This window comes from Orbicella franksi, chromosome 4 (genome assembly GCF_964199315.1).
Source record: "Orbicella franksi chromosome 4, jaOrbFran1.1, whole genome shotgun sequence".
Taxonomy (NCBI): domain Eukaryota; kingdom Metazoa; phylum Cnidaria; class Anthozoa; order Scleractinia; family Merulinidae; genus Orbicella; species Orbicella franksi.
In genome coordinates this window covers 16,446,684-16,567,053 of record NC_138148.1, presented here as the reverse complement: position 1 = coordinate 16,567,053, position 120,370 = coordinate 16,446,684, and the positions used below count along the sequence as shown (strand labels likewise).

At 39.0% G+C, this 120,370-nt stretch overlaps 12 protein-coding genes and 1 non-coding gene across 28 annotated transcripts in view; 8 read left to right on the top strand and 5 right to left on the bottom strand.

Moving 5' to 3' along the window:
- Positions 1-1,315: 1,315 nt before the first annotated feature.
- Positions 1,316-11,637, bottom strand: LOC145484747 (uncharacterized). 2 transcript variants are annotated; one of them, XM_081463380.1, is made up of 7 exons: positions 9,011-9,835; positions 6,885-7,030; positions 6,236-6,358; positions 5,537-5,623; positions 3,959-4,045; positions 2,913-3,269; positions 1,316-2,211 (listed from the first exon to the last, which is right to left on the bottom strand). In XM_081463380.1, the coding sequence occupies exons 1-7, from the start codon at positions 9,378-9,380 to the stop codon at positions 2,047-2,049; spliced, it is 1,335 nt and encodes a 444-aa protein (XP_081319506.1). In that variant the 5' UTR covers positions 9,381-9,835; the 3' UTR covers positions 1,316-2,046. The 2 variants fall into 2 exon arrangements, with proteins under 2 accessions (XP_081319506.1, XP_081319505.1); XM_081463379.1 differs by lacking the exon at positions 9,011-9,835 and adding an exon at positions 11,151-11,637 and having other exon boundaries at positions 1,559-2,211.
- A 1,580-nt stretch (positions 11,638-13,217) lies between these two features.
- On the bottom strand, positions 13,218-16,530 carry LOC145484758 (nuclease EXOG, mitochondrial-like). The gene is made up of 3 exons (XM_081463394.1): positions 16,002-16,530; positions 14,750-14,958; positions 13,218-14,024 (listed from the first exon to the last, which is right to left on the bottom strand). The coding sequence occupies exons 1-3, from the start codon at positions 16,528-16,530 to the stop codon at positions 13,542-13,544; spliced, it is 1,221 nt and encodes a 406-aa protein (XP_081319520.1). The 3' UTR covers positions 13,218-13,541.
- A 62-nt stretch (positions 16,531-16,592) lies between these two features.
- Positions 16,593-41,769, top strand: LOC145484715 (serologically defined colon cancer antigen 8-like). Of its 2 annotated transcripts, none has more exons than XM_081463340.1 (21): positions 16,593-16,762; positions 17,342-17,449; positions 18,183-18,265; positions 18,583-18,714; positions 20,276-20,401; positions 21,081-21,440; positions 22,000-22,053; positions 30,793-30,857; positions 31,410-31,463; positions 32,191-32,215; positions 32,643-32,743; positions 34,037-34,175; positions 34,707-34,859; positions 34,991-35,056; positions 35,160-35,228; positions 35,381-35,497; positions 36,238-36,366; positions 37,477-37,672; positions 39,520-39,637; positions 40,569-40,731; positions 41,372-41,769. In XM_081463340.1, exons 1-21 carry the CDS (start codon positions 16,714-16,716, stop codon positions 41,570-41,572), a joined length of 2,508 nt encoding a protein of 835 aa, XP_081319466.1. In that variant the 5' UTR covers positions 16,593-16,713; the 3' UTR covers positions 41,573-41,769. The 2 variants fall into 2 exon arrangements, with proteins under 2 accessions (XP_081319466.1, XP_081319467.1); XM_081463341.1 differs by having other exon boundaries at positions 16,594-16,762; positions 37,540-37,672.
- LOC145484791 (adenosine receptor A2b-like) lies at positions 22,132-24,864 on the top strand. The gene has a single exon (XM_081463427.1). It carries the CDS (start codon positions 23,926-23,928, stop codon positions 24,862-24,864), a length of 939 nt encoding a protein of 312 aa, XP_081319553.1. The 5' UTR covers positions 22,132-23,925.
- On the top strand, positions 27,890-30,747 carry LOC145484793 (adenosine receptor A3-like). Its single transcript, XM_081463428.1, has one exon. It carries the CDS (start codon positions 27,895-27,897, stop codon positions 28,825-28,827), a length of 933 nt encoding a protein of 310 aa, XP_081319554.1. The 5' UTR covers positions 27,890-27,894; the 3' UTR covers positions 28,828-30,747.
- A 374-nt stretch (positions 41,770-42,143) lies between the features above and the next one.
- Positions 42,144-51,343, bottom strand: LOC145484821 (uncharacterized). Its single transcript, XM_081463464.1, has 3 exons — positions 51,201-51,343; positions 42,828-43,115; positions 42,144-42,401 (listed from the first exon to the last, which is right to left on the bottom strand). The coding sequence occupies exons 1-3, from the start codon at positions 51,291-51,293 to the stop codon at positions 42,144-42,146; spliced, it is 639 nt and encodes a 212-aa protein (XP_081319590.1). The 5' UTR covers positions 51,294-51,343.
- LOC145484809 (uncharacterized) lies at positions 44,851-48,029 on the top strand. 2 transcript variants are annotated; one of them, XM_081463447.1, is made up of 7 exons: positions 44,851-45,870; positions 46,084-46,417; positions 47,018-47,050; positions 47,226-47,297; positions 47,415-47,487; positions 47,665-47,736; positions 47,898-48,029. In XM_081463447.1, the coding sequence occupies exons 1-7, from the start codon at positions 45,780-45,782 to the stop codon at positions 48,027-48,029; spliced, it is 807 nt and encodes a 268-aa protein (XP_081319573.1). In that variant the 5' UTR covers positions 44,851-45,779. The 2 variants fall into 2 exon arrangements, with proteins under 2 accessions (XP_081319573.1, XP_081319574.1); XM_081463448.1 differs by lacking the exon at positions 47,226-47,297.
- Positions 49,115-49,766, bottom strand: LOC145484859 (uncharacterized). The gene is made up of 3 exons (XM_081463500.1): positions 49,590-49,766; positions 49,372-49,450; positions 49,115-49,209 (listed from the first exon to the last, which is right to left on the bottom strand). Exons 1-3 carry the CDS (start codon positions 49,764-49,766, stop codon positions 49,115-49,117), a joined length of 351 nt encoding a protein of 116 aa, XP_081319626.1.
- Positions 51,344-52,166: 823 nt separating the features above from the next.
- On the top strand, positions 52,167-55,914 carry LOC145484817 (uncharacterized). Its single transcript, XM_081463458.1, has 3 exons — positions 52,167-52,293; positions 53,121-53,402; positions 54,127-55,914. Exons 1-3 carry the CDS (start codon positions 52,183-52,185, stop codon positions 54,409-54,411), a joined length of 678 nt encoding a protein of 225 aa, XP_081319584.1. The 5' UTR covers positions 52,167-52,182; the 3' UTR covers positions 54,412-55,914.
- Positions 55,915-58,802: 2,888 nt separating this feature from the next.
- LOC145484707 (uncharacterized) lies at positions 58,803-93,665 on the top strand. Of its 7 annotated transcripts, XM_081463326.1 has the most exons (19): positions 61,530-61,698; positions 61,843-61,916; positions 62,026-62,192; positions 68,616-68,910; positions 73,266-73,400; positions 77,337-77,480; positions 84,182-84,278; positions 85,619-85,777; positions 86,466-86,542; positions 86,924-86,976; positions 87,420-87,558; positions 88,244-88,351; positions 88,531-88,626; positions 89,033-89,190; positions 89,576-89,638; positions 89,882-90,004; positions 90,600-90,731; positions 91,067-91,954; positions 92,571-93,665. In XM_081463326.1, the coding sequence occupies exons 2-19, from the start codon at positions 61,875-61,877 to the stop codon at positions 92,686-92,688; spliced, it is 2,994 nt and encodes a 997-aa protein (XP_081319452.1). In that variant the 5' UTR covers positions 61,530-61,698; positions 61,843-61,874; the 3' UTR covers positions 92,689-93,665. The 7 variants fall into 7 exon arrangements, with proteins under 7 accessions (XP_081319451.1, XP_081319452.1, XP_081319453.1 ...); XM_081463325.1 differs by lacking the exon at positions 61,843-61,916 and having other exon boundaries at positions 58,803-61,618; XM_081463327.1 differs by lacking the exon at positions 61,843-61,916.
- A 467-nt stretch (positions 93,666-94,132) lies between these two features.
- Trnas-gcu (transfer RNA serine (anticodon GCU)) lies at positions 94,133-94,214 on the bottom strand. Its single transcript has one exon. It is a non-coding gene; the product is annotated as a tRNA-Ser (tRNA).
- Positions 94,215-102,318: 8,104 nt separating this feature from the next.
- On the top strand, positions 102,319-112,769 carry LOC145484736 (uncharacterized). 2 transcript variants are annotated; one of them, XM_081463369.1, is made up of 10 exons: positions 102,319-103,127; positions 106,146-106,234; positions 107,178-107,228; positions 107,324-107,410; positions 108,230-108,397; positions 108,705-108,800; positions 109,475-109,570; positions 110,163-110,249; positions 110,503-110,805; positions 111,925-112,769. In XM_081463369.1, exons 1-10 carry the CDS (start codon positions 102,671-102,673, stop codon positions 112,105-112,107), a joined length of 1,617 nt encoding a protein of 538 aa, XP_081319495.1. In that variant the 5' UTR covers positions 102,319-102,670; the 3' UTR covers positions 112,108-112,769. The 2 variants fall into 2 exon arrangements, with proteins under 2 accessions (XP_081319495.1, XP_081319496.1); XM_081463370.1 differs by lacking the exon at positions 111,925-112,769 and adding an exon at positions 111,644-111,759 and having other exon boundaries at positions 102,322-103,127.
- A 6,201-nt stretch (positions 112,770-118,970) lies between these two features.
- Positions 118,971-120,370, top strand: part of LOC145484802 (uncharacterized) — a 180,862-nt gene continuing 179,462 nt past the window's right edge. For all 6 annotated transcript variants that reach the window (XR_014049072.1, XR_014049071.1, XR_014049070.1 and 3 more), the window contains exon 1: positions 118,971-120,066. Coding sequence is in view for 3 of the 6 variants with exons in the window: in XM_081463438.1 (XP_081319564.1) it covers positions 119,769-120,066 (298 nt within the window). In the remaining 3 variants the exon portion in view is untranslated. The remainder of the gene's footprint in view (positions 120,067-120,370) is intronic.

Sequence of the window (120,370 nt, the reverse complement as noted above, 5' to 3'; positions counted from 1 at the left end):
AATTTCTATTATTATAAAAGTTGTTCAGGAGCCTGCCTGGAAAATTCCCGGAAAATTCTCTCCTTTACGTCCACTCGTGGAATTTCGTAGATGTACATGCTGGATCGAAAAAAGAACCAAATTAAGCAAAGTGATAACTAAAGATTTCAAGCATTTAAATCAAATTTGATGCCGCACGACACACCAGCCGCAACCCGAAGGCTCGCTTTTGCTTTTTGCCCAGATTTCACGAAAGATGTCAACAGATTTACACAAACAGATGTCAAATTTAGTATTGAACATCGAATCTATTATTCGAAGCCAAGTTTCCTGGACACACAAACAAGTTATGTATTTGTATCCTACTGATTCATAAACAAGAGAATTGAGTAGGAGTCGGAACATAAAATATCACCTCTTTCGCCACGTTTGTGGTATTGACCGCGAAAATTTCACAGAAAAATTTGCTTCAAGAATCATCAGCTCTCTTTCCACTCTTTCTTTACCAAGGAAATGCTATATAGTAACTTTATAGCTTGATACGCTGAGCTTGAACTCGGAGTTCTTCATCGCTATCCGGTGGATGGGCATTGCCACAATCATCTACGCAATCAAACACAGAGCATGTGATCTGGTGGACAGTGTTATTCGACCTTTGAAGAATCGTGGTCCGTGCAGGTAATTAGTCGATTGATTGTTGTTGAATTTTAATGATGCAATGAGTCCCTCCATTGAAATGTTAGGAAATTAAGGACAATTTTCCAGCTAAACTTTTCTGGCATTTTACATTCAAGTATGGTGGCTATTTGAATCGTCACAACGTTACTTAGTTCCGTTTTCATTGTCACAAAACAAAGTAGTGAAAGTTTAAAATATTGAGAATGGTAAGTATCCAGTATGGAGCGCATGCGCATGCGCATGACGTCATGGCATGCAGCATGTGATCTAGTGGACAGTGTTATTCGACCTTTGAAAAACCGGTACCATGCAGGTAATTAGTCGATTAATTGTTGATAAATTTTAATGGTACAATGAGTTCTTCTAATGAGATGTTCACAATGAAATGTTAGGGAATTAAAGACAATTTTCCCAGTAAAATTTTCTGGGATTTAAGATTCAAGTATGGTGGCTATTTGAATCGTTACAACGTTACTTAGTTCCGCTTTCATTCCGATTTTCAAAGTTGCGGAAGATTAAAATATTGAGATAGGTGAGTACCCAGTATGGATCCCATGCACATGACGTCATGGCACCCACATTGGTGTTCCAAAACAATGAAACGGCGGCCATGTTGGTGTACCCAACCAATCCTGTGGGAGTTCAACTCTTTTCTTATGTAAACACTATCTTTTGTTCCAATAAATTTGCATGGCTGCTGGACATGCTGGTACGGTGCATACTCTCTATTACATGTTACCAATGAATCTCCTTAAAGATCCATACAGTTCGGTTAAAATGAGGCCTAAATTACTTATAAAGATGTATGAAATTAGAATATCAAAAATTACATTATAATCCAAGTCCCTAGGTGGGAATTTTCGAAATAAATAGAAATTTAAAAGGGACGATTATCATATGAAAAAGTATACATCAAAATTTCCCCTTGAAAAAACCTACTTAACATGTAATTGCACGAATAAAAAATACAAAAGAGATTTTATATAATCTCTCATTTGAAAATGTCTTCTTATCGTAAGAATTGCGTACGCGCTTTTCTTTGCGTCGAAGTGGTGGTAACGATAGACAAAAGTTGGAATGAAAATGGTTGGCCACCATGATGGATCTTCGGTTTGCTCAATTATCTTTTTTCAAGCAAACAGCCCAGTTCTACTAATTGGTCAGATTGTTCCACAAGGATCATTTATCGAATATCTTCTGCATCTTTAGATGACGTAGACTGCACTACACAAAATAATTGCTGGAAGAGCATTTTGCCAGAGACGAAGAAGGCTCTTGAGAACAAGTTAGCTTTAGTTTGAATAGTGGTTTCAAGGGATTCTTTTTATCCCAAGTTTAAATGTTTCCTGTCGACTCTAAAACTGTGACGTCACATGTTATCATTTGCTGTTATGGAGCCTGTATAGGGCAAGCCCAGTAATGCAGAGTGCATTTTGCGTTAGCGTCGGATCCTTTACAGGAACATTTGTATTCGTTGAGAATCGACTTGACTACGTCCAAGTTAGCTTCCTCGCCCAATTCCGTTGTGCAGGTCGCAGAAATAACTTTCTCATCCTGTAGAGAAATTAAACGGAAACTGCTCAAGCTAGCAAATCTTCAACAATGTATGGCCAATTCCACGAATTAAGCTCTTTTTACATGAAAACAGGAAAAAAAAGTTATAGGATCCTAAAACGGTAATTTTGCTCAAATAACTCTAAGGAACCAAACTTAATTGATACCGACAAAATTTCGAAAACAGTTGCATCACCTTTGCGAGAGTACGAGTAATCAAACTTCAAGCCACTTCCTTTCGAAATCTCTGAATGACATACTCCCGTTATTATGAGAAATTTATAAACTCTACAGGGCTTTCTTTGTCGGCCAATACAGTGTCAGAAAGGACTAACCTAAAGGGGAATCTTTCTTTGCAATATTTGCCTCATTAGCATAGGCAATTCAGTTGCTGATCAAGCTTCAAAAATATCAGTTCTGTTCAGCTATTAATACAATTTGGGATAAATTGATCCGCCTCCAGCCAATCAGAAGCGAGCATTTACGGTAGTAGTAATTAACGAATTAACTGATCAATAGAAGCGGTTTTCAGTTGAGTGTCGAAAGTAGTTAGGCAACTGTTTTGGTTTGGGTTTTGGTTTTGCTAGGTTTGAGATTGGCTGAGTTTTCTAATTGGAAAGTAACTGGTTTGGTTTCGGTTTACGACACTTAATTGAAAACCGCAGTAAATTAGTCAGTTAGTTTAGCACAGCTTTACTTACCACAGTGTCTTTAACGGAAGCAGTTTGTGCCTTGGGGACTTCGACTACCTTCTGTTCGCACCAGCTGAAGTTTCCAATGCCACTCGGGCCCGGAACTCCCGGGGGTCCCGGGGGTCCGGTACTCCCGTCATCTCCATTGATCCCCTGGGGCCCTTTATCTCCCCGAGGACCTTTAGAACCATTAGCTCCTGGATAGCCGTCGTTCCCAGGGCTTCCTTTGTTCCCCTTTTCCCCGGGAGGTCCCTTATCTCCCTGTGGCCCTTCCAGCCCGATCGGTCCAGCATCTCCTTTAGGTCCCTTTGAGCCGTTTATTCCTCGCTCGCCGACAGGACCAGGCAAAGAGATTTTTAAATTCACCTGAAAAGAAACGAAGGCGAAACGCTTGAAACTGTTTAGGATGTAACGATGCTCGTAATTTCGCGCTATTGTTCACCGTCACGCGTTTTGCATGTGACATTGACCGATCCGTAAACATTTGGATTTTAGTTTCATCTTGGGTCATTATCATGTACATGTACATTATCATGTACATGTACATTATCATATCTTGCTAGTTTTTTTTTTTTGCATCTCTGCTGCACCGTGCTGACGAGACCCAACCATGTCCACGGTTGCAATCCTTGCCTTTAAGTTTGGACTCTATCATGCATATGTCGTTGACGCGTTAAGTTCTCTACGTAGCAAGCAGCCTTGCTTCATAGTTACATGCTCGTAATTTACATCTAAGCAGTGAGATCATGTACCTTTCAATTTGAAAATATAGTTGAACCTCCGCCGACGGACACCTGTTTGCGGAAACCATTCGTACGCAGACTAAATAGGGGACACCGTCTTCAAACGAACACGGTGTCCCCTATTTTTTCGCCTTTTGGCAATAGTTCATCTTACGTTAATGCCTGGCAAGTTTTAAAGACGTTCTGTACTAAGCAACATTTTGGCCGCGATCGTCTTTAAGTATCTAGCCAAAGAGCACGACAAGAGAATGCCGATGTCCTCAGTAATTTACAATACTATGCACACTGATAGTGCAAAGGTTTACATCCCACCTGTTCAGATATAGCGCTATTCATAGCATCTATCGCCTTGTCAAGTTCGTCATTGAATTGTTCTGAGGTTCGTTTCATCTCTGTCAACTGTAAAAATGAGGAAACGATGGTTAACGTTAACAGTTTTCAAGAGGATATTTTCCATGAAAATATGACGTCGGTGCAGTAGTGTCCTTGTTTTTATCTTAAGGACGGTGCCTACTTTTGTTAGTGTGCACACTTCCTACGTATCACGCAAGGCATGGTTTAAGTGCAACGCGCGCGCTGGGGTTGACCTTGACGCAATCAACTACGCTACCGAGTACACGACTAAAATGAAAGCAAAATTTTCCTACTGTGACCAAATCAAGTTTAATGAACCTGTACTTAAACCAGGAACACCAGAATAGCAGCATATCGCTAACCAGTAACTGTTAATGTCTTCCAGCTGAAAAACTAGCTGTTATCTGTCGAAAATTATATTGAAATCCAACTGTAAACATATACCTGCAGATGGCGTAGTGCGCGCGCAAAACACATTCGCGATACGCAAATGTTTTACTTACTGGGAAGGTGACAGGAAAAAATGTAACGGGCGCCGAAAAAGTTTTAAAAAAAGAACAATAACTTAAAAAAACGCGTGGTTACCCCTACTTTTTATGTTATGAAATGGAAGTGGCAAGCTTATTCAGCGCGTGATTAGTTTCCGGTTGTGAGCAAAATCTATTTAGACTGTATTTTAGCTGAACCAGAGGAAGGCTGTCAGAGACGCTAGAAGCGCTGATGCGACGATTTTGTTATTAAAAACATATCAAAAATGGTTTTTATGTAACCATTTACCATTAAGTTTTAAGATCTTTATAAATATGTTTGCTTTTCTGTATGTAAAGGCGAATTCTAAGAAAATCTGTGAAGAGATATCCTTTCCTTCTTTTTTCAGAAAAATGCTGATGTCAGCATTTTTGTTGAGATTCAAGGCTAATTATCTCGAAAAAAAGTGTGGCTACCCCAGTTTTTCTTTGTGGATTCCAATAGCCCTTGTAAAGATCTATTTTTTCTGCGTGGTCCTAATCTGGCGCAAAAACTTTTGTATTTAGTAGGCACTGTCCTTAAATAATCCCGGTCGGCTGAATTACTGACTGACAGTGACCGACAGAATGACGGACGGACGGACAGACGGGTACACGGACAGATTGACTGACTTAGTTGACTGACTGACTAGCAGACAGACAAAAAACAAAAAACAAACAGACAGAAAGACAGAGACAGACAGAAAGGCAGAAAGACAGACGGACAGACCGACAGACCGACAGACCGACCGACCGACCGACCGACCGACTGACTGACTCACTGACTAACCAACTGACTGACTGACTGACTAACCGACTGACTGACTAACTAACCGACAGACTGACTGACTAACTGACTGGCTGGCTGACTGACTGGCTGGCTGGCTAGCTGGCTGGCTGGCTGGCTAACCTGAACTGACCTCAACTGAGTATTTTGTTAATGCTTGAGTAATCGGAGTTATATATATATATCACAAGATTAGTTATTTATAATAAAATTTAACTTGATCGTTGTCTTTCATATCCTTACCTCGTTTGTCAACGTTTCGTTCAAAGCCTGGAGCTGAGTGAAGATAGGTCCGTGATCGGGATTAAACTGTTGTACAGTATTATTGACCTACAATTAAGTAACAACATTAGTCATTTGACGAAGACCAAACACTTTGAGTAGGTTACATCCACTTTGTTAGAGAAAACAGCCACACACCAATTCGGTGGCTTAATAGCAAATGAAAAAAAAAAAAAAAAAAAAAAAAAAAAAGGTTGAAAATGATCCATAACTTTCAAAACAAAACTGTGCACCAATCAATATAATCATTTTGTGGACGAAACCCTGGTCGTGAACATTCAAATAATAGCGTTTTTAAAACACTACTTTGTTCCGATCATTTCCTTGTCACATTTGGAATTATTTTTGTACGTTTATTTATCATGATGTACAAAGTGGTTCTAACGTTTTAGACTGTGGATAAAACCCCAGTGTATGACCAATCAAATGAAAGCTATTGAGCAGTACTTTCGTTTTTTGGAGGTGCTTTATTAAACGGTCGGAGTGGACGCTAAAGGATCAAGGAAGGCGGGGTAAGGGGCCCTCCTAGATCTGCCACTATACACTTTATTACCAAGAGAGTATGGTAATCTCTTGTTATTACTGATTTAAGGGCATCGAATCCGGGCTCCGAGGATTCCCTTGATACAACGAATATAATCCTACTGATGGCATCCTTACATGGTCGACAATCGCGTAGAACCCGTCTGAAAATTGATTGACAGCATCTCTTGTGGAGTTGAATTCTCTCTTGGCCGCCATGAGGGCGTCTTTGTTTCTTCCTGAATCTTGTAATACTGATTCCTGAAAAACAAACACAAAGGAAAATACTATGCTAGGACTATGTCTGGCTAGGGAATTCCAACTGCATTAAAAATGCCACAGCAACAAGTGATATACACGTGATGCACACATGCGTACACGTGATGAACACATGTGTACACGTGATGTACATATGCGTACATCAGCGGGCGCGCGCGGATGGGCAAAATTGGAGAAGATTAAACGGATTGCATCATGGTTAACTTTAAAAACAGCGGCCAGGCTTTTTTAAGCAGCTTTAAAATTTGTATCTTGCAGATAAAAAAAATTGTAAGGCTGCCAATTTGAAGTTTTGAAATAATAGTTGAGAAAAAAAAACCGAATAGAATCACTCGAGATTCTTTGACCTAGCCCCTTTAACAAATCAAGGACACGGTATTGAAGCATTCCCTTTCAATTTCAAGAGGATGCTGAATAGAGGCTCTTGGCTTAATATTTCTCCAAACGACTCAGTTATTAATAATCACTGAATGCCGGCAAAATGTAAAGTCTAATAAAGCAATCTTACCGCTTCTTCTCGAAGGGAAGAGATGTTAGCTTGAAGCTCCTCCAAAATGTCGTAAAATGGCGATAAGTTCATCGCAAATGCATTTGACTGCTGATTTGACCTGTTCTTTGCTGTCTGCGTCGTTTGTTGGCTGTTAGGCGATGTACCTTAATAATTCAAATAATGTGATCGTCACTAATTGCAAATCAAATAAACGGTATTACTCATTTTCCTGCTTATCATCGCTATGGCTTGGCACCGCGTTGAAAATTAAATCTAAGGTCGTCCTTCCAAGCTAGGTCTTTCTATCTTGTTGGATTGTCAACAGGTGCTTAAAGATAGCGAGCATAAGGTGACCTTCTATTAGCACAATACACACAAAAACCAAAAATAAAAACAAACAAAAATAATCAAAATAAAATGGCAAAACCGATGGAGCAAGGCACTCTCTCCTCCACTCAAAGTTCGGCAATGAGGCGCTTAGTAGCTATATATGACCACGTGACCTTTTTTTCTTTTTTTGCTAACACACTTTCAGACCATTGAAAGTACATGCATGTAGCTTTGGGTTCTTTGAGAGCCAGAGCTCTGAACGAGATCAAATGATGCTTTTACAAAAATTGTCCCACCTGTTTAACTGAACATTCTAGTAAATGTATTGGTTTATATATTTGGGCACGAAAATCCTGATTTTAACTCACAAAATCTAGCCATTTGGCGCTTGCCAACATTCCCGATAATTCTTCCATTCGATTCTAGTAAAAAAGACATGCATATTTCTACATGCTCTTGTTGGTCTTTGTTTATCGCGTAGCCAAGAGTTGCAATGGCTGAATGCCATGCACGGCTGGTAAGCAGTGTGCCAGAACATTCCATCCATGACGTCATTTACTAACAAGCCTTCGCTTCGCGTCACTGCACTGATTTGCGCTATAGTGTGTAAAACCAGGAAATTTTGAGCGTGCATTATCTAAATAGATTGAAATGTGGCACAACGAACAACTGTTTAGGTAAAATATATGTTCCAGTAACAGCGAAGTTTCGCATAAGAATCTCAATGTAAAAGGATGAGGTGGATAAATTGGGTGGAAGAGCAGAGTCGAACCCTCCCCTTATGGACTCCTCCACAATATGGACACCTCTGCAGATTAATATAACATTCAACTCACTTACTCCCAGAGAAACCAATGTCAATATGCCAGCTACTCCTGTAATACGGACACCTTCATAATTTGGACACTTAGCTCTACCTCATTGGCTTCCGTAGTTAAGATGTTCGACTCAGTAGAGTGGGCCCCTATAAGCATCATCTCCTTGCCTTGAATTTGTTAGAAAATGGACAGAAAATTGTGCAGTGTAGCCACTGCTGTTAGACTTAATTTTCTGCCTCATTCACCTCTCGTTCGTCAATCTGACGCTTGGTAACTTTCACTGAGTCATTGACAGAAAGCTAGACGTAGTTATGGGGAAGTTCGGCTAAATAACTGAAGTCAAAAATTTCATAGCTGACAGCTGTAAAAGAATAATGCAAGGTGTTTTAGTCTTGCCCAGAGACATTATAGTACTGCGATTGTATGAACCCAAAGAAGTAAATTGAATTTTGCTTCAATGTTTTTAATTTGCAAATTCTGGGAAACTTCCTCATGCCTGTAAAATGTTTTGTACTTTGTGTCTGAATGCGGTTGGGATAAAAAAAATCTTAAAGCCAACTTACCTGTCGTCGAAATCTTCTCAGTTTGGCTGCGATCCGTAAAATTTATACGAGCTTTACTATCTGGGCTGGTCAACGATTGCAGAAGTTTTATACTTATTGGGATAATACCGAATCTGCCCTGGAAATAGAACAGTTCCTACTAAGCTAAGCAGTAGTAACGGACCGACTAGAAAACAAAACTCGCTATGAAGCGTTTAAAATGATATTTCCGCAAGGTGGATTAGAATATAATTATAGTTCGGAAAAGTTTATGATAAAGCACTTCAATTGTTTAGAACGTCTGCGTTTATCGGCAGCATCAACTGCGTTTAGTAAACCTAAAGATAAGTTTTGATCGGCAAACCAAGATTAACTGGACCTTATATACGCAGCATGAAAGATTGGCGTTCCAGGCTTCTTAATATGGTTCAACATCATGCAACAGCAACCTTACCTGTGTTTCTACAAGTGCAGTGATCAGGTCCCAATATTCCAAGAGTCATAAGAATGATAATAGTTAAGGAGCACACCGAGAGAAACAAAACTAGAAACTGGAGCAAACGATGAATGCACAAACAACTGCAACATTGCGTGTTTGGGAAGTGACTTGGGTTCGGTTTGACGGATCTGTTGTCTTTGCGGCGCTTTTCTTTCCTTTTTGCAGGTTTCTGTCGTTCGTTCTTCTTTCGAACCCCTTGTTTAATTTTCGGTGTTTCCCGGAGGGTAACATAGGAAGAATCAGAGCCAAGGCGAGGTTTGTTATTGGACGCTATATACAGTTTCGGTTCACGGTCGCCTTCGGGTGTTACAGAGCGATCAGTCATTGCGCTCGCGAACACTGATAACTTGGATGGACCCAAGATTCGGCGATCATCGGCGGACAGTCGGCGACTAGGAATATTACCGTTGATCCATTCTCAGGTTCGTGCGGTAAGTCTGTCTTGTAAGGAAACCGAAATATTTATCCCATCCACGTGGTAATAATATTGTGCTTAATGACAAGTGATGTATAGTATGCAAGTGGACTAATAATGATGCAGAACCCGCCAAACGACTGACTAGTTATTGGCTAATAATGTTACAAGTATGCGAAACATGAAATTGGCCCCAGGGCTTTCGTTTGGAGGTATTGTTGACATCTTGCACCGAACTGAAGAGAGAGATTTAATTTTGCAAATTTCTAATAAATCGGCGGAAATAGAAAGTAAAACTGTTGACATACTTCGTTGTTCTTGGCATGTGACAAACCTTTCTTTCGGTAAGACTTAATAATCCTATATTGATACGGTAAAAGCAAGGTTTTCAAAAAAAACAGCAGGATTATTCGGAAGACCGTGCCAAATTCAGAACCGGACATTCACTTTTCTTACTCTCTTGGCAGCATATGAAACGTCAAGGCAAAGGAAAAGGTTATTGGAAACGATAAATAGAACAGTCCTAACTTACTTAAAATGGCCACAGCGGAATCGAACGGGCAATAAAGCACTTTTAGGCACAGTCTGAATGGGGTTTAATTGAGGCCCCGTCCTCACAACGCCGGGGAAATGTGAAAATGTCGCTTTATTTCAACAGTTAGGAATTTAGTCCACACTAACCCGGACCGAAAACGGAGCTTTCTGAAAGCGCTCTTCAGACTGGAAGAATTTGAAAACGCCGGCTTTGTGTTTTAGAGCGGACGGAAAAGATTTTGAACATGGAAATTTTCGAAAACGAATTTGTGTTTGAGTTTTCCTCCAACACAAATCCAAAATGACCGGTGATTGTTACGTTTTCAAATTTCTCTGGCGTAGTGTGAACGGGGCCTCGGTGTCGACTATACCGTGTTAATGGTAAATCATACAATGGAAAATCTGCCTTGGCCTGCCGAGGAAGTAAATACATAGATTATCAATCGGAACAGCGGTCCTTTGAGTCCAAAACGTCAACAAATTCCCGCACATCAAAGTCCCTTGTACAAAGTTGTATGTACAGTTCTGTTTGCGTAGGCTAGTGAGTGACATTACTAATCTTAAGGCAAATTACAAAAGTAATTCCTCACACATTGCCTAGGCCTTATTTTGGAGATAGATCTGACAGCATTTTGAAATTGTTATGGCCCTGGCTGGGAGTGTGTCATGGTCCTATCATCTGCCCATAAAGTTTGAACTTTCAAGTAGAAGTTAAAATAAAGATAAATATACAGGGCTACTTAGTGAAGATGGCAAACAAAAATGAAGAACAATATACCTTTTACCTAGGTAAATCAGTATCTACTTGAACATGTCTTTAAATCTTGTTGTCTGATATAAGTTTTGTTTCGATATTGCTCATGTAAATCGAAAGTGCAGAATAAGTGTGACTCCTAGAATCCAGGCGAAAAAGCCGAGTTGGCGAAAAAATTGTTAGTAGACCTTGACAACAAATTGCTCGCAGATTTTCTTTCTTTTCAGTCGTTGAAAGAGCAAACTGAGACTAGACAAAGCGTAATCTTCAAACATGCTTCTGACTGATTGAATGAATTTGCATTTAAGGAATACCTTGTAAGATACCGCATACCGAGAGACTAAATTTTGAAACTTGCGAGGCCAATTATGAAATGATAAAAATGTGCTTACCTGAATTGTTACATGAACAGCTGGGCCCGACTTTTCCCATCATTAGCAGAATGGCAAGCAATACTGCTATCGCAGCAATGAAAACGATTAGAAACATCAAAACAAGACGAATTATCCCATCTCTTCTTCTTCGTCTTTGTCTTGCATGTTTATCTGAAGGTTGCGAACTTCGTTTGTCTTTCATGTTCCTCAAGTCCGTTCCTGGTCCTACATTGTCGTACACAACATCAGGCCCTTTTAGCTGTCTCGGTTTTACCGCATTGTTCGTGTTTCTTTGCAGTGTATTGTATGCGCTGTTCGATCCAGCTTCGTCATACAACCTATTTCCAATTGCGTTTAAACTAGTGTTGCTTTTTCGTTCCGCGAGGTTCTTTGAACTTGCGGAGAGTGTCGGATTAAGGAAGCCGTTTTCGTAGTGGCGAGCCATCTGCGAGAGAATATTAAACTGAAGAAACAACTTCAAAGTTTAGATATGCTTTGGTTTCAAAACTCCATTATAGCAGCGGAAGGTCACAAGACTTGTTCAGCTTCAATAATAATTCATTTGCGTACAAGCCTGTTTATTAATTTCACGTTTCAGTGAGCAAATACGCAAAGACTCTTTGAAATATCGAGTGGGAAACACAACGGGAACACAAGAGATCGCAAGGGTGTGATTGGCTGAGCAAAAATTACAAGGGTTAACCCGTGATGGACAAGAGAAGTCAAGACATGTTAAGACGTGAAAAGTTGAACTAAAAGGGAGATTTAAGGATTACTTTATTTGCTCTTTTTTTTGCAGACGACAATGGAAGTTCATTTCTATGCGTAAGCAGACATGTACGGCAGTCACTTACAACTCCCAATGGAACCGCTCATTTTAAACTGATGTAGCCGCTTTGTTCTCTTTTCTTTTTTTGCAAGTGTTGTTTAAAATGGGGAGAGAGCACGTTTTATTTTATGTAATGTTCCGCAAGGCTGGCGTGACTCTCTCGTGTAGTAACATTTAACTCCAGTTCAATAGAAGAGTACTTTGCTTTCATTCATACGTTGTGCGTGAATTAAGGCAGGTTGTTGGTAAGCGTCTGAGCAAATGAAAAAGAATAAATAGCATATTTCCCTTGACAGGCGAATACTGCGTGTAAGAGAATACAAGACGCATAGAACAGATGAACTTGTTAGAATTGTAGATACGCTCAAATATCGAGGGACTGGCAACAGCCTCTCTCACAGGATTCTTTGTCACCATACGAGGAACGGTTCAGTCCGTCACCGAGAAACGAATTAAACAACATTTTTAGTCTACAAAATCTGCAACCCACGCAGAACTAGGCCCCGGAAATAACATACTGTTTTGTTATTACGACGTTTTTATCAGTCCGAAACAACGAACTTCCGGCTATAGATGCTCGGAGTTTGTATTGCCAAATTTCCTTACATGGTCAAATATCCTTATGTCAGGGAATGTGTTCATATCGATGATGTAACAAAGACGTAACTGCGACTAAGTAGTAGGAGGGCACGTGACATTTCATCGTTTATTACAGACTGATTCTTTTAGTGTGTGCCTGAATAGCAATCTTGATGTGACTCAAACGTTTTTTTGCTATACTGTGAGAATTTCCGCTCTATAGCAGCATTCTATTAAAGATTTTCAAGCGAAGGGAACTGGCCTCTTCTTTTTTAATCACATCCGCGTCATTTTCCAAAAAAAAAAAAAAAAAAAAAAATATCGTGACATGCGTTCAAACAGACTGTTAAACTTTTTAGAAATAGCCGATTTCAAAGTTTGCTGGTTGTTTCGGGGCTGACGCAAAATTTGCTTGTAAACAGCTCTCTTAAGTTTCTATAGAAGGACAGCAGTTTTATGATCGACAAACGACGGTCAAGAGACCGTCAAAAAATAAGCAAAATTAAGAAGCAAATAAGCTAGAGAGGTTTGTTTTTTGTTTGTTTTTGTTTTTGTTTTTTTTAAGTACATTGGCAAGTAGTTGAATGCACGGTGATCTGTAGACTGTAGAGTGGTAAAACAAAAATAAATAATAAATAAATAAATAAATAAATAAATAAATAAATAAATAAATAAATAAATAAATAAATAAATAAATAAATAAATAAATAAAAAGAAAACCCTGGAGGGGCCCTGGGCATTCGAAGCCAAACAATTTTATTTTCGTAAAGCTTGATTAATAATGATATTTTAACGGGAAGCTTTCTCACCCGTAGGTGATCTACAGAAAGGTCCCGAAGATTTAGATGAGGCTATTCAGTCTGTCCTCTTAAAGCTTACAAGACTATTAAGTCTGCTTGCTTCCCGGCCGATTTTACATGTATATGTCATATATTTTTTCTATTGTCGATATTTCTTATATTTTTTTCCTGCGAATATCTAAAACAGTACTTTGATTATATCTATTTTTTTGCTTCATCTTCTCCCCTCGGATCCCTCTCTTGTTCATTCATCCTTGCTAAGTCTTCCTCCTTTTCTTGTAGTTCTTTCTTCTTTGTCTCGTATATATCAGTGGTAAAAGCATCCGCCGTCAGCTCACTCGCTTTCATTTCTTCCCAAACGCTCTCCAAAAGTTCTGAACTCGTTGCATTTCGTAGTCGTCGTCCAAACACAATCATGTCCATACGCTCTTTGGAAAGCAACCTACAACCGTCCGTCAAACAGAGTTCGCTTGCCTTGCCGGCGTCAAACGCCGGGAAAAATATCAAACCTGAATACTGCGCTAAAACGTCCAGTGGAACTTGAGAGTCCTGTAACTTATGCTCGAAGCTCACAGGTTCGTTTGGTACTACAAAAGCTCCGAGAACTGATTGCTTGATGTTATCCTCAGCTAAAATAACTTTGTACAAGTGTGTTGGTACTGCGACGTTGTTAGCGCCTATAACCTAAGGATCAAGAAACACAACCTTGAAAACTAAACTCTGCAGCACAACACTTTTAGCTGGGTAACATGCGCTTATCGGGGAATCTTTGTTTACAACATTTGCCTAAACTACAAAAAATACCAGCTATGGTGCGAATAACTGTTAGCTACTGTGCCAAGTTAGTCGTACATACTGTGGTCGTTCACTTTAGTGCTATATTCGTAAGCAGTGACTACCAAAAGTCAGAAAGATATATCTTTTTATTCAATTTATTACATATCTCGGGCGCAGTATGGAGAAACAACATCGAGGTAAGTGTTACGAATTACCGACAACTTACCGACATCTTACCGACATCTTACCGACACGTCACCGACTGTCGGTTTTGTTTTTTGTTTGGTTTTTGGGCAAAACCTATCGGCCTTCTATCGGACAACCGTCGGCCGACAGTCGACCGACAGACGGCCGACAAACGGCCAACAGACGGCGACATAAGACCGACAGGTTTTTTCGGGAGCTGCTCTTCACAATTACCCTGATTTGTGTGGCTAAAATTTCCACAAAGCATGAATGAAACATTTCTCACCGGGCAATTTCGATTTCAATTCGATTCAATAAAATCATATTTCCTTTAATATTACACCCAAAGAGCTAAAACTTTCATCAAGTTTCACAATGTTTGTACATCTAATGACACATCTTCTAATGACACAAATTGTAACCATTGACCTCAAAAGTATACTAACCTCATATTTGACAATCTTCTTTCCATCCTCTTCTTTTGGTAAGTACAATGGCCCTGACACGATGTAAACATCAGAGTATCTTTTTGCCAAGCTTCTGCAGTAAGCTTCCAGTCTGTACCAAAAGTTGCAATTATTATCCAAGTCTTGTGGTACAATGTTTGACAAGTAGAATGTTTCATTCATTGCATCTTGATCATACTTGTTGTTGCCTGAAAGGATTGACAGTATTCAATTCTTTCGACTCTTCAGTCAATTCTAGCGAAGCGTATCGCTGACCCTCCCTCCCTCCTGCAGGCATAAATGGAGCAGTTGCTACATGTAATGTCTGAATGCCGAGAGCAAATTCCCAAGTCTCTCTTAAACTTGATACACACAGCTAAAAGCAACCTCGTTCCCAGGGTCTCTCTTCTTCCCATCCCCTGTTGCATTTGAGTTTCTGACAAATTTGCAAAGCTCAATAATGTACTGTTTCCAACAAATGAATTTCATCGCTTTAATGGCAATGCAGAAGTGCACATTATTTTTTGGACTTTGTGGCATAGGCTGCATCGATCAAGATGCAAGCTTGCAGTTTTTAAGCTCACATGAATTTACTCTCTACGTTATTACAAAAACAAAAACAAAATGAATTAGTTCATGTTCTTATAGCCATGCATCTATTGAGTTATGAAGCTTGAATTGCTCTTTGCAACCCTACTGCACTGCTCTTAAGATCACATGAATTTACTCTCTACGTTATTGTAAAAACAAAAACAAAAGGAATTAGATCATTTTCTTGTAGCCATGCATCTATTAAGTTACCAAGCTTGAATTGCTCTCTGCTACACCTCAACCAACTCTTATGCTTTTGTTGTGCTTACCAAACAACCTCATGAATCCGTAACTCAACAGATGTACAATAAGGACGAAACAATAAGTCATATTCGTATTCTCGGCATCGGACTGGAGCTACCTTGCAGTGGTTGCTCATTACAAAGAGATAAATGTCATTTGCATTTGAAGAGACTCCTAGCATTAACCTCAATTGCAAGCTACTTCCAGTCCAATACCGAGAAAAAGAAAATGGTCGTTTCGTGCGTGATAGCTGAGTCACAAGTGGTCGACACGAGTGCATATCATTATCAATGAATCGTAAGATAAGTCAGTGTTACAAATCATAGATGACATCGACATCGTTCAAGGCTCTCTCTTATTTTACAAGGGAGGCAAAGGAGAGAGAGCCTGGGAACGAGGTTGAGAGAGTGGTACTAACTTGCAGGTGCCATGTGTCCCCTTGACCACCCACTGTCCCAGTAGTCGTCATTATTTGACTGGAAGACCGCAGGGATGTTTAGATCGGGCTTAAACGCAGAGTGTATCCTATTCGCCTCTCCTTTCACTTTGTGTCGGGTCAAATGTTCGAGCACCCACCGAGGAGTTTTCTTCGCTTGGTCGTAACACAAGACGTGATTTTTATAACGCAGGTAATCCGGAGACCTCTGTGGGAGACCATACTTGAGTAGCTTATCCTCCTCAGTATCACTCTTTCCTGGCAAATTGTCCACTTGGTCAAGATCTGTCTCGACTCGAAGAGGGCTTATGGTCCTCAGTTCGCGTCCCTGCTTGAGATTGTCGTGCTTTGCTACTATTTCTTCGATTTCTTTCTTAGCGGAAACATTCTCTTTCTCGGTATCCGAGGTCTCATAGTATATTTTCGTCAACCCAGCGCCGACAATTATTCCAGTTAAAATGCTGCCAAAGCCTTTAAACTGCGACCGAAGTTTAGTCAGCCAAGCGGCCATGTTGGAAACTGAAAGAACACTGGGGCGAGAAGGTGCATATCGCGGGCTCAATTGTTTGTGAGTGCCTGTTTGAAACCGTTTCTCTTGAGATCTCTCTTTGTATACATAGAACTTTTTATGGGTTTTACGAGGAACTCATTCAGTGTCTTCTCTCAAATGCGGTAGAAAGGTCTCAAAAGAGTAATGTTTGATATAGATGAACCAATTTCAGATTACCAGAAAGCGATTCGAGGTAGGCAAACTAACTGATGAATTTAGCGTAACGTTTGGTCAGATAAAATCAGATCATATCGATTCATGTAAGCTTATTAAGCTAAACAGCCTCTAAGGAATGACTCTATCACACTCTTGACGTGTGCTTAATATTCATGTGTTGTGGCAGGATAGCAGGATAATAGAGGTTTGAAATGGATAAGCTATATATCAGTAAGGATTAGTGAACTTCAGGGTGAAGTACAGTCTAGGCAGCAAATAATTGAGCTTACTGCTGTACAGTATGTCTGTAGGCAGTAAATCATGGGCTACTGGAACACACTGGCAGGGCTGCACATGTACTTGTAAGAGTCAGTCAATATTCTCTGTCATTTGGGAGGATGTGTTAAATTCGTTTCTGTAAACATAAGATTTACTAATCGTTGGATGTTGTCCTTCGGTAGCATTTTAAATGAAAGTGGCAAAAGTTCAATTGAGGCCTTGCACTACTGTAAAAGGATACTAAAATTGTTTAAAAATCATTTTACAGTAGTGTAGGGCCTCAATTGAACTTTTGCCACTTTCATAAAGTTTTACGTTTTCTGTCTCTTGTATGCAGAGAGAGCTTCCCAAAGCTTGGGTCCACTGAGATATGCACTTAATTCACCTGTCAAGTCTCCTGCTTCCAAGAGGTTTATATTCAAAGGAGATGCCTACAGCTCGGCAGGTAAAAAAAAAAAAAAAAAAAAATATATATATATATATATATATATATATATATATATATATATATATATATATATATATATATATTGAAAATGATGTTTAACACTGTCCATTTTAGAAATTGATAATACTATAATATGTAATATAATTTTGAGAACTGAAGAAGGGACACTAGTTGTCAAGAAATCATACCTACTTAGGAAGGTATATATGTCAGGTTGTGTCAACCAACAGCTATTCAATTATGGCACCCAACTCTGACCATAACACTGATAAAAGAACATACCATGTTGATGAATTGAAAGTTCACTAAGATCAACCTACTGTAGGGATTCTGAGGCTCAGTGTCCAGTCTACACTGTAATGTGGATTAATAAATGATGGTAGCATTTCTGTCCCTAGACCACACCAATCTGGACAAATTAAAGATTCAGCATTTTATCTTTAGTCTTTGAGCTTTTGGCGTAACAAATATTAATGCATGGTTGAGTCTACACTAAATTTAACTTTGTGATATCAGCTGGCATGTTGAAAAATATCCACTCTGGAGATTACTTTTAACAAGCTCCCTATTGGTAGCTGAATTTACCGTTTTAGAGTGGACAGAATGTCAAACTGGAGAAAAAGTATGTTAAGATGAAAACAATACTGGTATCAGGAACGTACATCAGATTGTTTTCCCTTGTTTTTAACTGACTTTGTTGATGAAATCAGTTGTTTTGCTTTGCTTTCAGTGGCAAGATTGAAGACATTACTCCAGCGATATGATGAGGCTAAAATTTTGGAACCGAGACCTCTAGGCTCTTTTTCGAAGCCAGTGAGTATGAAGTGGTGCATTAGTGACAGTCAACAAAAAAGGCCAATTTTGATAAATGTATGAGGCTTACGGGAATAAAACAAAAGAAATCACATTGACAGGGCTTCTGATAGATTGCGGGAAAAAAGTCAAATTTCACGAGATTCTCAGAGACAAATTTGCCTAAATATGGCTGATTTTGCGGAAAGTTCGTGGAATAAAAAAAAACCCCATGCGAGGTCTGGAGTATGGAATTATTTTCCAGAACAGCACATTCAAAAGGCTTGCTTCAGTCTCATTTGTTGCTTTGTAACTTTTAAATGAATTCTATACTGTAGGGTGGAGCACCTAATGGCCAACCCTTATCCCCAGATAGAAGCTACTTGCCCAGTACAGATGAAGTTACTCACCTTTTAGACAACCAGGTTGCTATTTTCCAACATCTTGAGGGTCAAGTCGAGTTTTACAAGGTGAGTCAAAAATCAATATTGAAATGAAATTGTGTATAGTGGTTCTGATGCTTTACAACACTCTTCAACTGCTATGATTGTGCAATGCCAGTTTAGGTAAGGAGAAGTAAGTCTGATTCATTCCTAGTCACTAGAGATAAGATGTCTCCTTGCTGCCAGTGCTTGACTGTTCTTTGTGAAGTGTAAAGAAACAAGGAGCATTCTTCTCCCTCCCCTGCCCTGAATCGGATGCTACATGTACTAAGTTCACTCAGCCTTTAGCTTACCCCATTTGAACTGGATGAATGTCTTTTTCCTGAGAGGTCGCCCATGGTGATGTCAATCACCATTGCCCAACTGGACCACAGTCCCCACAAGCCAAACTGATGGGGTCTCCAGGTGGGGATCAACCCAGAACAGGATCAAGTGGCTTGTGGCTACAAAGGCACAGCCTCCAGACCACGGTACCTAACCCTGAGGCACCAAACTAGAGCTGTAGATCTGAAAAACAAAAATTGTGATGCCTGCCATGCAAGTTAATTGGAGATGTAAACAATAGCATAGTGCAAATGCAGGTAAATTAGGTAGGCATTGCTGGACTGTCGTCACTACATTTGCAATGCGATGATCAAGTGCAGACTGCCAATCCGAATCTATGAGCAGAGTAACAACCAGAAGCCAGTAGAGTGTAGAATGGACTGCATTGTGTATGACAGCTGCTGCCGAGTTAGTGCACAACCATCCTTGTACAACGGGCAAATTTCAATTTGCTAAATGATAAATGGACCCTGGAAATCTAGAGAATCCCAAGCAGCAGGCAGCCCACAGCATGACATGGTCCCTGCATGTAGTGTTCAGATCTAGTTAAAGCTGAATTATAATTGGGGTGGTGCTTTGTGGCCCTCTAGCAAGGGGCCCCAAGCTAGTCATTAAATCAATATAACATAATTATGTTAAAAAACAGTATATTCGATGCACATGACAAAGCATGAGGAATAATTCAACCATTTTCTCTTGTCAGCCATCTTGAATGTGTCCAAGTTACTTTTACATGTAACTTTAGACACCCCATAACCGGTTGATGTGCAAAGTAGAAAATATAGAGGTCAAAAAAGGACCTGCAATTCTGTAATTCTCACTGAAGTGTGTGTCAGGGCTGAGCATAAGTTTAAAGAAGCTGATCTGAGCAAGACTAGCAAACATTGAAAGTTATACCAAAGCCACAGACTGGAAGTAACATACATGTAGGCCACTGCTTTTTTTGGAATGGTTTCACAATTCCGTCAACATTTGTGGTTGCACAACAACTCCCAGAGGTTTCAAATCAGAGTGATTTTGATTTTTCAGCGTTTCATTATTTTTCCCAAAGGAGGGCAACTGGTTTTCACAGGCATGCAACACTTTTTGAACTGAACATCTTTACAAAAAAACATTCCTCAATATGGTCAAACCATAATGTGAAACGAAAGGAAATGAAAATCAAACTGGTTTGAAAAAGTTTAGACCCCCCAAAAAATTTTGCACTAAAATAGATACAGTAGTCTAAATGACTACATGTCAGTGACTTTCTTTGTTTTTCCAGGATGCTTTACAGTCATTGAAGCAACGAGCAGAACTTGTGATTACAGAAAATGAGACTCTTTTTGATCAGCTCAAGACACAAGCCATTACGCAAGTGCTATCAGCGGAAAAGCAAACTGATTTTGAAGTATGTGTCTTAGTTAACTGGTTTATGCATTGTTCACATACTTATCTTTGATATTTGATTTGAATTATAAGATGAATTTTTATATTATAAATTTTATTTATAAATTTTATTATAAATTTTATTTTTATTTTATTATAAATTTTATAAATTTAATTTTTATATTATAAGATTTATGCTGTCAAGTCATGTGATGTGATAATTTTGTGTGCATGGTTAACACCACTTCACCTCATGCTAGAAAATGCATATTGTACTCTTTTTACAATGGTTAAAAAGAGATATGGGCATTATAGGTGTAATCTGTACAGTGATGAGGTGTGATATTACAATCTCCAGCCTGTAATTCCACGCACAATGCATAGTTATCCCCTCTGTAATACACACAGCTCATCTTGGCCTAGATAGCAAAAATTTTAATCCCAGTTTTCACAATAAGAAGCAACACCATGTCTTTATTAATGTACTTTGTGTACCCTCCCTGGATGGAATGATTTTATTACACCCCCTGCCCCCTACTCCCTGCCCCCGCCCACACCCTCACCATTACTATTTTTAGGTGTTTCTTCTCTCAGAATTAAACTACTAGTGTTGGATGAGGAAATTGATCACAGTGCATGAGAAATGACCAGGACAGGCGATTCAATCTCTAGTCTGACATTATTAATGTATTTAATATTAGGACCAGTCGCCATCAAATACCAGAGAGGACACTCTAGGGGTTCAAGCACGAAGGGTTAGCTGTGACGATAGTGATGATGATGATGATGACGACAGACACATTGAGGACAGTGATGTCAAAGGATCTAAACTGCGGTTACACGGCGAGGCAAGCACAGAGAGACATCCGAGAAACACAGGCAAGGAAATGCAGAGAGCGAAGGAACATGATCCAGATGATGAAGAAAGAAGTGCAAGGGACACAGATAGGAAGGCACAAATGGCAGTTATGGATCATGATCCTAGAAAGGTATTGATGCCAAGAGTGCAGCAGAGGTCTACTATGGAGACTTCATTTGAAATGGACGCCGTTGATTCACAGGTACGGTGCATGACGTAAATGATCCTTCGTAATTATATTTAAGATATTACTGTACATTTACTACTTGATGTGTTTTCAAACGATGCACCCGCATTGGTATTATGGATCGTGGTAATATTTGCTTCTGATGATTAAGAATATCCTAAAACAAGATGTACAGTAAAACATGCTTCAGGCCTACATTTAGTGTAATTTTTATAGTGACTGATTATGGTAGCAGTTGAGTGACATCTAACAGGCAAGACTCCCGGTTATCCTTTTAGAAGTTTCAGTTTTATAATTGCACACTAGAAATATAGAAATATACAGAGGACGCTTTAATCCATCAGATGTGAAGACGTCTCTATAACTAGATAATTTTACGCTATGGTTTGTTGCTTGCGTTCAGTAAAAGTCCAAATTTGGCATGGTTAAACTGAGTCAGTTGGTCCAATGTACGGCCCACGTTTAAAGCATTAAAGGACATGGCCGACATAGTTAGTGTGGCTGAGCACCATTTCTCTCGTAATACAGGCTCGGGTGTTAAAATAACACTGTGATTTCTTTGTATTCTTGACAGCTCTTTATGTCCGCCAATGAAAGGAAATTTGTTAACCAACTTGAAGAAGAAGTGGTAAGTGTCAAAACTACGGAAAACTGCTGTGAAACTCCCTTGTTCGACCACCTTTTGTAGACAACCACTTTATCTGTAAGTTCTCTTTTGAATGAGATTAAATTTTGATAAACATTTCAAAATAAAAATGAGCGATAGGAATTTTACACAACGTTTCGATGTCGTCATGACATCATTATCAAGTGACAAGAAAATAACGTTATTTTCTTGTCACTTGATAATGATGTCATGACGACATCGAAACGTTGTGTAAAATTTCTATCGCTCATTTTTATTTTGAAAAGTTCTCTTTTAGAGAAGTTTAAGGAGCTCAGTCACGGTATTTTAAGTTTATTTGGCCGCGTAAAAAATAACCTTAAATTGAAGGAAACTTGAAAAAAAAAAAAAAGGTAACTAAGATTGAAAAACTGAAAACGCCAAAGAATAATAATAATACATAAAGGAACAAGGATGGCTAAGGATAGAGAAGGTTAGCACGGACTACACTGAACAACGCACTTGGACACATTTAAAACTTAAAGACAAAGCTCCTTTAAGTGCTGCCTCCCCGAGAAACCGGTTTTTCAATCCCTGTAACTGCGGAGCGGCTGGTTAAGGAATCATTGAATTTTTTCAATAAAAAGCGCTACTTGACAGCATTTTATGGGTTTTTACTCGCATGACAAACACAAGCGCAAGTTTAAAACAAGTAGAACGCACACGTGTAAAACAAGATGAACGGAACGAGTGTTTTCTAAGGCACCACATAAAAGATTCCTTTGTGTTTAAACGGTGTTCCTTTTCATCAGCGGAAGGTGAATGTAAGCATAAGTGAAACAGCGGGGAAAAGAAACATTTTGATCCCGATCTGTACTTGTATGTTTGCTTGAAGCATGAATCTACAGTGGAATAAGTAGTCTGACTTGTCAATGTAGTTACGCTTGTGCTTGTGTTGTTTATTGTGAAACCCAGCCGTCAGTAAGATGTTGATAATTTAAGCACCTTTTGTAAGGAAAATTTCCTATTTTTCCCTGAAAATATGCCTTATGCAACATGTTTGCCACATAATTGAATGAAAGAAATCTAAAATCTGATTATGGGAGTATTTTGGTTTCAGCGATCGACTCAGGATGCTTCGTCAGATATAACTACTATGATCGCATACGAAAGACAATCCGTCAGGGTATCGTCTCCATTAGGCCTAGCTAAACTTTGTCAGATACATGTACTAAGTTCGACAGCCTGTGTCGAACAGGAGAACAGTCCGGCAGCGAAAAACACGCAGAATGACTTGACATCCAAAGCCGAGCTGTAAACTACAATGAACCCCTCCACAAACCTCCGGCCACCCCGCACAATATATTTAAATGAAAAATTAAAATACACAAAGAAGCTGGTCACCAAAAATAATAACAGAGCTAAACGAGAAAAAACTGCTGCAGTAAGCATGTTAATGACTTCCACTGAAGCTGTGAAAACGTCAGTGATCAATAAAAAGCTTTCTAATAATGTCGGTAGTATAGTCAATCTGACAATCACAATCGACAGAATTCAAATACACGTGAGCTCAAAGCATTTTGTTGGTGACAAATTTAGTGCATAGACGCCGGCTGTGATGGTGGATTTTTAGCATGAAATAACCGTCAGGCATTCTGACTACCTTACCAGTGTGGTGTCTTGGGAATTCCAACAATTGTAAGTCAATGTAAGCGCTAGTCTACAACTCAAGATATTGCTCATGTGAAACCATCTTGGTGGTGAAAAAGTCAGTATATAAACGCCGGCTTTGATGGTATACGTATAAAATCGCCGTCGCTTTCCAGCGATCAAGTGATCCTGAGTGGATTTTGAGAAATATCTCTCGCTTAGACAGCTGACCTCACTTGCAAAATAATGGCGATGACAAACGTAACTGGAGGTGGAAAGCACACTGAATCATTTGTACAACAGCTTTGCTCTGTCAGTTTGACGGACGGAATACACGACCAGTTGATATCTATCTCAGTGTTGGATATTTTCCTTTCCATCACTGCCTTCCTTGGTAATACTCTGATCCTAGTCGCCCTTCGCAAGGAGTCTTCCCTTCATCCGCCGTCCAAACTCCTATTTAGTTGTCTGGCAACAACCGATCTCTGTGTCGGTATTATTGCAGAGCCTCTTAAAGTTTGCTATTTTATGGCTCTCGCTCAGAAAAAATGGAATCTTTGTCGCTACGTCTTAGGCACCTTTTCCGTAACCGGCTATACTTTGTCTGGAGTCTCTTTGTTAACCATGACTGCAATAAGCGTGGACAGACTTCTCGCCCTGTTGTTGGGACTGAGGTACAGACGAGTTGTAGCTTTAAAGCGTACATATGTTGTTGTAGTTATGTTTTGGATTGTGAGCATTCTCGGTGCAACATCGTTCTTAAAAAATCACCTGATCACCTTCTGGTATGGCTGTGTAATTACATTGTTGTGTGTAGTAACGTCGATCTTCTCGTACACAAAGATTTTCCTCACACTTCGTCGTCACCAAACGCAAGTACAACACCACACTCAACAACCTAGCCAAGGAGTTCCACTGAACTCAGCGCGATACAGAAAGGCAGTGTCCAGTGCGCTGTGGGTGCAGTTGGCATTAGCGGTCTGTTATCTACCATACAGCATATTAGCAGCATTGTTCAGTTATAGAAGACTATCTTCTTCCGATCTTGTCCTCTGGGGATTTGCGACCACTCTAGTTTTCTTTAACTCTTCGTTAAACCCGTTTCTTTATTGTTGGAAGATTGCTGAAGTGAAACGAGCAGTAAAGACGACAATTAGAGAAGCAATTTGCTGTCTGTGGAGTTAGGTGATTGTCGTGTTGCACGACCGTGTTTTTCCTCTCAGAGTAAATCTAAAACATCGTCGTCGTCGTCGTCGTCGTCGTCGTCGTCGTCGTCGTCGTCGTCGTCGTCATAATCATCATCATTAGTCCTGGCTCTCCTCTGGGAGAATAGGACCATAATCTAAATCAATAAGTTTGGAATATTTTCTTTAATTCTGATGATGTGTGGAGTTCAACTAGACTTCTATTTCATCAGGAGTTCCTTTCTTTCCGTATAATTTTTGTTTCTTAAAGTTGTTCCTGTACATTACCCAGTGTTGTTCCCTGTATGTTGGAAAGCGTGAGTTTCTGTTAAGTGTTGAGTAGTTTACGCTCAACGTAAATTTTGCAGAAATATCTTGCACATAGACAGTATTTAAAAAATAATAAAAAAAAAAAAGTATTAAACGACACGCTTTCAATTGAAATGTTCTAGAACTCTGTAAAAAGCTGTGGACATGTTTTCGTTATCAGTAACAGCTTTAGTCTTTGTTTTGCCGAGTTATTAAACACTATGACTGTATTCTCTTTGTCATGTAAATAAGGTTAAGGTAAATACGGGTCCATGTTATCGGAACAAAGTAGTATGATTTTTATCAGGCGTCAATCGATAAGCATTCCGTCATGAAATATCTCGTGGTTGTTTTATAATTGTGGCGAAATTTATGTCTGAAGCAAAACGTAATACTACATGCTAAGAAGGCAGCAATAAGAAATAAACAGTTTATAAAGAAACTTCTTTTGTCATCAGATGACATCTCCCAAGTGACATCCAGTTTTCAAAATTTGCGCTCGATGCTCGCACGTCGGTTTTAATCTCAACTAAATTGTTAAACTGAGTATTACACTTTTTAGTTTTAACAACCAGTGATGTTGTGAATGCCTACAGAATGTCATGGCTCCTTAGAAGAGGTCTCACAAAAAGTGCCCTTGTTTAAAAATATATGAAAGATAATAAACACAACAAGCACCGTTTGGCGCGAAAATATGCACGGATATTTGTCCGTGACATTCTAAACGTGTTCCTCAAAGCTCACAGTCTTCCTCCATCTTCATTATGTGAAAACTGGTAGTTTCTCGGAACAGATGGCGCCCGCAGACAAGTATCCAAGAATATTTGTGACCTATCGCGCGAAAACATGCATAAAAGGATATCCGTTAAACTGTCAAAACGAACGGTAAACTAACGGATGGGAAACGGATGCTCAAGCCGTTTAAATCGACTTCAATTACCGTTCGAACGGCCCAAGAAATAATTTCGAACGGTGGTTGCTGTAAACGTTCGAACGGCACAGGATATTGTTCGAACGGATAATGTCTGCCATTCGAATAGCTATAGAAAAATTTTGAGCGGATCTTATGCAAGCCGTTCTGACGGCTTGAGGTGGCCGAACGCAGTTTTCGATTTCTGTGTTTCATATACCTTTTACCCTAAAACCCTTGATCCTTGGTCACCAAAAATGGCAACAGCAAGTTAACAACGCAACCTTCGGGTTTTTGATAGTTAAGCTGACATATGTGCCGTTGCCATGCAACATAAATAAATATAAACAAGGCTTCTTCTTTATTTGCAGAAAATCCAGTCATAGTAGTTAATAACAAAGAGATTTTTAATTATCCCTTGTTGAAGGACAACTGAAATATCTTGAATTTCCTCAGTTAAATTTCAAAAGTTTTTCAATACTCCAGTTACTTATTTCCTGAAATGTTTTCGTGCCAAATTTCGTGAAATTCTAATGAGTGGTTCTGGAGAAATGAGCTTATTTCCTAGAAAGCCATTCCGCATTCAATCGCGATTGTTTTACTTACTACGCATGCGCTGCATTTAACTGGGTTCTTTCGGTAACAGAAAAATCTGCGAATTGCTGGGTTCTTTGAATCGTTACGTTTTATAACAAACATTTCTGATAAGAGACTAAAACCATAAATACACTGTGATCAGTTCTGAAGAAAAATAGCACACATAGCTCGAGCATTGTGCAAATAAAATGATCGCTGTATAGACGCCATGTTTGTTTGTTTTTTTTTATTGTCCTTTTGCGCGCGCTGAATTGTATTTTGTAAGAAAAATGGAGGTTATTGTTTCCTGCAGCCTAGCCTGCAGTGGCGCTCGCCTGTCAACATTCGCTGTTACCCTCTGACGTCATAGATTGTACATCAATAAAATAGCAAGGATCAAAATCTTATCGCGCATGAATATAGAACAAATAAAACAGAACGTGACCGCTTGAGGCGTGCTAGATCGCTATCGGCGAATCTTACGCTCGTTATTTATTTCTGTTTCTATGATATGGGTTACATCTTGCAACTTTTAAACATAACGGATCTAAAAACTTACCTTTCGAATTGTAAATGGGATTCTGATTAAACAACACTTTAAACGAGCTGCATTGCAACTTACTATAACAGCCCTTAGCTTGTCCGTCTTTTTGCGCCATATTTCGTTAGGATTATTTAAACAAATCAGCATTCTCGTATGAATAAGCCAATTAACGGGGGCGTTATTTCAGCCTTTGCCATGATTTTTCCTCGCACGCCATTGGGAAAAGTGGAGAAGACCTTGGGAACGAGGTTGACTTTGTATCGAAACGAATTGTATTGAAACTATCTACAACTAAGGTGAATTAATACGCTTACGCTGTGAAAACGTCAGTCAAACGGCAAAAAGTTGTGAAATCACGCCAGTTCTCAAGCTGAAAGTAAACCTCGACACAATTCCGTTATCGCTTGCACCGAACGACCGTCAGCTATTCCACCAAACAAGTGAAACATTTTGAGAATTCCAACATTAGTAAGTGAAGTAGCAGCTAATCTACAGCGCAAACATACACATATGGAACCATCTGTCAGATAGCTCTGAATTGGAAACCATCTTGACAGCATTTAATTCAGTGCATAAAAGGCGGTTCCGATAGTGTAATATAGAATCGCCGTCGCTTTCGAGTGATCAAATGATCCTGAGTGGATTTTGAGAAACATCTTTCACTTAAACAGCTAATCTCACTTGCGGAACAAATGGCGACGGCAAACGTAACTGGAGGTGGAAAGCAGACGGAATCATTTTCACAACAACTTTGCTCTGTCAGTTTGACGGACGGAATACATGGAGAGTTGTTATTTATTGCAGCGTTGGACATTATTCTATCAGTCACAGCCTTTCTTGGGAATACTCTGATTCTAATTGCTCTTCGCAAAGAGTCTTCCCTTCATCCTCCATCCAAAGTCTTGTTTAAGTGTCTGGCAACAACTGATCTCTGCGTTGGCCTTATAGTACAGCCTATCCATATTTCCTATTTGATATCCCGAGTTCAGGAGAAATGGGATTTGTGTCCTTACGCAGTTGCCTCCCATTTTGTAGCCTGCTATACTCTATCTGGAGTCTCGTTGTTAACAGTGACTGCAATAAGCGTGGACAGACTTCTCGCTCTGTTCTTGGAGCTGAGGTACAGACAGGTTGTAACTTTAAAGCGAACATATGTTATTGTAGTTGTGTTTTGGGTTGTGAGCATTCTCGGTGCGACATCGTACCTCATTAATGATCATATTACTTTCTGGTATGGCTGGATAGTCATTTCGCTGTGTGTAGTGATCTCGATCTCCGCTTACACAAAGATTTTCCTCACACTCCGTCGTCGCCAAACGCAGTTACAAGACCACACTCAACAACCAAGCCAAGGAATTCCACTGAACTTAGCGCGATACAGAAAGGCAGTGTTCAGTGCACTATGGGTGCAGTTAGCATTAGTTGTTTGTTATCTACCATATTGCATAGTTTCAGCCTGTTTCCGATACGACAGGCAATCTGTATCCTATTTTCTCGCTTGGGAATTAACAATCACTCTAGCCTACTTGAATTCGTCGCTAAATCCTTTTCTTTATTGCTGGAAGATCAGTGACGTAAAACAAGCAGTGAAGATGACAATCAGAGAAATGCTGTCCTGTTCATAGGGTTAGTTCACAAAATTGAGATATTTTGTGAGAGATACTTCATGGAGATCAAACTCGCAGTTCACTTTTACTCATATTCGGGTTGAAGATTTAAAATATTGCCTTGTAGTACGTGCTTAAAAAAGAAAAAAAAAAAAACAGAAACACTTTTATTCGAAAACTGTTATGTGTTATTTGATTATTTCACAGCGTATCTTATCAATACCCTAGTCTGTGGTAAATATTACAGCATCCATATCCCAAGCAAAACTCCTAACAATTGTGTGCTATGTTTTCTTTACAAGAAGACTGGAATGATACTGCTTCCTTATTACTTTCAATCCTCTGATATCGTGATATTAATACCTCGGTAGTAAATGTTAAATAAAAAGCCTGAAAAAGAACATATTTTGTCATTCATTATGAGTAGCCTTCTAAAAAATTTATAAGGCGAATTTTGGTTCCGTAGGAAACCGTGATACTAATGCCTCGGTGGTTATTATAATTATTATTATTAAATGAGAAATACACAGCCCGAAAAACAACTTCTTTCGTCATAAAATATGAATATGAATATCCTTCTGAAAAATTTATGTCACCTGTTGTAATCCATCAGTCACGAATATTTTATCTGGCGTGCGATTAGTCTAACTGAAACAGGTGACGCGATGCAGCCGAAACGGAAGAATATCACATGTTATTAAAACTGGATCATTGGGTAATGCATTTCGAGAGTTTTCATTGGCTTAGCCATCATGGGGTATGAGCCATTATACCATGTTCTGTACACGTGATTTCTTGGGGCTTTTTAGTTTTATTTTAGTTTTCTATATTGTTGGGGCGTTTTTGATAAAATCATTATTCCACTCGCGCTTGTTGGATATGAGAAGAGTAAAGCCAGCTTGGGGCTACGCGCCTCTTTGGTTATCTACTATCTCATGTCCAACACGCGCCCGTGGAATAATTGTTAAAGATCTTCATATGATATCCCCCAAATTTAATGGTACTGAGTATTTCAACGAACTTACAATATTTTTGAACTCCAACAACAGCTTAGGCTGAAAAGAGGTCTCCCCAAAAAGTGACCTTATGTATGAAGAAAATGCAATGTTGCCCACTTCCACTTACCACTGCCCACTTGGCTGGAAACAGTCCCATTGTTAGGTGTCTTGTGGTGTCTTGTGTTAGGTAGCCAATGAGAGCGCGCGCTTTTGAGGGAAATTTCCAGTTATATAACAAAAATTCTTAACGTCTTAACAGGGTCACAACCAACACACTGGAAATTATCACGTGACAGCTAACCACTTCCATCTTTGTTCACAGCTTTGTCCACAGTCTCTCAGTCTTTATTATTGAAACACGGGTACACATTCCTTAATGCTACTGAGGTTACGGCTTCAACCAGATTGTGCTGCCGGAGGCCCGATGGGATTGAAAAACTCGCTCAAATCGCGGGTTAACAGAACATCCAGGTCATTCATGAACGTATTAGGGAGTTTAAGAAGCTGCGACGGCGTCGCCCGGGACAATGTCGATTTGTTTTTTACCACAATATCAACATCAAAGAAAATGTTTTTTTTTTTTTTTTTTCAGAGCGCGAGCTGAAAAAGGCATTGCGTGACACATTGACGCGAGCATCGTTGTCTGGACTTTTATCGACAACGGCAAATTAGCTAATTAGATTGCGAGATTAGCAGCAATTGTGGTAAAATAAGTAATAGCTTTATATTTTACCTACGAATCTCACGATGCTCTAAAGTCAGTTACTCAGTTTCTCTTTGTCAAAACTATCTTGAAACTGGTTATGGAACACAGCATTAAATTCGAAGTATAAATTTAAAAATTATCCGTTGTGGTTCAAGTTTTCCACACAACGCAGAATTTGGTCATTTTTCGTTGTTGTTTTACAGAGGACGTACATCAACAAAGTCCCCCAATAAAATATCCAGTTTCCCAATCTAAAGTATTTTTATTATTATTTTACAGAAAAAAATACGTAAACTGCACGACGCAAAGACAAGACATCTTGAATCACTTCTCTACTCAACAAGGTGATATCATATTATTCCTGTTGAAAGTACAAGTAACATATCTTATGCTTTCACGTTAACGAGAGGAAAAGCACACAGCTTAATCACAGCGTTTTCTAGGACTTTGCCCTGGAAAGTGTATGACGCATCCACACACATGTAGTTGATCTCTCGCTTTCGAGCGAAATGTGTTTTGTTGGATCCGATGAATTATCAGCCCCCTTTTATATGACAACGAGTCGGTTATCATTTATTAAGGAACCTTACAGCAGTAAGCGGAGATGTTGCAGAAGGAGTAGAAGAGCTCTACATGTTTCACTTCTAGTTGATGTTGCGTCAAGTTAAATGTGGCGGATCCAGACCTTGAGCTGGGCGGCGGGGGCTGCCTGCCTTGCCGACTTTTCTTCCTTCCTTTCTTTGTTTGTTTGTTTGTTGTTGTTTTTTTCACCCAAATTAAAGGGGGACGATCCCCCCGGGCCCCTCCCCTAGATCCACCACTGGTTAACAGAGCTTGATTCTAGTATTTGAATCATGTCCGTTGAACTGAAAGCTTTTATTTGGTGTCCTTTACAGAGATGAACTTGAAGACTACCAAAGACAAGTGTCAGAGCTGCAGGCAAAATTAAGGCGAGTGTTTAAAGCTGGATTTTTAACTTTAAGCTACGTAATCGCTAAATCTCGTATCGGTCGACTTGTCGAAATAGTTGAGTGATTCAGGTTTCCAGTTTTGCGTCACTGTGCATTGTTTTTAGCCCAACGTATCAGCCCTAAGATGGTTTATTGACCCGTAAGGTTGCAAACCAATTTCAGTCAAGATTTAACACTTGCCACGTTTTGTTTCCCGCTTGATGCATGGTGACGTGCTCTTTCTTTGCATTGTGATCAGTGTATTCTATATTTGGTCGGTGCCGTGACTAACTATATACATGTACATTTTGAGACTAATGTTTTTGGAGGGTAAAACGAGGACATAACGCAAGTTGTCTCGGAATATAGAGAAAAGAGCGTAGTGTTAAGGCATGGAGACCCCCCCCCCCCCCCACCCTCTTATCTTAAACAAGGGAGCTACAGCCAAAGCCTGTATGCGTCTGTGGTGCAGCCGGACGTGTCACTCTAAAAACAGTCGGTATTGAGAGCCTATGACGCAGGCTAGCAGTCACGTACATACTCGTAGTAAAAATTTCCCGGAAAGGGAAGATATTCAAATGAATTGCTTTTTTGCTCTTTATTATTTAGTATTTCTACAATGGGCTTAAAGCTACGACCCATGCATTGATCTTGACCAATAGGTTATTCATTTTGATGAAACAAAGTACGAATTTTTTTTAGATGTTTAATTTTATTATGTTTACAGAGCTCAAAAAGTGCTAGAAGAACAGGTTAGACAATTAATGAATTTTAAGTTAGTACATGTAATATTACAGTGATGATATCGTGGCGGTTCGGCTGTCTTTGTGTTTTGCTTTAGTCCTTATAGTTTAATACTTTGAAAAAGACCTGATTTATCGTAAAACTCATCTTTTTACGTTGGTATTCGCTTAACTACATCACTGATGGTCGAACTTCAGCCTTGTTTCGCCAACTTTGTTTCTTGACTCCGTCAACATTACTGAAGATTTTATTTCTTTTACCAGTAATTATGCGGAGTGAGACAACAAGTTCAGTCATGAGATTACACGAACTGATCACCTACAAGAAGTCTTGATTCAGACTCTCTCTCTCTAACTAGCATGATAACAAATGTGAGAAAAACAATCAAGAAGAATTTGCATGTCGATAACTATATCTGTGCTTATTTTTTGGTAGCGAAGCCAGCCAGCCCTGTGCGTCAAGTGTGGACACCAAACTGCTGTGCTGTTCAATTCACACAGTGAAGCTGCCATAGATACCATTAATCAACTGACAAAGTAAGAACGAAACCGTCCGTGATTATCTCAGGGCATTCGTTATTTGACGTCACATCACCGAAATTCTAAATTCAAGACTACTGAGCTTGTAACTTCGTTCGTTTAACAATGTTCTCTGGCCAACTACAACAGCCTTCCTCAACCTGATATGAAATCAAGAAACTAAATGTTATCCAAAGCAACACTGCTATACCTTCAGATTATGCTTACAAGTTAGAAATGATGACTGAAGATTTCCAATGTGAAATCTAATGCTATTGGTAGCAAAATCTGTTGTTCTTCTAGCAGATTTTTTTGGCCGCCATGTTGTTGTGCCAAGTGGTACACCAAAATTGGAACCACGTCTCAATGTTGTTCTTTGTTCTATCGAGAGAAGGTGAAGGGTGAGAGAGTTAATCTCCCATATGGGTCTCATTCCTACGGTTATCCTTCTAAATGTGCCCATATTGCCTACCGTAAACATCGACTGATAAGCCGCACTCGCAGAAAAGCTGCACTCCGAGTTTAACAACTCAAATTTCGGAAAAAAAGTTCGTGGAAAGAAATCAAGGTAATCCACAAGTAGAGTCTTGAGAAAGATTCTTTTCATGTACATTTCTTGATTTATTGAATGTAAACCCGTGTAAACTACTCAAACTGAAACCCTTACCTATAATTTTAGTTTCTGCAGTAGTATGGAAATGATGTCTACCGACTTTGACATATATTTGATTTTTCTCTAGTATTTTTCAACCAGATTTTTTATTATTATTATTATTATTATTATTATTATTATTATTATTATTATTCCTGTCAGTTTTTCAATACAACAACAAGAACTCTTTCGTTCTTTCGTTCATAGCCTAGTAGCCAGGCGTTAACGGTTTTGGTATCTCTATAAAGTAGAGATATGTTCTATAATTACATAGAGATACTAAAATTGTACAAACAGTTAAGACGATATAGACACTTTAAGGCTATGTTCACACTTGGTTTGCGAGCACAGTGCCCGAGTACGTTTTTCGCTAGGCACTGATGTGAACACACCGTTTTTCCAAGCACTCGACCTTGAACTCGGTCACTAAATGGTACTTGAAGTGCCCAGCGTCTGAACGCAACACTATTTTGTGTCGGTGTCCAGGCACCTGTCTCCCGACTTCAGAAATCCCGGAAGGGTCTAAAAATAGCCAATCCTGTGACACGAATGTTACTCACGTGGACAGCTCGGGGAGTCAGTTAATCAATACTATCTTTCCCCAGTACCAGCTTGGCAACGTAAGAGTAAGTCATGATGTGTCATTAATCTGTACTTAGGGAGAGAGATGACCTGATGAATACGTTGACTGGTCAGAAGGCGGTACTAGCTGAAGTCCGTCAACGAGAGTTTGAAGCTTATAACCAAGTGAAGAAGAGTTGTCACATGGTGGAGCAGGCTCAGTTGGAAAAAGCAGAGGTACACCTTATCGGTGTACGTTATTCTGTACTAGAATGCATCAGTGTTGCATCCGTTGTTAACTGATAACGATATTTACAAAGTTCATTTTCTCTCAAAGTGCTTCTCTCCAACCATGAGTTAAATGAGTACCGGTGAATTATTGGGGCAATCTGACGGAGTGACAGAATGCTGGGAAACCCGACAGGCTGCTCTAGAGGGAGTAGTAAATCCTCCTAGCCGCTTAATGCGACAGACACGGGAGTTAAGCGCCAAGAGCTATGAGCCTGTTGAGCTTATTAGACTAAAGAGACGAGTCCTCGTGCTAAACCAGTCCTGTTTCTTGTCATTTTTTATGTAAATCAAGCTTTTAATTAGAATTTTTTTAATGTTTTTTTATTAGAAATGTTTTCGCACAAAACACTCATTTTGAAACAGAGGAAAAAGGAAACATGACCGGAATGGTCCACTGTGTTTTCACACAAACTGACATAATTAAATCAGGCCTGCGTATGTAGATTTGGGTGTCACGGAGTTCCGTCCTGTCCCCAGGCAATAATCCATGTACGGCAACTGAAAGAAGATTTACAAAAGGAGCGAGAACGACATGATAACTACATGAAATCATCCAGCGAGAAAATGGAGAAGGAGCGAGAGAAGGTGCGCGAGGCATGCCGAGAGGAGGTCAGCGGCCTTGTTAAGCAGGTATGTTTCAAGACTAGAAATGTAGGTTCGCGATGGGTATGAAGAAGGTATGATGTTTAAAAGCTCTTGACCGGAAGAGTTACTGAGTATTTTATTCTTTTAAAATTACGTTTTGCTTTTTCTAAATGCAGTTAGAATCATCAAGTGAGGCTCGTTCGGCATTAGAAAACCAGCTGGAACGACTCACACGAGATAAGGTTTGTGTGAACTAGTCTTTTTTTGTTTATTGTTTCCAGTTTTGCTGTGTTGAAAAGTAGTTATTTTGTTTGTTGTTGATTTAGTGTTATTATTTTATGTCAGGTCGACCTCATGGCTGAGCTGGAACAGGCAAAAAGTCAAATAATGGCGCATGCGTCTTTAATAACGCAGGTCAGTTTACATCGTGACAAGTAGAGTACAGCGTCCCACCTTCACTTGCTCGTAACGCAATCTTATCGATAGAACATACTGCGTGACGGGCCAAAAGGCGGCTTAATAATAGTGCACTCGCTTGTGATTTAAAACTTTTGTTCTCTCACCAGGCTGGTGACAACGTGCAGAAAGAACTGGAACAAACGCAGACGAAGCTGTCGATGACCTCACAGGAATTAAGCTCACTTAAAACAACAGCTCAGCAAGCTCAGAGAGAAAGAGAACAGGTCAGTAAACACAGCCATCAGCCGACCCTTGTTGACTTGTTCTCAAGAAAGTGGGTCCGCAATGTGTACGCTCATTCATCATGATCGTGAAAGGACTGCAAGGTCAAAAAATTGCGTGCAAAGTGTGCGATTTTCCATATTTGATGTTATTTGAATGTATCCACTTTCAGAAATAAAGGAAACAAGAAAACGACGGATATCTAGGGTATCTCTTAGAGGATTTTTGGTATACTTGGAAATTTACTCACCAAAACGTTCAAACTGACATAATTTCGTTGTAAACCACTGACCACAGAGTACCAAACAATCTAGCGTTATTAATAATGGTAATAGGACTGAGTGGAGTCCAGTTCGGTCTGTAACCATACGAGTGATTAACAAAATCGGACGACCGCGAAGCCGGAGTCCGATTTGTTAATCAAGAGTATGATTACAGACTGAATTGGACGACACGATGTCCTGTTACCAATTAATCAAAACTATGACAAAATTCGAAAAACGAACAAACCATCGATTGATCGCTGAACGATTAAACGTCGCTATGAATGCTGAAAAACACAGCAGTTTACTCAACAAAGTGCACCGCAACAGCTCCCTCAAAATGACGCGTACTGTCCAATTACAAGCATGACGCGTATACACTGTCCAATTAATGCTCAAATCGGGCTGCTGATAGCCAATCACGTTCGAGAATTTTGTTACAGTTTTGATTAAATACATATTTGCCTGTGTCTGTTCAGGAGAAAACGCGCTTAACAAGCGAAATGGAAGGCCTTCGACGGCGCCTTCAAGAAGCTGAACACTGCTGGATGGAATGTAAAGAGGACTGCATCAGACTTACTGAGAGATTAAATAATGCAGAACGGGAGGTAGGTTAAATGCTCAGGCTTGTCATCCTCTTCAGCTTCTCGATAGTATATTTTCGCTGTACAGTCGAGCCTCCACTGACGACCACCTCTCTACAACGGCCACATTCTTTGGTCCCGGCGGACGGTGCATACATTCACTCTTATTTTAACCTCTCTACGACGGCCACCTCTCCACAACAGAAACGGCCACTAAAACCCGTCCCAAGTGCCAAAAATTTTCCAGTCGATAGATTTTTTAATTTTTGCGGCAGTCAGATAATGAGTTACTTGTGTCAGAAATGCCAAAAAATTGGAGTTCACCGACTTCGTTTCAGAGATAAAGCGTGTGGAAAACTACCCTGATTTTGAAAAATTGGCGCACGTAATTCAGCATGCTCTACAGGGGTTTATAATTTAAAATATCGAAGGTGAGTCAATGGAGGCAAACGATCTTAGTCATATTTTGTAGAAGTGAGTCTGTTTCGTAAATAATTCCAAATGTTACCAACGTTTTCACAAAACTTAACCCCTCAAGAGTCATTTGAAACCGTCGCACAGATAAACAAGAGCTAAAAAGAACGGAACCCGATGGGGCATTTTGCAAAAAAAATCAAACTTCTAGTCGATAGATTTTCTTCATTTTTTTCGCTAAACATAGAAAATCGGTAGAGAAAAATGGTTCATCAAACGAAAAATAGGGGTCACCGAACGTCCAAGATCGTTAAATCCGGGAAAAGCTATAGCAATGGCCATCTGCCCTATCATTGTTCATTTTATCACTTAGCACGCGCGCTCGTGCATGACGTGGCGTGTGAATTTGCGTGCGCAGTAATTAAGGATGCGCAGAAACTATTAGCGCGAACGTCCTGAATCAACGACCGACGAACGGTGTAGACAAAACCCCATTTTTTTTTATTGGAAATGGTCACCAAACTTATCCGTGCCGCGCGTCGTTGGTCTGTTTCTGTGAAGTTTTTACTGACATATTTTCCTTTATATACGCTAAAATATACATGTTTGAAAACAACAGAAAAAAATATGTTGCACCCCCGAAAAACCGCGGGTGCCATATTACACCCCTACCTACCCATACCCACCTCTCAACAACAGCCACTTTCCTCTCTCCTCAAGGTGGCCGTTGTGGAGAGGTTCGACTGTGTAAGCATGATGGTGTTACCGATCTCCTTTATGCAGGTTAAAAGCGCTTTAGCTGCGAAGGAAAAGCTGGAGAAAACAAGAGGTGAAGACATGGAACGTGTCAGTAAACAAAACAAGCAAAGGGAAGAAAAACTTGCCAAGTTATTACAAGAAACGGAGGCGAGGCACAGTGAGTTTACTTGTAATCTTTCACGATGGCTTTCTCTGTTGGATCATACCAACCGTGAGATCGCGCCTTGTATGGACCATACGTGCTCATAACCGTAGCAGCATCGCGCCTTATGCCATCACAGTAGGAACTTAAACGAAACTAACGGTGTTTATTTTCTTACAGAGTACTTAGTTTACTGTCTTTTTATTCTTTTGAAAGAGACATCTTAAAAAACTTAGCCTTAACTCTTAAAGTTTGCTTTTATTTTACAGCCCGTCAAATCCTTGTTACCTTTAATTTTATTACTATCTTTTACTTAAATTAACGTTTTTCTAGGAGTTTTCCTCAATTTGAGGGTAGCATTGTACATTAAAAAATATATATATTTTTTAATTCTTGACATAGCCGCTTTAAGGTGGCTGAACACAGTTTTTGATACCTGTGTTTCATTCACCTTTTTCTCTAAAATCCTTGATCCCTCGGTCGCCAAACATGGCAGCAAGCAAGTTAACAACAAGAACTTTGTTTTTTTTTTTCTATGGTTAAGCTGACGTATGTGCCGTTGCCATGGCAACATGAATAAATATAAACAGGCCGTTAAAATCGGTTTTGTTTATTTGTAGAAAATCTAGTCATTAGTTTTTCTTTATAATTTGCATGCAACAAGCTTGTAACAATTCTCACAAGTTAACACCATTTTGCTAACAATTTAACAGAGAAATCTTTAATAATCCCTTGTTGAAGGGTCGCTGGAATATCTAGAATTTCCTTTGTTAAAGTTCAATTATTTTCAATACTCCAGTTACTTATTTCCTAAAGTAATTTTGTGCCAAATTTCGTGAAATGCTGATGAGTGGTTCTTGAGAAATAGGGTATTTCCAAGAGTGCAATTTTTCATTCAATCGCAATTTTTTGACTTACTACGCATGCGCTGCATTTAACTGGGTTCTTTCGGTAACAAAGAAAAAGCTGATAATTGCTGGCTTCTTTGCAGCGTTACCTTTTCTAACATATCTTTGTAATAAAAGACTAAAGCCATCAGTACACTGCGTTCAATTATAGAGAAAAATTGCATAGATAGTGTGGGTGTTGAGTAAATAAAATGATCGCTCTATTGACGGCATGTTTGTTTTTTGCAATCCTTGTGCGCGCACTGAATTGTATCAGCAAAAGCAAGCGAGAAAACTGTGTTCGGCCACCTTAAGGTGGCTCCCTATGGTTTTACGATCGTGCGAGCGCTGAGAAAGTAATCTGCGCGCGCTCAAAGGAAAACGTCAGTGTTTTTCGATATTTTATTACGTCAACACGAGCACAAAAAGCAAAACTGACAGTGAATTTTCTCGCGTTTCCTTCGGTGAAATTCCGTAAAATTTGGCAGATTGGTAGAAAATATTTTAGTTTAGTCGGAGCTCGTTTTTTCAGGGAAATCTATAAGACCAGATCTTTTGCAGCGGTATAAAAGACAAATTTGAAAATGTCGAAAAAACTGCCTTCACAACCCCTAATGTTTTCGTGTTTAAAATTCGTATCCCGCTGGAAGCGATGTGATGTAAAAATTTTGGAAGATTTCACCGAAGGAAATTCATGAAAATCACAAATAAACCATAAAAACAGTAAAAAAAATTTTGGGGGGGCATTTATTATCTAAGACTAAATCCCAAAATTTTAACAGATGATAGCAAAACACTATTTAATCATTGCTTATTACATGTAGTAAGTTTGAGAGGACTAGGTGTAAAAGCGAATGCAAAAACAGCATTCAAAACACAACACTTGCGCGCGCAACGTCATAAATGATTACCCTATGGAGCCACCTTAAATACATTCACAATTTGTCATACGACTGTGTTCTTATGCTCCTAAAGCCCAGCTCAGAACTGAACTGCAACAGATGCTGGAAGCAGAAATTCAAGTGTGCAACCGGATGAAGGACGAATGCAAAAAACTAACTCAACAGCTGCAAGATTCTGCCGAAAAATCAAGGTAGACTTCACTGGGGTAACTTGTGAAGATATAATATTGTACTCATGTACATACATACTACCAAGGCATGGTTATACTGGTTAAGGTATTGTTTACGGATGATCCCGTCGTGCTGTAAGAACAGAGTGCCATGCGCCACAAGGCGCCATTACAGAATCAATATTGAGTCAGTTTGTATGACATCTGACACCGGAAAACCTTGCAAAGATCTGGCTACTGGAGGAATAAAGCGATGAAAAAGAATAAAACCACACCCATCCCCTCCCCTTCCCTTCCCTACCCTCCCTTTCCCTCCCCTACCCTCCCCTTCCCTCCCCTTCCTTCCCCTCCCCTCTAAGAGATGTGATTTACGATCTCTTCAATTTTCAACGTTATTCTCGCAATGTTAAGATCAAGTTCATATATGGCTGGAAAACCGCACACCTAGAGCTGTAAATTAAACTTTAGTCCAGGGGTTTACCAAAGAAAGATAGGATATTTGCTTAATTTGGTTTTGAACATTTCAATCTAATATCTGAGTTCCTATCCTCTGTTTTTGTTGATGTGATTTATGAACTTCCCTAGACAAACCCTTTCTAATTGAACATGTCTACCAGGTTCATAGTTACCAGTTACCGGTTACCAGTTACCATAAATAAGCAAACAAACAAATACGGCATTTACAGTTAAAAAACCCAATAGATATTGCCAACCTTAAGCCACGCTTAAATACACTTGGTCTTCACCGCATATATTTTTTCCCTCTTCCGGCCCCTGTCTCCTCACAGAGTGCCAGGTACAAAGTAAGGTACCATTTACCTTTAATCCACCTGTTGTGAATAACATAATTTTTTCATCTAAACCGCTGTGAATATTGCCTCGGAGATAACGCTCTATCGTAGCGACCACCCTGGGAAGATTAAAGATTCTTTTTCTTTTTGTCGAAATTTAGAGACGCCAACCACGAATGCAACAAAATGAAGAAAAAATTAGAGGAATCCATGGCGCAAAGACGGGCCCTTGAGGCAGAGAGCCGGAAAAAGGACAAACACTTACACGAAATATCATCAAGACTCAAACATAGCGACGAGAACGCCCGTAAGCAAGTCGACCAGGTAATACGGGCCTTATTCACTTCATCACGGCGTAGCTTTATTTATAAGCGATTAACTAGTGTTGCTCTCCCCCTCCCGCAGAAGGGATCATGCAACTTCCATTGTAGACAGCCCATGAAAGGTTACCTTTCCCCACCCCCGCCTTATTCACTTCATCAAGGCGTAGATTTATTTATAAGCGGTTAGCTAGTGTTGCCCTCCCCCTCCCGCAGAAGGGATGATGCAACTTCCATTGCAGACAGCCCATGAGAGGTTACCTTTCCCCACCCCCGTGATATTTCGTCGAGTTCTCCTAACCACCCTTGAGTGTCTTTGAAGTTGTCGCCCAGGAAAGCAAAATGCACTAGTTAGCCGATGAGCAAGTCTGTATATATGGTTGCTTACTTGCAGGCTGACAATACCAAACTGATAAGCACACTCGATCCTTCGACTTATTCATCTCAAAAATATGAGTTTTGAGATGGAACAACCATTTTTAGTGCGTGATTTGAAGACACAGTCACCTTTTTCACTATGCTACACGTATAGGAATGGTAGCATTGGTTTCTCCATGACGACATGCAACGTCACTTGAGTGAGTAAGCTGGGTCGTCATGTAATCTTTCACTTGTATATCAGTTTGATTTTGTTTCTTGAACAGATGTGCCAGTTGTTGGCCTCAAGAAACAACTTGATGAAAGAAAGGAAAATTCTTTGTCAAGAGGTCGAATTCTTGAGAAAACAGTGGATGTCAAAGACGCCTTCCGAACCCGTGACACCTGCCATTGAAACTGCAAGTAACGTCAGTGCCGAAAATGATGACAACGGTCACGCAAACGACGAAGAAGAGCGTGATGCGTGACACCCACTGACTCTAACACTGACGTGTTGTGACTCTTTATGGGGATTAACCACGCGTCAAAAAAATTACCACACTGTAAATTGAACGACATATCTTATTTTACTTTTTATCGACCATCACAAGTGGTCGATTGTTTCTAACATAGTAGAGTATTTTTATCACTATTATCTCTTTTATATTCTGATCTTATTTGTTTTTTCCTTGACAACTGTACAAAAGAGATACTATATTTGTATATGTATATTTTTAATGTTATTTTCTCTTAAAAAGAGAGGTAATTACAACAGTAAAAAGCTATAAAATGGTGAGAATTGTTTTACAGTTATTCACTTTGCTTACAAAGTGTTCCACGGCATGATACCAGCAAACACGTTGACATCAGTTTGTCGCCCATATAACGGACTTGTCATGTGCTTACAACTACTTACAGAACATGCGGCATGGCTAAGTTGAATTATAACTGAAAACAATTATGGCGACTTCATCTCGAATATCATCTATTTAATACAGTTTTTTTCAACAAAAACAAACAAACAAACAAACAAAAAAATGCGTAACGTCCTTCACCATCTTAGATGTTGATTCTACAGCACCGATACACATATTTAACCATGTCTTCTTCATAATTGCTGGCCAATTTCAACAAAAAGCTCTGCAGAAACTCGCCTGGATTGCAGCGTACCCACTGACGATCAAGATACTGGATCGCACCGTTGGCTTTCGGAGCCCAGCCAGTTCTCTGGTTCGTGCAGTGAAGGGCAAGGTTTTCAAATCTGTCCAGCACTTCCATGGTGTTACCATTGAGGTTGGAGTATTCGTCGTCGATGTTCTAATGGACAAAAGAAAGTTATAACAGGTAGCCAGTAAGTGCCGAAACAGTCGACCCGGAGTTGTTGTGAAAATGTGCCGTGATGGCGTAACAGTTTTTTAAATACTCGCACTATTGGCATGCATGACAAAAATCGGAAACTTTACGAGAACTTCAACGGAAACACTGAATGGACAATAAACGGTCACTGTTCCCGTTACTGTTTCCTGAACAGTGATTGTGTAAAAAGAAATTCGACTTTCCTTCCCTTCAGTGTTCTTGCTAGTTTGTTACGTTTTGAAACTTGCCGTGCCTAAAACTACATTCGATGTCTTCGAGTAACCCCCCCCCCCCCCCCCCTCCGGGTGCGCAGCGCAAGCCTAAACAAATTGACAGCACAACTACTAGCGAAGGCCGAGAAGGAACTTCATGTACCAGTCCACTTACCGTGACCTCAGCCTCCAGCTGTCTGAGCTTGTCCCTATATCTCTTTATCACAAGGTCCTTTGTGTAGATCTCGTCTTTAAGGTTGACCATCTTACTGTTTAGCAAAGTCTCTAAGTTCTGAAACTGCGATCGTTCAGCTTTGGAATCAAGCTTGGCTGACAGCTGGTCGATCTCGGCTGTCTGTCTCTGTATCTTCCTTTCGAAAGAGGTGATTTGACGTTCCATGTCGGAGAGTTTAACGGAAAACGACATCAGAGCCCCTAAAGCGGAACTTTGTGAGGCCTGCCGCTGATAAAATGTAGGAAGCGACACATGAGTTAAAGAGCCACTCGAATCGGAGGTCCATAAGTTCATATTCACCCGGCATAGTCAATCGAACCCAATCGAGCTGAATTTCAACCGAACTCTATCCAACTAAATCTATGGACTGAGTTCGGCAATCGATCGAAATCGAACTCACACAAAACAATTAGCGGTGGCGAATGGTCCTTCAAAAACCATGGGTCTCGCAAAATTTTCGCCGAATTTCACGTGTCTCGCAGTCTCGATTTTTCTCACAAAGCTGTCTCGCTGTCTCGATTTTTTTCAAAGCTAAGAAAGTCGCGAAGTACCGATTTATTGTTATTATATATTATTTATAAAGTTAAATGACATCACAACATCTTAGAACCTGAACGTCTTTAAAAACACTTTAAAGTCTCGGTCTCGCAATTAGAGAAATCAAAATGTCTCAAGCGCGTAAAGAAAAACGCTAATCTCGTCCCCTCGTCTCGCATTTACCATTCGCCACCCCTATAATTAGACAATCGAACTCAATCGAACGTTTGATTTCCGAACTCTTGAGTTTTGTGAAACTGTTGTTGAAAATCAATAACAAGTTTTTCGAGGCTCGACTTTCTTGGGTAGAACAAGTGTTTTTCGTGTTTTTGAGACCACATAACATTATCTTTGTTGAAGTGATTTCAATCACCGAACGCAATCACAGAATCTAGTGGATTGAGTTGGGTTCGATTTGTTCAATTGAGTTCGATTCACCTTTTCGGCGTTAGATTTCACGTGTAGTGTCACGTGATTTATGATGTAAACAAACCGGGAAAGTTCGGACATTCTAGTCAACCACGCACTACACGTGTACGAAGTTTTCAACTTCGTCAACTTCCTGTTACTACTAATATAATTTTCCCTCTGCCTTGAGTCTTTGAACGTAGAATAGTTTCAGCTTCAAAATGGCAGAAAAAAAGAATAAAAGCGACTTCAACGCCATGAATGTGGCAGAACTTAAAAAATATTTGCAGGAACGTGGCGTTTCAGTAAGCGGTTATTTGAAAACTTCGCTCGTGGAAAACGCTTCCGCAGTGGAAAGAATGGTTTTGCCAGTGGATCCAAACTTCGAAAAATATCAAACCACTGATGCTGACAAATTAATAATTCATGACATGCTAATTCCCAATCCATTTTCCCCGAAGACCGTGAACAACTTCAACTCGTAGCCGCCGTTTGGGTTGTACGACATTTTTAAGACCTTTCAACTACTTGATTTACCACTCCACCGATTACGACAAACAAGGACTCGCCGCTTACGAGTCATTTGAAGATTATCGTTTATTCGATGATGGTTACGGAGAATCTTTACTAACTTCTCAGTTGAATCAAGAGGGTGTTCATGTATATGTAGCCAAAGTGCGGTCCTTCATGAAAATCAAAACGGATGACGGAAAGGAGCACTACGATCTCTGGTTTATTCTCGAGGGTAGAGGCACAAACCGAGGCAGCGTTCTTCAGGCACGATGCAAGTGTAAAGGTGGTAGAGATGGGGGATGCAAGCACATTGCGGCCGCCATGTATGCCCTGGACGACTTATTAAACTCTCGAGGCAAAGACTGTGTAACCAGTGCCCCATGCGTCTGGGTTAAAAGACCGAGAGCAAATACCCAAGCGTGCGAAGTAAAAGATTTGGTTATCAAAAAAGGTAAAAAGCCCTCCCACAAAAAAAAGAAAACGCAAACACACGTTCTCCCAAAATACTGAAAAAGATGTCCGTGCTCCTGAAGACACTAATCCACCAGATGACAAGTACCTAAGACGATTTACCCAAAAGATGTGCCAATTAAAAAGTGATACACCGGTTATCTTGCCCTTGTTCAAAAAACTTTATTGTAGTCCGAAAGCAGACACCGGTCTCGACGAGGAACCTGCCGAATCAACTGATAACAAGGCTGAGACTGGTATTATGAAGTCTAAATTAACATAGGTCATGAGAAATCATTCCAACATTTCAACTGAAGAAGTTGTGAGTTTGTTGTCCTTCAGTGATGCAGAAAGGGAGCATGTTGACAGCACCACTTCAAAGCAATGGCAATGTGAGGACTGGTATTTACACAAGGCAGGCTTCATAACAGCTTCAAAGTACAAAAGGGTCTTCACCAGGCAGGCGACACTTGACAAGAATAAAGAAGAAAATGTCACCAAATTGGTAGAAGATATTGCATTGGCCAAGAGACCGCACATGCATTCCCAGCAACAGGAAATAGAACCACAAAATGCCAGGGAGTGGGGGTTATTCCATGAAGAGAGTGCTCGCAGCGTGTTGCTAGCCATACCCACCACAAACTGGAACCGGTCTCGAAACGCTTTCTTATTTCAAAGTCGAAACCTTTTCTTGGTGCTAGTCTGGATAATATTCAGCAATGTCAGTGTTCTGATGGTTGTCCAAACAAAGTTGTAAAATATAAATGCCCCTGGAAACACAGAGATCTGCACCCAAAAGAAGCTTTCCTAACTCCAGAAATTGGTGGGATCATAAATGGAAAAGAGTTTGCTTTGAAGCCTACTTCACGGTACTGCTTCAAACTTCAGCTTCAGATGTTTGTCAGTGAGCTGACCTTCAATGTCTTGGTTGTGTGAACCACAAAAGGAATCTTCACTGTTGAGGTGCCCTACAACCCAAGCTTCATGTTTAATGTATGTGCAAAACTGGAAAAGTTTTGGAACAGTCTGGTCTTACCCTTTATGATGGCTGAAATTTCCAGGACAGTATTTCAAGGTACATATATAGACTTTTCTCTATTTTTCAAATGCAACTATCCGTATGTTCTGGTCACAAACACTGATCAATTCAACAAGACAATGTATAGTAAACTTTAGAGGTACTTAAACAATAATTTGTGTAATCAATTTGTTCTGTCATGTCATAGTTGTTTTATGTTTGGAAGTTCATGCACTGTGGTAAGAATAGCTTTCCTTTTATTTTTTTTAGATTCATCACATGCACAGGAGGAATGCTCCTCTCAAGATACCAGCTGTTCACAACAGACCATCATCTCTGCTCAGCAGCCCAGCTGTTATTCAGAGGTTAACAGTAGTTCACAAGTGACTGGCCATGAAGCAGATACCAGCACTTTCCAAGGCACCAGTGCTAGCTGTTCCAAGCAGACAGCTGTTCATGAGGTTATTGATTTATCACAGTACAATACCCCTTCCATGCCTCCAGACAGCGTTGAACTTTCTCGACTTCAAATCTACAAGGCAGATGTGCAAACTGTCCAACCAAAGGAAATGATCACTGACACAATAGTTTTGTTTCTGTTCAAGTGAGTATGGTTTGATTATGCTGTATGTATTTCTGGTTGCTTGTAGCATATAGCTACATTTTTTATTGTCACTTTGTGCGTCAGGGCCAATTGCCATGACAAAGGTTTATTATATGATTTTGTATTGTAGTTTCAGGCAACTACCCCAATGCATATATCCCATTGTCAGTACCTTTTTCTATACCACTTTATGTGTTAAACATCCTCAAGGTACAGATTTAAAATATACTCAAAGTTCAATTAGTTAAAGGTTGTATGCATACATAAGTGACAATTGGTTTGAGAATTTAACTGCACATGTAATATATACATACACATGCTATTTACTAAGCAGCAATATTAATAATGTCTATTATTTTACAGGCATTTACTGTTTAAGGTGACATCTAATCTTTAATTGCTTTCAAAATGGTTCAGCTAACATCTGCAGATAAGTTGTTTTTTTTAAGAGAAACCTGCTGAACAGTGAATATGTGTTCATTCCAATCAACAGAAGGTCAGAGACAATGAATACAGTGTGATACAAAATGTTATATGAAATAAAATAGTCTAATATTCAGAAGAGATCAATCTTCTTTCTATTTTTTTTTTTTTTTCCAGCTTACATTGGCTCTTGGTTGTCTTAACCCCATGGTAAGCCTTAATTGTTTTAGACAGTGCAATTAGAGTTTGAGTTTGAACATGTTAATTGTTTAGTAGATAGCATCCTGGTTATAAAGTCTATTACTACGCACACTACTTAGAGAAGTGTTTCTTGTACACTGAATGTATATAACAATTGTATCAAAATGCCTTCTATTTTTACTAGGCACTTTCTGATACTGCACTCATTGACATGGAACATTAGAAGAAGGCATGAAGAAATACACAATATCAACAGGTATTACTCTTATGTATAAATGCAGTAGCACCAAACAACTTTTAGCAATGTTCTTTTATTTGCTAGAATGGTAGTAAATTCCTTTTTGTACTTAGTAAAAATATTTTTTTTGATTAGCTTCTTGGATCATCTATGTGTGGCCAGTGTTATTCCCTCCAGGACAAGCCAGCAGGCAAATCATGTGCTTAAGGTAACCTACCTGTGTACATGCAGTAACGATATGGGCCGGGGTTGTCCACTACTGTAATGACATTTACATGTAACCATCATTGACATGTCCATCAAGTATTGCAAGCTAATACCAAAAAGCCCAATGGTGTTAAGAACATTCTATCGATAATTTTCTGATAATTTTGTGATTTTTCAGGTACCACAACAGTTGAGAGGAAGCAACAACTGTGGATTTCACATGTTCATGTATATTGACCATTTTTTAAAGGTAAATGTGGGTATCATGGTTACAGCATGCAATTAAATCACCCTACAGATTTAGCAAATAATATCAAAAAAGATTGAAATTCTGTGTTTTATAAATCCCAGTTCTTTTGATAATGTTTTCACAGATTGAAGTAATGGCATTCATGTTGTATTATTCCATAGGATCTAAAGGAGTATGAAAGTGATCCAAATGGATATGTCAATGCTGAACATCAGTGGTTTGATCCCAAAGATGCTGAAACCAAGAGAACATTGACCAGGGCTTGTTTAGAGGCTTTATTTGTAAATAACTAAGAAAGGCAATTGTGGCTCTTAACAACATTAGCATATAGTTGATGCACAGGCAGTGCAGTAGTGACCTACTTGTCTTTTGTTCAACATGCTTTTATTATTGATGGCTGCAAATTTACTATTATTGCACAGACAGTTACAGCAGAGCCAATGTATGGCTTACATGTAAGTGGAATAACTCCCCTAAAAAAATTAAAAGATTTCAGTCGTTTTATCATACGTTCAATATGAACCCTTGCAGCTGCCACTCGTCTTGTAGCAGTTGATGCTCGTACAGAAATATTATTTTTCTGCATGATTGGCGGTACAATTAGTACAGTTTCATGTACTGCTAGATAATCCTGTATGTTAAAGCCTTTATCAGCCATTACAACATCGCCTGGCTGTAATTTTTCTAGAAAACCACTAACATTCACAATCTCCTTGTCACTGATACTTCCACTGTATAATTTTGACACAAAGTTGAAATGCAAAATAGGAGACATTGAAATAAGTAACTTAAATGTGTTTGCAGACTTGTATTGACTGTAGGTAGATCTTTGGCTGGATGGCTTACAAGGTTTTTCAACATAGAATTTAGTGCAACCTATTATTGCGCTTAAATTATTTAAAGACTTCTTTTTTAAGCAATTTGGTTCAGGCACCCCAATTAATTCCTCTTTAGTTGAGAAGGGTAAAAGAAAACTCAATTCCTTTTCTAGAACTAAAATCCAAGTTATAAATATTTTGCTTCCAGTTCCTGTGGTAATGCCAAATACATCACAAAGCATTTCCAAACTTGGATATCTTCTAAGTCTCACTAGAGCAAAGACAAATTGTTCTTTGGTTGACAACTTGGCCAGCTTTTGCCTTTTCTAAAAAAAAAAAGTGTGTTACTTATATAACACCTATATGTAACACTGTTAACTTTCTTTAAAATAAGGAGTACAAAAGACTAGTTTGAATCCCAACATCTTGTTAGGAGCCATTTCTGTTACAATACATGATGGCAAAATCCTATTTCAACAGTACATGTAACCAGAGAATATAGATACATGTATATGACATCTAACCAGCTAATAACCTTCAAGTACTTGTCCTGGTCTTTCCTAACTTGGTTTTCTTGAACCCTTCCACATGTTCATGCGTTGACTCTTTTCTTTAATTTCACTGTAAATGAGCTCAAGGCATTCTTTTGTCATACCTATAATATCAGTAAAAATATATGCATGAAAAAAAAAAAAAAAAAAAAAAGTCAAGTGACAAAATGATTGAGCTCTACGCACTATACCATACAAAGGCTAGGAGTATAGATGCTTAACTCAAGTGCGCTTGATTGTGACTTGTTTACGAAATAATTGTGTACCTGTGTATTGGTAGGTTTTCTCTGGGTCCATTACTTTCTCCATAAATGAAGTCTTCATCAGCTCGTCCGTACCTGAAGTCTGATTTAATAAGAGAATGTATAAAGACTAGAACTACATGTATGAGGTTATTTTAAATTATATTACAACTTGTTATGAAAATGAAAAGTGCAAACAGCGAGGAAAATATATACTCAGTTTTTAATAATGTTTCTCTAACTTGCGTGCTGCAATCTTTTAGTAATTTTTCATCAGTCTTTGTGTTGATTTGAGACTCGATCGGTTCAGGAAACTCGTCGGTTCGTTCTAGATTTTCTGGTTCGAATTCCTGCATGCTTTCCTCATCAGGCTCTCCTGAACTCGCCACTGGCTCTGAGGTCAGATTTAAAAGAGTCATGGCGGCGGAACGTTCTTCTTTAGATTTGCCAGTAAGGCGATTAAGCGTCAGCAGGGTTTTAGCCAGTGATCGTTCCAGACAAATTTTCTTGCTTCTCGCCTTGTCTGCCTCTCGCTCAGAAGATGCCTTTCGTTTACGATTCAGCCGCGACACCTAGGCAGTGTATAAAATATTAATTCAAGCGACAAACAGTGTTATAAAAGTACAAATAGATAAACTTACCCTTTCTTTCCTAGCAAGGGCAGATATAGGATCAGGATCCTCTTTTGTTGGACCATTTCCACCGACAAAATGTAGACTATAAATGTAACTGTCTTTCGTGTGCACGAACGAGTCACCGCGGTGACATGCTTTTATCCACTTTTGCCTTCTCTCGTTTTGTCTAACTGCGCCAGGAAAATGGAAGAACTTCACTGGATCGCCGTTTGGGTTTCTTTTCCACGATTCAGGGTATCGGGAATCGTTTTTACATGTACCAAAAGCACACCTTTTAGTCGTGACCATACTGTCAGAACACTACTTATCGCACACGTGGTTGACTTGAATGTCCAAACTTTCCCGGTTTAATTACGTTCTAAGTCACGTGACACTACAGGTGAACTCTAACGCCGAAAAGGTGAAATGGAATTGCTTCGATTGCCGAGCTCAATGGAACTCAATACGGATTGAGTTCGACTGAGTTCGATTTGCGAACGTTCGATTGACTAAGTCGGGTATTTCATACTAGTAAAAGTTTTACTACGGTAACGAAATACATCAGCGAAAAAGGAATATGCTCGCTTTCCCATTTCCCGGCCGGAATCTCTCATGTAGTAACGTGAAACGAATGATAAACAATGAAGAACCGCGAGTCATGTGAGATGGACAAACTACCACAATTGAGATTTTAAAAAATATATGTACTAAGTAAAAAAAAAAAAATTTACAGAGTACTGTCAATTCTTCATTTTGTCATAAACTCATAAACTATGGTAAGCAAAGTAGGAACTATGTTCTGCGTGGTTTAATGTTTTTAAGGCCATTCTGTCCCTATTAAGTCAGTATAAGGGTAATAAAAGCCGAATCACTCGTAGCCTGCCATTTCGAAGAACAACCTGTACAAATAGTATTCGTAGCGCCATAATTTTTTTTGAGGGGGGGGGGGGGTGGGGTGATTCTCATTTATTTAATTCCTACAACGGAGGGAGGAAGAGTAAGTATTCTAATAGTGTGTATGTCTCTCTGATCAGACTTCTAGCCATACCAGAAGTAAGCGCCGGCCGATGGGCTATTAGGCTTGAACTCAGAGTTAACCTTACCTTAACTTGTACTCTATAGTGGTAACTTTAAAAGAGGCAAATCTACCACAGTCCACATCGTTATTTACTTTATTTATGTGGCATACAAAGACAACAATAGTGACCGCGGCTTCTACACGTCGCAGTTCTTACTCACCTTTAGTCTGGCCTTGCTGCTCGGCATTCCAAGTGAATTTTCAAAGATGAAAAACGCTGAAACGCACATTAATAGGACGGTGAAATCCGCCATCGTGCAGTTTCCAAATCTTCACTACAACAGTCGTGCTTTGTGTGTAGAGGAAATCAGATAGCTGATAAGTCTTCATTGCAAAGCCGATGACAGATCGAACCTTTTGTAATTATAGGAATGGAACGGACGAATCATTTAAGGATTCCATGAAGAAAGGCATCGATCGCAACCGATGGATTATTATGAGATTCTGAATGAGGATATCTCGTTCTTTCTCTGATTTGCTCAATTTACAGTGAGATATATTTGTTCATGCCAGTATGGTAGGATACAAATCAAAGAATTTGTACGGAAGCCTACTAGCTCGTCTCATTGCAGCCAAACCGCAAAGGATCGTAATCGTAGTCAAGATTCGAACAACAAACAACAGATTCGAGGCTCCAAGGGTTCGGAGTGAAAATAAATTTGCGGAGTGCCACTCAACACTCAATAATCCGCCGGTTCTGCGGGCTATGCGCAATTTCCAGATCTCAGATCCAGAAATAAAGTCATTTTGATCTAGTGCTGCCATAAATGTCGTTGCTCTCATCTTTTGTGTAGTTTACAGAAAAAACGCCAGGCTTGTGAAAAGCCGGAAGAATGAAACGAGAAGATGCTCTTACTGGCCTGGCCTTCTCTTTTTTCCCCGCCGACTTCTTTCATTCAGCGTCGTTCTCTTACCTTGGGGTGATAAAGCTGGGTTCAATCCAAGGCGTGGAAATGGCTACGGGTACTTACCATGTTCGGTGTTCAAGAACAATTATCAGTTTATACAAGCCCAATACAAATGGATGATTTTCATTCCATGATCCAGGAGTCCCTCCCTTGTCGACCTCAGGATTATATTTTCTGTGGTGTCCAATGACCAACACAGGGATCAAGTGATGCAGAACAAGACAGTCTTTATGTGATGGCGCGCTCCATTATGGAGGTGTCACGTATAGTCCTCAGCTTGTTTGTGTTCTTAGAGTTTCTTCTCGTCTGCAACTGCGGCCTGACACGAGAGAAGGTTCGTCTGAAGGTAAGATAAGTTTATTGTTGACTTGAGATACTATGCAAAGAAATTTGCCACTCATACGTGTATATTCAGACAAATGGAAATGATTGGCGCCAGTGTAATATTATTAGTAACATTTTAAGCAAAATTTAGCCAAGTAGTGAAGAGCCACAACAAGAGACTTTTTGGCATTAGAAGAAAAGGGTATCACCAAAAGAGTTTCACTTTTATCGTGATTTTGTTGTAACATTATGTTTTCATGTATTCATGACTGTGGTTCCGTTTGTTGCTCTGTACTGTGGAAGATGCGCGAGGTCACATCGTACCGCATACAATTAGCTGACATCCCCCCCGCCTGCCGCCCCCCGGAAAGGCTTGTGGTTGGGAGAGGGGCAGTCAGTAGTCTAGCTAAATGGCTTCATTTTATCCTTGCCGTTTGGCTTTTACCGGGCAACATCTGTTATATTTCTGACCGAATTTCCTATCGGGAGAGTGCTAAAAGTGCCTTATTCAAACTAACAAATCCAAATTTCATTTGTCTTGTTATACATGATCAATTTAAACGCTTTCTCTGTCATAATTTTTAAACACACGGCATTCATGGAAATCAGGTTTATAGGTAGAATATTGTTGTAAGTTAATATAATATGAGGATTAGAATTTTAAGTTCAGGATCTTAGACATTTTATTGGAATTTATTGTACCTGATGAATTTTTACCGTGTATAAATAATGATTAAAGATTAAAGAAAGATCCCACTTGTATTCAGCATCGTGGCAGGTCATAAGAGGCGGCTGTATTCGTATCATCGCTGCCGTTTCTGTTTTTAAGCTCTCTTTTCTCGTTCCCAGCGTGCACTTGACGACGATGACATTGTACTCGGTCTTAAAATGTACGAGTCGAAGATGTCCCAAATGCAGACAAAAATCTCAGCACAGCTGGCAATCATGCAGAAACAGAAAAATCGGATCGAGGCCATCAAGTTTTATTTGAAACTTAAGGGTGAGGATTACGAGAAAGATGATCTTGAGGGGAAAATTACTTTTGACACTGATAAGGCGAAAGAGAGCTTGCAGCTCGCCTCACTAGATAATCTGGTGCGTGAAGTGGACCATCAAGAGACGTGGCAGAAGGTGAGTAACACCTTTCATTTCTCATTTATCCTATTATCGAAGTGCGAGGGAGAATATCAGCCCGTATGCTGCCCTGAGGTCTTGGCGGTATTACCCTGGTCTTAGTGGTTTTCCCTCTTCTTTCTTTCACGGGAGTTAAAATAAAAAGCCTTCACGGTGGTCAAAACATTGCTTCGCGACTCGTTGGCCTCACGTTTTCTCCACCTAACTGCAGATCTGACCCAGATTTAGGCTATTTAGGCTCTCTCTTATTCCTAGACAAGTGTGCGCAAACCAAACACTATTTCAGACAAAATCCGCTCTACCTATATAGCTTATATAATGGAGTGCAGGTCTCATTTAGGTGGTCCTGAACAGAACGCCAATGCTTAAATGAGTTTTACCCATCAAGGTATCTTTTAAAGGGTTGAACGCAAAGAAATAAACACTCGCCGTCATACCGTTTGTTTGGCGTGAAATCTTTAAAATTTCGTTATACAAGGAAACTGATGGTAATGTTTATCTTTGTTAGATCTATTTATGTGTTTGTTTTATAGTGTTAAAAAATTTTCGAGAGTAAAAAAAAACTTTACGTTGGCTAAAATTAATCTCCTCTAGGGGGTTAACGCAAATTTTCCGACAAGCATTCCCAGCACAAGGTTTGTTGTCAAAATCTGCCAAATTCAAGGGATGAGAAATGAGAAGGGGTGCCGGATTAATTTTGCATTGGTGTGTTTGTCAAAAGGGTCTCCTAGATGCACTTAAGAAAGAAAACGAAGTCATGGATGATATTCACCTGCGTGTTTTGGACAGTCGAGCGATCTGTCGAGATACTACAACAGACTGGAAAGATCAGGCAAGCGGCACGATCAGAGAACTCTCCAGGCATTATGTCAAGTGCAACGAGAACGAGCTTTTGCAGAGATTTTACTTAGAAAGGAAGTCCGCGTCTGAGGACAAACTGAGATACAATTATCGATGCTGTCGGTTGAGCATGAAGGAGAACTGGCAAAGGCCCGATGACATGTGACTTGTAAAAACTGGTACTGGTATTGTTAGTGAATTAACGACTGTTGGTGCTGAAATTGTACTGCTGTTTGTAGTTAGGGCGAGAGACTATATTGGAACAATAGGTTGGTATTCTGTTAAGGTAGGCGGCAACAGTTCCCAGCAATTTCTAAGACTCTGATCCCCATTTACAAATTTTTTTCAACTTTGCGAAAACTTGCACCTTACCCTGCTAATCAAAATTCCATAAAAAAAAAAGAAAAGAAAAAAGAAAAAAACTGGGGGTCACCGAGCTCGCTCTTGAGCTATTAGCAGTTAGAGCTCGAATTAAAGGTGTTTTTAATCGATAATACTGTTGCTATGTTAACCTATTGGATCACGAAAATGATAACGTGTTAACTAATGATTGGGCCGTTTTTTGATACCGTGATTGTAGCTTTATCTGATAAGGAGTGGTTGTAATGACCTATCAAAACCTAAGACCTGGAAAGTGCTGGAAAGGTAATCGTTGCACATTAACGCGACTGACCCGAGCGAGGTTGTACGGGAAAATGTAACGCGCCACAAAGAGGTCGCGGAAACGAGATAAGACTCGGGCTCGCGTTTTCATTAACTTTGGTTAAGGGGACAGAAAATCCTCTAGGATCAACCTCGGGCAGTTCTGGGCTTTTCATTGAACTAGCTGAAATACTGATCTCCGCAGAATACGTTTTTTGCCAATATATCATTATCTTCAAGGTGAAGATGTAGAATTTATGAGCATCCATAAAAGATACAGCGAATAATGATTGCAATTCGCTGTGACACTGATTTTCTGAAATAACTCCAAAATTGATAAATTCACAAATAATATTCTCTTCGATCAGCTGCCAGGTCGTAAAGTCGAACCGCAGTATTCACAACAGCGTTTTAAATCTCTTTAATTTATGTACTCTGCATATCTGTGTGGATAAGTTTAGAATTCTCAGTTACAGCTGTCTGAATGTGGGTGTATTCCCTCTAGCAACATTTAGCTATTTGCATATTTTTATTGTACTTTGAAATTTATCGAACTATAAATATTGAATTAACTTACTTAAGCGCAGCAAGAGCTTTAGCCACTCCACTTATCATTTTTATAATTTTAACGATCGATATACACTATTTTATTTGTAACAATCGACGGGAAATTATGAACTGAAAACCATTTCGGTTTTGCGTACATAAATGAACATTAAAAATAAAAGAGTTTCCTGTGATGCAAAATTTGCTATTGATAAGGAAGTTATTTGGTCTGTCAAGCGTCAAATCTGGGATTATTTATGACCTAACAATGCTGAAGAGCCTAAAGTTTAGAGAGACGAACAAGTTAATGCTGAAGAACAACGCTGGATGAAATGAAGATGGCTGGCTATTTTAGACCCTTCATAGCGTCTTGTCTTTATTGTTGTTCTTGCGGTAAAAACCATCCATTAAACGCCCTCGTTTTCTAAAACATAAATAAACATCCTGCAGCATTAGTGACGTACATATTGAGTTTAATTTATCCAAGGCATATAGATTATCCCTTGCTATTTTTTTCCTTGTTCGAATCGACTCAGCGAACGATGCTATAGAGAAGACTTAACGATGCCATGTCAGTGAGTTTTAGACATAAGAACGGCTCTTATAGACCATGGAGTTTTATCGTATTCTAAGGTAAGGTCTGAATATTATATTTATCCAAAGTGGATCTGAAAATTTGTGTAGAAACGAACTTAACCGTTAGGAATGGCGTACTGAAGAATCACATGTAGTAGATACATGTTTGATCTTTCTCTGGTATTTTTTCAAAAATCGAGCCTGGATTGTTAGTGAAATTCCGTATTGAGACCGCTATGCAACCCAGCCTAAAACAAACATTTTACACAATTTTTCAGACTGAACTGCAGAAGTAAATATTAGACTTTCAGTTGCTAGTCTAGCGGCAGTATTGATATTGTCTTTCTTCGTGGATCGACAAATACTATTTACAAAAAAAAAAAAAAACAAGAAGAAGGAAATACTTGGAAGAATACAAAGGTTTCAGTTTACGCTCTCCATTTTGTTTTTCTGGCCTTATTTTTTCACACTCGTAGTTGGAATATCCATGCTAAAGAAAAGGAATTGCTAGAAGAATATTTATTAACTTGCTTTGTGTTGAATTTTGTCTACCTTTTTATTTTCATATTAATATTGTATTATTCATCTCAACACTCCATTCTATTGGCTGAATATTAACTTTGATTTCTTAAGTCGTGCGGCGCCTTCATGCTGGTTATCGCATTTGATGGATGCGTTTTTTTTCATATCCGAATTTCCCTTACTTTTTCAACTTTCTGAAATCTAATTATTCTGAAACCCGTTGACTGCATTCTCTTTTTTAGATTTCTCTTGTCAAAGAGAAAATGCGATGAAAATAAAAAGCACTCAGTTCAGATTCAAACCGATTATTTTATTGCAGACCACAGTGAACTTCATACTGAAATTTCAACTTTTTTTTAAGTACAAATCAAACATCATCACCTACTGAGCTGCTTTTAAACATCTCAAAAATTTGTATTTAAAATTTGCCTTTTTTCACACTTAAGTATTTATACGCTGCTAATATTCTGAAATTCACTGCTTCCCTCTAGTGGTCAATGCGTATTAATGCTGACTATAATTAAACGGCTTCAAAAATCCTAAGCGCCGAAAACGGCACATGAAATTAAAATATTGTTTTTGTCTAGTCTGTAAACTAGGGGCGACAAACAGTTTAATGTGATCTGTGTTTAAAATCATAACAAGAAATGGTAAATCATGTGGTAAAATTGATTGTCAAAAAACAAAACTGTCGGCTTCCGACACTTTGGCTCCTAGTTGTCTTGCTTATGTCAATGTATATCATGGTAACTTCCTTATAGGAGGCCTTGGAGTATTTTATACGTTCTTCAGCAGTGGGAACTGAATTATTATTTATCACGCTAAAGTGACGATACTTAGCACTTGGGAGTTTGAATGGTGGTGAACAGTATGAAGTGCCGCACTTTAGTAGTCGACTAGCTTTTACTGATAGCACAGTCAACGTCGACTTGATAAGGTACGTTCCTTACATGATTTCGTGAGATAAAGTTACCCTCACTTTAGAGTCTACCATCTTTAAAACTTACACCTAAGGAGTTTTGCGTTCGCCTGTGAATGTGTCGAGGATATGAAGGACACGATAGTATATGAATTCTGGTACTAAATTGTCCTTACCTTTAGAGCGTTCTGATTTTATTTCCTTAATTATGGCAGAATTCCAAAGTTCGGACGTCGTTGTTTTCGATATAGTAGCGACACTTGCTTGGGATAGCTATCTGGTGGACCTTAATAACTGACAGTTGCAATGACTACTGCAGTTAACTGCTATGTGCAATTGCTACGTGCATGTCCTGACAGATTTGCATATTTTTTAGTTATTCTGCATAATCAGGGCAGTTGAGATGGCGCCTATCAATTTGGCGTGGATTTATTTCTGGCCGTGAGTCCCGCGTGTGTTTTTTACTTTTGTTGTTGGTGGTGGTGGTTCTTTCGTCTTGGTACGACTCGAACCTTTTGCAATGTTATCGTTCCCCTTATTGTTGCCTTAGCTGAGATGAGATGAGTAAAATGATCTGCACAGTGCGTAAGCAATCAAATGCGCCACGATATTGAGTTGAGAGGCGGAGAAGGAGGGGGAGGGTTTGAAATTAAGCTCTTTGAAGTCAGCGTCCTCAAATCTTATCTTCAAAGATCTCTGGACTTAATAATGAGAACAAAGGAATCGACGACCCCACTTTTCTTGCTTTACTGTAAGTACATATGCACTGTTTGGAAGACATTTGTGGTTGCCTTGATTACAGGCAATTTGTTCAGATATGATTGACGGTTTTTCTATAGGCACTTTCGTGACCGGGCTTTGTGGCCTCAGGGTGAAAACTGGATTAGAATATTCTTCTCAGACACAAAATGCAAAATACAAATTGGGCAGACACGGTAATTGTGCCATACCATATCATGGAGTCAATCGCAGTATCTAACAGATACCGATAAATACTTTTTTTTTACTTGTGTTGTGAATTGCTTTAATGATGTGATCAAATTTCTCGATACAAGCTTACATCAAGCTCAACGCTAATCACTTCTCGATATACATTTTTCATTACTCGCTCGTTCGATTTGATCGTGTACAAAAAAGATCTCTTCTTTTTCTCTTGTCAGTTTTAAGTAAATATTAACAGCGTCACAGCCTTATTACGTAATCATATTCTCGACACACTGAATTGGTACGTTGTGTTGTCGTCAACCAGTAAGGTGAAATCACTTCCTACGATGAAGCACACTCGGCAGAGAAATGAAAAAAAAAACAAAAAAAAAACACGTTGCTAAAATACATGAAATAGATTCTAGTGGTGCTTCCTCATGTATGGAGTATATAAGAAGGAGTAACGGAGAAAAGTGTGTATGCTTTATCGTAGGGGTTTTAATTTGATTGAAAACTACCAAGGTGCTAACTACCGAAAGAGCTGCTTTTCGTCATTAATGCATGCCAGAATAACAGTGCAGTTTTCTGTTAAAATATGAAGTAATTTTTACCTTTCAATAATAATATAATATTAATAATAATAATTATAATAACGTATCAGTTACTTTAGCTGAGGGATAACCCTCAATCAATGGAGGACACCTTCCTTAAAAAGAAATAACAAAACCTAAAATGGTATTCGCCTATTGTCATAAATTTTGTGTGAGGGTCACCCACAATGCAAATAATTGCGTGTGCTTACAAGTAATAATCTTGTCATTTGTATTTTATTCATATTCATGGTCTTCACGTGCGCTGCAGCAGCCGTCAGTTTTTGAATCGAAACCATCTTTCTCACAACTTATCTTATTTTTCATTTATCAAGGTTATAGAATATGACGTTGAATAATGAAAAGCTGAGCGAATAGATCAATCAGTGAAGATATGACTTTAAAAATGGCTATAAACAAGAACGTGGGCGGTCTCGAGTTACCTTGAGAAGATAAAAGGGATGGGAAATGACCCTTAGAAACGTCTGATTTATTTTTTACCCTTTACCTAAAATCTACCGTATTTACCTATTGAAATTTGAACACTAGATGAACCAGTCACTCCGTCAATCCGTCTCTAACAAGTGCCATTTTTCAGTCTGTCAGTCAGTAAGTCATTCAGTCAGATGAATCAATCCATATTCCGAACTCGTAGATACTGTCTTCCAAAACTGGAAGTTACTGAACCACTACTTCAGCATTTTGCAAGTTGCACCATGCTCAATACTGATGGTTACGTTTACCTCATCTCAAACATCTCGTTTTCAAGAAATCTTTGACACCCTGAATCTGGTTCACACGGACACCAAAAAGCTGATGTTCAATTCCTTGTGTCTAATTTGAGTTTAAACGAAAAAACGTTACACTTATTATACAAATAATTTGAATAACTCGCACTCAAAGGTGAAGTCCTCTATATAGTCTGAAACGCGACTGACTTATATTAGAAGTTTCACTGACCTTTAAACCAAAAGAAAACTTTCATTTTGTTGCAGGGCACAGATCGTAACAAATGAAAATGTACATTGAAGATATGCAGCGTCCTAAAATAGAAGTTAACTTTGTACCTCCTTGCCGTTGTCCCTAAAAAGCGGGCTATTGTAAGAGAAAGTATATGAGCTTAGCTTTTCGTCGGGACAATGAAAACTGTCCGAAATAAGTAGGTGTCCGTAATGCAGGGTTCCACTGTCATCAACGACGTCGGATATCCCTGTGGTCATTCTAACGGTTTTTTTCATAACTTGTTACCAATTTCTTCATCGCAAACCACAGCATGACTCAAGCTATTGACACAATATTAGACCGTATTCATTGTGTAAGCCATAAGCCCTGCTAAGTAACTACTGCGTGCCACTAGTATTCCCAGTGATTCATTGGACTGCGCAAAACAGGGAGAGAAAAAAAAACCGTAGCTTTGTGTCTTGCATCTATAGCTCACGGTTAGGCTTTACCTAAATATACATTTTTAAGAGATTTAGACCCGACTAACTACGTTTTATGAGGGTGTATTGGAAAGACACTCAAAAAGCATGAATGACAGAGAGTTTGATTATAAAAGCCATTAGATGAATTACATACACATTCAAATGCAAATATTTTGGCTCAACTCCTTTGAACGTTGTGTGTCTGGACTGGAATCATCCGCTATGGACCGCAAAGCTCCGAAAATATTATTTTAAATATTATTTTAAAAACACAAATTTTGTTTTGCCCATATAATATAGTGAAATGTGTTATTGGATGGCGCAATTCTTTGCCACTGAGTCTCGGCTCTCTTGCCACCTTTGTGTCGTTTGGTAAACACAACCAATTGATGTGGCCGTGTTGTTATTGCCGCTAAAATCGTCATTATTCCAAGTACGTTTAGGGAGGATCAACAGTATAATAGGAGCTTTTGAATTTCTTGCCAATAGACCCATTAACGTTGTGATGTTTATAGGTTCGTGTGGTCTTCCATTATGACCTGACCTTAGAAGTGAACCACGCTGAAACCTCTTAAGCTGGTAACGTTTCCAATAGAAACCAAACTGCTTTTAGAATATAATTCAATGCGATTCGTTTGTACATGGATTAGGGGTGACCAATGTGTGTCCAATATCCACTCTTGCCCTTCTTAATTACGTGTGTCATCGTGGGCTAAACAACCAGAATTGTGATGGCATGCAGTACGCATGTACTTGTGTTCACCTTCTTAGAGCGCAAATTCCGACACGGATTAGATATATTTATGGCACAGGCCTAATTCCCAGACAGAGCCGGCATAACTTGACGATGCGTGTGTTCAACTGGGACCTCGAATTTTGCCCACTTTTTTTCATCTTCTGTGCTGTGATGTATCGGCTTCATCTACATGTACTTTATACAAAATAGTTTCAAGCCCAATTATGGTACAAGTACAGCCTTTCTGATTGGGAAACTTATTAGTTTATGTCCGAGGATTGTACTGTACGACTAACAAGAGGAATACGGTGTACATTTTATGTTTGAAAAGAGAAAAATGGAACTCATCATAGTGATAAAATAAGAAGTCTGAAGAAACCTGCTGTGAATATAAGTGAGGCATGGAAGACCATTCACCGATTTCATGGGCTGCCATGCCTGAACGTTTTGCCGGACAGCTTGTCAGCGGTTTTTCCTTAGCCGTTTTGGAGCAGGTATAGCCACAATACAGCATTCATCTGTGTAATGTGTTATTTCATTATTATCGTAAGTGCTAATGGTTTCTGCTGGACAGGTGGGTTTTATGGGCACGACAATACAGCACTTTATGTCTTAATGTGCTCCTGTGAACGATTTTGCCGCTAAAGTATTTAGCATGGGAATTTTAGTCGCCGGTGTTTCTCTGTCACCCTTTAACACCAGGATATCTAATTTGAAGGCATATCCGCTGCAGCGGCGTGAGTGCTGTCTATGGTGCTATCATGTTCAGCAGCTGACCCACAAACAAACAAGGTTGTCTTACTTGAAATTTAGTAAGGGACGAAAATCTTTTTTAAAACTTCAAGTAATGACGTATGACCTATTCCTGACCATCACGGACCGTCTCGCGTTGAATTTGCAGATTGCAAAGATTTTAGACTCTGCTGAAGAAACTAAACCAGATACCCAGGGCCTCCAGGAGAACATAAAATCTTTGAGAGAGGAGACAGAGTACTGGAAGAGCTTCATGGAAGTGGAAGAATGGAACAGAGACACGGTTCGTGAGGTTGAAACGGCATGGAGGAAAAGGTATTCAACCTGAAAGTTGGTCTGTTTATTATAATCTCGAAATTAGGTATTTTCGTTTTTATATATCGGTTAATCAGTCATCGGGCACGCTTGAGAAGCATTGTTTTCAGTTCCTCGTTTAATCCGATAACTAATAAAGCTAAGAAGCTCTCAATTGAAGTGGAATGTTTTCGTAAAAAAAATTTAATTTGACGATGAGTCAAATTTATTGCCGGCCATCACAGTTGCATATATTGTTTTCGAAGTTACTCGACGGACGGCACGCTGAGAACGTGAAATAGCATCTCATTTTTTTTTCGCAACCAGAAGGAAAGAGGTTAAAATGACTATCGCAGAGCAGTGTCATTGATTCTACTGTTAGGGATAGTAATTACGAATGAAATAAATAAATTACACGCTGAAAATAGCTGTATAGTATAAAAAGTAACAAACTTTAAATTTGCATTCGAACGCAGGTATTGGAACGAATATGAATGCTAAGTGAAGCTTATCACTCAATTATGCTTTCGTGTGTAAATTTAAATATCGACTTAACATCACCCAGCAAGAAGAGCTCATTCTTGAGACTGAAGTATTTATTTCACCTGGCCATTTGCATTTAACATTTTCTTCGAAACATTCCGTTCAAATATTTTTTCTTAGTTGAAAGTCTTGTGTTTACCGAACGTCCTATTTGCTCGGGCGGATTCTATGGCGGTAATTGACAAAATATCAAACGAGCTGTTTTTATTATTGTTAAATGAGCCGTCCTTTAATAAACAAAAGACTGTTAACACTTTAAGGTTGGCCTTTGTCCGAAAGAAAAGATTCAACTCTCCTCGTGTATCCATGTTAAACTGAAAAACTCGGTTTGTATGAATACCGATGTCTCTGCTGGGTTGTTCACAAATTGGACAAGCCCGAGACGTATTTCCTGTTTTACTTAAATCTAGGCTTCTTTTGGTGCACGGTGGTTACATGATCTCAAAACCGCATCCAAACTATGCCAAAGTGCTTTTCACGGAAACCAGTCACAATAACGCTTTTGTTATTGTATATAAAGCGGCAATAAACACTGTAGATGGGTCTGCCCTGAAACCTTTGAATTTCCTTACCTATTCTATAGGAGCCTATTCTACTGTCATTGTGATTCGGAGAAATCATGAAGAAAGCCAATTTAGACTTGGAACGTCGTAATTTAAGTCTAATTATTATTATTATTATTATTTTTTTTTTTTGAGTGAGAACGACATAAAACGATTGGTTCCACTAACTGGGCGGTTTTATTTCTCGTGTTTGAAACGCTAACGTTAAATTCGGTGATGTTCCTTTTCAAACCGGCGAGCTTGGTTCAGTAGGTCGTCGCCTTGTAATTAAATTGAGGGCGTGACAGCTTCGAAAACCGGCCGCCATATCTCAAGTTATTTTTCTAAAACAAACGATGTATTAGACAGTGTCTCTATTTCTCGTGAAAGTATATGAACAGTCAGTTTCTTTTATATCATTTCATGTAAATAAACCAATTTTACTGTTTTGATTCTCTATAAACCTTTTGATTCTCTATTAACACGTCATCGGGTTTGGCCTTATGGCTAACGAACAAAGCATTATGCCTCATCACATAGGACAAAAATGTCGAATTTGTTATGTCACGGGGAGTTAGGGGAATCGCAAAGACTATACCGAGACTACACTGAGATTCCTGGAAGAGAAATCAATCCATTTATTCTCTAAACGTCACACATGAACACAAAATACTGATCAGTTTTATTCATATCTTTGCGAATGTCGTTTCCTCACCATCTTAATGCTTGGAAAAGCTAAGCATCCAGTAATGGCCACCACTAAAATTGCCACCGCGCCAAATATTTTTTTTTATTATATTGTATAGCCTTGTTCCATTTGCAAGACTAAATCATCCATAGACCTACCGATAGCAAATGTAAGGTTTCTTAGTCTTCATTTATTTTTCCCTTGCTCGAGGCTATGAACCCAAAAATTGAAGGTTTGAAGGTTAAAGACATTAATTTGGATGTTCATTTTCTCTTATGAATCGAAGGCATCGTTAATGTTCTCATAAACCAACTTACAATTCGTAGCTACGTGTAATTGAAACTCATTTAAATGACCGTGTACTAACTAAATTACAAACAATTGCTGCCTGTTTTTACTTTACTGAAATAACACCTTTCAGTCCCCCCCCCCCCCCCCCCCGCCCCCTCTTTTTTTTTTTTCCAGGCAGGTTTTTGAAAACTTGCCCAGTGGATGTCTCGTATTTGGTAAAAACCTGTGCGAATTTCTTCTTATCGATGATGTAAGTAACTGAAAAGTAGCACGAACATTCAGAATATACCCGAAATTAAAGTTTTCACGTCATATATGTCACCATCAGCAATTGAGGGTATATCATGTTGCTAAGCAACGTATCACACAAAATCTGCCTGCGGGCTCACGCAGTCAGTTCTCGTAGTCTGGACTCCGACCTTAAATTTCAACTGTGATGTGACTTGAAGATTCGTATGGTATAATATTAAGTTGTCAAATTTTTGTGTGGACACTGAGCAATATGCATTCGCTGTTCCCTCGCAATATTGACGGTGGCTGCACGGCTTGGATGCTGCAGTTGTTAAGGTGTGTCTTTGTGCAAGTAATAGTACAAAAACAGTCAGCAAAGTTTCATTACGTATTCATGGCACTCTGGAACGCCATAATCTCACCGCATCAAATACCTTCTTTTGAAAACGAAATTCGTTAAGGACAGATTAGAAATGGATGCAAAATTTCAGGTCCAAAATAAATTGTACGTACAATAGAGCAAAGTGATTACATATACACATCCCCTCAAATGTACAAATTAAGACTAGGGAAACTTTCCTCCTTTAGACCTCGAGTACCCATTGCTTGTACGAAAATTTTAATGCTTCTGCTTGTTAAGTAATACACAGAAATGCATCATACACACTCGAGTATTAGCCACTGCAGACGAAAACCACGGCAAAACGCAAATATATGCTACTCAGTGAAGTATTTACAATGTGCATGTATGGGTAATGTGTTTACATTCTTCAGCACTGTATATTCATATGCAATCTATTATTGTTCTCATCGAAAGCTTTTGTTCCATTTAACTGAGGATGGAAAAGGGCTGCATACACAAACTGCCTCATCCGGATGTTCCCGCAAACAGCTACTGCTTCCGAACGTCCTTCAGTTGGGCAGTGGTACCGAGATCTGCGTATTTGCAGAATTTGACTCAGGGTGTAGTTTCCATCACACGTAACACGAATGTTTCATGGGCTTTTCTTCTAAGGACTACTTTTTATGAGAGTTTGTAACTATTCGAATCTTCCATAACTGATGCTTCGGAATGCGTAGTGTTGTAGAGCACAAAGGTTTTTACAGGACTGGTTAGCTGATTCGAAGACAATTTGTTGATGTTTATCGTCAGAATAGATGTGAATCCAAGATTTGCTCGAAAAAAATTATATAATAACTTCATACCAAATAATATTTCTAAGAACAGTAGCAAAAACAAAATGATGGCGATAGTCAAATTAGACTTCAAACGTTAAACATGCAATGACTCATGTTTTAAAGAAGTGTTGAAAATTAATTACCCACACAGTTTATTCAACAAGCTCTTTTCGGTGTCTTACGTTTAAGACGGGTTGAAATGTGTGAGGTTATCAATAACTCAAGCTTAGTAAAGCGACGGCCGGATAACTTGTTTTTCTTTTGGGGAGTTCAATATATTATGAAGAAATAAACTTTAACTGACTCATTTGCGGCTCTGTTAGTGATGCCGGGTGTTATTAAGTGAGGTAACAAAAGCTGTCAGCGAAGCAGAACCATATAAACCGAAATACTACCATGATTTGAACCGAAAAACTTTGAAGCATACTTCCAAAAAAGAATGGAACCTACCAAAAATGCTTCTTTTTCTTAATCCAAATTCGTTTTAAATGCTAGTTGATTTTAAAGCCTTGAAGGGTACAAAGAGACTCTTTTTAACAGCATAACATAATATATATCGTCGTTAATCGTGTTCAAATAGTGTTTAAGTGTTTTTTTTTTTACTTCTTTTGGCGACAGCCAAACGATTGTTTGCTATTTCCTACCCAGAATTCACAGGTATGACAATATTACTTTCAAATAGACTGTTAGATGAGTTATTTACAACACCCAATCTGTGAATTTCTTACTCATGAAGGATTTTTACACTTATGAGAGTTTTGAAAGCCATTACTTGTTCATTAGCCATGTAGAGAGCTTATGTTGGATCTAACGGCTCTATTCATCTTCTATTAATATTTGTACAATACCTATGATGAAATGACGTTTATGCCATCAAAGGAGACGGTTTTTGCATATTCAATTCATTTTTTTCTAAGGATCTGTTTACGTAGCCCACAAACTTTACAACCGCTCATAAGCATTACTATTTCCTTTACCCCCTTCAAAGTTTTCTTAATTAACTACAAATGACTTAAATACCTTGCTGTGCTGTTTGCTTTACAATTCTCTTTAGCGGCTTTCTCTTCCCAGCGAACAGATGTTTGCAGAAGTAAAGAGATGCAAATTAAGACGACTTGTCATTGCCATTCCTCCAGTGTGAGGCAGTTGTATTTACTTTTAAACGCAGCCATACACCCTCCTCTTATTCTACTTGAAAAAGTGGATAATTGGAGCAGCAGCACAGTTCGATTTCTTATTGTCATTTACAATCAGCTCGCGGGCAGCATTAGAGCCCGAATTGATCCCTAAAGTTTCAGAAATTAGATATAAGCAAGCCGGCCCTAAGAAACGGCTTCGACGAGTCTTTGAGACTTAACCTTCTCACCTACGCTTCCGTAGCCAATTTCATTTACGTGACAAATCACTGTTTTATAATAATGCCTTATTTACAGAAATAATTAAGTGCTGTATCTAACGTGCTGTTGCCGACCTCATGTGTTGTCAGCTTTAAGATACAAGCTAAGAGCAGAAAAGTCGTGTAGGTCAGTATGACACATTGCGCACGTGCATATGTAAGTAAAAGGCGGTAAAATGTGGATGATGTTAGGATCTGGAGGATTCCGGTTTGTGGCCACCTGGAACTGAACCCGGCTTCTCTCTATTAGTTGGTCGATTTTGTCCTTGTATTGAGGAATAAAACACGCTGGGAGGCCTCATGGTTAGTGCGCTCGTCTCCGGATCGAGCCCTGGCCAGGGACATTGTGTTGTGTTCTTGGGCAAGACACTTTACTCTCACAGTGCCTCTCTCCACCCAGGTGTATAAATGGGTACCGGCGAACTTAATGCTGGGGGTAACCCTGCGATGGACTAGCATCCCATCCAGGGAGGAGTAGAAATACTCCTAATCGCTTCATGCTACAGAAACCGGGATAAGCTCCGGCCTGATGGGCCACTTGGCTCGCATGCAGACTTAAGAGCAGAAAAGTCGTGTAGATCAGTATGACATATTGCACACGTGCATATGTAAGTAAAAGGCGGTAAAATGTAGACGATGTTAGGATCTGGAGGATTCCGGCTTGTGGCCACCTGGAACTGAACCCGGCTTCTCTCTATTAGTTGGTCGATTTTGTCCTTGTATTGAGGAATAAAACACGCTGGTTAGGTTGATCTTAATGAGACTCGACGAAACGGCGGGGCTGTTATTTTTTACTAAAAGAAGTTTTACAACTACTGAGAAACTTCCACAATATGACGCAAAGACAGTTTAAGTTGACACATTTTAATTATATCCCATATGAACAAAATAAAATTACATCAGAATTTGATACGAAGGAAAGTAACTACACCACGAGCATATCCACAGGATGCAGGGTTGTTCATTGGTTGGCTGCAACCGTATCCTGGAAATAATGAAATGCTACCGTCACTATAAAGTGCCTGAAACTAAGCTCCGCAGGTCTCACTACTTAGTAACATAGACATGTAATGAATCGGGTGATATTTTGTCTGATATGTGGCATTTTACATCTTGGTGGACTTGACCTTTCTTGGCATGTCGTCGCTATCATTCACACGGTTTTATTCATAACAAAGATAATACCATGCAATGGACAATGCTTTGCGAGTAGCCCTTTGAAAAGTACCGCACTGGTGACGCGAGTTGCATTGAAAGCATTACGCGTGTACAAACAAAAGCCCTAGAATTCCATCATTCAGGAATCTTGTAGAACCTTAGGCCAACCTTGTAACTGCAAGTAGTTTTACTTCACAGTTTACCATCTTTCCGGGGTAACTATAGAAATATAAGTATAACAATGGCAAAACTTTTGACGTTCGAATTTGTTGCTGCGGTTAAGATAACTGGTAGTAAGTCACTTTCTGAGCTCAGGTAACTAACGACTTCGATGCCTCTTTCACTGCTAAACGAAGTCTTTCGAAATTTTGCTGTTTAATTCCTGTTTATTCTCTAATTTTGTTCTAACTACGCAGATCTCAAGGTGATCCATTGCAACCAGCGGTCAAACCACCGCTTGAGCAACTTGTTGAGAACGTGAAAGAACCTGTTGAAAAGCCACCTCCTCACGCACGGCCTCTCCGACGGTCACATACGGACCCTACAGACCTTCTCTGGGTTTTCCGCAGACGAGCTTCCTTACTGAAACAACGCGTTCAACAAAATATCACTTCAAGTCAAAGTAATGAATGCAATGAACCTTATCGAGTTGAAAACGATGAAAGCAGCTCTCAGATAAAGGAAGGATTAAACGCGAGTGCCATCGATAAGGTACCTACATGATAACTGTGATGATTGAACCGACTTCAATGGTATTTGTTATAGATTTTTTTTTTTTTTTTTTGTCACAAATGGTTTCTTTCCATGGGGGAATCTGAAGTTGCACATTGGCTTTACTTCAACTTTTACGAGTTGATCTATTGTTTCTGAAGTGCTTTTAATCTCCTATTGGAAATAATTCACCACAAAAGGTGTACAATGTATGTAAACAACATCATGGTGAGACTTGTTATGGGCAATCGAATCTCTTGACGCTCTACGAGATCGAACGGTGCCATACATTTTTAAATCACGATTTGTCGAAATGTGTAAATGTACTTATCGAACAAGAGACCTTTCACTCGTTAATTTACATTGTTAATTTGGGTATTTGTTTCTGGTAAGCCTTACTTTGTTTTCAATTATGTTTAATATTGTTTTTCACAGAACGTATATGCCGTTAATCTGTATGTTGAGACGAGTTGTCTCAATAACAATCGTATATACTAATGTTAACTATTCGTGTTCACCATTAACAGACCTAAAATTTTTGTCATTAATAGATTATTGGGTATTTGTTTCTGGTAAGCCTTACTGTGTTTTCAATTATGTTTAATATTGTTTTTCACAGAACGTATATGCCGTTAATCTGTATGTTGAGACGAGTTGTCTCGATAACAATCTTATATACCAATGTTAACTATTCGTGTTGACCGTTAACAGACCTAAAATTTTTGTCATGAATAGATTAATAGTCTTCATTAAGAAGCACTTTCCAAAATATGTAGCACATAGTCATCTTAAAATTAGTCAAGGGAACTGGAGCCTTGCAGAAATACAATAGCCCCAGACTAGCAATTAGGAGTTTTGTAAGCGCGAATGACAAATCATACTGTTTGTTTATAATTGAGGTCTTATTTGTGGCTGTGATGGTAACTTGTTCTAAATGCATACATCGTTATTTATTTAGGCCAGCGTAACCCAATGAGGGTCAAAGCTGACTCTGGTGTCAAAAGTAACCATTGTAAACTACCTATTACAACTACAAAATTAACAATTGCAATTGAGCATATATAAAACTGGCGCAAAGGGAGTCATTCTGTTTCTTTTGTGATGTACATTGCTGGTGCCAAGTTTGAAGAACACTGCTTTAATATTTCTAGAGTTATTCTCAATTGAGTGTTGTGCTGTTTTAAAGGAACCACCTATGACGTCATCATTTTCCTCATTTGCATAATACAAAAACGTGAATATCTCTAAAACGAAAAAAAATATTCCAAAAAGAAAAACGCCATTCTTCTTTACTTTGAAAAGCCTTTCAAATAAGCAGGAATTATTTTTTACTTCATAGGCACTTTAAGATCGGTAGCTATAGTCTGCCGGATACTCCCATTTGGTAGTGGTCAGAACGCAGACAATTATCGGATATTGAAACGCAAATGTCTTTTCATTGTGTTTTGTACAGCATTGTATTGTTTTGCCAGCGGTCTTTATATCGCAGTGGGGGGCCAAGGATTGGTTTGAAGCGACTAAAATTAAAAACTTTTGTCTTTTATTCATTACCTTAAGTAAAAGCTGCGCTTCACAATGAAATTGGTGTCAAAGCAAACTTGGTTTATTGTATGGGACTTACTTCTAGATCACTTACAGTTTAGTAAAAATAAAAAAAAAAAATAAAAAAGGAGAATACAATACGCATGGACACTACTCAGTCTTTTTTGGTTATCTTCTAGCGTGGTTTTTTTTTTGGTTGTGTCAGACGACAGTCTCTTACATCTCATTTTATGGTATTGTATGGTCTCAGAGACTTTCAAAGCTCCTACAGCTATCGTTAAAACGTTATCGTTCCGATTTTGGTACAACCGCTGTAACACTTTTGTACCTGCAGTGATGTTCTCGGAACAGATAAAGGTCGTCAAATGAACCATAGACATAATTGAAAAGTGGGATAACTAATTAACGTTCTGTTATCAATCTGTTGTTATAATATATGTTAATTGGTATGCCTGTATATGAATAATTTCAGCTAATTGCTGTTTTATAGTACTTTAGTTCTAAAGTGCAACAAGACGTTATTCTAAAACTTGTTTCTTCGAAAAGTTTGCAGCAATCGCTGTGGTAAAAGATAAAGGTTGTCCAATTCTATCACCATTCAAAATGATTTTTGGTTAAAAGGGGCTTTTCCGACAAATCGTTCACATTTTCAATGTTATCTGCATATTCTTTTCCGTTTTCTTTAATACAACTTATTTGTTCATTTTTTGTATGTCCATTTAAAAAAAAATGAAATAATAAAGTAAATTAGGGAAACAATAGATTTTAATAAACCTGTAGGCTTCGTCATAAGATATTTTCGGCTGGTATTGTCAGCAGTCTCGTAAACGGACAGCGTTTTGAACCCTATCTGTCACGCGTAGGTTATAAGCTGGTTAAAACTTGTCAAAAAAGAGTATTTTGAATTTATTCGTCTCTGGTTGTGGACGGCGGCTGATCAAACCATCGAACGGTTACTTTGCGAGCAGAGGTTTCCTCTTTTCTCTCACCGTGAAGAATTCGAAAACGCAGGAAATCTCTGCCACGCAGGGCATCATAACTGGCTTACTACCTTTTATGGCGTTTTACCAATAATCCACTAACAAAAAGAATGACACTAATTTCATACTGGAAATGCGTAATTCTTATCGAGGAAGCTGATCTTTCTTTTGGCACGCCTACTGCATGTGGGTTTCGTTTCCAGTCGCCACATAATGGTGGTCGATAAAACAAGGAACATGGAACATTCCAGAACATCCCGGAACATTAAAAAAGTAAAATAGTTGTGAGAAAAATATGTAAAATTAGACAAAGAAATAACCTAGAAAGACAAATAAGTGATAAAAAAGTAAATACAAATTAACTGGTTTCAGCTCCGAATTTGCAAAAAGAAAAAGGAAAAAATGCAAATGACTGCCGATGAGTGAAGGCTTGCAACTCTAACAACCTTTTAAGTAGCGATGTCGGGAGGAAATGCCGAAGCTAGGTATCCCCACTAATCCATTCCTGCCAGTTGTTCACCGTCAGTTAAGTCACGTCACTGTCCCTTATGTTACGGCGTGGTTAAGGTCAATTACTACCGTGTTGTTTTGTTGCTGTTGTTTTGCTCATGACGAGGGAAAACTGAGGAGAGTTTCTGTCCCCGGGGAAGGAGCTTCCTTACTCTTCCCTTATTTCTTTCATTCACAGAAAACCAAGATAGTGGCGTTCAAACTCTTCAAGTAGACGAAAAATATGGGACTGTAAACAGTCTACATACGTTTCTGATTTCTTTATTCAATTTATTGCATCAAAGACAAGCGTAAACACGATTTTCCATGGTTTTACACGGCATTATAATTCTTGACTATAAACTAATTCGAACTACTCGAGTACTGATGATTTATTGACTTGCCAGACGGGATTTGGTTGTTTTACGACAGCTCTACACCATAAATTTACGTGCATAGCAAACCTTCAGATCCTGTTTAAGAGGCAATTTAAAGAAAAGGAAAGGCTCATTTTCTCCCACTCAAACCATGATTTAAAATACGCTGAACGACAACTTATCGCACTTTATTGCCTGTAAACATGAACATGAAGGGGCATTTATATTGGGCAGGGAACAACAGTTTATTTATTTTTCATATTTCTCTTTTTGGGGTTATTTTTTTAAATTTAATTTTAGACATCTTCCTCGTGATTATTATAACTTTTTGATGTTCCGGGATGTTCCGGAATGTTCCATGTTCCTGGTGCCCCTCAAATTGAACATTTTATATCCAGGATTGTCATTTTATTAGCAAGTATTTAAATTTCAATTCAGATGCTGTTTTTTAGAATCGCGCTTCTTTCACCGGAATGATTGCGGTAACTGATGGTACATGCATGCACGACGCGGTATTCCGAGGACGAAAATATAGTAACCCAGCTTCAAAAAAGGTCATTTTTATCTTTCTTTACCACTTGATTACCTTCAGAGAGATTTAGCCCCAAGGATTTAACTCTCTGTCATTTTCGGCTCATTTTGCTAATTTTAAAACGATGATTCATATCTCCTTGTCATGCATCATTTGCACGCCACGTAAATATGTCATTGTCAATTACGTATACAACCGACCTCCTACTTTTGTCTGGGCCAGGGTATCATGTTGAAATCGTTGAATATTGTTTGCGTGTAGTCGTAACCGGCTCTTAATGCTACACCTCGCCACAAATCAACAGGTTTGTACTCAAAAGCGTGGGTGACTTTAATCAGTTTATAAGAACACGGGATCGAGTTGGTAACCAGTAGGAGTAGCAGTCGTAAGAGTGGCGTCTCTCGGTATGTCCTGTCATGTTTTCTTCCTTTACAGGCGCGAAGCTCGCGTTCTGAGAGTCCTTCTTCTCAAGACAGCCACCCCAAGGAATTCACCACGGAGGATAGAGCCAGAGAGTCGAGCAGTGACAGCGAGACGAGAGATGACACTCCGTATGAGTGGACCGCCATGGTGAGAAGAGTCTATAAATCTACATATTTATATTTGTTTCGATTGAACAACATTCTCTTGCCTAGAAACTAGTAGGTCAAAACGCCAATCGATGCTGGCGGATATTATCTCGAAGCTGATATCAGTGACAGTGATAATAGACATAACAAGCTCTAAATTGGAAGTGTTTATTATTTTCATGACAGATTGCTCTTACAATGAGGTTGTTTGCATTTTTAAAAAGGCTTAACATGTTTCTCTCTGTGGCGCAAATTGCGTAACAAACCAGTCATGTATGCTTAGACGGGTCCTTTGATTTTAGACAAATTCGTCATCGTTGGTTTGGCATCTTTAAGGCTGAGATTAAACAAAGACATATAATTGCAAATCAGTCTTAAGAGTCAAATCAAAGCAGTCACGAAAATAGGAATAGGGTTGATGGAGTAATTTTACCACAACGTTTACGGTTGTCGAATAACAGTAATAAGCCAATTTCGATGTATGAAAATTCCACCTTTGCTCAGATGCTTGGTGGAATAAAACATAAGAGATTATCTATTTACATATATTTATTAATCCCTCAACCTCTTTACTCGAAACACATTAGCATTCATTTAAAAAATAGACCTTTTATTGCTATCACCAAAATAAGCTCCCGACGAGTTATAATAATCTATTCGACAGCGAAACTGTCAGCTTGAAACAGTCAATAATTTGATCAACTTTTCCCATTTGTTTACATGTGTCATGACGATTTGGAAACAAAAATTGTCTTGTTTGATCGTTCAGTAGCCTTGTATGGGAAAGACTCAAGTTAGTCACGTTAATGGAACATTGCCGGCTAACAAATTCTTTCAACTGGGTTTTTCAATTACTGCGAATTCCTGTAATACGATAAAGAGCTAGCCCCGTTGTGAGCCTGTTTACGATGAAATATATTATGGTAGAAGTTAAGAGGAGCAGCACTGCTAGCAAATTTATATCGAAAAAAAATTGACCTGAACCGAAGAAGAAATTTATTCTGTTATATAATTTCAGTATCTCGTATTTATGGACCACTCGGACAATAGCAGTTGTACACCTTTCTGAATCCTCTACCGTAATTTTACACTTTCCGCAAATAACTATTAGCGTCGTAAAACAAAAGGGGGTCAAGGTCTCGTGGCATAACAAAATAATCATGGGATTGAATTGTTCGATGTCCGCAGGTGGCGGCCTTTCCTTGATAATAACCCTGGTGTCTGTTGTCTTAAAAACCTGACAAACCTTGCGTCGATTGCAAAACAAACGGTACCGCACCGTAAGTAAACTTTACGTACTTCGCCACTTGTCACGAGGGCCAATAAAATGCTATTTTGACAGGAGGTATTCCATCACTGAATTCCACTGTTACCCCATATGGATTTTAGTTCAGTAAATGATTGATTCGATACGGTTGCCGGCGGTATCATTTCTCCCAATTACTGGGCGCTGTTTACTAAGAGTTATATTGGATTCTTCATTGCTTGGAGCAACGTGCACTATTCTTGAGCGAACATGGATAAATTACAACTTAAATGAGTGACCAAGACGATTAAGCTCGTACGATCGATTCTCAATTGGATTAAGCACCTTTTAAATTGCCTTCTAATTGATCACGAAACCAGCAGTGCCAGCTTCACAGTTCATTCGCAGTCATAGCTGTGATAATGAGCTCACTCCGTCGTCGACAAAGCCATCCTTGTGTATTAAGAACCGTATCTGACTCTTCGAAAAGCCAGGTAACACGAAGTGTTTATTCTTTCAATAGCTGTGTAGAAGAATTTGTCTAAATAAGCCAGAAATTTGACAATTCTGTCCTATTTCCGCATTGTTCTGGCTATTCTAAATAGATACGAAGTCAGCTGCAATTGCAACAGATTACTACTTGAGTTAGGCGGCTCTTTCTCGTGCCTGGCAGAACTAAACTGAACTACGCACATCAAGTTATAACTCAGTATTTTAGCAATCAGTTAGGAAGGGATGGCGAATGTCATACATGTTTGCCAATGGCTTTCAACTTTCCACGTGACTAACACGATTATGTATTGAAGTACCGGACGGAATATGTTTGTTTATCGGAGCAGAAGCTGCTATCTAGACCCATTTCAGATTTCGTACAAGTAATTAATGCGCTATCTATCCAACTGGGAAAATTTGATAAGTGTAATTGCCTTCAGCAAGTATCGGTTTGAGCGTTCATCATGCTAGTTAATGATTGAGTGGACTCCGTTAGATAAGAATAGGTAATAACGTCCCATAGTGGTGTTTTCCTAGTCATCTACACTTCTCTGTTACAAACCAAGTTGCAAATTAGCTAGCTGTCATTGTTATCCCTGACAGATTATACTTAAGAGGCCACTTCAGAAACGTCTTGGTTGTAAAAGGCACCTGAACACCAAATGGGACGCACACACTTCGGTTCTTTTTTCATGAAGTTCCAGCAGCCGCAACCTTTGACTTAAATGGCTCACCAGAAAGCATTAAAGCTACGATTTAAACGTTTAATCTGAGGCATGATTTATTCGAAGAGTATCAGGATCTGAAAATGTTCTTGAAATGGCTTTTATTCCTTTTTTTTATGTTTTTTTTTTCCTGATAAGTGCGGTCTGTATATTCGAAGCAAACCAAATGTGATGTGATCGTCAAAGTTCTATCTGGCATTTAATAGTTTTTTAACTGATTATGGCGGTTCATTGTAGTTCGTTGTACAACACCTTGACAGGGCTACATCTTTATAGATTCTATCTACGAATCGAATCAGTAGAAAGTCGACAATGTGAATGAAACTCGCGTTCCGCTGAGAGCACATTCCATGATGATGCGGGGTCCTAGCCAGAAAAAAAAATATGACTGAGGCATCGTCAATGAAAAATGACTGAGGCAGTGCACATGGTTAAATTCTCTTCCTAGGTGTTAAGGGTGTTTATAATGACTAGAAACAACAAAAACGAAAAAATGTGTGAAGCAAGTGCCTCGGTTTGGCTGTTACTAGCTATGGCTCTGTGATGCTTATCAGACATAAATCTCGGACGCGAGCATTAAAGGTCATTACAACAGCGAGAAATCATTACTTTGCGTCAAAACAACGCGTATTTGAGCTCTAATTCAGTTGTACTGGTTTCTTGATTAACAGGTTAAAGTTATTTGCCTGTGTAGTATTGCCCTTTCGGGTTTTCGAGAGCGCCAGAGGTGCAGGTAAACTTGCAGCGCGATAGAACTAAAACAAATTGAGGGTGCAGGAAAGGCCTTGTAAGTGTTAACGTCGAACACCTGAGGGACTCTTGATCTTGAGATAAAAAAACTGAGTGAAAGGTCTATATGCATGTATGCTTTTTGGTTTTAGTCTCGAGGAAGGTTATTATTTTATTAAAATATGATCAAATGACCCCAAAAATTTGCATTTTAATATCTTTAATTATATAATTCAAATGGCCACAAAACAACTTACTTTGTTAAGTTATTATAAGCATACCTTGGCAATCATTAAAAAACATCACTTACTTCTCTAAATGTGAAGGAGGTTGTTTGCCATTAGCTACAAGACCGCATAGGAGTACGTTTCTCTAGCAAGGAAAAGGTTAAGAGACAACATACTTAATTTCTTTGTCCTAGAACATCACAGTCGGGTACACGTCATCTTTTGCTGCCAAAACGTGGGGAATTTAAACTTAACTTAATATTTTAAGAGAGTGCTGGCCAAACTTTGAATAACGAATAAAAGCCCTTTCTATGGCTATGCATCATGGCAGAGACCATTTTCTCTGGATCATGGTGATTTTAATTACAAATTTTAATTAAAGGGTTTTGTGCCATCTCGGGACCGAAAATGCCAACGGAGCACAGAATCAGCAGAAGTGCAAAAGCTATTTATACAACGAAAAGCATCTAATATTATTTAACTTTTCTGATGTTCTAGTTTTGTTAATTTTTATGCAGCCAGTGAAGCATCACGATGAACCACGACGCAAGATATCTGCGCCCGCGTATCGCCCTGGTCGGCGGGATTCCGTAGTGGCAGTACATGCGAATCGAAGAGCGAGCGTAGCAGCCCCAAGACGCTTCAACCGAAGAGGAAGTGAGGTATCAATATCACTTGATAACTTGCAAGACTCTAAGAAAACGGTTAACCTTGAAAACGTTCACTGGGACTTGTTCAAACCACTGATGAACTCAAATGCGTTTCACACTATTAGCAATAATCTCCTCCGGCTTTCACGAAGCCGAAGTAATTAACAGGTGACTGTCATGTAAGCCATTCAGAGAGCCGTTTCTTTACAGGCTATCGATGCCGTTGACTTCAAAATTATTCCTAGAAAAACACCAAAAAATGTGATAATAAAATAAAGAGGCACAAGGCAGGTTAAGATGTTTGTGAGAAAGTTTGAGTTTGATCGTTAAAGACAAACTCAAAACTGAATTGCAGGCTTCATGTGTTTTTCTGGTTATCGTTCTCGGGGGAGGGGGGGGGGGGACTTCCTCTTCCTTATCAAAAGGACGGTGGTGCTTGTCGTACCTTTTAGAGGTTAAAAACGCGGTTTTGGTACCTCTTGGGATGTTCAGCCTCAGAAGGTCCACACCGAGCGGGAGCTTTTGCGGTACCTTTTATTGTATTGAGCTCAAAAAATATGACACGAGATGATGTGTTATGAGAGAATTCGTACCTCTTAGGGGAGAAAAAAACTTCAAGCTACGCCCACAAAACGGGATCTTGGTACTTCTCAGGGGTTCTTTTCAAAATTTCCGACGAGCACCCCCGTCCTTTTTATATGGGATTCCCGCCCCCCGGGGGATCGTTCTATAAAGCTCGTAAATAAAAGGTCAAAAGCGCGAACCGCCTGTAACGGCGTGATCCTGCTCTATTCAATTGGAAAATAAGGGAGGCATATATTAACACCGGATGTCATCAGTTTCGCAGGGAACAAGCCAATGGCCATAGAATTAGTTATCATTAGCATACTGTGGATGGTTTCGTACGTGAGTAATCGGCAAAAGAGGAAAAACATTCGGTTATCTTGTTGACTTAGGGTAGAAGGTGTACGCCGATACGCGAAGTGGCCATATTGCACGCATCACTATTAGCTTTACTCCTTAAAACGAACCGACTTCGTTGTTCAATATGAACTATTGACATAACTGAAGCTATCTAGTCAACAGCACGTCAGCAAAAGATGGACGTTTTTTAGAAACATGTAAAACAACTTTTAATTGTAGAGGTAACAAGTCAATCAAAAGAGCATTAGGTATAATGTCTTTCTGTTCGTTTATTGGTACAAGGTTTTCAGTTCCAAAACATGCGTCGAAAAATATGTATCTTTTCGACATACATGCATTTAGCTTTGTTTTGTGAGCTCTCTAAATGTTGTTCCTGTCGTATTCATTTTGTAAGTACATTGACCCAGAAAATCGACCCACATCCTGTGGCAGTAGGTAAAGCAAATCGTAGTGAATAGGCTAGCCACAAGCCTGAGACGTAGGTTGTTAATAGGCAAACTCTTTATTCTCGCCAGTGTAGATTAAAGGAATGCCGCTTTCTGCGAAATCAGTGTTCTTGCACAATGGAACCGATGTATGTCATAAGTTCACATATCTTTGCTAAGAGCACAACTAGCCCCCGCTTTTCAGCCCATTTCCGCACCAGTGGTACACATTATCCCTGATGCAAAGCAGGACAATACGCTATGACGTCACGTCGGCACTTTGAATGGTTTCACGTCCGATGTTTACTAGTTAATTCTTTTGTTTGTAAACAATTGTTACTTCGGTTGAACACACAGAAACTTAAATTTTATATAAACTCGACAATTCTCTCGGGAGGTACGTCGTCTTGGTTTTCATCCTCAAGGGAACAAATAAACATAAGTGAAGAGCTAAATTCAAATCCCGACGAATTTGAACTCGAGCATGAAAAGTAATGACGGCTAACTATGGAACTGACCGCTTCAACGTGTCATTCATCCATTACTTTTCCGCTGCCAGGGAATGGGTCCTCGACTCAGTACTGTTTAAGGAAACAGTCGATGTTAATTCACAAGTAAGGTGTCATCCACTTTCTCTTTACTCTATTTTAGTTCTCTCTGTATGTGGAACTATTAAGTGGTTTTTAATGAATACCTCGCCAAGTTGCATTTCGTCCTCATTGCAATTACTAAATTCTCCGGGTATTGATAGTTCTGTGTCAACGATAACTGTAAGCTCGATCTCCGCTGGAGCCTACGGTAAATGCGTTGTAAGACTATAATACCTGAGTAGAAACCTTCCTTAGCATTGCAGTAGGCCTAGGAATTTTTGACTTACAGTTTTGAGTGACTGTAATATACGCCTGTGCTCTAGATCACGACATGACATTAAAGTTTTGAAAATGTTTGAGACTCATTCTCGAATATTAAATTAATAACTCAGAGCCGGTTTCATTCTCTAAAGCTGCACAATTTGTAAATTGAAAATGTCGTTGAATTTAGATTTTTTGTCAAGGAGACTTATAAAGAAACGATTTAGCTAATCGTTTGATTCTAACTTCCCATAGTTACCTATTGAGGTTATTTAACAAGTTTAATTAAATCTACATATTTGAAATGTTCGCGCTCAAGATTCTTTCGCAATTCATAACATAGCTCCAGCTATGTTAAGAATGTGAATAAGAACAAAGCTCATGCGTAAAACAGTAAACTTTGATATTATAGAGAAAAGGAGCGACTGAATTTCAGTTATAAAGGAAGTGCAAAGTTACGTGTTAGGACCGCAGCGTATCTCTGTTAAGTACAATTTACTTGATAGAGAAGGACGGTAATTGAGGTCGCTCTTTTCTGAATAATTTCACTCAAGCAAGTTTGTATTGGATAGCTGCGGTTTCATTCGTTAATTACAGTTATCAACTGACTTCAGCTTAAAACGTCCGTTGGGACTATGAACGTTCAATGCGTTAGGACAATGCTCGCGAGTCCTGAATACTTTTCCAAAATGGGACAGATTCCTACGAACATCTACTGAGAAGCATGCTGTACTTCACTTTAAATCGTATTTTCAAGCAACGTTATTGTTTCCTAAGTAAAACATCTGCCCCTCAACTTAACAACTAAAACGTAGCCAGTCACTCTGTCGCTATCTTTAAAAAAATAATGTGATCGTGCTAAGTGGTCCAAGTATCCAACTGGTTTTCAAGATGGCGATCAGGAAACTTAACAGAGCACCACTATATTACAAAAAAAACCGAACCTAATTTAATTTTGAGGAGACAAAATATTTGCTGAGTTATCAGCTTTCTAGTAAATGGTTTGAACCTAGGAGTATCAGTAGTTCGTATAGTGTGATCGTCCGGGTGAGGGTAGTTCTGAAAAGAACTGTTGTTGGTGACCGACGTTTCGACAACCTGAGCGGAAGTCGTCTTTTGACTCTGAGGATGACTTCCGCTCAGGTTGTCGAAACGTCGGTCACCAACAACAGTTCTTTTCAGAACTACCCTCACCCGGACGATCACACTATACGAATTATCAGCTTTCTGTTGTTGTCAGGGACAAAGAAGGGAGACAAGAAGACTGCCAATTTGTTTAACAGCAAAAAGAAATAATTGTTTTTTTAATGCTATCGAAGATTAATAATCAGGTCTTGAACCACAAAGGCGAGCTCGTTGAAAGGACAATTAATTTAATCATTTGAAAACTGATAAATCTCCTTCAAGAGAACTGAGGCCGGGACTGTTTCTTTCGTAATACTGAATTATGTTTACCACTTAAAATCAAACGTGAAGGTCTTGATATCTTAAAGGTAAATAAAATAAAAATACTTTTTTGGACCTCCGATTTGAAAATCGACGATGTGTATCAACCTAACCTATCGTCTGATTGGTTGAAAATTAAGTGTTAATTAGTTGATTAACACTTACTCAAAATGATACGTGATCACGAAATGTTACTGCATGTTAGTCTTCACGCAGCAAAAAGTACAGGCTTTTAGTTTTAGTTAGCGCTTTCTGACAAAATGCATTAGATCCATGAGATTAAAGACATTTCAATGGGAAATATGACGATTATTCAACGTTGGGGTACGAAAGAAGAAAGGAATTTTAAAAATGAGTATCCATATTTATAATGTGTACTTGTTGTTCAAGTGAATTTGGATACTTCGGTTTTAAGCGTACGTGCACGACCAGTGGATATAAGAGTAGATCTTTTTGTATTAAACTATTTTGTTTCTTAGATGCATTTTAATTTCATTCAAATCAATGACAGAATGAAGGCTGTAAGGCGTCTTGGTTTCTCGTGTCATTTGTGGAAACCAGCATCAGGCCGGCCAAACAACAGACCACCTCGAAGTCGATATTGTGCTTGCACAGAAAAAGCATCGATGCTGCTAAAACGACTACCTTGATATTAGTAGCCTTCCATACATAGCTTGCTTAACTTCACATCCTTTGTGCTGATGACGTTGTATTACCTTGCCACACGAGGACACATAGCTACAGTCATTTACAGGCCTGTAGACTGTATATAGAATTTAGTAAGCTCTACTTTCAAAGGGATTTTTGATTATTACGAAGTTTTTGGAATTCAAGAATGGTGCTAATGTTAAAGTGTATTTTGCAGCAGTGTGGTTTTTGTTTTTTAATTCGATTTGTTTTTGTTTTTGTTGTGTGCCGAATATCAAAACGTACCTAGTAAAAAAGACCAAAAACTTAGAAGTGGTAAATATTACTAAAGGCGGCATTCACTTCACCATACATGTACTTCACGGTTCTTGTGACAAAGTTAAATCGACACTTAATGTTTAAAAGGTGAGGTAGTTCATTTATAGCATTATCAGCAAACAGTACTTTTTTAACAAGTAACCGGACTACTCGTGTCGGATTTATCAGCTGCATGCTAATAATTATCCCTCGGTCACTGTACACCCATGGCCTGTTAGCCTTTATTAGAGAAAAAAAAAACGTTTTCACGTTTCTGTAACTGGATCTAGATGGAAATAAAATGCTGTCTTTATCTTCCAATGAACATGGCGAGAACTAGAAAAGAAAAATTATTCTTTTACGTATTTCGATTACCAAAATGTAAATTCTCATTGCTCGCGCCATCATAACGTCAACAGCTCGTGATAGTTTTAACGAGTTTTCTGAAAGGTTTTTTTTTTTTACGTATTTTCAATACCTTTATTTAAATAAGTCAACTGCATGAGTCGGACAAAATGACTTCACTCATAGGGGAACATGTTCTGTTGACAAATAGTTTTTGTCGGTTGCCGACCAGCCAGTGAATAACATACCGTAAAGCACTCCACGGTTGACAAGGCGTTCTCGTCACGTGATCTTAAAATACGTCATGCTGAGTGTTAATACCTCATACTGAGCCATGAAAATAAAGTTCATCGAGCATGCAAACAGTGTGGTTTAAAATGTACAAGGTTAGATGAAGATAACGAACTTCATCGTGCGAGAAAGTATTCAGCCGCGTTCTTCCTGTCGTTTGGAGGTTGAAATTGGTCGGTATCCTGTCGGCCGGTAAACCGACAAACAGCTTAGAGTCAAATGATTACAACAATCGACAAGGGATTTAACACTCGTTCTTGCTGTGGGAAAGATCAAGCAATCGAACAGGTTGCGTCTTTGTGAACAGAATAGATATGCTGGGATTATCAGAGGACGACTGTTCCATTCACTCAGGACTGGTAGTGTATTTCACCTTGAAAATTTATTCGTCCTGTTTAGCTGTAAGCATATATTGTAAATGTTTTAAGCGTTTGCATGGCAACAGGTGTTCTTTGGTGTAACGGACCTTAAAATGTAAACGTACATGTAAATCAACGCACGCGACCTTTATTCTATAGCACAAAGCTACTTGTAAAATATTTCAGCTGCCAACAGCTCCTCAAGTTGCAGTCCACGATTGCTGTCGATGGACTTTATATTGCAATTTCTGACGAGAAATCGTCCATTAATTTGAGCCTTTTCCGAACCGGAATTGGATATTATTCCTGTGGGTGTATGACTGTAAGGACCGAATTTACATGCAGACTCTTTGGCGTCTGTTCTGCATTTAATCTCAGCGTCCAACAGTTTTGAGGTTCTTGCACAAACTACTTTCAAAAATGATTTTTTTTTTGTCCAATCCAAAACTACCAAAAATCTTCGCAATGATTCTCTGCGGGATGGGAATAATAATTTAAGATAATTTATGCAGTTAATAGTTATCCAATATTAGAGATTTTGCTCGGTCGTTGCACAACAAATTCACTCAAGTTTGTACGTCCATCATTAGCGACTTACAACGTATTGAAGTCGGCTGTAAAGCTTCCGTCGCGATGTATTTTAACGCATTCGTACAGTAGTTTTATTAATAAGCAGTGTGAATGTTTCGTAAAAGGCTCCCTGTTTCATTGGGCCCTGATTACATTGGTATAAACGGCTCGAAATCATTACTGGCCGTAACAGTGGAAATAAGTATGCTATGCAATATTGTTACTAGTCTTAACATCTGAACTTTTGTTAGCCTGCGTAGCAAGCGTTTCTGTGTGGTTCGGGAGCAAAGCATTACAGCGCGAAAAATGAAGGCAAAACACCAAAAATCCCGTTCCTCGGTCTTTCTTTGCTCCCAAACCCCACGAAAATGCTTGCTACACAGGCTGAACCCTTGTCGGATCTTTCAGTCTTCTGTGTGGTCTCGTTAGAAATTGCGTGTATCTACCTTAACTTCCGTTTCTCCCATCTAATTGTTGCTTTGAGGTAAGGGCGCGGTGACACAGCATACTTCCGTTACACTAAATGCTAATTGTGTTGTGACATTGTTATTATTCAGGCACCAGCTCTCACGGTCATAGCGAGAAGGCGAAATTCACAGTCACTGGCATATCCTGTGGGATTGAGGAGAAGAAATTCAAGGGCTGCCGGTTTAGGTGAGGCAGTCATCTTTAATATTTTTTTCATTCTTTGGTTAAATGAATATCTAGATACATGTTCTCAAGATCAGTTGGAAAACGCACTACCGACCCTGCCGGTCACAGAACTAGACAAAAGATCGGAGATCGTTTTGATTCACTTCAAATTCGGAAGAGAAGGAGGTGTTCGTAAAGTACTCAGCTTACAAGGATTTAAACTCTCTTACTTCAAAGTCATTTTGTCCTCCCTTTCAACTGAGTTCAAGTCAATAAAATGAGCCCTTGAGTAGGACAATAAACAGTAAGTGTAAAGCCGCTGTTGTTTCTCTCCAAGATTTTTTGTTAATCTCCTGTCCCTTAAAATATCACTTTAAAACCCATGAAGAAAACAAAAATCACAATTAAAAAAAAAAACAAAAAACAAACAACAGTATTTCTCATGGAATGCAAGAATCCTAAGCATCAATATAACGTAAATATTAACCATCTGGTATCTCCCTCGAATATTGCATGACTAGAACACATGTTATGAATATTTAATTATCACCCGGTTAATACATGGTTATTGGGTGCTTTTATTGTACATTATTGCCCTAGTGGAGGCTATGGCCAAAGATTTACATGTATTTAACTAATTTACAGAAGTTTCAAATAAAAATTATATGACCAAATACACCCTCAGTCTCGCGGTGGGTCTCACAAAAGGTTGAAGAAAGAGATCTTTTCACTTCAAAATTGTCGTGCGTTCATGTTTTTATAATAGAAATTTCTCATGTGAGTGCTTTTATACGCGCCATCGTATCGAATTCAAGTACCATTTTACAAGTATTTTTGGATCAAGTCACCATTCGCTACATATGGGGATTATGATTAAAACAAAGTAGGGCAGCTTTGTCTCGACAGCCGTGTCACGAGGTGCACAAGGTATGGTAGTCATAAATCGACATCCAAACGATATCATATCAATAAAAGCAAGAAAGTCTCGGCACTAAGAAGTCTAAGTGGAAAGTGGAAATCTTAAAAGGATATTTGCTTCTGCTAAATCCAAAATGTTAATTTGAGTAAAGAATGCAATTTTCATTTGTTGGAACGAGCAGATGGAGAGAAGAAAGATTAAGAATTCGCTGGTTTAAATTCGTACGAAATAAATTGTAAAATAAGATTATTAGTATTGAGAGCTTATGAGGAAAAAACGCACGCAACTCAGTTCAGAAGAGAACAAGCACATACCCAACATTCACGAGCACGTGCTGTTTTATTTGTTAGTTTCCTACCTCGCAAACTGCGCATGATCGAGAGAGTGGTGCATAGATGCAAAGGTCAAGCGAACATTTACATTTTGTTGTCTACTGTTGCAGATAATCAGCTCAGAGTACAAGCCAAGGCGAAGCATGAAATGCTAGCCAACCTTGTCCTCCCTGCATTTATCGACGAACCTCCAAGAACAAGAGAGAGACGAATTGAAAGACGAAACACTTTTACATTCCAGGCCCCGAGTATGCGAACCAAGAAAGACGGTATGTATCCATCATGAATTGCAGCATTTTCTGGTTTGCCGAGATACCCTGAGAGAAAAACCCCCTGAGTCGCAGGGTCCCCGCATGAGTTTAATGGCTTACGCTTACTGTTGGTCGGTTATAACCTGATGAATCGGTGAGAATTGATTCAAAAGGAAATGACTTAGGTAACCAGTGCACCGTGGCAAAATAGAGGATGTATTGTTGCAAACTAGAGATTAGATAGTAATCGAGATGACAAAGGCAGTACGAGTGATTAAATGTTTAATTAGCAAATAAACGACCTGGACACAGCATAAGATTATAAACTAAAGTTGCAGAGAAAGAGCAGAATGCGACATGAATTTACCTCAGTTTTTTTTTGTCCATCGATATTACGTACTTGTACATCCATCCGCCTGCTTGTCTGTTACCATTGCAATTAAAAAGTTATTATCGATCATGTGTTTTACATTCAGCTTGTTGAGTGTTGACCATGGAAAGATCTTCCCATGACTTAAACCAGCACAACGTCATTCTGAGTGCCAAAAGTTCTTTGTTGTGTAAAGTGGCAAAAGATTAAAAAAGGCTGGGACATTTAAACGATATTATAACTTGAGTGGGTTCTCTGATCCGGCACAGAAAACCGTGCAACCAGTCTATACGTTTTGTGATGAGTCAACGTGTCTGTCCTTTTCTTTCGATTCAGAAAAGAGATACCAGGTTGCCAAGGAGATCTTGGAAACAGAAAAGAAATATCTGTCCTGCCTAAGAACCCTTAAAGAGGTGAGATTTGTTCGGTTATACTCAAGGAGACGTAAATCAAAGTGAACGTTAATTGTATTTGTGTCAAGTTATGTGAGTATTGGATAATTCACATTGCTGTTTATCAGTGTTGCCTATATTGTTGCTTCTTGTAAAAACAAGAAAACAAACTCATTTAATCACATAAATTGAATGTAGAGTTAGTTACACAGGCCAGATGAAGGACAATGCGCATTATATTTCATGTGAGCATTAAGTTTCCTTAAGTGGTATAAACGTTTATTTTCCGGTATACAGTGTATAAAGCCATGGTAATTAACATTCTTAACAGATTTTGCCTTACAGAAACTCTTCAGTAGTTATGTAATACATTAATCATGTCCTTGATCCATTCTATTTTAGGTGTTTGAGGAACCAATGAGAGAAAGCAATTTAATTCCGTCTAAAGAAATTGAGTGAGTGTAATGTCTTTGTATTGGTGTTCAAAAATAATATAAATAATGGCTGTTTTTCCCTAAAAACATATCATGCATGCTAATCTAACTGACCATCCAACATTACGTTATTAACTTGTTATTTTTGGTTTACTTTCTTTAGCTCCTTGCTTCCTTTGCCACTTTCTCTTTTCAAAGTGTTTTTATTTTTTCGACTTTCGAAATAACTCTCACAAAGTTCGGATGTGATAAACACAATTAGCCATTAAATAATCATCCTTCTATTCCATGTTAAACACTGTTAAACAACCTTATCAGTTGTGACTTAAGTAGCCAGTACGCCAAGAGAGATATCTGCTCAATGACGACGCTCTTTTTTTCCATTCCTCTGTTATATTGTCTTCAATTTAACCACTGTTGCCACGTCATTTAATTCTCCGAATTATTGTCCCTCCTTCTTCTAGCGTGTTGTTTCCAGGGGAGCTGGTTCATATCCTGACAAGTCACATTCATTTCATGAAGGATTTGGAAGAAAGGCTTCAAAACTGGAAGTTACAGGGAATTGTTGGAGATATATTCACTAAACTTAGCGGCTCTTATCACGTAAGCCTCAAGCACACTTGCCTTTCTGAAATGTTGCAAAGTGCTTTACTTAGTGGCTTAAAATAAGTCGATTGCTAGCTATAAGGTATTACTTACTATTGTAGCATCGTCATGATTACCTGACCTGTATTAAAAAAAGAAGTCGATGAACTCTCTGGACTTCGTCCATTTTTTCATTTTATGTTCGCTTTCACGGAACAGACCATAATTAATAGAGAGAATGGTTAGGAAACCTGGCAAAATTCTTTGTTGCGTGTTTCTGTTGGCTATTTTGGGGGTTGACCCTGCACAAAACCTGGCAAAACACAAAACGTGGTTGTGTGTGTCATACAACTAACTAATAGAAGCATGATCTCGATTGTGTAATTTATGCATAGTCTACGTGCATAAAACAACAGAAGGACCTTCCAACATAAATCTTAGCTTGTTTGTTTGCTTCTTTGATGTTTACCGGGCTTCTTAATTATTCCCTCTATTGACTGTGGCCAGGCCTAGAGCAATTGCTACTGATCCTCAGCGATCATGCTGAAATCAGCCACATGATCATGAAAGTCATTGTAGATCACGATTATCATGTCAAAGTATCTGTGTTGTATCTGGCGCAACTGCACATGCTGTTTAGCAACTTTTAATGTACCGATGTTTCATATGTTGATCGTAAGTTGCTTTGATTTCGCATTCGCAGATCGATGTCTTACGTATTTATTCCAATTACGTGAACAATTTTCCCAAGGCAATTGGCGTGATAAACAAGAGTTCAAGAGGATCTCAAAAATTTAGGAAATTCTTACAGGTAAGACTGCTAAAAGATAATAAATATTTTTATCTTTGTTTGATATATTCAGGTTTCACTGTATTTGGAACATTTATCTCTTTCTTTTCGAACTATTTTATTTTTATTTATTTATTTTTTTAGATAAGATGTCTTTTGGTATTGATAAAGTTGATATGAATCTTTTTCTTGTCTTTTAGAATTGCTCATCAAAGTCAGAATGTGAAGGACTAGATTTACCTGCATTTCTGCTCACTCCAATTCAACGGCTTCCTCGATACGTTCTTCTTCTTCGAGTAGGTCTATTTTTAGAATGCTTATTGTATAATCTTCATATTGCAACCTGTTCTATTGTCTTTATCGACAAATATGTATTACAAATTATCAGGCATCTGTGGCGTTAAGAAGTATTATCGTCAATATCGACTGCCTGGCCGGGCAAAAATCTTAACAAATGTTAGAGAAAGCTGTAACCATATCCTGCTATGGAATAGGTTTTTCTTGCTTGGATAAAAAGTTATGACCTTGACTAGGACCAAGCACACTGTCCATAGATGGCCTCAGCTTTGCAATAACTTGAAAAACAAACGGGCTTCAAATTCCATGAGTCGATTATCGCAAATCAATTTAATCGTCATTAAGCTTATAATTAACTGTAACTGAAAGGACAGTTTTCATGTTTTCTTTTTATCGTTTTCACAGCAACTTTCAAAGTACACTGATGCAGGACATCCTGACAGTTTCCACATAGAGAACGCCTTAGAAACTATGAAGCAGATGATTAATATTCTAAATGATTCCATTCAAAGCTCTTGCAAGCTTGCCAACAACTCACAGTTTCGACGAAGCTTCAAGAGAAAGTTAGTTGATTTACTCTGTGATAAAATTACTTTGTTATGGCCGCGACTACTCCTACAGAGTTTCATAATTTTCTTGTCGTAGAGACATCAAAATAATTTTTGAGAGTTGATCGATTTATTTTATTTTTTATTTATTTATTTATTCATTCATTTATTTATTTATTTATTTTATTTTATTTTTTTATGCAGGGCATCTTGAAAATGTGTCTTATGCTTAAAACTTTTTAAAATTAAATCCTAAAAAGGATAACGTCTTGTGCTGTCACAATTGTTTTTATTGTCATTCAAGTACGCAAACTAGCAAGTAATATCGGGTCACAAGCCACTGATATAGTCCAAGAAAATTAATTTACTTATATCTGTGCCTGATTTAACTTATTCCTAGGTCCTTGAAGAAGAAGGGAAAAGAACTTCAGAAGAACAGGCAGAATTCTCAGGACAATGATAGGTGTGCATCTCATTTGAAAGTTCTTTACCCATGTTTTGCTGATTACTTAGCAAGTGGCAACAACAGTAGTGTACAGTGCATTCACTCGACAAGACATGACAAGTGGCACCCCATGTCACTTAACAATTTGATGTCGTGAGCAAACTGCGAGTAACTCCATCGGATCACAAAGCTTAATCACTGCACCTCTTGCAGAGACATTCAGGCAAGTACATCAACTCAATAAAGTGTTTCTTTTCACAGAGGATCTGTGGGAGCAAACAGCGTCTCGGCCCTGTCCGTAGATTCCGCTGGACCAGGCAATACTTGCTCGCAGGATGGATCGCCTGAGCGTATTACGTCTCAAGCTGTTATTTTAGAAGAGAAGTGAGTTTTGCAAGATACTTCGATGTGGTTGTTTGTTGAATTATTACGTGATTTTGGGTTTCTTTGCGTTCAACGATGTCGGTGGGTTAGGGTTACTGTTAGTGTTTGCTGTTATACGTTCGTGATGAATTGCCTCGTATATCAAGCAAAACAAATTCGGCTGTTTGCATCTTGCTCTAAAAATAAAATATTGTTCTTTGCACTGAATATATATTGGTTAATCTTCACCAAGAAGCTTCTAGAAGATGAAGCACAATCTTTCTGCACTACGACTTATGGTATGATTGCTTTTGAAAACTATCAGGACCAATAAGAACGATTTGCTCTTGCTAGCGATTAACGTTCAAACGTACGTTTATGTCATCAACTACGACTGTGGAAGTGATAATATATATATATTTTTTTCACTTTCCCACCGATGCAGCATAAAACCCTAGATTACTACCTTGCATATAAATAGTTCCTACTTTGTTAGTAATACGTCACTAGCATCAGTAAACAAAAACACAACAATAACTCTACAGCAACAGAAACAGGACGTTTGACACAAAAAGTTCATCCTCAAACTAATGGTCTTTCTTTTCCTTTTAAACAGAGAATCTCCCACCTTGTCTCGGCCTGCCAGTATAGGAGACAAAGAAACATACTATGAACGAGACACCCACGAGGAGTTCGCCGCCATTGAAGAGGAAGACAGTGACGATGTAAAAGATAACAAGAATTCAGGGTGCGTCTCAAATGATTAAATCGGAATGAACTACATTTACACAAGGTTGCCCTTTAGAACAAAAGGAGCTGCAACGTGGAATGAAAAACTCCAAAACCTCGGAATAAAACTATGTGAGAGCGAACGGAAATCATGCCTGCAGACATTGTCTATGGTGGGCACAAATTATCCTGAAATTTGCTCAGTGAAATAAGGAAGGAAGGGGAAGAGTTCCAACATGAACATCAACTAAACTCTTTATCAAGTGTTTATAATTCCTACAACTGCAAAATCTCTTATTTTTGGTAAAAATCGGCACGCTGTAATGTTGTTTGTTTTACTTTTCCCTTACACAGACAAAGCATGTTTCGAGTGGCTGCTGGTAATTTGATACGGAACTGGCAACGGAGGTCCAAAAAATGGCGGCGGTCCACAGAGGAACCGCTCAAACAAGAAAGTCAGGGTGAAATGGACACCCTTTCAAAAGAAAATGACAAAAGCCAGGACTGCATGGAGGAAAGTAGGACTGTGCCAAGCCAGGAGAATACAGAAGATGAAAATGGAAATGTCAAGAAGGATGTTACACCACCATGTAGTCCATCCAGGAAATGTTTAAGGAAAAATGCTGTTACATCTCCAAGACCTCGGCCAGTTTCTTTAGGGCACCTCTCTACTTTGCAATTAAAAGAACACGAAAATAAGATAAAAGACAAAGTGTTGTCAGACCCTAGTTTGACAAAAGAAAAGGATAACTCACTTGAGCATTCTTCCGAAATTTGGATACCAAGGCAGCAATTTCTCCTATCAAGGAGAAGACCATCTGAAAATGCTCGACATTCGGTTTGTTCAAGGACCTCTAGTGTAGTTTCCGGAGGGTCTTCACCCTTATCTGGAAGCAAGAAGAGTTTGTCACGTATTTCTCAAGAGAGTCTGGCAGATTCTGGAGTTTCTGAAACGCCTGGTAGTTCACCTTCCAACACCCTCAATAGAAGGACTCGTAAAACTTTATCGGACAAAAGAAACAAACTTAGTCACTCGCTAACAAATGTGTCTGGCACAAGTGAACCCAAACGAAAGCTTTCTCAGTTGAACAGGAGAAGCTGGGGCGATTGGGTGTCCGCGGAAATGGAAAACACACCTAACGAAGGTTCTGTTGAAATAGACAATCATGTTGACGATGTCAGCGTAAAACAGAAGCGCAAGTTTAAGGACGTGATGAAACAGTTCTTTTCTCCCAAGAAAAAGTGAGTATTTATTAAAGAAACATTGCAATTCAACATAGCTTTATTACGTATACTGATCGATTACAAACCTCCCGTAGGCGAAAACCCTTGTGTCACGGAAAAGATGTCGTGCAGCTGTTACGCTATGGTCCCCGTGTCGTTTTATCACTGAACCACAGTCGTAGCCAAGTAAGGGCTTTGTGGTGTCCATTATTCGTAGGCAAGCAGGCCAACTCACTTCTGTCATTGCCTGGAACAGGGGACACAGCAGGACTCTTCAGTTGTAAATTCAAGCGTAAATCCACCCGCCCAGCCCTCCTCCTTGAAAGATGGCTATTTGTTCTTGCTTAACTGTATTTTATTCTTTAACTTCGTCTACCTGTGCCATTTAGCTATAGTAGAGTGCATTAGTTGATACTTTAAAATTATGCTAGTCCATGAGTGGTAGTGATAATTTCCTGTTGGATCGATCGTTGGTATATATCGGTGTGTTTTTAGAACAGTAATTTCAGGAAACCAAGTTCAAATAGGAGTAGAGAAAAATGGAGAGAGTTTTAGAAGATACTAAAAGCTTTTAAACCTGCCTTAGTACGGCTTAGGTGCAGACTGGCACTTATCTTTCCATTTTTAATGACAGGAGTGGTCAGGCAAGTTCATCATGCCCCGGCGAAACAACCGCAAACGCGCATTGTTCTACTAAGAAATCTCCAAAGCCCATAAAGACAGAAATTGGTGAAAAGATTTCCACAGTTTAATGGCAAAGGTGAAAAATCTTCCCTAGAGTTTGTCATGTCACCATTCTAGGCAATGGATATGCTGTGTTGCCTGCTTGATCCAAGAGTGTCTTCAAGAGAGTCTCCCGTTCAGTCAATTAAGCAGTGGAGGTATTCACATCTCAGTGGATTTGAGATCGGGAAGTCACCGTCGTGAGACACTCGATCTAGAGCACGGTCAATAGCCTCGTGTTTCTACCAACACTTTGTTAACGCAAGAGACTCTTGGGTAACGAGTATAACCTGTAACTGCCACGGTATACCATCCCGGCAGTCTTAAACTAGTAGTTCATGTTACGGATAAGAGTTGAGCGCCGAAACTACTGACTAACCATCTGGCTGTTAGAATCCCAAGAAATGACACACTCTTAATCCTCGAACAACTTAAACTTTCTCTATGACGATGAGTCTACGATTCAATCATTTTGAAGCCTGACGCCTATAAGGCTATGTCACGTTACACCTAAGCTGATTCTTAGGAAAAGTATGGATAATTTTATGCTGTTTGAGGATCTAGATATTTAAAACAGCTGACAGAAATCAGCAGAGTTTAGCAAATGCGATCCTCTTCAATATCGTTCCGTTTTTAATCCTACCCTTTAACGGCTTCGTTTTTAGCCATTCGAATTGCGACCTCAATTGTACACACTCAGAAGTGCTTAACATTTCGTTAACTACCCCCCTTTATTTCTCTGAAATGCACGCCCAATAAACACTGATGCACATAAACAGAACGAAAATGTGTGTTATCGCTATTTATAATATACAAAAATGCCGTAAGAAATGATTAAATTCTCGCTTTAAAAATTATTTACCGTATATAGAAAAAATTAATAATTTAAGAATTATTACGTCAGAATTGGGCAAGCTGAATTTATCGCACAGTTCGTCGCATTTGTTTCTTAAAGTTGGTTTCTTTATAATTAATTACTGACAATATTAAACTCTTACCAGAATCATTGTTGTGACTGAGTGAATGTTCTTTAGCCGATTTTTGAGATTAGCTACTAATTGGCTGTGTACAAAACAATATACAGTGTATTCACCTTAACATAGAAAAGTTACACCCCATAGTCGTTATCAATCAGAAACATTACATCCTAATTTGACATCGTAGCTAGTTCCTGTGGAAGCGAACGGATAAGCGAGCGAGCAAGGAACAAATAAACGAGTCAACTAAGACAAGAAAGTGAACGATCGAGCGAATATATAAGGTTGGGGGACAAGGAACGATATGTGATTCAAACACGGTGAAGTGCTGATCGAACTCCATTTTGTGCGTTCCATATTCTCTTCGTAAAGATGATAAACTAAACAAAGCTGAATTTTATATTCATTTCAAAGTATCTGACAAGTGACCTCAGTTAGAAAAATATAACTGTCTTAATACTTTAAAAAATATATATATATCTGTACTTCTACAAATCGAAGAGGATGAGATTCGAACCCACGTGTGCAGAGCACATTGGATTAGCAGTCCAACGCCATAACCACTCGGCCACCTCATCTGGACAATGCATTCACCTAGAAATTTTAAACCAAAAACGTGTTTCCACGCGTTTCACGTTTACCGGCACTTTGGTGTCGAAAAGATTGAGTTTCTCCTTTTTACTTCTCGATGGATTCCCAAATGTGCCTTTTTCTACGCCGGTTAATGCACGGTAATTTTCTTTACTAACGCGATTTTTCCTGTCAGACCTTATTGAGACAGCGTACGTTTAACCGCGTGACACACGTATCTTTTTTCCTTTCGTCAAAGTGCTACCCTGATTAATTCTCTAATTGTTTTCTGTTTAAGCAATAGACGTCTGTTTTCATGGGTTTACCGTTGCAATAAACCACGCGAAATGTTGGGAGGGCAAGAAAAAAATCTTGCAAATCGCGAACCGTTGGGCGAGTCACTGACAAGCTTTTCGAGTGCCGTCTTCCAACATCCCAAGTGCTTTGTTGCGCCGGTAAACCCATAAAAAGAGCCGTCTCTCCCTTTTTAAAACATAATTATGGAAAACGTTTGACAGATAGAGAAAAATTTATTGAAATTTCGTGGTCAAGTTACTTATTCGCAGCAAAATCATGAAATGACGGGGCACACCAATCACAGCGACTAAAAGAATGAAAGCCCAGACTCAGCGCCGCACACAAAATCCGCAGAGCATAGCGACGAAAACATTTTGAGGTCTAAAAGGAAAGGAAAAGGCTACGGCGATAAGGGGCAGAAAGTACATTAGTGTTTTCAAAAGTACTTTGACGGGGAAATGCAGGATTGGTGGCCGGAATCAAACCCAGTCGCGAAAGTAAAAGGCTCTATTATATGGCTGTCTCACAAGGACTGAAAACTACCGAATTCATGAATTTGATTGGCTGAAATCGATATTGCGAGCGGTCTAGATTTTCCCATCTAGACTTGCATCTAGACCGGTAATGTTTTGCGGTGAAAAAGTTGCAAATTAAAATACAAAAGTATTAACTACTTTCTTCTAACAATATTTAGTTATCGAAGTGCCAAAACGCCTGATGAAAAAACGAAAATGTAAAGAGGACGAGCAAACTTTGGGAGAATTAAGTTCAGCTCATCGCCATTCGCATGCAAAATGTCAGTTCCCTACAAAACAGATACATTAAACGAATTAAATTGTTCTTTTTTGCCATATAATAAACATCTTATTAACCGAGCTTAGTCAGTCTGTGTGGGGGAATCTTGACCTCGGTCGTGTGTACAGACCTTACTGCGTTCGGTCTCTACTCACGACCTCGGTCAAGATTCTCCCATACAGACCTCCAGCTCGGTTCACCAAAAATGTATGAACTCCTTCATCGAGCCAGATTTTGCTCGTTAGAGGCTGAGAATGGTGAATTGGACGGAATTATGGAGAAAAAGAAAGTTTTGGAGAAAATTTGTTCTTTTCTTTAACCCTTTGAATACCAAACTTTCGCCAAAAAATACCGTTTTCAACCGTTTAGTCAGGTTTTTTGGCTGCCATGACGCTAAATAAGCCTAAGTTTTGCTAAGAAAACTTTTTTTTTTACCAAAAGGAGAGATTTTTCGAGGATTAGGTACAAAATTGAGCAATATTTCAATTCTGAGCATGCGCATAAGCCAAAATTTGGACTTTTTTGTAATTAACCGTTCTCAAATTTTGCTTGTTGCCCCTTTCCTTTCTTGTTTTCTCGGTCCTTTTACTCTAGCTACCTTTTGCGTTGCATGTTCTTTCTGGCTGCCGTGAAAAGTTGGATGTTAATTATGGGCGAAGCCTAGAAATAGACCTTGATCAATCATAGGCATAGTGAACCATTTTACCACCGTTTTTGAACCAAAACTGATAACGTTGGTTTTCTATTTGCGACGTCGGAATGTAGTCGATATCTAAACCTGACCATTGTGGGGAAAGGCCTAGCCTAGCACTACCATCTGCTTATCAATAATATCTGGTGACATTTAAATTGATGACTTCACAAGTGGTACAAAAAGCACGACCATTAATTAAGTGGCCGTATATGGCTATTTGGGCGTCAAAGGGTTTTAATACGAGCTAAGTGCAAACTTCATAGGGTTGGCAAAGTGATTCAACGTTATACTGTTCTCAAAAGCTAATGGAATGAAAGTTAGTTCCACAAAGTCTAGAAACGCTGCCTTTGAAATTTATTCAAAATTTATTGACTGATGTTAAAGGCTATGAAGTCACTTTTAATGGCAACCAAATTCATTCATCGTGTTATGCCGGCCTGCACACATTAAGCTTAATTAAACTTAAAGCTATTGATAAGCTTTAATGTCAACTCGTTAGTTATCTTTTCCCTGCTTTTTATCAACCAAAATCGATCAGTCTAGCCCAGCTGTAGTCAAAAATGCGTTCTTCACAGACAGTTGAAAGCACCGAGCTAAAGCGTCCCTCTAAACACAAGCGTAAACGGAATCGGCGTAAAAATTTCTCAATCGAAAAAAGGACCAAGCATAATATATAGATTTAGCCAAGCTTAAAACCAGAGCTCCTGGTTGCAATAAGTTAACCATTAACCGTTTTTCTTAGATCTGAAACTCAAAAAATGCTGAATTCCTAGCATGTAATTGTTCAGCGTGTGGTTTCACTATTTTTTGCCAGTTAAATTTATTTCGAATTACCTTATGCTAGTTGCATTTAGTTCACCAGTCAAGTTCTCCAATTCAAAGTTTGAAGTTGTACTTCATAAACAATTCCTGTCAGTCGTTGTGAATCACTTGAAATCAGACTTTTCTAGTGTTAACTGAACAGCAGAAAGGGACGAAATTCAGTAAGTGCGTACCACAGAAATTCTCTTAAAGAAAGCAATGATCAGAGAGGTAAACTCGATTGAAATGACTCCCCTTTTACTTAAAATTGTACCGCGAGAGAAACACAGGATTACGCGCCACTGAGCACCAAGCTACAAACAGCCAAACAAACTCTCTCAACTTCAAAACACTCAATTGATTTAATTAAAGTGACTTACCTTGCCATTTAAAAAAGAATAGAGATAAACCTGCGTTGATCAATCGTCGATGGAAGTATAAAACAGGCACAAAAGATGAACCTTTTGGTTTTTAGTAGCCAAAAGAACCTATCGACGACCTTGGTGTCTTCTTTTCTTACAACCAAGAAAGCGCTGACAGACTGAACTTCAGTGAAAAAATACTTAACCTCGAGAAAATGCTAAACACTTGGCAACGAAGAAATCTAACTCTTTGTGGAAAGATTAACAGAGTCAAAACATTTGGGATACTGATCTAAATAAGTTGCTAAGCTTCCGTGCTCCCTGTTCCAGATCACTACATCCAAGAAATAAATAAGCTAATTTTCAACTTTATTTGGGCACGGAAGCCCCCTAAAATCAAAAGAAATACCATAATTGGAGAAAAGAAAAACGGCGGATTGAAAATGTGTGATTTTGAGATCATGGAAAAGCGCTCAAAATAACTTGGGTCAACAGAATTCAAGACGAGTCACAAGCCTCCTGGAAAAAAATCCCTAACCAGCTCTTGCACAAACATGGCGATCTTGCCTTCCTAACAAAGTATAGCTTTGCAGCAAGTGTACAAGACCTTGATGATAAGCTTCCCACATTTTATAAAAAAAAGTGTTAGATTATTGGTGCGAGTTCAAAATCTCAACGGGCATCGGTTCCAAAACAAATCCTAACAACGAAATAGTGTGGAATAACAGGAAAATTGATGCTCTAGATTTTCAAAACTTTCTATCGTTCATTCCCGGAAAACTTGAAATTCTTAAAGAGATCGTGACTGCAAAAAAATCACTTCCGAAATTTTATCGCACGTGGACTTCTTCACTTTAATTTTATATGCTGCTGATGTTTATGGTTAATTAATACTTAATTTCATATTTATTATTTAACTGTAAGCTTGTACATAGAGAGGAAAAAATTAATTTCATATTTATTATTTAACTGTAATCTTGTACATATAGGGGAAAAAAAAAAACTACATGTATACATCATGTGTCATTGTAAAATAATAACAATTAAGAAAAAAAGGATGCGAATAGTGCAAGAATACTATTGTAATTGACAGTGGTGTAAGTAGCCAGTATTGTAAGTAACGTAAGTAAATTTTGTCATTAGCCGTAAGTGATATAGTGTATTGTTATTAGTGTAAGTATGTAGTATTGCAAGTAATGTATTTTATTGTACCGTTAAAATATAAAACTAACATAATAATAATAATAATAACAACAACAATAATAATAATAATAATAATAATAATAATAAAATAAAATAAATACATAAATAAAAAAAAAAAAAAAAAGAAAACGATTGACGATTACCGCTAATTCGGGCACGAAAATAAATTACTACGACAAATTGCGCCCGACGTGGCTGGCCGGATTGGAAAATTCCGCCCAACCAATCAGATTGCAGTATTTTTTTTTCTTTTTTGGATCAACAACTCAAAAATTGATCAATTCTGAGCAATCTTTTCTCCAGTTAAACTTAACAGGGATTTTTCAAAATTTTCTCGCGTAGGGTTGCCATGTCGGAAACTATTGACCAATTAGAGCTAGCGCTGCACTTGACATCCATGCCATTGCGACTCGTTGTTCACCAATCATCGGACGGATACTCTAGTAAGGAGAGGGAATTAATTAGAAAGATTCTAGAGAAAGAGTCTCGCTCAGTCCTTCTCAACTGCCGACAAAGAAGTTAAAATAAATGTTTTTGAAAGACTCTATTCAGAATATAGACACCTTGGAACATTTTCAAGAAAAGGGATGTAAAATGATAGAAACCGTAACAGGTTGTACCAAATCGAAAATAAAAAGAAAAACTGTATCTCTAATCTATGAATAGAGATTAGAACCGGGTGTTGTCTTGTTTCCCGTTAAATAAAACCCAAGGTTTTAGAGTTTATTAATGAAAGGGACCGTTGGACAGTACGGTTTCGCACTGAGGGTGCACCCACCCGTATGCAAAGTGACCGTAAAGGTTTTAGCCTGTGAACAAACTCTCCCCAGCCCCGGCTTATTTCCCGTCGGCCACTTTACTGTAAGTCAGTTCTTCCAGCCGCGGTCAGTCCCTTCCAGCCGGAGCCTGTTCACAGGTTTCAAAGGTTATCAAGCAGCTGTTATCCGATTTAAATGTTATCTACATACTTAATTCACATTAGTGTGAAGCCCAGACACGATAATTACAATATCCATGATAATCATGTTTTTCAAATACATAATTTAGACAACGACGTCTGCGATCGGCACCCACTTTTAATCGGAGCAGCCTTGCGGCAACCAAAGAATGCTTTGTCTGTTCCGATGAAAAACTGGATATGTTTAAACGCTCGTCGATACTTTTATTGCGATCATCACTGTATGTGTGGCCGTTCAGTCGAGTTTCGGCAAATCTTGTTGCCACCAGTTCGACACCAGTCATTCGCAACGAAAAGCCGGGAATGCTGGTGGAATGTTCCCTGTTTATACTGCCATAACTACGTACGTCAATGATACGTCACTAAACCATGTCATCATTTACCTCCTATAAATTAACTTATCTTAGTTTGATACTATTAATTAATGGTGCTCTAAAGCGTTATCGTTCGACTAAAAGGTTTCCAGCAGTATTTGACTGTGTCGGTAATGGGTTTATTATGCTATGAAAGGTGGTTCTCTATGTGGCATGCTCTTTCACAGGGTAGCTGTGTTTGAACAATCACATCCTGGTCCCGGTCACTTGAAGTAAGAATTTTTTCTCGTGCACCCATGTTTGTTTTTCAATATCTGCCTCTGTAAAGTGAAATTTGGGCTGTTTGCATTTTGAGCTGGGGCCTGGGCCAAAATTAGCCCCCGCTTACAGAAGCATCTCCAGGAAGAAACCAGGAAATTCCTTAGAAGCTAAAACCCAGATCACAAGCCTGAAATCCACAGAATAAAGCCGATTTAACGCGCACCCTAAAGTCATAAAAAGCCGGTAGTACCTAAGACCGGATGTCCGGTAAAAATGTATGAAGAATTCTTGCAATTACGTTTTTTTTATCTCACGAAAAGGACTGACTTTGAACAACTAATGCCATTCGATGCCGACTCCTCATAAGATTTGTGCCACTTGTTAAAAATTCGCGTTCACTGCTGTCGACCTGCAGGAAATTGTGCATATCTAAACAAAGGTTAAAAAAACATCTACCAACCCTAGAACACTTACTATCATGACCGAACTTCTCATGACTCGGTTAGCGGGTGTTTCTGTGATGTGGTCGGTCGGTTGCTCAAATAAAAGTAGAAATACCTGACACACACAAAAAAAATTGCCTTAGAACGCAGCCATTTTCTTCGCCGACAATCCGACCTTCCTGGGCAGCTCGTTTGCTGACGGTCATCCCTTCGATCGTTTTTCTTTCTTGTCTTGGTTGTCGACCGAGTTCGGTAGAATTTGTGATTCGTTTTTATTTGTCTGAGATTTTAGGGAAAACCTTCCTCTGTTTAGGTGGTAGGTTTGATTACATTCCCTGCTTAGGTCGGGTAGGTTCTAAGCCTTCTATGTTCGGAATACAGATGTACTCGAATACTTCCATGTAGATGATTAAATTAAGAATGCCAATTATGTGCCGCTTTTAAATACTTACATACTTATATAAATCAGTGATCCTGGTTGGTCCGGTCAGACCGACCGGGTGTCTGAATCTTGTCCCTTCCCGGGCTTTGTCCCCCTTACGATGCCTACACGGCGCATTAATAGTCACAAATCCTGATTTCGAGCAAGGAAAGATACTTAACAAGTTATTTTATCTTCGCACATGTGGCTGGTCAAGACTAGGTTAATTTGACTATGCTCCAGATGCACAATAACTCATTGGCAGACTCTTAAAAAACATCACGTCCGTTTCAATGAGAAAGCACTCTTAACCAGCCTACTACGCAATTGGAATTAACCTCCAATAGCTCGATCACGTTCGCTCACGGACTATTTTGGACCAAGATGACTATCCCACCATCACTGAATTGAGATACCCAAGTAAAACTTAATTCGGTGGCTTCAATCCTCCTGAAATTAATTTGAATGGCAGAGGGTACGCAATTTCTTATTTCCGTTCAGGATTGCGGTTGGAAAAAAAAATTCATACATTGAAAGCACGCAGACGCTGAATAAACATTTACAACACCGTTGTTTACAAACGTGCGTAGGGACAAACGGAGGATTCTTTAGATAAAAAATTATGAAAGGGAACGTAACTCTTTGGATATTATATTCATTTGTTCCCCTTGGTATTTTTCTGGTAAATGTTTTTAGTTGCAAGCGGCACGTGAAGCTGAGTCTTCCTCTTGACGTTTCGAGGGGGCTTGGCGGGAGTCAAAAGCGGTGTAACCGACCAGCACGATATTTATACATCGTGCACTGATTTTGCGCCACAATTTGCATAAATCTCCTGAGAGCCTCTTATTTGCGTAAGAGATTCCGTTTATTATTGGTTTGCAACGTTAACTGACCAGGTTTTGGAAGGTAACAATGGTACCGAAAAGTGACCTTCATGATACTGAGCTGAGCCGCAGAAAAAGAAAAGCAACAAAAAAACCCAACTCTGCATGGGTCCAGGGTGGCACTCGTTAACACACAGACAAGTACTTGAAACACATCCTCAAGCTGACGTCGTGGTATCGTGAGTTGCTATATTTAAATAGCAACAAATGATACTATTCTGCTCTCTTGTCGATACCGGAGGTCTTTCGTGCAGATCCGAGTCCGGAAACTCATAATAGTCTGCAAGTAAAATCAACGCATTTTGTTCTAGATTTTAGTGGTACAATTTGACTGTTCAATTTAATAAAAAAAAAGAAAGTTTAGAAGACTTGTACTGACTGAGTTTTGTACGTGATATGTAAACGTTCTCGAGATTCCTTGGCTGCATGGATGTGAAGGAATTGCGATAACCTTATTGCATTCTATTGAACAGTTTGCGCTGACGTTAGCCGCAGTCACGAAAACTCTCGAGAATAGTGAGCACCCAGTCACTGCGTGTTTCCTGTGTTTGCTCAGCGAGAAGTCAAATAAAAGCAGTTTTGATTAGTGTTGAAAATAAACAGCGTGAATCTTTTGTAAACTCATTTAAAAAATGAGACGTGCCGTTTGTGGATCAACACATCACTCGCGCTGGGAGCTTTCATGACATTTTAAAAAGTATCTGGTGAATGAACTCGACACTCTTCATCCTGTTTATGCTGTAGGTCGCACCGGGAGCGGATGATTAACTTACCACTATCAATCCGGTATAACTGATACCCGACCTGATATTGCCAATTCCGCGGGGTTCCAGGCGGGTTTGTCATCTTATCTCTAAAGGGTGCTTAGGTCACATCAACTTCGTGCCACACTTCTGGCTGTTTTGCCGGCTTGCAAAAAGGGTAGTGAGAGTTGCCTTGGATTTTTTGCTAGGAATTGCTTACTTCAAAAATTCAATCAAAGTCAATTCGAGTTTCAAAAACTGAAACAACGTTTTGTGGTGTGTTTCACCATGTCCCAGTTTTTTCATCCCTTCAAAATACATCCCGAGAGACCACGAGCATGGAAAGTGGAAGAAACAAGAATTCCCCATCGCCGCAACTCGACGAGTCGTCCGTCGAGAAGAGACTTTCAAAGGGCTGTCGTTGTGAACCCATCTTTCCAGCGGCAATTTATTGATCCAACTGACTCTGTTGATGAACAAGACATGGAACCCAAATTGATGGAGGCCCCACAGACGCAAGGTCCTCGCCGAGTGACTAAAACAGAGAACATAACAGTGAGGCGGGAATGCGAGTGGGACGTGGACGACACCAAGGACGATAGCCTCGGTGGAAAACCACCACGTAATAGATCAATTGTGCTATTAGTAGTGGTCTGTCTTACATCAATTGTTTCTCTTGTTCTGACGTTGCTAATTCTCTCTGGGTTCGTCGGAGTGAAAAACTGCTCTTGTAGCGACAATTCAGGTAAGTCAGTTGCATCGATTAGACTGACACAATATCTTTGTACTTGTATTGGGACAGTTTGCTTGGGATTTCCGCAAGGAACTCGTTCTGCATGGCTTAAAACAACCGCTTCTTCGTCGTCTATTTTCAACAGTCATTTAGCTTTGTTTTGTAACGAAAACCCTGCTGTTACTTTGAAAACTTTTACGAGTTTCCTTCCATCTTGTGCCAGCTAAAAAAAAAAAAAACAGGATGAACAGGACGTTCTTAAAATTTTACTCAGGGGCCACACAGTTTTCATAACGGTCAAGTAGCGGAAATCATTTCTATAGTATCAGGTTAAGCCGGCAAAATAGATGAGCAGTTCTTGATTCCCCGAATACCAAAATAACATCTAGATTAGGTGTAACGCGTGTCGTCAGGGTTATTAGAACAACTACGAGAACCATACAGCTGAGCACTGTATTTCAAGTATCTTCAGAAAGTGATTCCAGATAGATAATATCGTGTTTTCGTCTTAATCAGATTATACTCAGATTAATGCAAGAAAAAATATATTTGGGGAGTACTCTCAAGTTTGAAGTTTAAGACGAGTCGATAGCCGAGTAGAATAGGAACTTTCCATGGCGCTCAACTACTCTAAAAGTAGAACTGACTAATGAGATGGCCAAAGTCCACACGGGTCAAGAATGGGCAAATTTCTCTTACTGCTTAACGAAAGATGTTTCCATTTAAGCAAAAGCTACATCAAAAAGAAATTATTGGTACCCGTTAATGCAGAACCCGGCTTGTTTGGTAAACCTAGACCACTTCTCATGAATGCATCGTAGGCCTTATTTAGCGACGCCTTTAACGACGTTTTCCTTTGAATCACCTATCCAACAAATAGGTCTGTGAGATGGACTCTCTTTGGACGAATTTTATGTTCATTTCTCTCGTTGAACTTAGTTACATTCCAGCCTGGGATAGTATAACCGGAAGGCGGCCGCCCTCCTTTCCCTCAGAAGTGTCAGGTTGGATCGTTATCTCGATTTTTTGCTGTCTATGTCATATCAGTGATACCCCTTTATCAACTTCTTTATTCAAAACGTGACTAAACTCATGGTTTTATTGCTTTGGCGTGGACCTGTATGCCATTGCGTTTTTGATACGTAGTCTGTTCCTCTGGCTTTAAGTGAACAGAACAGCATGTCCTGGTAAAACAGCCGTAGGACAGAACTGTATTTAGGGGTATTTATTCACATTAATTTTTTTTATCACGTGAAATCCTTGCTTAAGTCAAATTAACATTCTTTGTTGCCGAAAGGTGTGTAACCCTTAGGCAAAAACTCTATTTGAAACCAGGTTCTACACATCCTTCTGTTGTGACCTTCGTGACACTAACCCACTGCTTCCAATATTCTGGCTACCTGTTATGGAGTTCTCCCAATCAATAAGGACGTGTTAAATGTAAACAGTTTGAAGTGCTGTGAATTTTCAGCCTAATCTTCAACAGAAGTCTGTGTTTGAAGATAGATTGCTGATCTGTCCCACCGGATCAACTAATTACCGAAATCAGTGGAATGTTCGCGATAAATTGATCTATTGTCGCTTCCCTGGCTGTAGTTTTAGCGCAACCCAGACAAAAAAGAAAAAGGTTCCAGAAAGCAAATGTTACTTAAAATGTTATTTCCATCATCATTGTTAGTTGTACCGTCAACAGGACCAAGAAAACAAAACTATGAAAACAACTTAATACACATTGTCGTAAATGGACACCGGCCGTGTGTTTTGATTAAAACAGACTTTGGTTAAAACAGACTGTGCCACTTCCCTATTGTGCAGGCGACATAGTAACAGTTGTTCTCTAGATGTTCGTAAATTTGTGTAACGTCCGAGACTCGAAGGTGGGAAACCAAGCTAAATGCCACAAACAGATTTCCGCTGTACTCGCTATTATGTGTCTTTTGGTATATTGAACTGTCTAACATTGAGGGTATAGATTACCTAAGCATTCGTAGCCAATTTTATCGTGAAGCAATCATTAGGGACTTTATATTAATTACACTCGGGAGTAGACAGATCTCCGTCGTCAACCTCATGGAATTTCTGATTTCTCTTCATTTTTTGTACATCATTGAGATAGCGATAACAGGCCAGTCGTGCATGATTAGTCCAACAAAGATAGAAGAAAAATTCGAGATACCAGCATCAAAACATCGATGATCGAGATAATATTTACAGTCCTTTCAACCCATACCACATTAATTTCTTTTTAATTGCAAAATCAATGAAAAGCAAGCATATCCGGATTACAGAGCCGTAAAGTGCTGCTCATTAGCTGTTCTTGAATGGTCACATGCAAAGTTTTCATCCACAGAACTTCAAGGTTAAAGCATCTTTAATGACCATGAAGCTCGATTTTGGGATTGAAATGGTCAATTTTACACCAGAGACTGACCAATGAATTAGATAAACAACTAAGGGGGAAGTCACGCGATTTGATCGCTCATCATCATTGCAAGAGGGCCGCCGCCATACCTGTTAATACTTGCCGTGAGCGATAAGAGACGGCGGTTAGTTGATCCCAAACTTTTAGGGTGAGTTCCTTTAGGGGTGATCTGGATCAGGATCAGTGATCCAAGATCACTCGGATCATGGTGCATCAAAGAAACCGACGAATCCACTCTGGTCACGGATTCATCGGTTCCTTTGATAAACTATGATCCGAGTGATCTTGGATCACTGTCCTGATCCAGATCATCCCAAAGGAACGCACCCTTAGCTACTTTTGATGGCGCAATATTATATCTTGTTTCGTTCGTATTGTCTTTCACCAATTTTGATAACTTTATCCCAGTTAATTTATCTTTTCCCTAATAACACAGTATTCCTGTTTAACTTAAAACACTCCAAGCTGATGTAGTGTTTAGTTCAGTCTCAGCACCATTAAAACTGCCATAAAGTTTCATTTTATTAGTCTAGAATTCATAATAATCTTTGGAGATTAATAAATTTACCTTATACCAACGTAATCTTGTCATATTTCTTTACCCGTAGCGTCTGGTAGAACAAACGCAGTGAAATCAGGAGATAATGATAGACTTAGGAAGGTTGCAGAGAATATTACTGCGCTGGACAAAAGAATGGTAATTAAATTCTGTGCAGATATCGAGTGTAAATTCTATATGACATTAAAGGCCCCGTCCAGGTCCTTAGTTGCTTTCGATATTATTTAGGTATTAGTAAGAGGAAAGCTTTACTGATGAGGAAGAGGTAAACTACAACAACTAGATGGAACAATTCAAGCTTTTTTCGAAGACTCGGCGACTGTGTAAAAAGTATTTAAATTTTATCCTTTAGCACATTAGATTTTTTGTTAAAAGGACCCTCAAGCTTTGTAGCTTTGAAAACTATCGTTTTAAAATAAAGGTTGATTGATTGATTGTTTCCACCAATGTGCGTATTTGAATATCTATCCTGAATATGTATTGTGAAATAGTCCAGAACAAGCATCTGAATTTTACATTCTTGGAGACGCCATTCATGCACTCAGTTATAGTTAGTCGTGCTGATGATGAGCAAGCCCTCACTTGATTGTTTTTAAAGGAGCTCAGTCACGTTATTTTGATTTATTTTGGCCATGTATAAAATCGCCTCTGAATTGAAAGAGACCTGACAATAATAGTTTACTAAAATAGAAAATAACCAAAGAAATAATAATAAACCATAAAGGAACAAGGATGGTGAAGGATGGCAAAGATTCAAAACCCGTATTACAACGAACTTGAAAAATGTAGGCTAAACTTTCTAAGATGCGAAAACCATGACGTAGCTCCTTTAATATTTTGAAAACTTTGTTTAACACTAACTATCAGCAGGAATCATAGCGTTTTAGAACTAGAGAAGGAAATTGAAGGGTCGGACAAAGTCACATATCTTATCTAATTGATTTAAGTGTTCTCGTGTTCAGAATGTCAACAGTGGAGCAGGCACATTCATCGTAACATGTACACATGTACTGAAAGCTGCGTTTCACATTTCATTATTTTTTCTCTCGAAGCCACGTTTGTTTACTGTTTGTTTCAACAGGAAGAACGAATGCAACGAGTAGAAAAACTCATTCCAAACGAAAGATTGCCGGTAAGGAATTCTCTTGTAAGGAAGTCAAGTCTTTTATTGTAAATTGTGGGATCGTTCAATTTAAACTAACATGTCTGCCTACGATTTACCGACAGTTACATAATGAAATAGATGTCTTGAAGGCACTATTAAAAAACCAAACTGCCAAGCTGGACAAGCTAGTTAACAAAATCTCTTCCCAGGTAATGAAATATCCGAAGCCATCACCTCTGTATTGATATACATTTTCGGTACAAAGTACATTGTTATCAGCCGATAAAGTTCAAAGTACGCTGTTGAAAAATAACACATATTTATATTCCATCAAATATTTTCCCTCAGGCGTGATTCATTCACGTGACAGAATATGCCCCAGAGAGAATCCAAGTGACATTCCCCACTATTCAAACGATCCGTGTGTTGCGCGAAATATTTGAAAGATAATAAACACAATAGCCTTCATTTGGCTTTGATAATAACACGGATAATTTTCCATGAGCACTGTACTTTTTGTTCCTCGAAGCTCTCAGTTTTTCTCGAGCTCTCGGAAAACTGTTCGCCTCTCGCAACAGTCGATAACGTCACCAAACAAATAGCCGAGCACATTTTCGCGCCAAATACAAGCCATTGTTTATTTATTCATAAGTACAATGTCAGGAAAATGTCGTTACAGCATTACATTGGGAAATACCTCCATTTGTCCGCATGAGGTCACTTATATCTAGGGACCTACATGTATCTCCCTTCCCCGGGTGTTATATTGTTTGTACCTGGTATAAAATTGATCCTAATATCCAGTGCTCTGCCACTGATTTTTTTCTGATTGAGTTAGCTTAGTTTCAAAGTACTGTACGATTTGCTGGTGTAAACGGTGTAACGTATCACTCAGTTTAGCTGATTACGTATTTTCTCCGCTTGGATCTGGAGGTCCAATATCATTTTTACTACTTAGAAGTAGTAAAATCTCCGTACAGAAGTAACTATATCGTGCCACTAACCTAACCCGCTTGCAATTACTGCAGGAGAAGAAAATCCAATATCTTACAGTACGCCTGGCGTCCACCCATCGTGAACTAGAGACCGTTAGAGAAAAGGCCGATAGGTTTAAGAACTCCAGCTCCAGTCACTTCAGTAACATATGGAAAGCAGTGAACACGACAGCGGGAAGAACAGATAACTTAACAAACAAGGTACTTTAATATCGCGTATAATTTCAGTTTTCACCTTGCTTAACTTTTAATTGAATAGCGTCATATATTGCTTAAAAATAGTTGAAATTAACTTGCTCTCGAACGTCTGCTCGCTTTTAGGAATAATTTTATGCCTGCACATTCATGTATTTTTGCGCCAAGTGAATATTTCACTTTGTATGTGATTATTTTTCTTTATCGTTAGAGTTACTTTTCTGTTACGTCCCTCGTTCCAATGGATTGGGGTGCTTGTAAGACCTCAAGACGATCGAGTTATTTCATTTGTTTTTGTTTTTTCCCTGTTCAGGTTAACGACGATTTTGGACATGTACGGCAGGGTTTAAGGAATTTAACGGAGAGTCTATTAAGAAACATATCAAGCTTGGAATTTTCGCAATCAGTGGTACGCTCCAGGAGACGTTTATCAAATTTATAGATCAATTGGAAGCTATCTAAGTGAATGTAGACTTTTCACCAACACGTTACTAGAAGGTGTGATATTAAAATTACGGCGGTCTATTTGTACCACCCGCACATGTGAATGGTACTTTTCGAGCACTTGGGTGTTTCCTGAATTTCAAAACAATAAACACGTAAGGCTGATGAAGAACATTTTGAGAATCGGTTTGGTAAAATAACAACTATCAATGCAGGAAAAAATAGAAAACTAACTTTTTTCCGTATTTGTTTTTGTTGCTGTTGTTGTTTGTTTGGTTTGGTTTGGTTTGACTATGACCATGACCATAACCATGACCCTGACCATGACTATAGATAACACTTTAATTACATTTGTATGACTATGAGTAGGGGTATGACGTTGACTATTACTGTGACCATGACGAGGACTAGAAAAGGGACTGGGACTGGGGCTGGGGCTAGGAGTTCATACATTCACCCTTATATATTCACTATGGCTATGGTTATGGCTATGGCTTGTGTAGCCAATACGTCCCTCAGCCACCAACACTAATACTTTAGAAGTGACCACATATACATTAGGAAACTACCTAAAATATCTACTCCTGGTTTCAACCAATTTACTGCGGTAACAAATCGCTTGTCCTTTTCTGTCGACAGGTCAAAATCGATATGGAGACTATCTGGTCTAACTTGAATGAAACGAAGAAATCGGGCGACAGCTTAAAGTCTTCTTTTCAAAGATTTCAGACAAATGTAAGTCATTACTGGTAATTCAATTTTTACCTTGCTTGATTGCTTTTGTTAATATCAAAAAAGAAGTTAGGTTCGAGCCACTTCTGCTTATTGAAAGTTTCAGAAATGCATTTTTCACATTATTTCAGATATGGACAACAGACAAAGGTTTTCATTTCGACTAGACAGTCACAAGAGCTTCAGCAATTGTTCTGCTTTTGTAACCAATCGACCCAATCACGAGCAAAACAACCAGTAACTAATTTGTTACTTGGCTCGGAACTCTTTCAAATATTGTTAACACTCGTCGTATTTTTCTTCCTAAAAATGAAATTTAATTTAGGGACTCCACGACCCCGCATTTAAGTCCATTTAATAGGCCATTTAACAGTCCATTTAGCCCTATCTTGCCGGCCTCAGGTGGTGTTTGACCGAGCAGGTTTTAGCAAGAAGAGGACTATGATAATTATAGTACCGGATGTGGGTAGCCTGTTTACAGCCGCCTTGTGGAAAGAAATGACGTAACTGTTTAAACTCGGTAGGATATGACAAAGGTTTTTGTAAGTTTATATTCGCAACAATTTGAAAATTGCCTTGTTATTTTCTCAAACAGCTTAAAAATTCAACGGACCGACTCGATCAAGAAGACAACGCTCTGAGCGCAGTGTTAGATGAAATTAACAGGACACTCTCCATAAAGGTACAATCAAATTGTAGTAAACATCCTTCAGGATATACAAACAGCTGGGCCCAGTTGCTCGAAGAGCGGATAACGCGATCCAATAAATGATTTACTGTCCAATGCCGGATAGCGTACTTTCTTTCATCTATAATTGTCTACTAAATAGCGATTTATCCGGTGAGTAGCGTTATCTACCTTGAGCTAAAACAACTGAACTCTGAGGTATTATTCACTAAAGACCTATTACATGTTCCAGCCATCTCTCTTCCAGGTAAACAACGTGAGAAAGCTCCAGGGCCCTGTCGGTCTTCCCGGTTTCAACGGTTCTCAGGGACCGATAGGTCCTGCTGGACCTCCAGGATCCAATGGAACTCAGGGACCCCAGGGCATTATGGGCCCCCAGGGATTTAACGGCTCACAGGGAGCTCAAGGTCCAACTGGACCACAGGGTTCCCAAGGAGCAGGAGACTTTTCTCAGTGTAAATACAAGAACAGTACAAACACAGGAAGCCAACACAAAGTAACAAGCGACAGTCGTACAGGTGCAATTGGGGTTTCAGTGGAAGAACTCAACGTAAGTATACTCAATCCTGTCAAATTATGATTCCGAAACGAAACGGGTCACAATTAGGTAAAACACTACTTTCTTGTACATGTCCAAGTAAAAATCACACCATTGTCAACATATTAAAAACGAACGCTACCAATTGGAATAGACCATATTCGTATTCTCGCTATTGGACTGAAGTTACAATGTAGCTTGCAACTGAGGCCAATGCGGGGAGTCTTTTCAAATGCAAATAGCATTTATCCCTTTTTAATCATATTCCCCCGCATTAGCCTCCAGTGTAAGCTAGTTCAAGTCCAATACCGAAATAAGAATATGGTCCATTCCTCGTAAAATTGCTTTCACGTGAATTATCAACACTCTTAAGGCTTTCTCTGGCATGTCTCGAAAACACCTCGTCGAGCAGCACAGTAAAAAGTACCACATAAACGTTGATCTCAATAGCTTTTGTTTAAATGGTCAAACATATGAATTTTTTGCCGGGAGAAAATTAACGCCTTTCAATAAAGCATTCTAAACGTACTGCTCAATAGCTTTTATTTGATTTGTTATACACTGGATGCCGAGTCATACAGGGATCTAAAAGTGTAATGTCACTTAGTTAGCCATAGCACAATAGACAGTAAAAAGTAAAACTAGCTTTCTTTTGAATGGCCACGTATACGTAGTGAAATCGTACTGAAATCGAATTTATCAGCCTGCTTCATCTTAGGTAATGGGTGCGTTAATGGCTCGTCTTATGGACAGAATAGGCCCCCTCCGATTTATCAATATTCTAGCATCGCTTTCAGAAAAAAAAAATTGCAATTTTTTTAAGTTTAGTTTGTCCCTCAATTCCTTACAGAGTCGTGGATACACCACCAAACACCAATACATAAAGGAGTTTGTCTTGAAAGCCTCGGAGCCACGTTAGAATACTAATATATCGAACGTGGTCTATTGTGAACCAGTCCAGTCCATCTATTTGAATCGAACCAAGCGTGTGTGTTAGCCTGTGAGCGTATTTGAACAAGGCAAATAAAGTATCTCCCTGATGATATATTTTGTTCATCATTCAGGCAACTCAGTAGAAGTCTCCTTTCCGTTGAGTTAATGTATGAAAGAAAACTTCACTTTTCTTCACAGGGCAAAAGAATAGTGGGTGCGACATGCTCAACGGACATCGCTCAGCAGTATTTGCTTTCAACTGAAATACACCCAGTCAACGGTCATTTATATTACTACTGTAAGTGTTATGGACATTATGGCACTGGCTCGAAAAGTGTGGAATGCACCATGCATTACTGGGAATGCCCGCTGACAACTTAAAGTCTACTGATGACCTGGTGTACGGAGGGTGTTGAGTCCAGATCTTCCCAATGAAAAAAACACTGTCGACTGTACATTTTACCACAATACCATGCAAACCTTACACAATCCATTAGGCGCAAGGAAAGCCAGAGTTTTGCAAATTTTTCCCTTTGCTAAGGAAAACGCTCGGGTGTGACTGAGATGTTGGAATTTTTCTTCACGATTTTATGGGCATTGTGAAAGGTTTTTGGCGCTCAGAGTTATGGGTAAATGTACCAGTAACCATCTATTTCCTACGGAGGATTGGAAGACAGTGTTTATAGTCTTTTGAATCGGTTTAGGTATACCTTAAGACATTCCCAGGGTCTTAGTGACATTGATCTCATACAGGTAGATTACATCTGATAGAACAGTATTGAGAGAACAAAGCCTGTTAAAAATCTCGCTTTAGACACATCCTTAGTGGGGTCTGACCGGGAATGAAAGAGGTGTAACGGAGCGGGTATTACGTGGTCAATCCGCTGGCCGCTGTTGTACAAAGAAGCTTTCATTCTTCAGTCTTGAATGGAGCGTATGCATATGACGTCATATTGGTGTTCCAAAACCATGAAACGGTGGCCATGTTGGTGTACCAAACCAATCCTGTGGCAGTTCAACTCTTTCATTATGTAAACACTTTCTTTGGTTCCAATAAATTTGCATGAATGCTGGACACGTGAGTGCATACGCTCCATATGGTCTACACGTCGCATTGATAGTTATCTGCGCATAGCATAGAGTTATTTACAGACAAAATGCAGTCCACTGAGATTTGCATCAACGTGGCTTACCTTTTCGATACCGCGAATGTTGAATGCAATCTATGTATGACCATGAATATGTCGAGTTTCTTAGTGCTGACCGCGTAGAAGAAGAGTTTAAATGATTAATACGAAGTTAATGAGTTATTCTCTATCTTTCAGAATAGAGCATACAAATATTTAGATTAACAAATATTCGGACGACTGCGATTCTCCCTTCCACCAGAACTTATTCAATAGAGGGTAATGGCTGTGAAGCCCAACTAAGTTCTTTGTTGTATGTTCTGTTCCCTTGACTCTGTGTAAAACGCAATAGTTTTTGTGACCGGGGAACTGACAAATAGCAACGTTTCGGTTACTTTACTCGCGCATAATGTCTGAGCACAAAGCAAAAGATTGTGCACGGTCGTGGAAATCTTGGTATCTTTGTTTGCTACTTTGAAGTTTTTCAGGCTTTAAAACCATTTACCTCTATAGACTTTGAACTAATTGAACATTGAATACTTCGATTATTCAAATGGAGTGTAGTCATCGTTTAACAGAGTAAATTGCAGAAATCCATACAAGACAAAAGGCGATTATTACGATGTACAATGTAAGGTCTGGCTAAATTATTCGACGTCGAGAAGGGTTCCCTTTAGTTTCACGGAAATGAGATAATACGCCGCTGGACATAACTTGAGCTTCAGTTGAGGGTCACCACAGTTATTGTCTAGCAGAAGAGAAAAAAATACTTGAGGTTTAAGTATCAAACAAAGGGGAATAAAGACCTTAGACTTTACAATTACTTTTATCACATTGACAAACAAAATCGTGTGATTCTCTCCCAACTGATTCACACATAATCTATATTTTATTGATTAATTCCAAACGTGATCATATGTAATATACTCAAATATCTAGTGACACAGAGTGATCCTTTAATTATGAAATTATAATATATATTTTATGTAATAATACGTATAAATAGTTTATAAATACACTTAAAAATACATTTTTTAATATAAATTCATTCGGACCAGTAAGGAGTACAGTATTATATATTGTATCTTTCGTACTTTAGTCTCGGATAGTCTTTTCACTTAAGCAAATTATATTTTTATTTTATGCATATAGTTTCAGGGAAAATAACAACCTTCAAGGCAGTACCCATTCCTAAACGATAAAAATTGTGCTTTCTCCTTTAGGTTGTAATCTAGTATAATATAGACAATAGATGTTTATAATTAAAGTATGTGATACAGGTTTCATTGTGTAAGTAATCAATAAAGCATCCAATGCAGCAAATACAGCTGAACTTGGTAGGTCTCCTCTTATTATAGCTATCAATCAGAAAATAATCAATTACTCCTTATATCTTAAAAGTATAAGGACAATGGCTTAATTGTTAAACAAATCTTTCTCATATCAGAAGATCTTCGTCATGCTGGTAAAAAAAAAAAAAAAGGTTTCTATTCTGTATGTGTTTATGGTCATGCAAATAAAGCTAGTTGTTGTTAATAGTGGGATGATCTTGTGATCAGGTCTGGTCTGAAAAAAACAAAACCTCAAACTACGATACGTAAGCGCAGTTTTCCATGGTAACAAATGTGAGTCTCCTGGATGTTTCATACCTTATGTCGGAGACTTCGTGTTTCGTGCGCGTTTCTTTGTGGTTTTTATTATAAGTCTAGACATCATGTCAAGAGACAATGGATATTTAGTGACAGACTTTGATCAACCCGTTTTTCTGATTATCACCTAGCAACGACCAATCACATTGTCTAATGAAACAGTATAAAGAGAAACATTTATTTCGTGCATTCAGAGTAGCTATTACACGCCCGTTGTAACAGTGAAAGCTAAGAGAAGAGATTAAAACGTGTGTTAAAACCCAAACGACTTTATTGATTGGGGCCTAGTTAGATTACCGAGTGACTAACCCTAGTGAACGGGGCTAAGTTCGCGAAACTTATTGTCTCGTGCCCTATGACTGATGTTCATTTGGACTGAAGTATTCATATCTCTACCGGGTTTTATACCTTTTTAGTATCTCTAAAAAGCACAGATATGAGTCCCCTTAAAGAGTTTACAATCCCGACGTTTATCCCCCTTTGAACTACGCCCATTTATTGATGTTTTCACTCACTTTTCCACACACAATTCTACATACAAGTGTTGAGTGTTCCCTCATTCCTTCCCATCATTCTATTTTATTTACTTTTCGTTAATTTTACATATTGTAATATATTAATAAATAAGAACGTTTGAAATTAGATTATGATAGACTGGCCAGCCCAGCTGTTTGAAAAAAGAAGAATTGTGATAGTTTATAATTAATTGAAAACCCTGTAGACAACATAAACGCTAAATGACTGTCACTAACTTCTAGAAAAAGGGAAGTCAATAGATCAACTTTAATCATCATGCCTTGAACGAACGAATTTTACAAGTTATCCAGTCTAATGCATATGGGAGGGCTGGGTAGTAGTATTTTGGTTTTAAAAGCAGGATACAATTATTCCACGAGCGTGCGTTGGATATGAGATGTTATAACACACCCATTAATTTTCGCGCGATTTTATTGGCTACTGGTGGCAAATGCTGTTCCGAAAAGTGCAAAGTGCAGCAAAATACGTACGAACGAGTATAAGCTAAAAGGCGTCGAGTTTTCGAAGTTTGATCTAAGGGGCGTTGCGAGGCTTTATTCACATGATAGTTTATCAAGGTTTTGTTCCAATCACAAGGGAAATAAAGTTAATGAAACCAATTAAATATACTTGCTATCGTCAATCGCGCATTCACCATCACATCAACAGTGGCTTTTTACGAGCAGTTAATACGCGATATGAAAATTAATGGGAGGGTTATAAAATAAATAAACCCCATTCTGGCTTGCTGGTATTTCGGCTGATAATGCCCTTGGCTGAGACATTGTCCTCAAATTAAAATTTCACATTTGCCCTCGAAGCTTCGCTTCTCGGCCAAATGTTCATTTTTCGAACAATCTCTCAGCTGCGGGCATTATCAGCCGACATACCAGCCGCCTAAAAGGGTTTATTTCCTAAATAGATGGCCAACAAGGCGCGTAGCGCCGAGTTGGCGATAATCATTTCGTGTCCAACAAGCGCGAGTGGAATAATTGTTTCATTGAAAACGCCTCCGAAATATAGAAAACTCAAATAAAATGAAAAAAACATTACGCGTGCGCTTACCATATTTGCATGATGGCTAAGGCAATGAAAACTCTTGAATTGCAATATCCAATGATCCAGCTTTTAATAATATCTTATCTCCCATGAATGCCCGTTGCTTCGCCTCGCTCTTGAAGACAGCATAGTTCCTCATGAGGTTGATATTCCTCAATTTCCTGTACTGCTTCAGTGTGAACGAATGAAATGAATGAAGGAATGAAAAACTTTATTTACGTGTCAAGGAAGTCTAGCCGAGGGTAAAAAAAACCCTCTACTAATAGGGGACACTTAAAATAAAATAATTTAAGTCATTAAAATTTAAACAACTAAAATTTGACTATCTACAAAACCTAAAACTTAACTGCCTCATTTACAATAATTCCAAAATAAAAAAATAAACAAGTTATTCGCAAATAACGTTCACGAAACAAGCTTGGTGGTCATGTACTACATAAGACACAGTTCTCGCATTCGTATTCTATCTTGGACGAAAATTGAGTTCAACAGATCTGTCTGTTGAAAGATTGCAGAGAAGGTAAGTTTTTTAACTTAGCTGAGAGTCGATTCCACAGCATAGGTCCGATATATCTTAGGGAGTGTTCCCCATAGGTGACAGTGTTAAATCTGGGAATGTGGAAATCTGCGCCTCTAAGGTTGTCAGTAGAACTTTTCAATGAGAACAATGAAAACAAATTTTTGACGCTCGGTAGGAAGTGGGGAGGGGGGGGGGGTGGGGCACAGATCATGCCTCACGTTGAACATCATACAAGCTATATCCTGTAGCCTTCTTTCAGAAAGAGTTGTTAAATTAGCTTTCTTCAGTAGTTGCTCATATGTAGATTTACTATCTCTGAAGACTGCACGCAAACCCCTGCCCTAGGTGCGTTCGAGTTTTCTCTTGTCACTTGCTCAGCAGAAATGCCAGGCAAGATGGCAATAGGTGAGGTACGGAAGTATTGCAGCCTTAAAAAGCTGTAGTTTCGCAACGGTGGGCACTAAGGTCTTGAGTCTCATTAATACACCTATCCTCTGGTTCGCTTTCTTGCACGTGCTATTTACGTGCTCACTGATGAAATTAAGCTTGTTGTCAATAGTGACACCTAATAACTTAATACCGTTCAGAGATTCAATGTCAGTTCCTTGTACATTTACGCTAATCACGTCTCTCCTGTCCCTCTGTATATTGTTGATTAACATGGTATGGTATCTGGAGAGGTTCCCCTTAAGTTAGTTCGACTCGTACCATAAAGAGGCTTTTGTTGCGCTCGCACATGTATGGTTCTCATAAATCGTCGTAATGTTATCGCTAATTTCGAAAAGCTGATGGTCATCAGCGTACATGCTTAGACTCTGTTCAATTTCACAGACTAAGTCATTTTGAAAAATATTCCACAATAACGGTCCCAACGCTGATCCCTGGGGGCAATCTCGGTTAACTCGTTTCCAAGAGCTTATTTGCAATGCCAACTTCACTCTGTTGGAGCGATCACATAAATAGTAGCGCAACAAATTGATGAAATTCTCTTAAAAACGATATGCTCTTAGTTTACTCAGCAACAGAGCTGGATGCATGGAGTCGAAGGCCTTGGACATATCCGTTGATAAGATTCCTACCAGCTGTTTATTGTCCCTAGCAAATCTCCAGCGCTCAATTAGATCAATAAGGATAGTCTCGCAGGTGTGAGTCGATAGGCCGACAGGGCTTGTCGGTGATCGAACATCCCCACAAGTTGCTTAGCTACAATCTGCTCAAAGACCATATCTACTGCGGGGAGGACAGTGGTAGGTCTATAATCCTCTTTTAGTAGGTGTTCATCACGTTTGAAGACTGGTACCCATTTCCCCTTTTTCCACGACTGTGCACGTTTCTTATAAGTTCTCTAAGTCCGCAGAGAAATCCCGCGAAAATAAACAACACCTATTCAGGCTATATACGTAAGTATCTTAAGTTAAGATAGATAAGCAGTACCATAAACATGTGTGGGAGGAGCGGTGGCCTCATGGTTATAGTAGGCTCGGCTCCGGATCTGGCCAGGGACATTGCGTTGTGTTCTTTGGCGAGACATGTTACTTTCACAGTGCCTCTCTCCACCCATGTGTATAGCTTAATGCTGGGTTTAACCCTGCGATGGACTAGCATCCCATCCAGGGGGAGTAGAGAAACTCCTAGTCGCTTTATGCTACTTAAACCGGGATAAGCTCCGGCGTCATGGCCTACTTGGCTCGACTCCAGACTTAACGTTACCTACCATATGATAGCCATAGGCTTTTCAGTTTCAACTAAGATTGTATATCTGTAAGAAATCTAAATTGCGAAACATTTCCTCCTCAGAACATATTTATCCGTGAGCTCTATCAAGTTACACAAGCATTCGTGAAAGCTTGGCAGAGCTCGTAAAGGCCGTGAAACAGGTGAAATTCGCGTATAGCATTTCTTGTTCTCACAAACTTCCGCTCGTTTTACAATATCAAAACTCGATAGAAACACGAAAAATGCGTTTAATTGTTGAGTTGATTTAGACGTCCTTCGTGCCAGGAGGATTTTATATCGCTGGAGGGGAAATTTCTGCATATTGTGACTACGGCGTTCCCCAAGGATGCTTGTTTGTCCAAATGTATACAGGTCGGAAATGAACTAGAGGAATTTCGTTTGAAACGGAATAGGCATTCCTCTGTGTTTACATTTACTATATCACCGGCTATGCGTTCGATAGGCTCGATTACCAGGGAGATTCGGCCTGTATCCAGGAAACTAGAACTCCGCCGCCGTTCGCGAAGGAACTGAGAAGGGAAGACATGCGTTTTTCTTTGCGAGGCCGAGACATTTTGACTTCTTGAAATGCGAGACCGAGACTTCAAGGTGTTTTTAAAAAACTGTGAGCCAGCTTTGTGAAAAAAAATCGAGACTGCAAGATGCACATTAAAGTTAAAAAAAAAAATGAGACTGCCAGACCCGTTAAATTCGGCGAAAATTTTGGGAGAACCATGATGGTTTTTGATGCACCAATTGCCTCCCCTGGTTCTATATACCTAAGTGTATAGATGTATTGTGATAGTAACACAGTCTTGCAACGTTTAATATTTAGAACGATGAAATGCGAACCAAAACAACTAAGAAAGGGCATACAGGCCTAAATTGCGGCATTCAAGAAATTTTACGTTTAGCATTGTACTATACATGCATTAATCGCTGCTAGCTTTCCAGTTTTAACTGAAATACTACACCATGCAGTCATCCCTAAGTTAAAGAAATAAAATCTGAGTAAAAAAATCCTTTTTCACTTTGAATTCGATATTTTTAGAAGGTTGCTTCAGTCTGTTATTGTATAGCCACATGTATTTGTGAATTGCACTTTTGAGTTCAATTTAAATAATCAACCACAATACAAGAAATTCACACGGTTTCTCAAGGTCAGGTCTGTTTGAAGACGTCGTCCTCGCCGGGAAGGAAGGAATCTGTCACACAAGTCTCCTCAAGATGCATCATTAGGTGATTGCAGGTCACACTGAAAGAGAAAGAACAGTTCATCTGGTTGAAAACATTTACCACGTCACGGATGACAGATATTTGTGTGTTTGTGAAACACGCCTCGACATGAAAATAAACCAGCATAAAGTCACGCGACTGTCTTGGGGATAGATTTGCTTTCGATATAGCTTTGATTCCTTTTCGAAAGCGAAAGTTACAGCGCTCGATCTCCAAGCGATGAATGAGGCACACGCAAACCAGTACTTGGAGCTGGACTCAGTTAAAACAGAAATTGAGCCAACAATCTATGATGACGTCGTCGCTAAGAGTTCAACTCCTGCGGTGGAACAAACTACCTACGAGACGTGCTGCCGAGAAGCCGTGAAGAAAAGACAAGCATCAGCAGATCTTGAAAACGCGTGTCAACGTGATATGGTCGTTTTGCGGCGAATGCTGTTCTTTCTGTTCGCAGTTGCTGTTGTCGCTCTTCTGACTGCAGCTGCTGCTTTGTTTTTAGCTATATCAGCGATGAAGGGTAAGCATTATTATGCGTATTTACGAAGTAGCAAGTTCTATCAGTTAGATTATGCACAAGAAACGATCCGCTAATGACGTAAATATATATGAGTTATTGGCCAAGCTCCTTCGGTCAGGATAGCTGGACATTGGCCAAGTTCTTTTTTCTTTTTTTTTTTTTTTTGCGTGTTCAAGTTATGGACCGTTCCGGAGTTCAGCCATCTTGACCGAACGGGGTTGGTCAATAAAGGATTTATTATATACGGAAAAAGAACACAACGGGACACAGCGGGTAAGATATCACCATCTCAGACCCGGTCGAG

Bases quoted from the DNA above. Each gene is read 5' to 3' on its own strand.
- LOC145484747 (XM_081463379.1), bottom strand. From the start codon at position 11,577: ATGGCTCGCCACTACGAAAACGGCTTCCTTAATCCGACACTCTCCGCA. The intron at 7,031-11,150 runs GTAAGCACATTT...TGAATTATTAAG, and splicing joins CTGTTCATGTAACAATTCAG to GTACATCGCCTAACAGCCAA. The intron at 4,046-5,536 runs GTAAGGATATGA...TCATTTTTACAG, and splicing joins ACGAAACGTTGACAAACGAG to TTGACAGAGATGAAACGAAC.
- LOC145484758 (XM_081463394.1), bottom strand. From the start codon at position 16,530: ATGGCCGCTTGGCTGACTAAACTTCGGTCGCAGTTTAAAGGCTTTGGC. The intron at 14,959-16,001 runs GTTAGTACCACT...CAATCCTTTCAG, and splicing joins GGGACACATGGCACCTGCAA to GCAACAACAAGTATGATCAA. The intron at 14,025-14,749 runs GTTAGTATACTT...CTTGATCCTTAG, and splicing joins AGAAGATTGTCAAATATGAG to GTTATAGGCGCTAACAACGT.
- LOC145484715 (XM_081463340.1), top strand. From the start codon at position 16,714: ATGTTTGATATAGATGAACCAATTTCAGATTACCAGAAAGCGATTCGA. The intron at 18,715-20,275 runs GTGAGTCAAAAA...TTGTTTTTCCAG, and splicing joins GTCAAGTCGAGTTTTACAAG to GATGCTTTACAGTCATTGAA. The intron at 37,673-39,519 runs GTGAGTTTACTT...ATGCTCCTAAAG, and splicing joins AGAAACGGAGGCGAGGCACA to CCCAGCTCAGAACTGAACTG.
- LOC145484791 (XM_081463427.1), top strand. From the start codon at position 23,926: ATGGCGATGACAAACGTAACTGGAGGTGGAAAGCACACTGAATCATTT.
- LOC145484793 (XM_081463428.1), top strand. From the start codon at position 27,895: ATGGCGACGGCAAACGTAACTGGAGGTGGAAAGCAGACGGAATCATTT.
- LOC145484809 (XM_081463447.1), top strand. From the start codon at position 45,780: ATGTTTAATGTATGTGCAAAACTGGAAAAGTTTTGGAACAGTCTGGTC. The intron at 47,298-47,414 runs GTATTACTCTTA...TTTTTTGATTAG, and splicing joins GAAATACACAATATCAACAG to CTTCTTGGATCATCTATGTG. The intron at 47,737-47,897 runs GTAAATGTGGGT...ATTATTCCATAG, and splicing joins ATATTGACCATTTTTTAAAG to GATCTAAAGGAGTATGAAAG.
- LOC145484859 (XM_081463500.1), bottom strand. From the start codon at position 49,766: ATGACTCTTTTAAATCTGACCTCAGAGCCAGTGGCGAGTTCAGGAGAG. The intron at 49,451-49,589 runs GTTAGAGAAACA...TTATTAAATCAG, and splicing joins TAAAAGATTGCAGCACGCAA to ACTTCAGGTACGGACGAGCT. The intron at 49,210-49,371 runs GTACACAATTAT...CTGATATTATAG, and splicing joins GAAAACCTACCAATACACAG to GTATGACAAAAGAATGCCTT.
- LOC145484821 (XM_081463464.1), bottom strand. From the start codon at position 51,293: ATGGCGGATTTCACCGTCCTATTAATGTGCGTTTCAGCGTTTTTCATC. The intron at 43,116-51,200 runs GTGAGTAAGAAC...ACATTTTATCAG, and splicing joins GCAGCAAGGCCAGACTAAAG to CGGCAGGCCTCACAAAGTTC. The intron at 42,402-42,827 runs GTAAGTGGACTG...TTTGTCCATTAG, and splicing joins AGCTGGAGGCTGAGGTCACG to AACATCGACGACGAATACTC.
- LOC145484817 (XM_081463458.1), top strand. From the start codon at position 52,183: ATGGCGCGCTCCATTATGGAGGTGTCACGTATAGTCCTCAGCTTGTTT. The intron at 52,294-53,120 runs GTAAGATAAGTT...TCTCGTTCCCAG, and splicing joins GAGAGAAGGTTCGTCTGAAG to CGTGCACTTGACGACGATGA. The intron at 53,403-54,126 runs GTGAGTAACACC...GTTTGTCAAAAG, and splicing joins ATCAAGAGACGTGGCAGAAG to GGTCTCCTAGATGCACTTAA.
- LOC145484707 (XM_081463323.1), top strand. From the start codon at position 61,780: ATGGGAATTTTAGTCGCCGGTGTTTCTCTGTCACCCTTTAACACCAGG. The intron at 62,193-68,615 runs GTATTCAACCTG...CTAACTACGCAG, and splicing joins GAAACGGCATGGAGGAAAAG to ATCTCAAGGTGATCCATTGC. The intron at 84,279-85,618 runs GTGAGGCAGTCA...CTACTGTTGCAG, and splicing joins TTCAAGGGCTGCCGGTTTAG to ATAATCAGCTCAGAGTACAA.
- LOC145484736 (XM_081463369.1), top strand. From the start codon at position 102,671: ATGTCCCAGTTTTTTCATCCCTTCAAAATACATCCCGAGAGACCACGA. The intron at 103,128-106,145 runs GTAAGTCAGTTG...CTTTACCCGTAG, and splicing joins CTCTTGTAGCGACAATTCAG to CGTCTGGTAGAACAAACGCA. The intron at 107,411-108,229 runs GTAATGAAATAT...CAATTACTGCAG, and splicing joins TTAACAAAATCTCTTCCCAG to GAGAAGAAAATCCAATATCT.